Source organism: Cervus elaphus, chromosome 31, assembly GCF_910594005.1.
Source record: "Cervus elaphus chromosome 31, mCerEla1.1, whole genome shotgun sequence".
NCBI classification, from domain to species: domain Eukaryota; kingdom Metazoa; phylum Chordata; class Mammalia; order Artiodactyla; family Cervidae; genus Cervus; species Cervus elaphus.
In genome coordinates, this window is record NC_057845.1 from 35,785,652 (window position 1) to 35,903,705 (window position 118,054).

At 36.4% G+C, this 118,054-nt stretch overlaps 2 protein-coding genes across 6 annotated transcripts; one reads left to right on the forward strand and one right to left on the reverse strand.

Annotated features, from left to right (window-relative positions):
* Nucleotides 1-18,240: 18,240 nt before the first annotated feature.
* Nucleotides 18,241-25,215, reverse strand: CGGBP1 (CGG triplet repeat binding protein 1). Of its 3 annotated transcripts, none has more exons than XM_043892842.1 (3): nt 25,021-25,215; nt 24,229-24,433; nt 18,241-22,325 (listed from the first exon to the last, which is right to left on the reverse strand). In XM_043892842.1, the coding sequence occupies exon 3, from the start codon at nt 22,304-22,306 to the stop codon at nt 21,803-21,805; it is 504 nt and encodes a 167-aa protein (XP_043748777.1). In that variant the 5' UTR covers nt 22,307-22,325; nt 24,229-24,433; nt 25,021-25,215; the 3' UTR covers nt 18,241-21,802. The 3 variants fall into 3 exon arrangements, with proteins under 3 accessions (XP_043748777.1, XP_043748778.1, XP_043748779.1); XM_043892843.1 differs by having other exon boundaries at nt 24,262-24,433; nt 25,021-25,207; XM_043892844.1 differs by lacking the exon at nt 25,021-25,215 and adding an exon at nt 24,585-24,826.
* An 83-nt stretch (nt 25,216-25,298) lies between these two features.
* Nucleotides 25,299-113,874, forward strand: ZNF654 (zinc finger protein 654). 3 transcript variants are annotated; one of them, XM_043892836.1, is made up of 9 exons: nt 25,299-25,722; nt 52,356-52,501; nt 78,473-78,554; nt 93,779-93,914; nt 96,799-97,001; nt 97,583-97,722; nt 104,445-104,586; nt 107,799-110,145; nt 110,743-113,874. In XM_043892836.1, exons 1-9 carry the CDS (start codon nt 25,534-25,536, stop codon nt 110,748-110,750), a joined length of 3,393 nt encoding a protein of 1,130 aa, XP_043748771.1. In that variant the 5' UTR covers nt 25,299-25,533; the 3' UTR covers nt 110,751-113,874. The 3 variants fall into 3 exon arrangements, with proteins under 3 accessions (XP_043748771.1, XP_043748770.1, XP_043748772.1); XM_043892835.1 differs by lacking the exon at nt 110,743-113,874 and having other exon boundaries at nt 107,799-110,491; XM_043892837.1 differs by lacking the exons at nt 25,299-25,722; nt 52,356-52,501; nt 93,779-93,914; nt 110,743-113,874 and having other exon boundaries at nt 107,799-110,491.
* Nucleotides 113,875-118,054: the final 4,180 nt, after the last annotated feature.

A 118,054-nucleotide genomic window follows, 5' to 3' on the forward strand; every position in this document is an offset into this window, starting at 1 on the left:
GATGGATATATCTGTCAAATCATTCACAGTGATGGTTTTATGTGTGTACACATATGTCACAATTTACCAAGTTGTACAGGTTAAATATGTGCAGTTTCTTGTATATCTGTTATATTTCAATCAAACTGTTTAAAAAATAGGCTTGAAAAGTAATCTGGGCAGTTCAGCTTCTCCAGGCTGAGCTTTGTTGGTCAGCAGGCAGCTGGCTGGTATAGAATGACCTCAGTCAGCTGAGATGACTTAATTCTTTTACATGGAATGTCTCATCGACCAGCAGGCTAGCCTGGACTTTTTCACAGCATGGTAGGAGGCTGGCACAAATGAGAAAGCCCAGCTGTGTAAGAGAGCAAGCAGAAGCACGCTTACTTCTTGAGGCCTAAGACCTGGCACACGGTCCTTTCTGTTGCATTCTGTTGGTCAAGGAGAGTTGGAGGGCCAGTCCGGATTGAAGGGATGGAGAAAAATACTCCGCCTTCTGATGAGAAGAACTGCAGTCATGTCGTAAGGAAAGGAAATCATTGAGGCTGTTTTTTGCAATCAATCTTAGCATCATGCACTTAATCCTATTTGATGTATTTTAATCAATCATAGTTATACTGCATTCAGATTGTCTGTATTAGGACAGTGGGAAGCTTTGAAGCCCTGCCACATTCTCCAAGTCTGGAAACCACATTTTCCAGATTCCCCTTTCTTGTATGGTTTTAGGTCAGAGTTTGTTAGTGACTGGAATGCACGCAAAATTTGAAAGTTGAAAGTGGAGGCAGAAACCATTATTTGCAGGAGTTGTCTGTGGCCAGATTCATTGGCTTCACAGATCTGTCCATGAGCTCACACTTCAGAATCACTGTAGGTGGATTGACAGCTTCTCAAACTCTTCTAGAATTCTTTCTTTTCAAACTGATTTCAGCTTCATGGTGAAGAATTAGAGATGTGATCCTCTGGTTGCTTTCTCAGTTTTTCCACACTCATGTAAATTCAGATTCTTAGAACAAACCCTTTTATTCCTATGATAATTGTGTGACTCTTTTAGTTGAATCTAGACTGATAAAGAGGTTCTTCAAGTTGGCCTCTGAGTCCTTTTGATATAAAATTGTGTAATCTTTAATAACTCTCTTACTTTCTGGTATAAGAAGATACTGTTAAGTTTACCTTTTATTATTACTGCCCAAGATCTGAAATCAGTCATTTCTTTAGGGACCAGCTATTTTTTTTTAAGTTACTTAGAATAGTTGTTCTCTGAGTACATGGTTTATTAATAATAGCTCATTTGACTATCTGACATTAAGTCATATATATATTTGCTTATTGTCTGTCTCCTCCTCTAGAATATATCTAATGGAAACAAGGACTAATGGGATACCAGTGTATCCCTAGTACATTTTCAGCTACTAAAATGCTTTATTTTCTTAGTCTTATCAAATGATTTCTTACATTTTCTATTCTACTGCTAAATAGCTTGAGTCCCTTTAATGCAGAATTAACTCCTGTACCAGAAATTTGTTTATATTCTTACCTTGTTTATCTATGAAGTATATCCCAAAGATTTCCGACATCTATTTTTTTAAGGCTATGTACAATGAAGAAAATGTTGGCAAGATAAGTTTAATTAAAATTACTATGCAAGGTAACAAGTCAATTGGTATTTTTTGTCTTTATTATACTGCAATTAATTTGAACATTTACAATTACAGAAAAAAAAATCACAGGAAAGTGACTGTGATATGCAGCCAGGCATTTTTCTTCCAAGGACAAACCTTGGATTACATACAATAAGAATCTACTAAACTGGAGCAAAAGTAAGTGTGGCTTTGAGCAAAAATTTGTTGCAATGCAGCTGTCATGTGACACCTAGTAGCTCTGTGGGTTTTGTGGACACAAAAAATAAACAGTGAACTCAGAAATGTATCACCACAGTAGTCTATTTTATATAAATATGCCAGTGCCAAACATTTGATGCTAACCACAGAGCAAAAAAGTCAGCATGCAGATTAATACATGGTAAAAACTGAAATGTAAATAATCATAGTCACACCAGTACAAACCACATGTTTTTCATAAAATGCCTCCAACTGTCAGGCTAAGTATCTGTAATTGGAGAAAGGGTACAGTCTAGAGAAATACAAACTCTCTACTATAAACTTCAGTGATTTGATTGAGATAGAGGAGTACCTATAAATCTCTTGATGTTTTAACAAATTTGATGTTTAACAAAAGATTTTTGGTGTTTTAACAGCTAAACTAAGTATAATTAGAGAGGTCGTTTGTGTTTTACCAAGTCAATATGCCTTCATATAAAAATTAAAATGTTGAAATTATATTTGCATTTCAAAAATTCATCAGGTTTTTAAAAACAATTCTTTTCTTTATATTTTTGTGTTCTGTTTTCTTTTTTTTTATATTTTTGTATTCTTTTATAATTTGCTTATACAATCTTCAAAGATCCTGTGAATTATTCCTATCTGAATTGTTCAGTTTCAGCGTTTTGTCAAGTAGCAACAGATTGAAAATGGAAAATGTTAACTCTAAATAAATCAGAAACCACTCACAGATTTCTTAAAGCCAAAAAAATAAACAAGAATGATCTAATTAGTGCTGCCAAGCCAATATCTTAAGTTGTGATCTACAACTTTGGTTAACTACAAATAAGTTAAAGAGCTAATAGTATTTTTATTCTTTTTTATACTATTAATATACTTTACGTCAAACCAGGGAAGGCTCTAATAAAAATAATCTGTTGATGTATAATAAAAATATATCTATTTTTGATAGCTCAAAATTCGTTTCACTGCAAGCCTTGATGGGACAAGGAATAAGGAAAGCAGAGCATGCTGGGTAGTAGTAGTCCATTTCCTGTAGCAGCATATGGGAAAGATCAGATTGCAAGTCTTCTGGGCTGGGCTTTCTTCTTAAATAAATACCGTGCTATGCTATGCTGTGCTCAGTACACACACACTGATTTTCTCCTGTCTGTGTTGTCCTGGAAACAAACACCAGCGTGGAGTTAGAAATGCAAGAGCTATAGTGGAGATAGCACATGTGTAAGATGAAAAGCAGAGGGACCAAAAGTGGTCAAAGAGTGTCTACAGCCTCCAGGGCAAGTCTGACACGTGTGAAAGTGAAAGGGGAAGCAAGACTGGGGAGGAAGAGCCTCAGACCACGCTGCAGCTCCGAGAAAGTCTCAGTCAGCCCAGCGGGGAACGCTGGGGCAAAACTGTCCATAGTTTCAAATTGGGAAGAAATTGCATGCTCTTCTAACCTGCTGTGTTTAGTCTCTCCAGGGATCTGCTTGAAGACAGCTTGGCCTTGATTTGAACCCTGGAATATAACCTGAAGGCACTGCTGTTGGAGGCTGTCAGCTCACTGTACTTGAGGCAGCTTCTCTCTCTTTTGTAAAAATATTTCTTAATTGAAGTATAGTGGATTTACAATGCTGTGCCAATCTCTGCTGTAGCAAAGTGACTCAGTTATATACATGTATAAACTTTTTTTTTAATATTCTTTTCCATTATTATTTATCACGGGGCTTCCCTGGTAGCTCAGCCGGTAAAGAATCCACCTGCAATGCAGGAAACACCGGTTTGATTCCTGGGTTGGGAAGATCTGCTGGAGAAGGAATAGGTTCATTCCAGTATTCTTGGGGTTCCCTTGTGGCACAGCTGGTAAAGAATCTGCCTGCAATGAGGGAGACCTGGATTGGGAAGATCCCCTGGAGAAGGGAAAGGCTACCCACTCCAGTATTCTGGCCTAGAGAATTCCATGGACTATAGTCTGTGGGGTCACACAGAAAGTCAGACATGACTGAGTGACTTGATTTTTTATGGTTTATCACATGATTTTGAATATAGTTCCCTGTTCTATACTGTAGGACCTTGCTTATCCATTCTAAATGCAGTAGTTTGCATTTACTAACCCCAAACTTCCAGTCCATGCCTCTTCCTTCCTCTCCCCCTTGGAAACCATAGTTCTGTTCTCTCGGTCTCTGAGTCAGTTTCTTTTGCAGACATGTTCATTTGTGCTGTATTTTAAGATTCCACATGTAAGTGATATCGTATGGTGTTTGTCTTTTTCTGAGTAACTTCACTTAGTATGATAATCTCGAGTTGCATCCATGTTGCTGCAAATGGTGTTAATTCATTCTTTTTTCTGGCTGAATAGTATTCCATTTATCTATTTGTACCACATCTTTATCATTTCATCTGTTGACTGGTATTTAGGTTGTTGTCATGTTCTGGCTATTGTGAACAGTTGTGCTATGAACAAAGGAGTTCCAGAAAAACATCTACTTCTGCTTCATTGACTATGCTAAAGCCTTTGACTGTGTGGATCACAATAAATTGTGGAAAATTCTTAAAGAGATCGGAGTTCCAGATCATCTTATCTGTCTCCAGAGAAAAGTGTATGTGAGTCAAGAAGCAACAATTAAAACTGGACTTGGAACAACTGACTGGTTCAAAATCAGGAAAGGAATACAAGGCTGTATATTGTCACCCTGCATATTTAACTTATAGGCAGAGTACATCATGCGAAATGCTAGGTTGGATGAATCACAAGCTGGAATCAAGATTTCCAGGAGAAATATCTATAACCTCAGATATGCAGATGATACCATTCTAATGGCAGAAATTAAAGAGGAACTAAAGAGCCTCTTAATAAATGTGAGAGGAGAGTGAAACTCAACATTCAGAAAACTAAGATCATGGCATCTAGTCCTGTCACTTCATAGCAAATGGAAGGGGAGAAAGTGGAAATAGTGACAGATTTTATTTTCTTGGGCTCCAAAAATCACTGTGGACAGTGACTGCAGCTGTGAAATTAAAAGACCCTTGCTCCTTAGGAGAAAAGCTATGACAAACCTAGGCAGAATATTAAAAAGCAGAGACATCACTTTGCCCATAAAGGTTCATATTGTCAAAGCTATTGTTTTTCCAGTAGTCATGTACAGATGTGAGAGTTGGACCATAAAGAAGGCTGAGCCCTGAAGAATTGATGCTTTCAAATTGTGGTGCTAGAGAAGACTTGTGAGTCCCTTGGACTATAAGATCAAACCAGTTTCAATCCTAAAGGAAATCAACCCTGATTATTCTTTGGAAAGATTGTTGTTGATGCTGACACTCTAATATGACCATCTGATGGGAAGTGCTGACTCATTGGAAAAGACCCTGATTCTGGGGAAGATTGAAGTCAAAAGGAGAAGTGGATGGCAGAAGATGAAATGGTTGGATGGCATCACCAACTCAATGGACTTGAATCTGAACAAGCTCCAGGAGATAATGGAAGACCGAGGAGCTTGGTCCATTGGATGGCAAAGAGCTGTACACGACTTAGTGACTGAACGACCACAACAACAATAACAGGAGCCGTGCCATTACAGTTCCAAGGTGGACCATAAAGGCCAAAAAGTGGGCCATGGCCCAATTCCTGGAACTCCCCACCCCTCCCCCCAAATATCTAGAATGCTCCTCCCACTCATTAGCCTATAAAATTACCTGCCTATATGAAAACTGACAACCCCCTACCCTGGTGCTGCCCTCGCCTTCTGAGATGGCCTACACTGTGTCTGTGGAGTGTGTTTCTAAGTAAGTCCACTTCTTACCTATTACTTTGTCTCTTACTGAATTCTTTCTGCAAAGAGACAATCAAGAACCCAGGCTTCATTAAGTCTTGAGACCAGGTATGACCTCAGTTATAAGACTATGGGGTCAAGTCCCAATCTGAGTATCACAGTTTTCGGAGGAATGTCAAATAATTAGGAGTCATTTTTAATCCACCAAACAGCCCAATTACCATTCAGCAATTCTTGCATATAAATGATATTCTTAAATATATTTTTTTTAGTACCCAAAAGAAAGAAACTTTTTGTTCCTTTCTGTTCTCAGATTAATTCTGCTATAGCTGTATTACGTTGTACCTTATATTATGCTACTCTCTATATTTTAATATATTTAAATATTAAATATAGTTTAATCACCACTTCTAAAGTCTACACTAAGATATTTTACATTTATGCCCAAGTTGTTTATATACCAATATGAATGAAAAGTGAAGGCAGAAATTTCATAATGCTAATTTTACTCCTCACTCTTTCTTTCTTTGCCTCCCACTGTTTAAATACTTCCAGTCTCTTTGCTCTTTTAAAACAGATTGAGTGTGCAATTACAAGCATCTCAGTGCGCACAGACTTTTTCTCATTATCATTAAATGATAGCATGTAAACCCCAAAGTATTTTGGGAACCACATAGACCAAATTTGGCATTTCACAGGAGTGAAATCTAAGGCTCACAGAAGTCTACACAAGCTTGTTCAAATCATGCAAATAATTTATAGATGAACCTAAAGTAACATTGAGGGTTCATTGATCCTCTTCAGTTGTACAAATAGCATATGTGTTTTTTGTTGGTATATTTTTCAAATGGAATTTTATTAGAAAACTAAAAAAACTATTTTAAAAAATTTTTATTGGAGTATAGTTGATTTATAATGTTGTATTAGTTCCAAAGGTACACAAAATAAATTAGTTATACATATACCTATAACCACCTTAAGATTCTTTTCCGTATAGGTCTTTACAGAATATTGAGTAGAGTTCCCTGTGCTATATAGGAAAAACTATTTTTAAATGTCAAATTAACCATATTCAGAACACCAAGCCATAGCAATGATTGAATTTCCTCTGATTACCCAGTTACATCCTTCCTGTCTCTTAACACAATTCTGGTCACTTTAGCCTTATGCAACCACTGACTCTTGACTGTTTTCAGGATAATTTCTTGTGGAAAAATATTGGGTTGGCCAAAAATTCATTCGGGTTTTTCCATAACATCTTTGGGGAAAATCTGAATAAATTTTTGGCCAGCCCAATAGAATGCATTTTCCTTCCGTAGGAACCTACTGGTTTGTTAGTCCCTACGTCGGATATCTAGTAGAAAACTTACCCCTCTTAAAGAACCTATAAGAGGCAAATCAACTGTAGATTTCATCTTAACTTATTGGCAAACTTGGGATGCCTCAGGCTGCCTGCCTGGTAATGAGGATACAGGTGATAAATAGCACTTGAGTAGTTAAAATTATAACACCAAGGTTTATAATTAATGCATTTATTCATTTAATTGATTTTATAAATAACTAAGAGAAATTCCGTCATTATAAGAAATTTCATTCCAAGGAAATGACAAGTCTCATTTGGTCAAGGTGACAGACAACTCTCTCAAATGCCAGGAACCAGTTTAAAATTTTTTGACATTTCTTTTCCTGTAGACTATTCTCATCACTGAGGACATAGGACCTACTTTATGAGTTCACTGTCAATCAGCTCTAGCTGTTTTAAGACTGAAAGTGTGGACAAAATTCTTTAAAAAGAAATCGGCACACTATTCCAGTTTGCCAGGGCTATTAAGTACCGTACATATGCTAGTGTGGCATCGTAGCAGCTGGGTAAAGAGGGACGATGCCAAATTTATTAAAAAGGATTATCAAAAGTATCAGTGATTCCTGAATTTTCAGAGTATCGAGCATAAAGTGAAATAATTGACACCTTTTATGCAGATCCTTCAGAGTATAATTCTAAATTAATATGACCACCATACCTTAGGCACCTCTCACACTCATAAAAGCAGCACATATATAACAGATTCTCTTTGTTATGGGTTTGATAGGCTCCCACTACCTAATGGTCAGTTGTTTGCTCTAGGGACATTTCCAGATTAGAAAGTACACATATGCATGTACCAGAAAATAAAAATCCCTGTGACTCTATCACCCAGAGATAAATGTAAATACCTAAGGATGGATATATTGTAATTTCTTTTTTTTTTTTCATTTAAAAACATGATGTGAAAAAATTTTCATGTCTAAACCCTCTTCTACAGTATATTTTTCTAAAAGTTGTGCAACATTCAATCCTATGGCTGGTTTAGAAAAATATACTAATTGTTAACCATTTTAATTTTTTTTTTTTACTAATAATAGCAACACTGGGTGAATATATTAGAAGCATATTGGTTGCATACATTCATGAATTTTATTCATGACAGAATCAAAGAAGTGAAATCTCTGGACCAAACCAAAAGGTTTGCACATTTGAAGGTTTTTATAGCTTATTCCTAAATTGTATCCAGAATCTATAATTTGTATTGTCTTAGCAATTTGAGATATTCATTCTTCCCATACACTGCTGCTGCTGCTAAGTCGCTTCAGTCGTGTCCGACTCTGTGTGACCCCATAGACGGCAGCCCACCAGGCTCCGCCGTCCCTGGGATTCTCCAGGCAAGAACACTGGAGTGGGTTGCCATTTCCTTCTCCAATGTAGGAAAGTGAAAAGTGAAAGTGAAGTCGCTCAGTCATGTCTGACTCTTCGCGACCCCGTGGACTGCAGCCTACCAGGCTCCTCTGTCCATGGGATTTTCCAGGCAAGAGTACTGGAGTGGGGTGCCATTGCCTTCTCCATCCCATACAATAACTAACATTAAAAAATAGTCTCATCTTTCCCAGCCAGAAGTAGTTACCTCACTAATATTTTAATTTTCCTTTATTTGACTAGAGTGAACTTGTGCTATGTGTGTGTGTGCGTGTACTCAGTCGTGTCCCACTCTTTGCAAACCCGTGGACTGTGGTCTGCCAGGCCCCTCTGCCCATGGAATTGTTCAGGCAAGAATACTGGAGGGAGTTGCCATTTCCTACTCCAGCGAGTCTTCCAGACCCAAGGATTGAACCTGCGTCTCTTGCATCTCCTGCATTGGCAGGCAGATTCTTTAACACTGCATGACCTGGGAAGCTCTCTTGTACTATACTGCAGTTTTTTTTCTCTTCATATTCTCCCATATTAGAGTTTCTTCTTGAGAATGCAGCCTACTCTTGTGTCCTCTTAGGTCTAGAGCAAAGAGTGCTGTCACAACACCTGAGTAGTTTCTACCTAGTAATATGTGTTGAATAAATTAAAGTGACATCATAAAATATAAGTCAAGAAACATAATAGATAGTGAGTATATGTCACCCATGATTAGAAATTTGTTAAAAACACATACACACAAAAGAACAATTCACACATACGTAAGTAACATTAAGAAATTCATTCATTCTCTCATTGTTATAGGTACTAACTGGATAAAGCTGTCTTAAGTAGTGAAAATCTTTAACCTTGGGATTTTTTTATGTGATTTTACTAATTTATGGTCATACACCCACAACTTGAAGAAGGTGCTTCCAAATCCTTTCAAGCCTATTATGCACCTGCTACAATGAACAGATGAGATGTATTTGTAATTTGAGCATTCCCTTGCCTGTATTAAATTCTTTGTTAAAACCTCAGAAAATAGATTATCTTAAGTAATATGATGAATTCTGTTGATTATTCAAATGCTGATAAAAGAAAAAACCTAGTTATTGTACATAATGTAATAAAAACCTCAGAGCAAGGAGTATAGCCAGTAGAATACTAGGTACAAGTGTGTGGAGTGAGTGAGGGTGTTTCTGTGTGTGTCTCTCCATTGTACTATCAACCAATTAAGTGAAATAAAGTTCACTGCCCTAAAGACTTTCTAGAGGGAAATCTTCCTAGATGACGAAGCAGCACACATCAGTATGCCTTGTCATCCAGGAAGATTACCTCTTGCTATTATTTCTGTAGGAACACAGTTCAACTCCCAAACTTGTGCTTTCACTAGAGCCTGGAGTTAAGTCATCAGAGGAGGAAGAGAATAGAAGATTGCATGATAGAGATTACAATTTGACTTCCACTCCAGGACTCCATCACCTGGGCAGGGAGGCTGGGATCCGCAGTTCCCTATCTGCAGGTTTGGTAAGCAGCTAGGCGTATTCTGTGCCACATCTCGTTTTAGGTTTTGTCATAATTGTGGAGGATTACACGGTGCCTTTGAGGCTTTTGCTGTACCTGAGTCTCACAAGTGCTATTATTTCCTTGGTCTGTTTTACATTCACTTGCTTTTTATACTTCAAAAGATTTATTTAAAAAGAAAGCTATTAAAACTGTAGTTGGAAAGTCAAAGTGAAATATCCATGAATAGGACTTAATTATAAAAATAAATGTACTGAAAACAAAAATTTGTGCACATGGTAAGGAACGAGAATGCTTTTATAAAAGGGAAAAAGAAGTTGGATGGGTTGTCTTAAAGAGTTCATGGCTTTTCATTGGCTGAGTCCTTGCTAGGAAAGTATAGGTGTCTTTCTTTTTCCTGTTGGGTTCTGCATTACAGGCCATGAGAGCTTCCCCTTCTGATCTTTAGACTCTATTTGATTGAGGTTTCTGTTTATTAATTTTTACATTTGTCACCTTTCTCTCTGTGAGTTTAAAGAAACTGAAAGCACTTAGATAAGAGATTTCAACAACTTGATTTCTGAGTTCTCCAAAAATTGTTTCTGATTACTTGTTGCCAGGTCCCAATTATGCACATATGGATTCCAGTCAGCTATTTAGTTCTCAAATACGAGTGAGCATCTATGAATCACTATATACTTAAATAATATTTCCAATTAGGAAGAGATAGATTAAAATTAAGCAGTCAAAATAGAAGAGCCTGGAGGAAACAAAGACAGTGCAAGAGCAGAAGAAAGCTTTTAAAAAATTAGTTGTCACAAGATAAAAGAAAATTCTGCAGTCATAAACCTAAAATAGGATGCTATGAAAAGAAAATGTTCAGAAAACAAGACAGAGGTCTTTGAAGTAAAAAACAGAATGGAATAAATGAAGGAGAATAAATTATCAAAGAAATAATATGAATGTAATACAAAATAATATGTATTCCAGTACAGGTTCGATGCATGATACAGGGTGCTTGGGGCTGGTGCTCTGGGATGACCCAGAGGGATGGGATGGGGAGGGAGGTGGGAGGGGGTTCAGGATGGGGAACACATATACACCCATGGCGGAGTCAAGTCAATGTATGGCAAAACCAATCCAATGTTGTAAAGTAAAATAAATTAATTAATTAGATTAAAAAGAAAAAAATAATATGTATTCCATTTGTTTCCTTGGAGACCTTCTTTCCTAGCCCTCTTTCCTTTTGCGCCAACCTGAACCTGTTTTTCTGTAGATTCAATACAATTGTTATTGTTCAGTGGCTAAGCTGTGTCCAGTGCTTTGCAACTCAATGGACTATAGCATGCCAGGCTCCTCTGTCCTCCATTATCTCTCAGAGTTTGCTCAAATTCATGTCCCTTGAGTTGGTGATGCTATCTAACCATCTCATCCTCTGCCATCCCCTTTGCCTTTTGCCTTTAGTCTTTCCCAGCATCAGGGTCTTTTCCAAAGACTTGGCTCTTTGCATCAAGTGGCCAAAGTATTGGATCTTCAGCAACAGTCCTTCCAATGACTATTCAAGATTGATTTCCTTTCAGATCAAAAAAGCAAGAGAGTTCCAGAAAAGCATCTATTTTTGCTTTATTGACCATGCCAAAGCCTTTGACTGTGTGGATCACAATAGACTGTGGAAAATTCTTCAAGAGATGGGAATACCAGACCACCTGACCTGCCTCTTGAAAAATCTGTATGCAGGTCAGAAAGCAACAGTTAGAACTGGACATGGAACAACAGACTGGTTCCAAATAGGAAAAGGAGTACGTCAAGGCTGTATATTGTCACCCTGCTTATTTAACTTATATGCAGAGTACATCATGAGAAACATTGGGTTGGATAAAGCACAAGCTGGAATCAAGATTGCCGGGAGAAATATCAATAACCTCAGATATGCAGATGACACCACCCTTATGGCAGAGAGTGAAAAAGAACTAAAGAGCCTCTTGATGAAAGTGAAAGAGGAGAGTGAAAAGTTGGCTTAAGCTCAACATGCAGAAAACAGAGATCATGGCATCTGGTCCGATCACTTCATGGCAAATATGTAGGGAAACAGTGGAAACAGTGGCTGACTTTATTTTGGGGGGCTCCTAAATCACTGCAGATGGTGACTGCAGCCATGAAATTAAAAGATGCTTACTCCTTGGAAGGAAAGTTATGACCAACCTAGACAGCATATTAAAAAGCAGAGACATCACTTTGCCAGCAAAGGTCTGTCTAGTCAAAGTTGTGGTTTTTCCAGTAGTCATGTATGGATGTGAGAGTTGAACTGTAAAGAAAGTTGAGCACCGAAGAATTGATGCTTTTGAACTGTGGTGTTGGAGAAGACTCTTGAGAGTCCCGTGGACTGCAAGGAGATCCAACCAGTCCATCCTAAAGGAGATCAGTCCTGGGTGTTCATTGCAAGGACTGATGCTGAAGCTGAAACTCCAGTACTTTGGCCACCTGCTGCGAAGAGTTGACTCATTGGAAAAGACCCTGATGCTTGGAAAGATTGAGGGCAGGAGGAGAAGGGGACGACAGAGGATGAGATGGTTGGATGGCATTACTGACTCAGTGGAGATGAGCTTGGGTAAACTCCGGGAGCTGGTGATGGACAGGGAACCTGGCATGTTGCAGTCCATGGGGTCGCAAAGAGTTGGACACAACTGAGTGACTGAACTGAACTGAACTGAGGATTGACTAGTTTAATCTCTTTGCAGTCCAAGCAACTTTCAAGAGTCTTCTCTAGCACCACAACTCGAAAGCATCAATTCTTCAGTGCTTCATTATGGTCCAACTCTCACATCTGTACATGACTACCATAAAATTGATATATGGACCTTTGTTGGCAAAGTGATGTCACTGTTTTTTAATATGCTGTCTAGGTTTGTCATAACTTTCCTTCCAAGAAGCAAGCGTCTTAGTTTCATGGCAGCTGTCACCATCCACAGTGATTTTGGAGCCCCACAAAATAAAATCTGTCACTACTTCCACTTTTCCCCCTTTTATTTGCCATGAAGTGATGGGACCAGATGCCATGATCTTTTGTTTTTTGAACGTTTTTTCACTCTCCTTGTTGTTCAATGATTAAGTCATGTCCGACTCTTTGTGACTCTGCTAAGAGTCACTGTAGCACGCCAGGCCTCCCTGTCCATCACTAGCTCCTGGAGCTTGCTCAAACCATGTCCATCGAATTGGTGATGCCATCCAACCATCTCATCCTCTGTTGTCCCCTTCTCCTCCTGCCTTCAATCTTTCCCAGCATCAGGGTCTTTTCCAAGGAGTCAGTTCTTTGCATCAGGTGGCCAAAGTTTTGGAGTTTCAGCTTCAAATGAGTATTCAGGACTGATTTCCTTTAGTTTGGACTGGTTGGATCTCCTTGCAGGCCAAGGGACTCTCAAGAGTCTTCTCCAACACCACAGTTTAAAACCATCAATTCTTTGGCGCTCAGCTTTCTTTATAGTCCACTTCTCACATCCATACATGACTACTGGAAAAACCACAACTTTGACTAGACAGACCTTTGTTGGCAAAGTAATGTCTCTGCTTTTTAATATTCTGTGTAGGTTGGTCATAGCTTTTCTTTCAAGGAACAAGTGTCTTTTAATTTCATGACTGCAAACAGCATCTGCAGTGACATTGGAGCCCAAAAATATCAAGCCTCTCACTGTTTCCATTGTTTCCCCACCTTTTTGCCACGAAGTGATGGGACTGGATCCCATGATCTTTCGTTTTTTGAATGTTGAGTGTTAAGCCAGGTTTTTCACTCTTTTTCACTTTCATCAAAAGGCTCTTTAGTTCTTCGCTTTCTGCCATAAGGGTGGTGTCATCTGCATTTCTGAGGTTATTGATATTTCTCCTAGCAATCTTGATTCTAGCTTGTGCTTCATCCAGCCCATCATTTCACATGTTGTACTCTGCATATAAGTTGAATAAGCAGGGTGACAATATACAGCCTTGACATACTCCTTTTCTAATTTGGAACCAGTCTGTTTTTCCATGTCCCTTTATAGCTGTTGCTTCTTGACCTGCATAGAGATTTCTTAGGAGGCAGGTCAGGTGGTCTGGTATTCCCATCTCTTGAAGAATTTTCCACAGTTTGTTGTGATCCGCACAAAGCCTTTAGTATAGTCAATGAAGGATAAATAGCTGTTTTTCTGCAATTCCCTAGGTTTCTTTATGAGCCAGCAGATGTTGGCAATTTTTTCTCTGGTTCCTCTGACTTTTCCAAATCCAGTTTGTACATTTGGAATCTCTCAGTTCACATTCTGCTGAAGCCTAGCTTGAAGGATTTTGAGCATTACCTTGCTAGTGTGTGAAACAAGGGCAATTGTACAGTAGTTTGAACATTCTTTGGCACTGCCCTTCTTTGGATTAGAATGAAAACTGACCTTTACCAGTCCTGTGGCTGCTGCTGAGTTTTCCAAACTTGCTGACCTATGAGTGCAGTACTCTCACTGCCTCATCTTTTAGGATTTTAAATAGCTCAGCTGGAATTCTGTCACCTTGAGTGGCTTTTCAGTAGTGCTTCTTAAGGCCCACTTGACTTCACACTCCAGGTACATCTAAAAATGTGGATTAATGACTACATGGTATCTAGACATGAATTTCCTACTTACAACTCTTGTGAACTCACAGTGAGTTGATAATATTCTGTGTTAGTCAAAGAATTGTTGTGCTATTATTAAGATAGCATAAAAATCCACAAGGCAAGAAGATGAAAAAGCATTAGAGGAGAAAAAGGAAATCAGATGGGAAAGAAAATTTAGGGACTGATGGCCGCTGGTGACAGGGAAAGACTGCACCTTATTTGTTTTGTGTTACTATTATACTAAGTATTGGGTTGGCCACAATGTTTGTTCCATGAACATGGAAAAATGTGAACAAATATAGTGGCAAAGCCAACAGTAAAGAAACTACTGTTGTGTTGTGGGAGCAAGCAAGGAGATGTAAGGTTACCCCCTAGTAGAAAAAGAGTATTCAGAAAAATGTGCATTCCACAATAGCAACCTTCTTGGAGAGGAATAGAAGTAAATTACAAATGATTATCAGACATGGAGTTCCAGTCCCCATCTAGTGCTGGTTTTCTGAAATAGGATATTAAGTTGTTACATAGAGAAACTACCTAATGATATTTTATGACATTCATCTTATCATCATTACCTGACAGATTAGGAAATACCTACAGGGTTGCTTCCCTGGTGGCTCAGAGGATAAAGCGTCTGCCTGCAATGCGGGAGACCCGGGTTTGATCCCTGGGTTGGGAAGATCCCCTGGAGAAGGAAATGGCAACCCACTCCAGTACTCTTGCCTGGAGAATCCCATGGACAGAGGAGCCTGTCGGGCTACAGTCCACGGGGTCGCCAAAAGTCGGACACGGCTGAGTGACTTCACTTCACTTCACAGGGTTTTAGCAGTTTAATATTAGATTTATGTTTGCCAGTTATTATTGAAACATTGTGGAGTAGTCCTTATAACTGCTGTAAAAAGCTAGAAAATTTAGGCTATTTATAGAACACAGAGATACCAAAGTCATAGTTTTGAAACTGACTCTCCATTACATACTTAGTAATGAATAACTTGGGGAAAAGAAAATGACTTCACTTTGTAAATATGCAACTAAATTTTATGAAGGTAAATTTTAAAGAATTCAAAAAAGATGTTTAAAAATATTTGTTCATCTATTAAAATTTTTTAGTAATCTCATTAATAAAGTCAGTGAATTATGTGATATTGCTGTTTGGATTAAACTGTTATGGTAGCATGCTTCAGTGAAGTCTACTGTATATTCTGTGTGTGTGACACAGGTAACATGTGCTTGCTTTAAGTCAACATAGAAGAGTGTGTAAAACAAGGCAAATATTGCCCCCAGCCCCATTCCATACCACCACTTGTTAGTAATCTTAATCTGAATCATCTGGTGTATGTTTTTTTTTTTTTTTACCACATAAAAACATATTGTGCTTTGCATAACATTTTTTTCTCCAAAATACATTTATATTTATATATGTGTGTGTGTATATATATATGTATATATATATGTATACATATATATATAAATTTAACACTGTGTCTCTTTTAATCTGTTCTTTTAGATCACTTGAATAGTGTCATGATATGGCTGTGTCATAATTTTTGGACCATCCCAGTGGCAACTCACTCCAGTGTTCTTGCCTGGAGAATCCCAGGGACAGAGGAGCCTGGCGGGCTGCTGTCTGTGGGGCCGCACAGAGTCGGACCCGACTGAAGCGACTTAGCAACAGCAGCATCCAGTACTCCTGGACATTCATAGCACTTGCAGTTTTTTTATGATTATAATATTCAAATGAACTTTTTACATATCTGTTTATACATTGGCTATTTTGTTTCTGATATATTCATAAAAGTGGAATTTGTTAGATTAAAAGGAATGCATAAAATTATTATTACTACTGAATAGGTACTAAATGAGCACAGTAAGAAAAAAATAAAAAAGTCACCATGTTCCATTACATACTAATTCCTTGTATGCTTAAACAGACAAGATTGTGGAATCTGTCATCTGATTTACATATCAACCCAGGAGGTTGGATCATAATCATCGTTAGTATCTAATCAGTGAAGTACACCAGTGACTATCTTGATATCCAGTATTCAGTGACACTCGTGATTTATCATGGGCATTGCAGTAAAATGTGTGACAGGTTCTTATATTACAGGCATTTATATTGGTCAGTCCCATTGTTTAATAGGGCTTCCTTGGTGGTTCAGGTGGTAAAGAATCTGCCTGCAATGCAGGAGACCCTGGTTTGATCCTGGGGTTGGGAATATCCCCTGGAGAAGGGAATGACAACCCACTCTAGTGTATTCTGGCCTGGAGAATTCCATGGACTGAGGAGCCTGGTGGGCTAAGTCAATGGGGTCACAGAGAGTTAGACATGACTGAGTGACTCACACTTTCATTGTTTAACAGATTTTAATATAGAAATTGATATTTTATGGATAAAACACACTACCAGATTTTCAAAGGAGATGCAGACAATTTGCAGATTTTCAATTTTTATTGCTTCTGTACAAAATAAGACTGGGAGAATCAAGATAAAACCAGTGATGAGTGTTTCGTTGGTAATTTACTAGTCTTGCAAGGAACTGGTTTAAAGAAGTTGGCTAGAAAAGACATTTGCTCTCCTACTCTCCTGCCCCCATTGCTGTGTTGTGGTAACAAATCTTTATTTTCTCTCATGTATCCTCAGCAGCTAGAGTAGCTTCAAGTACACAATAAGAACTAAATACTAGTTGACTGCATATTACTCATGTTTAACCAAGAACTTGAGGCCATGAACTTTTAAATTATGATTCCAACATTTAAACAAGAGCACGCCAAGCATTCATCCTAAGTAGTATGCATATAAAACAAGTGAAATCAAGTAACATGATGGAAGTCATGCCATACGTATAAAATACATCACAAGTCCTATTCTACTTGCTAGTTTTAATCTTCACTGGGCTAGGTTAGCTAGTCTGATCCCAGGAACATTTTTGCATCATGAGATACCATACTATAGGTGCATAATACAACTCAATTTACACAGAAAAAAAGGGAACTGTTATGAAACTCAAAAGCATACATTCAATTGGTTTACATTTAATAAAGGTTATGATGAGATTTTTTAGGAAAAATGATAAGTCTCTGATGGTTTGGAGATACTAAAGTGGAAACAAATTTCTTAAGGCCCTACCTACCAGTTGGACTTCAGAAAAAAAAAGTCAGTTACTTTATAAATTCACTGAAAAGTCGAAGTCGCTCAGTCGTGTCCAACTCTTTGCAACCCCATGGGCTATAGCCTGTTAGGCTCCTCCGTCCATGGGATTTTCCAGGTAAGAATACTAGAGTGAATTGCCATTTCCTTCTCCAGGTGATCTTCCCGACCCAGGGGTCAAACCCAGGTCTCCCGAATTGCAGGCAGACTCTTTACTGACTGAGCCACCAGGGAATCACCAAAAATATAAATTCATTAATATTTTACAAATAGCAGTAAATAGAAGGACTATTTGCCCTCAAAACTATGTAAAACTAATAAAAGACACTTTCCACTTCTATACATTTTCCTCCAGTGATGAATAAGGATATAGCAAATCTTTCAAAATCCCACTAAAACTTATGAGATGCAAATTAGGCCCTTGTCTTCCATAATTAGTATTTCTAAAGGTAGAAAATTAGAGTATGTTTCCAATTAAAAGTACTGATTAAGTGTATTTAAATATTACCTATATAATTTTAGGGGAAAGGGGTTATCTGTAGCTATGATGTAGATTTGATTTGACAGAATATATGCTTTGACACTAGGGGTAAGGACTGATAATCTTTCAAACAGATGTAACTAGTAGGAAAATAAATCTATACTCAAAATTTTATTATCTGTTGGAATTACAAAATATATGCTATTAACCCACAAAACAAGCTTTCAAAAAATTCTGAAACAATTTTTGAAATTTATTTCTAAAAGTCACAGAGACAAAACTTTAAAAGCAACAATTTATACTAAGTATACATGCATGAGCAAAAAAATAAGCAAGGGAATACACAAATGAACATAGTAAAATTTTAATGAATACAGTATTCTGGATACAAGTAGAATACCACTACGTAAGAACTGTATTTACCTCAAAAGTCTATGGTAGTATGGATTGAGATAAACCAGGCTTAGGATAGTCACTTCACTATTCACATTTTAATCAGGGCTGACTAGAAGCCAAAACAACTTATTTTAGGCTAAGATTTTCAATTAAATTATAGAATGAATTTTCTATTTAATAAACATGTTTGAAAGTGATCTGTACTCATTTAAAGGCAGCTGGGGCAAGTCAAACCACAGAGAGCCCTTACAAAGACTAAGCACCAAATGACAAATTGTGGCTTTTGTTTTGGGCCACCTTACATTTTTTTTAAATGTATTTTCTATTAACATTTACGTACAGATTCTTTCAGGCAAAAGATCTGAATGTGGAACTTTCTGCTTCAAGATCTTGCCAACTGTCACTTACAAGAGTTTTTAAGCAATGAATACTTCTGAACAATCCCAAGCTGATACTTAATTGGTTACAATTTTAAGATGCAGAACTTTAAAGTATTTTGGTCCCTGAAAATTCATAGGGCCAAATGCCTTAACTGGAAGTAGCATTTGTTTAAAATAAAAGAAGTCTTACTCAAAGATGATAATGAATAAAATAACTATTTAGGCTCCAGTACGCAACCTTTCTAAATTTTCACCCTGTAAGAAATGATTATAATGTCTTTCAGGCTTGCTATATGCCCCGGACAATCAAAAGAAACCAACAAGGAATTTAACATTTCAACAAGTTAGGAACTATTTACTGTAAGCATATAGTGAAATTCTGGAAGACATACTACCATACTTTGAGAAAACGCTATTTTTTAACAGGTAAGCATGTGTTGAAGGCAGTTTATAAATGAAACATAACAAATCTTATGTTTATGCATACAACTTATAAAGCAGAAAATAATGTGCTATTTCTTTCCAATAGTATAGCATCACACTAACACTATAGTTAAGGTTGAAAGCGTCTGTACACATGTCCACTACACGCCACAGCAGCGTATGCCTCTTAGATATTCTGTTCATTATCCAACGTATGCCAACCATGGTTTCACAGATTTGTACCAGTTTGAGCAGGCTAATACAATCATTCTGCCTTATCTATTTAACTATGAAGTAAAGTTAACCAGTTTCAGGGAACGAAAAATTTCACAATCAGTAAAGAAACATATTAAACCTCTGCAACAGGATGGAAAATGCTTCTAAGGACATGATATAATCCTAACAGAAGGACAGTTTATGCCTCTAGATATAGTGTATGTGCGAAAAGTTAGGAGCCTGGAGAAATACATCAAGCTATATGGGACCTAAACGATTATCAAATTAGTTTTAACTACTAAATACTCAAATGTGAATTATTGGTGTTTTTCTAGTGCAACATCATCCAGTTTACTGCTGAGGACTACTCAAAGCTCTTCTGCCACTACGTGTTTGCTGTTAGTGCAAATTAGTATCTAAATAGGGCGCTGTCTGATTCATGAGTCTTGAAAAAATTAGAATGATTGTTTATCTAACCTTATCTTTGTATTCTGAAAAGAATGCTATAAAACCCAATTATTTTCCTAGCTTTGTAGATCTTGTACCATCTTAGATAATTCAAATCAAACATGGTTGCCTGCAAATCCTTTATTAGAAGTAAAAACAAAGTACATTTTGGTTATGTTTTGCTGCTGGTCTCCTCTTGTATGTGCTTTATCAATGAGCACTATTCTGGGCATTAATTGTGCTCCTTTAATGTAACTGAACATGAGAAGACCTGGTAGCTCAAATTTTGACAAGTGATTTTTTTTTTTGGTGGCAGGCTTATTTAAAAATGAAAACAACCAAAAAACCTCACATAAATCTAAAATCAGATGGGCACTTTGACAACCCAAACTAGGAACTTGAATCTACCAAAAAAGATATAGAAAGCTGTTTCTGAAAAACATAAATCTTTTTCTTACTCACTTTGGCTTTTTTTAAATGAAGATTTGTGGTAAAATGATCTCAAGGATAACTCCCTCTACATCACATAGGGCATCAATTATCAGTGCTTGTAATAGAAATATATTTTATAAACACTTTTAACTTGAATGTTTTCAAAGAATTTAAGACTTTTTTTTTTAAAGCTCTAGTCCAAGTTTTCAGCTGTTCAATTTTTAAAAAATATATTTAGGGTATCCAACAAAGACAACTGGGCTAAGCTACTTTAATTAACCTTACAGGATAGTGAAGTTCAGATAGAGCTCATTTCCTGAACATGGTTGACCTTTAACAGAACTGATTTATTTCCTCACCCAAACAGTTATGCAGGATACTGCCAGATCGCCACTACAAAAAAAAACCTTGCCAGTATTTCTAGACAATGGTTTATCATCTATGTTTAAAAACCTTGTACCACCAGAGGCAAAGCACATAAAAGTGAAAGTAAGTAAACTTATTTCTAGTCTATTTATCTAAATAAACTTTTATAAAATCATATGGAAAATTAATGCATAAAAAGTAATCTCATTATCTGATTTGTCAGTCAAAAAGTAATTGCTAATTCTCTGTAAAAACAGGAAACTCAATCATAAAATGTCTAGTTTAAATTAAAATGCCAATCTTGAAGTCTTTTAATACCATGACATAAAAAAAGAAGTTTGCAAATTCAGGATGACACTTGAAATAAAAGCTATGGTTCAAAAGTCTGTTTATAGTTAAGAGACTAAAATCGTATCACTGCAAAATTCCCCGTGGCTTTTGGCACTGACATGAAGATTTCAGTCTTTTGGTCACTTGAAGCTGCTACTAAATACAACAAGAAGCCTTTAAAAAAAAAAAGGGAAAAAAGACAGTGAGGAACTGAAGGATAGTTAAGGTAACTACATCATTTACAAGTAAAGCATAGTCTGCAATAAACAGTCTTTTTCTGCTAGGAATCTGAAGATATAAGAATAGTTTCCCACCCTCCCTTCTTTTTTGAGGATCCTCTAAATCAGGGAAATAATTTAAGTTACTGTGAGTGGTATTGCCTGGCAGCAGCTTCAATTTCCTAGGCTAGTCGTCAATCCAAGTAATTAAGTAATCTCACAAGGAATAATTATACATGGCAACAGGGTAAAAAAGCAGGGCAGTTCTTCCATGCACAAACATTTCAGGAGAAAAACCATCAATTTTAAAGATAACCATCAGGTTTCAGGTATCCTAGCACACTCTAAACCCTAAGTTTTGCTTTACACCATTGGTGACTAAAATTAACAATACATTTTGCAGTGAGTTTTTTTTTTGTTGTTTTTTTTTTTTAAATTTTTTGCCTGCAACTGTATATACATTGCAAAACTATTCTGCATCACATGATTTAAAATGAAATAAATATAAAAATGAACCACACAATCAACACATAACTTTTAATACTCCACATTATTTATCTTGATCACAATGGTGGTAACCTCCTTGTCAACAATCTTGTGAGTTAAGGAGCTGATTCTCATTCTCGTATCCATCAGGCAGGTATGCTCTCCTCAGCTGGTCTGACTTGGGTATGGAGCCTCCATTCTTCACATGGCGAGACAGGAAAGCACGGACTGCTGGGTGATCAGCCTTCTCAAGTGGGATATTGGCTTCCAGGCACATTTTCACAAAGTCCTGGATAACACTGACTTTCTCTGTCTGCGCAGTACTGTTGCACTGAAGCGATGCAGTTAGAGGCCTCTGCTTCTTTCTCACATTCTGCTCTTCAAATTCTGCCTTCCTCTTGGTGTGAGTCTTTGACTTGAGGTGGTCACTAATGGCAGACTTGCGAACATGATTCAGAACCACATTGCAAGAAGTGCAGAAGAGTTTTCCTCCATCTTCGTGCAGCTCACCTCCAAACTCAGTGACTCGATCCAGGGGAGTCACATACAAAGCAGTCTTAGAACGGTTTCGAGCAGGTGGTGCTGTTACTACAAATCGTTCCATTCTGACTTTGAATTGGGTTCTTTCAAGACAAGAGAAACAAAAGATAAGTGTTATAACACTTCATGCAGAAAGCAAAAATAAAAGGCAGGTATAAACATTTTGAGATTAAAGGCTTCAGAAAATTTAATTCAAATTATTATTAATAGACTTATCTAGTAAGTCTTAACTTACCTGAAATATGTTAAGGGAAGGGAAAACCAGAGCAAGTTACTAGTACCAAGTAAGTTCATTCCTTGCTTTTGAAGAAATTAAATTTGAACAATTAAAAAAGAACTCCAACTATCATAGATGTCACTATCCTTTAGAAAAATCTAACTACAGGTCTACATTAATAGTATCAATTGTATGAATCTCATCTAATTTAGATGTACAATTTTAAAAGAACTTTGTTCCTGTCACAATTCTGGGACGACAGATTTTACGAAAACAACTTCAAGGAATTATGTACAAAATTTATTCAAACAGGTGAGCCATTAAGCTGGTATAATTCTATATGGAGATGAATATAACTTCTAAAGTTGTTCTGAGAATAAAGAGAGTAAAAGTCAAGAAAGGACACAGGCCAAATGTGATTAAAAGCAGCAACAATCACATTAAATTTTACAGTCAAAATATAGAGCTCAAATTAGTCATTTTAATTTAATGTATTTACACCTCTACTAAGACACCGTTCCAAAAGGTGATGATAGTCAAGCTATGCAAAGTAGCTTTTCTAACACTTTTGTTTACATTGAAGAATAATGTTTACATTTGCGAATATTTATTTCATTTATTAACTATTAAGTTAGACCAAAACTAAGAACTTAATACAGTTATCTAGTACATGATGGATGCTCAATCACAATTTATTTGATATGGGATAATAAGTGATTATTTTCACAAATATTTAACTCAGAAACAATAATTTCTCAATTTATCCCAACAACAGATTTTTCTGATCATTGCCAAAATCATAAGGTTACGGGCACTGAAAACTTGAGATAACAAAGGTTGTAAATGATAACCATTTGTTGGATTAAACTCTTACATTAGTCCAGATAAAAGAAACTGAAGTGAATTTGATAGATTTCAGGATGGAATTCTGTTCCATTTAAATACACTAGAGAAAAATTCCCAGGTGTGTTCTGAAGAACTATGCTTTATAAGCATAATCAAAAACATTGGAGTATTCCATTAATCTATGCTACAGAATTCACAACTGGTTAACATGAAATCTCTCTCAAAAGAATTTATGTATTAGCCACCTGTGGCCATAACCTCAGAGAACTCAACATTTCACAGTATTCTTGGAAGGTTTAGGCTTTAATAGGTTTAATTCTGTTCTTTTTTTTTCCAATAAAAATCTGTTAACCCAAGGCTCTCATGTGTCAAATATTATTTAGGCTATAGGTTTTCAATTGCAGAAGACAATTCCTGCGTACTTAACAGTGAATTACCATTACACATATTTGTACTTTATGGTATGTGTCGTAGAATCTTGGATACCAAGTCAGTCCCAATTATAATGAATGGTTCCAAGCTCTTTATGAAAAACATTACATATTTGTGCCTAGTAATGATTAAATCATTCTATGTTTAAAGTCTTCTATCTTTGGATTTCAAACTGTAAACAATTAACATGTTCGTTATTCTCCAAAGCATAAAACACGCATTCACTTGTGTTAATATGAAAGGCCTATTCATTACAAAATTTTGTAAGTTTTCTAGTATATTTGTGTTACTGCAGAGGCAAGTATCTACCCAGTAGAGGTTGCTCGAGTTTACAGAACCGAAGAACAAAAGTGTTTTCCATAGAAGTATAGATATTTTAAACGAGGAAGTTAAAAAGTTAAGGGCAGTAATTGGCCAACAAAAGAAAACAAGCAAATCATTTACTGGATAAAAATAAAACTCATCATAAGTTTTCAAGTTTAAATGTTTACCGGATAAGTTTCCAGTTTTTTTCGTCTTGATACCTAGCAGTGAAGGGTCTCCAGCGCAAAACCAAAGACGCATTAAATCCTGGCCCTTTCCGTTTGTTCAAACCCGGATATGCCTTCAAATCAGTTTTTCAACAAGTGGTGATGGGGAAACAGTTTCTGGGCTTGCACCCTATTTTCCCTGAGGTGCTGGGAAGTCATGCCTTTACTGAAAAACACGAAAAACAAACGGAAAGAAAAAATGGAGGAGGGGGAAGAAGGGTGGATGAAAAAAAACGAAGAACGTGCACGACAGCCACCACGCAGGTGTGTTTAAAATCACCCTAGTTAAGTCCATAAATCCGGATCCCAACGTTTACCCCAGCTCTCCTCAGCCCAGTCCCTCCTCAGTCGTCCGCCCCGATCTGAGCCTCCTCGCGCGCCCCAGCCCCAGGGACCGGGAGGAGGGAAAGGCGGGGCTCGCGACGCTCCTGGCGTCTAGACTCCCTCCTCCCGCGCGGAGCCCAGCACGCCGGCGTCTCACCGCCCCTGCCCGCTAGCTGGGCAGGGCCGAGTCCCAGCTGCCGGCCGCGGGCCCGGGAACTCGACAGCCGAGTTGGCGGCAGTCTCAAGGGAGGAGGCGGCAGGCGCCTGGCGGAGGCGGCCGCTGTCAGGCTTCCCGTCCCCTCCCTCTTCCTCCCGCCGACAACGGCGCCCCGGCCCCGCCCCCCGGCTCCCGCTCGGGACGGAAGGCCCCGGGCCCAAAGCCCGCACCAACGGCCGGGCCCACCCTCGGCCTCCCTAGCTCCTCGGTACCGTAGGATCTGGGCCGTCGCTAGGGGAAGTGGACGATACACGGCCGGAAAGGAAAAGAGGAGGAAGAATAGGAGGAGCAATAGGGTGAGGGAGGAGGACCAGTCGCCGCCGCCACCGCCGCCGTCGCCGCCGCTGTTGCCCGATCGAGCCCCGCGGCGGCCGCCGTGTCCCCCGCCGCGCCCCGTCCTCCTGCGCCGCCAGTGGCAGAGCTCGTAGGCGGGCCCCAGCAACCGCCGAGCAACATTGACCAACGGACTGCAAGTCTATCAAACAGACGGCAAATTTGACCAATAGTGGTGGAAGGGCGGACATGTGCATGATTGGCGGCTAGCGTTCTCCAATGAAAACTGGGGGCGTGGGTGGGCGGAGCCGGAAGTAGAGCCAGCCGAGAGCCCCCTGTCCGGCTGGGGAGGAGAGAAGGGGGAGGGAACTAGAGGAGGAGGAGGAGGTTAGCTGAGGCAGCTACAGCGGCGGCGGCGCAGGGGTTGGTACGCGCTGGGCGGCGAGAGCCTCATGGCGGAGGAAGAGAGCGACCAGGAGGCCGAACGCCTCGGAGAAGAGCTCGTGGCCATTGTAGAGTCCCCGCCAGGCCCAGCCGGGCTTAGAGCTGCGGGCGACGGCAGAGGCGGCGCTGGCGGCGGCAGCTGCGGTGGTGGCGGCGTCGGGATCAGCAGTCGGGATTACTGCCGACGCTTCTGTCAGGTGAGGCGCCCGTCGGCCGCCCGCCCGGACTTGTCAGCCGGTCCTGGGCCTCCCTGCCTCCCCTGTTCTTCTCGTCCCCGAGTCTGGGCTGTGTCCGGCGCTCGCGCCAACCGGCGCAGCGAGGAGCGTGAGGATGAAACTCCCCCCCTCCACCTATCCGGCTTGGGGTGGGGGGCGGGGAGCGGGTTCGGGATGACCCGCGCAGGTTTAGGGTTGCGGAGAAAGTGAGAGTTTGTCCGGGGTGGAGGGGCTGGACCGGAGGGTCAGCTGGCAGGAAAGCTCTGTACTGACATGCCTCCCCTGCCCCGGATAGACCCCTTTCTGCCCGAGGGTCCCGCCTCTCTTGTGTTTCCTATCCTATTTCTTGTCACCTCATTCGGAGTCTCTGGCAACATATCTTGCCTTCCCTTCTCCGCCCCTTGCCCCCCGTATTCTCCCCTTTTTCGGATATGGGAGGCGTGCCATCTCTCTACCGCCCCCTCTCCTGTCATCGCCACCCCTCCCCCTCTGCTAGGGTCTCCTGTCATCCCCTCACGAGATCCCGCTGGGCCAGTTCTCCAGTTGGCTTAGGCGCTGACCCACAGTGATTTAGTTACTTTTTTGGGAGGTGGGGTTAAGGCCATGGGATTGTCATCTTTCCTTTTCTTACCCCCTTTCCCCGATACACACAAGCTCTTTTCTGATAAACTGCTAATAGAGAAAGTAGCTTTCCTGAAAGTATTGCTCTGGTTACATCACCACCCCCCCCCCGCCGTTCCTTTAAATTATAGTGTATTTTATTTAGCCTGTAAAAAAAAAAAAAGACAACAAAACAGTGTCTAAACAATGACAGTAAATTACTTACTTGGTCGACAGCCACAACGATTTGATGTATTTAGAACGTTTAAGCATAATCAAATATTAAAGTACCATATTTGTGCAGGGATAAAATTTATGTAATCTATACATTTACATCTGCGTATACTTGTAGTTTAACATTTTGTTCTCTTTCATAGCGCTATTATTTTGCAAACTCTTGGGAAAAATTTAATTAATCCTTTTCCATCTCATTCCTTTGTTTATTATCTTGGATGTATAGGATTCAAATCTTGGTTCCACTACTCCTAGCTGTGTTATCTTAAACAGATTACTTAACCTCTTTGTGCCTTAGTTTCTTTACCATCAAATCCGGATAGTAATTAAACGAGTGAATATGTAAAGGATCCAAACTGTTTGGATCCTTTACATATTAAAGTTAGCTATTAATTTCATTCTGGTAGCAAGTAAGAAATAAAGCTAAACAGAAATGAGCATCATGTTTGCTGAAATTTGATTTTATGTCTTTCCAAGCATTGAGAGATTGCTTGGAAAAAAGGGTGGGGTTGACATTTTCAGGGAGATTTCATCCCCCTCTTCTCCAAAATAGGTAAGTTTGTTTGATGGTGGAAATTGTCTTGTTATACAGGATATGTGAGTTTCCTTTGGCATTGCTCTCTGTTTAGTAACTTTCTTAAAAAAAAATTTTTTTTTTGGTATTGGCATTCAGAATTTAGAGATTGTGTCTTTATAGAGCTTGTCTTCTGTTTTACATGTAGAAACCATGTTTTCAGTAGATTATTTACCTGTAGGAGTTTTAAACTTACGTAAAATTATGTTACAATTGATCTTTTTAATAGAGTCACAGACAGAAAGTCTATCTTTATCTATATTTTGCTTTATTATATCAGTAATGAGCATCTTGGCTTTGGTTACATTTAGCTTTGTAAATCTATTTGCTGTAGAATGCAAAACTTAGTTTGAGGGCCAGAACATTTTTGGAGAACTTTTAATTACTTTCCTTCTATTTCTTGAAACCAACTTCAAGAACAAATTAATAAATTTAGCTTGTGAAATACAGTGTCCGAATAGTGACAGTAAATTATTTTAAGAACAAAAGAAGTTGACTATTTTATAAAACTCCACTACCTCCTAAAATATCCAAGGAAATAAAAGTAAATAGGAAGAGCTTAGTAACCTTTATATTGCTAAATTATGACTGTTATACTGACATACTTTCATGTTACCAACTTTTACCTGAAATCTCATACTTTATAGTACTCTACATTACCAAAAGATCTCTTCTTAGGGTTCCTATCCTGGTTCCACCTTGCAGGTGAGCTTTGTGAAGTGTTTTTTTTGTGTTAAAACTTTAAGATGGAATAAAAGATTACCTGAATTAAGTTGAATTTTACCGACTGATTAATAGTATTCTAGTATAATAATTATGCTTTATTTGCCAGTAAGGGAAGCAGTGGATTATACAATCTAATTCCTAAAGATTGTTTCTTTTTAAATATTTGGTTTCCTAATACTCGCTCAGGGTAACTTGCCTTCATTAATAAATTACTAGTTGTGAGTAATCCATAAAATGGATAACACGTACTTGAGTTGGTGACAGTTAACTCAATATATGAATTATACACACAGCCTTGTAAAGTTGAGAAGAAAGGCTCCAATTTTTTCTTCCTCCTTTTAGAGAGAAATATGAATCAAAATTTCTTGGCAGTTAGTTGTGTGGGTGAAGGGAGAGGAAGGAACACTTCTTTTCAAGAATGGTTCTGTGTCTTTTACCACAGGGAAAAGTACAACAGAAGACTGTAGATAATATAAGTGAAAAATTATGCATGCACTCAATGCATTTGATGATAAAGTTTTCTATTTGAGAAATAATACTAGTAATTATAAATCTTAAACTAAGGGGATAATCCCTTAGCCTATAGCTGATTTTTGAGATGATGGATTTGGGAGACTGAAAATGTTCATTTCCAGTTACATTGAATAATGTTTGACTGACTGCCCCATCATATCCTCCATTGGCTTTTATTAGTACAGGCCCAACAAATGCTTAAATAGAATTGGCCCTTAGCTGATAGTTAATTTGAGGATGAAAGGAAGAGAAATGTAGTTTTTATTGAGGGCCTACTAACTCTTAAGGCCTTCAGATAGGTCTTGTTATGCAAGTTACATTGTTGAAATTGAGGCCTGAGCAAGTTAGTCTGTCAGGTGAATAAGCTGGGATTTTTGGACCCAGCCTTCGATGTCTTGTGAACTATAGATTGAAATTACAAATGAATCCTCAAATAATTATAAAGTGACTTTTATTTTTCTTGGTCAAGTTGTACAAGAGAGACGAAAAACTTACTGAAGAACTCAGAATAATGGATGGAAAATTTTAAAAGTACTCTTTCATTATGCCACAGTATAAAAAATATTCCAAGTAACAGTTAACTATCTCTGATTTCTTAGGGGCTGTGAACATTTATTTCCCTGATACCTGAAGGTTGTGGTAATTCAACTTAATTTTGTTGCTAGATACATTGAAATCTTTTATCACAAATTATAAATTAAGCTAGTTAAAGATACCCTTCTTAGTTCAGTGCCAGAATGGATATAGTGAATGATATGTAAGTATTTCTGAAAGCACTTCGATATGTTTATTAAAATAGACTTTAAAACCATTTCTTATTATAGTGGGGTTAAATAGTCATCCCATGAGGATGTCATAAGTATAAAATGAGAGAATGAACATGAGGTTCTCAGTACTATACCTAGCACATAGATAGGCTTAAATAGATACAGGCTATTAATATTTCTCACATGTGAAATCCTCTGAAGGTTTAAGAGGAACATGAGAGATAATCTAATCTGTAGGTCACTTAAAGTTTGTATCCTGCAGTAAACTTGAGAGAGAATTTAGAAATATTACAATTCTAAATTGTTAATTAACTAGAAAACCCAAATGCTCCTAATGAAACACTAACTGATTTGCAAAAATAACTATATTGTTTTTCAGATTTTATTTCTTGTAGCAGACATCGGGCAACGTCTGGAGATATTTGTGATTGTCTTACTTGGGGGCTTGCTACTGGCATCTAGTGCGCAGAGGCCAGAGATTTTGAGCATCCTGCAGTGTGCTGGGCAGCCCTAACAGCAAAGAATTATCTGGTTCATAGTGGTCAATAGAATTATCGATAGAACTATCTGGTGCCAAAGTTGAGAAACCCTCCTGCTATAACCTCACTTTGGAACTCTTAGTGGATACTCTGTTTTGAAAGAAAGGATTTAATCATCTCATCAAATAATTTTAAGCAGCTAGTGTGCATCCTGGGTCGCAAGAAGGACTTCCCTGGTAGCTCAGCTGGTAAAGAATCTGCCTGCAATGCAGGAGACCCCGGTTTGATTCCTGGGTTGGAAAGTTCCCTTGGAGAAGGGATAGGCTACCCACTCCAGTATTCTTGGGCTTCCCTGGTGGCTCAGATGGTAAAGAATCTGCTTGCAATGCGGGAGGCCTGGGTTCTATCCCTGGGGTGGGAAGATCCCCTGGAGGAGAGCATGGCAACACACTCCAATATTCTTGCCTGGAGAATCCCAGGGACAGAGGAGCCTGGCGGGCTGCAGTCCACTGGTCGCAAAGAGCCCCACACGCCTGAGCGACGGAGCACGGCACAGCGTGTAGCAGGCACTTTAAACAGATAAACAGTCTAACAGAAAGTTCACTCCATAGTTTTACAAAATGCATGCTCATGCCTCTCTAAATTAAAATGTAATTGTTTTAGGAAAATACAACCCTTATCTCTGAGTCTTGGTATAAAGTTCACATAATATAGTTTCTTGAGCAGTTACTTAAGAGTATAATAATACATTTTTACTATTCCTGGAATTATTTTTTGATTTATGTTTTTGTATGTGCTTTGTTTATTAATAAGTACATATAAGACTTAAATATGAGGAACTGCATTTTGCTGCTAGAAGAGACTTGACTTAAATAGTTTAAATGAGTACATATTTATTTCTCATATGAAAAGTCTTGAATGGTCAGTAGGAATGATATGGTAGCTTTATCATCATTTGTTCTTTCTTATTAGTCATCTTTATCTTCTATCTCAAGTTTGCCTCATGATCCAAAATAGTTGCTGAAGTTGCAAACATCAAATCTCAGGTCCATGTAGCAGGAATGGGGTGTCTCTGAGGTATGCCAAAAACATCTTACTGTAAATTCTACTCAGTAGCTTTGATTTCCATCTTGTTAGCTAGTCTCATCTGAAAAGAACGTTAGGATATATTTTTGTATTTTTCTCCCAGATAAACACGTGTCTGTGATTCCCTTGTGGATCAGCTGGTAAAGTATCCGCCTGCAGTGTGGGAGACCTGGGTTCGATCCCTGGGTTGGGAAGATCCCCTGGAGAAGGGAAAGGCTACCCACTCCAGTCCATGGGGTCCCAAAGAGTCTGACATGACTGAGCAACTTTCACTTTCACATGATTCTATTAATAAGGAAGGAAGAAAATAAGAATGGATATTGTAGAGGCAACTTTTTGTTTGTGTTTTTATTTTTCTTTTTCCTATTTTGCCATAAATTATAATAAAAAATAGTGGTCATACTCTTGTCCCGTTCCTTCCCCGCATATTTCCCAGAAGTAATCACTTGCAATTCTTTTAGCAAGTATGATGTTTACCTCCATGTTATTTATTTATTATAATTATTATAATAAGGAAAAACAAAACAAAGTGAATCCTAGACCTTGTTGGCTGTATTTAGGAAGCTAAATGCTTTGCTATTGTTCATGGTTTTTTTCCCCCCTGGAGAAGGAAATGCCACTCCAGTATTCTTGCCTAGAGAATCCCATGGACAGAGGAGTTTGGCGGGCTGTGGTCCATAGGGTTGGACACGACTGAAGCAACTTAGCAGCATGCTTTTTTTGTTTGACTTTCAGGTTGACTTTCGATTCTTTCAATTATGAAAGGTTGACTTTCAGCATTGAATACTACTAATTGTTCATAATGACATTATTTGTAATAGCAAATTATTAAAAATTAGCTAAAAACAAAAGTTAGGAAAATGTTACATTTAATGGAACCCTTTCTCCTAACAGTTATGTGTTGTTGTTTAAACTCTTGTGATCCCATAGAATATAGCCCTGCCAGGCTGCTCTGTCCATGTGATTTCCTAGGCAAGGATACGGGAGTGGGTTGCGATTGTCTTCTCCAGGGGTTCTTCCTGACCCAGGGGTCAAACCCATGTGTCCTGCCTTGGCAGGCTGATTCTTTACCACTGAGCCACCTGGGAAGCCCCTAAGAGTCATTATTTAAGGGATATTTACTCACATGGGAAATTGTTAGTGGTATTATAACAGCAGAGAAAGACACTGACGGCAGGTGACGTCACTTTTGTAAATAAAAAGACCAAAAAAAAAAAAAAATCAAATTGTAAGCAGTGGATAATTTATTAGTGATATGTTTATAGACAAATTTTTTTTTTGTATTTTCTTCATTAAATCTACTATCTTTATAATCAGAGGAAAAATAAAATATAAAAAATACATTTTGTTTTTTTCTCCCTATTTCACAGATTGCTTATTTTCTGTGAATAAATGCAAGAATATTTTGAGCATGATAAAATTTGAACTCCTTTGTTTCTCAGAAATATGTGAAATGCTTTTTTAAAAATGAATTGGTTTATAATTTTAGGTTAACCAATGACAGCCTAAACTTAAATAACTTCTTTATATATAGTGTTGCATTAAAATATATATTCATTACTGCTTTCTAATAATCACCCATGACATTGGCTTAAAGAAATTTATTTCAGTTTTTGTAGATAAAATGGTAGAAGAAAATATTTTTAAATGAAGTCATTGCTTTAAAACTTTGAGTGATACCATTATTTTATAGTTCTGCCAAACAGACATTAAGGCACCAATTGTACTATTATTGTTGGCACTGATCTTTATTTTCTTGCCAACATTTGCTAAACTATACCTTAGCAATTACAAATAAAAGCAAAAAAGAAAATTTTAAAGAAAGATGTGGTAAAAGGTGTATATGGTGAGGTATTTGAAAAATAAAACATGATCAGTAAAATATGGTCAATTAATATGCTATTTAAAATGTATATTGGGACTTCCCTAGCAGTCCAGTGATTAAGACTCTATGCTTCCACTGCAGGGGGCATGGGGTCAATCCCTGGTCAGGGAACTAAGATCCCATATTCCTTGCAGCCAAAAGTAGTTGTTGTTTTATTATTTTTATTAATATACACTTTATTAATATAAAGTGTATAAAGTGTATATTAATAAGTAATGAAAAGGATGTGGGGCCATTTGAAATCTAATATAATTTATTAAAATACTAACTCTAGTTACATTTTTACAATACCTAGTCTGATTTGGAAGTATTTTTAAAGTTTGTAATTTCAAATGAATCTAATACAAGGTAGTCTTCAGCTTCCATGTAATACGTATCACCTTTATTTTTTAGCTTATCTCTGACAGGTTGGTTCATCATTTCGGTGATACACTTTGTTCAGTAATAGGTCAGCTCTCTGGGATGAGACCCAGTCAGCATCGCCTGTTTAGCACTCTGGTGGAACACTTGGTGGCAGCTAAGTTTGAGAGGAGGTCAGTCTGTATAATGTGTGACATAAGACCCTAAAGTTCAGTGTATTGACGCTCTTACACCAACCACTTGATACGTTCAGTTCCCCAAAGCAGTGGTGAATGTGAGAAACAGTTGAAAGGGTTTGTGTTTAAACAGTAGGAAAAAAAGTGATTGATGTTAGGGTTGATGCTTGTTTATAAAATTGGGCCTCCATATCCACAGCTCTACAGCCCCGAGTTCAGCCAACCAGAGATGAAAAAATATTGGGGGGAAAATTCCAGAAAGTTCCAAAAGGCAAAACTTGAATTTGCTGCACACTGGCAACTATTTACATAGCATTTACATTGTATTAGGTATTTAAGTAATCCACAGATGATTTAAAGTATTCGAGAGAATATGTATAGGTTAATGTACAAATACTGTACTATTTTAAATGCAGATTTGGTATCTGTGGGCAGGGCAGAGGTTGTGGGAATGGTCCTGGAACCAGTCTCCGAAATCCTGATGAATGACTACATAAGGCATTGGTCATATAGTGATAATCAAACAGTCACTGTCCCTGTTTTTGTGTATAGCTATAAATTTGATAAGGTCTATGAAGAAAAAGTATATATAAAATGCAGGCAGGCATTCTTGGGCAAGTTGACCTTGACTGAAATTCTTTGCTTTAGTTCGAACATGTTGAATTTAAGGTGTCTCCAAGGAGAGATCTTAAAGATGATTGGGTTTACATAATCCAGAGCTCAGAAGTGAGGTCTGGTCAGTCATAGTTGTGTGGATGGTATTTGAAGCCATGCATATGAATGAACTCACATAAAGAGATAATACAGAGAAAAGGACTTAGAAGTGAAGAAACTCCACAGTTAAATGGCCTAATAGAAATATTGAGACTTGATACGAAGTCAGAGAAAGATTAAAGAGCTTGGAGGAAACCAGGTAACTCTGGTGTCACAGAAGATGAGAATTAAGATGAAGTGAATGGTACTTGGCATCAAAAACTGTTGAGGTCCAACTGTTGAATTGACAAGATCATCTCTGGTGACTTTAAGCAAAGCTCTGTTTTCATGTAATGGTGGGAGCAGGAGTCAGACTGGAGTAGTTTGAGGAGTGGGAAGCAAAGATGTAATATAGATAATTTATAAAGGAGATGGGAAGATACGGGTGGAAACTGGAGAAGTTGTGGGTTGAAAGTAAAGTTTTTTTTATTTTTCCTAAAATAGTTGAGAATTTATTTTGTTTAACATTTGATGAGAATGATTCATTTGAAAGGAAGAAATAATGAAAGAAGAGATAATCTGTAAAATAAGATCCTAAAAAGGGAAAGGATGACAAGATTCAAAGCACAAATGGAAGAGGTGTTTTGTATAGGAGCTTTGGGGTAGGTGGAAGCTTCATCTCTTGAGAGTATATGGGGGTGGTTAGAGATTTAAAGTGAACAGAGGTCTAAAATGGTAGCTTCTTAAAGAGATAGATTTAATTGACCTGCAGAACCATTTGAGTTTGCTGATTTTGAGAACAGTGACCACTAGTCTTTACTTTTGTTCCTCAGGGCTTGTCTGGGTAGGTAAAGGCATGGAGAACTTGATTAGCTATATTTATTCAGTGTTGAGTGATACACTATTGGGGAAGGAAATGGCAACCACTCCAGTATTCTTGCCTGGAGAATCCCAGGGACGGGAGAGCCTCGTAGGCTGCCGTCTGTGGGGTTGCACAGTCTGGACATGATTGAAGTGATTTAGCAGCAGCAGAGTGATACACTATAATTGATTAGTTAATTAACTTTGAGAGAGAAGGGAACATTTTCCTTTTCTGGCTACATTTATGGTAAAACAGAGAAGTGAAAAGAGAAAGAAGTTAGAGAAGTAGTTATATCAGTAGATATTAATAGATGGGTACACAACATTGTTTTGTATGTGTGTATTTGATACTCTGATAAAACATGTACACAATTTACTAGTACATAGTTCTATAACTGGAGTTAACTAAAATTAACCCATATCTGTTTTAGTTACCCTGAAGTTAAAACGTTCTAAATATTCACTAATCACTGGTCAATGATTTGCTATGTGTGTGTTATAGTTTTAGTTATCTGAAAGATTTACTTATTTTATTGGAGTTTATGAATATAAGTGATATTTTCAGTGTTTTCTGTATGTCAGATACTGTGATGAGTGTTTTACCTCTTCTGTCTCATTTAATTCACTATTCTACGTGGTACGTGCCATTATTCTCATTTTACAGTTTAGAAAATTTAAGGCTAAGAGAGATTAAATGGCCTAAGTCAGATTGGAATCCTGGCCAATCTGTCAAGAGCCTGTATACTTAACCATTCCAGTATACACATATATTATATCCAGGAATAAGCATTCAGTATTTATTATAGTATCTGTGCATATATATCGGTATATACTATACTTAAGCAATTATTTAGTGGAAGTAGTGATTTAAAAATACTCAAGGCAGCAGAAACTAAAGATGTTCATGAATGCGAAAGAGAGAAAAAAAATTACACTTAAGCTATCAGAAGTTCTCTCTAATAAGTGATTTTCAAACTTTTTATTTTATTGCTTCTCTCTGAAGCAGTGGCTCAGTTCAGTGGTCATTTTTAGAATGCAGGAGTTACGATGATTACAAACCAGTTACTTCATGTTATTACCTAGTATTTTGAAGGTTGGAGGGTTATGGAATATATTTCAGATGTTTCTCTTAATGACTAAAGAAAATTTTAAAGTTTGTCTCTCCATATTATTTAGATTAACCTTGAATATCTTGAAATTTTACTAACGCAGAGAAGTGGATGTGCATTTTTAGACTTTATTATCTATCCTTTGCCATGTTTTGGAAACTCTTGCCAAAGATCTCTCAGGTTATAGAACTCATCAGTAAAGTTTAAGATTTGTATTCCATGCTCATGAGGGTGTGGTGAAATGGATATCTCATGTTCAAATGATGGGAACAGAAATTACCACAACCTTTCTGAACCATAATTCATCAAAATAGATTAGAAACATTAAAAATAATTTGTACTTTTTGACTTACAACATTAATTTCTGAGAAATATAAATTTGGATATAAAGCAATTCATCGTAATATTAACTGTAATTAAAAGAATGAGTTGAAAATGAAAACGCAACCAGAACATCTAAAACAACTAAACATTTTTCAACCTCATAAACTATTCAGCCTTAAAAAATGTTCTCAGTGACTAACTATATAATGATCTAGGAAGATAAAATATAATGATGAAAAAATTAGGCGGGAAAATTTGTTTGTAGGAAGACTATACAGTTTGAATATAGGCTGGTCCATTCTCACTGTATGCACTCTATTTTAGAGGGGGGTGGTGCTGTAAATAAAAATCAAATGAGCTACTTCACTAGAGACAGGATTTTTTGAAGATAAACTATAGGAGCCATTTGTGACTTCAGGAAGTCTGTGAACTCTAAAATTATTTGAAAAAGAAGTTGTACTTGCATTTCCTTGGTGAGCAAATCTAAAGTTTTTGTTTTTTATCAGATTCTTCTAAGAATTTTCAAATCTTACTAACAAAACACAGACCACAGTCATCCAGACACACCAACAAGTTATGAGCCTTCGCTGTAAGCCGCTGTGACACAAGCAGCACTGCTGCTTCGCAAATAAAGATTTACTGGACTTTGCCCATCACTTCTGTATTTTCTACGGCTGCTTTCATGATATAACAGGGTTAAGTAGTTGAGATGGACAATGTGCAGCTCATAACAGCTTTCTGGCCTTTTCAAAAAAAAAAAAAATCTCAGCCCCTGTGCTACTTTCTTGTTGATTCTTTTCTATAATCCTGTGAGATAGGTACTATTTTTTAATCTTCATTTAATGAATGACACAGATGAGACTCAGAGAGGTTAAGCAAGTAACCCCAGGTCACATGCTAGAAAAGAGAAATTACAATGTTAATAGTGGTTATATGTGGGCAGAAAATGATGGATGATTTTTTTAATAATCCAGGTTTACTACAGTGAGTGTATATAACTTATCAAGAGGGGAGGCAGTTGAAAAAAAATTAGAACTGAGTTAGAATGTTAAAACTCATTCATCCTTTTTTATTATTTTAATTTCCCCCATTTCATCCTCTGCTTGTGGAGAGCAAATATGCAATTTCTGCTTCCCTGTATGGGACTTAACTCTTATTATGCAGTCCTTTCTTAACTCGACTTTTTTGAGGGGAAAAAAAAAATCCTCTATTTGTAGTTTCTTTAAAACTCTGTATTAACTGAAGCCATTTTGTCCTTTAACTCCTTTTTTTTATTATTGTTCTAAAATTTTATTATTTTGAGTTACGAGTTTTTCCTTTTACTGAAGCACAGTTGATTCCCAGTGTTGTCCCAGCCTCTGCTGAGCAGCAGAGTGACTCGGCTTTACACATACATACATTCTTTTAGAATATTACTTTCCATGATGGTTTATCCTAGAAGGCTGGATATAGTTCCCTGTGCAATACAGTAAGACCTTGTTGTTTATCCATTCTATGTGTGATAGTTTGTATCTACCAACCCCAGATTCCTAGTGCGTTCCTCTCCTCTGTCCTTCTCCCCTACTATAAGTCTGCTCTCTATGTCTGTGAATCTAGTTCTGTTTTGTAGAGAGGTTCATTTGTGCCATGTTTTAGATTCCACATGTTTTGCCCTTTAACTCTTGAGATTCTTTGTGTTCTCTTTTATATTTTGAACTTAACTTAACTTAACTACTAAGTGCTCATAACTTAATAGGTATTTATAAAATGCTGCATATATGCCTGTCTGACTGTGTGTGTGTGTATATATATATATATAAAACTTATTTTTTCTTAATATCAACCTATTGAATTATCCTTAATAATCTTAGGCATAGATCTAGATACATAAAGTGTTGTAGAAGGTATTCCTAAAAACAAATTGGCTGTGTACTATGTGGAAAGTTTCATCCTAATGATTATAGGACATTAAAGGAGGAAAAGTTCACAACCCCTTCCTTCAAGAAACTGAATCATCTAGTAAGGGAGAAAAAGTTTATCTAACTGCTGCAACCACTGTCACGACCTTGATCCAAGCCATAGTCATCCTTCCTCTGGGAAATTTTATCTCCCTGCTTCCAGTTTTCTCAGTTCTTTTCTCCACATAGCCAAGTGATCCTTTTAAAGACGTAAGAGTGAGGTCTCTTCTAAACTAAACCTTCCATGTTTTTCTGTCTTAGGGTCGAAGCCAGAATTTTTGCCGTGGACTGCAGGGCTTCATGATCCAGCCTCTGTCTGGCTCTTTAACTTGTGTCCTGTCACTCTTTGTCTCTGCTGCTTACCTTCAGCCACTCTAGTGTTTTTGCCCTCTCCTTCAGCTTGAATAAGTATTCTCCTACTTCTTGTTATGTCTGCCAGAAACACTTCATTTGGATCAAATGAATGGTCTCCTATGATTAATTTCACAAAGAGAAATTAAAGTCTAGAGTCCCAAACAGGTTAAGATACCAAATTTCTGCCTTCCTGGAATATTGCTTAATCAGAGCCATTGTGCCTGTCCGGTTAGGGCTGGGGAGTTTTCAGGAGCTATAGCTTGGTTGTTGTCTCACTGGGAGTGGCTTCTTTTGCACCTCAAAAGGAAAATCATTTAACCTCCAACCATACTTTTTTAAGAATCCAGAAGGTAAATAGGGCAAATACTCCTTACACTACCCAGCCAACACCCATTAAACTTAGAAATGCTAGTAATTACTTGAACTTAGTACATAATACTGTTGACTCACATCACTTTTGCCAGTAGGATTTAGTGGTCTCACTGAAGATGAATATTGAAGGAAAGACGGGCGCACAAAAATGAAGATGGCAAGTCAGTTTTGGTTTCAGCCTCACCAGCGTGCTAGTCAGTTACAGCAGCTGCCAGTGTCTATAACTTGTAAAGTTTTACTGGGAAAATTCATCAAACGGTTGTGCCACTCTATGCTTATGATAATTTTTTGAGAGGTGGAAGCACTTTACCTGAACATTTCTGCTTTCTTGAAAGCTGTTTCTGATTTTCTGTCTTGCAGAGTTTATACATTTCATGAATGACAGCCCCAGGCACCAGGTCATACTTGATATATCTTCCTTAAGGTTTCCTTCATATTAAAAACTTTTAATTTCTATTTTTTTCTGTATTGTCCTGGAACTCCTGTGCTACAGTTGGTACAGATTCTGTTTAGTGGTATAGCTTCTTTACTGCCTTTTGTAAAGAGTATGTATATAACTTACTTGTAGTGTGGAAAGCTCAAAGTACAATCTCTGCAAGGCTCCACAAGACGAGCCTTGCAATTACCATAGCTCTGATGTTCTGCCCTCGTCTCTGGATTTCTCTGTCCCCAGCCTGTGCCAAGACGTTTTTAGCCTTGTGTTACCATGAGTTTTGCTGCTTCCCCTGAAATTCTTAGGCCTGTTGAGCTAAAATCATAAAAGTACTCCTCTTGTGCTGCACATTTGTATTATTTGGACAATAGCCATAATGAAATAAAGCTACTTTTAATATTTCTGATGTCTGTATTCAGTGAAGATACTATGTCTTCTGCCACTTGCCCCTCTAAATCCTTTCTTTATTCTGCTTTTAACTGTTCTTTTGTCATTCAGTCTCTCAGTCATGTCTAACTCTTTCGGACCCCGTGGACTGCAGCACGCCAGGCTTCCCTGTCTTTCACCATCTCCTAGAGCTTGCTCAAACTCATGTCCTTTGAATCAGTGATGCCATCCAATCATCTTGTTCTCTCTCGTCTCCTTCTCCTCCTGCCTTCAGTCTTTCCCATCATCAGGGTCTTTTCTAATAAGTTAGCTCTTTGCATCAGGTGGCCAAAATATCGGAGCTTCAGCTTCAGCATTAGTCCTTCCAATGAATATTCAGATTGATTTCCTTTAGGATTGACTGGTTCGATCTCTTTTAACTGTTCTAGACCTTGCATGATTTGTTCTACCTCACTGGCAGTGTAAACATTCCTTTTTGTCACATTCCTTTCAGCAGTGATTGTTGTTATTTAGTCACTAAGTTGTGTCTGACTTCTTTTTGTGACCCCATGGTCACAACCCTCCAGGTTCCTCTGTCCATGGGATTCTCCAGGCAGGAATACTGGAGTGGGCCGCCAGTTCTTCCTCCGGGATTCCTGATCCAGGGGCGTCTCCTGCATTGGCAGGCAGATTCTTTACTTCTGAGCTACCAGGAAAGTCCTTCAGCAATGATAGGATATGCCGTTTCATATAAACATAGTTGGTTTCTGTTTTTGTTTATATTTTAGCCTATTCTTAAGTTGGTCCCTCCTGTCTTCCTTTCCCTTTCTGTTTGCTTTTGGGCTTAGGTTTTATTATTGTTCAGTTGTCTCTTATCTTCAGTAAGATCTCTTGTAATATCAGAGATGAAAGTCAAGGAATTTGGAATTTACTGAAAAGCATTCACCATGAAATAGATTTTGCCCATTCTTATCTCCAAGATGTAAGGAAATCTTACCAGCTCAACATCAAACCAAGGTTTAACCTCTTATTTTGCTTTCCTTCAGGTTTGCTTTTCCTGTCCATTCTCTGAGGCCTAACTTGGAGTTCCTGGGCATTTTTCTTTGTGACACTGTGCCATATCATACATTGCCTCCTACAGTAACTAGTAATTTGAAATGCATCTGAAATGCTTCAGGTATTCAATGATAACCTCTGTTTTTCTTTTTTTTTTAACCTTTCCACAACTGTACAGATTTTATGTTACTGAATAACAGTCTCAGTCTTCATGGTGTGTGGTTTTTACACTTACTCTTATTATGTATTTTCTTTCCATTTCTTTAAAATACTGTTTTACCATAGTTGAATTTCCATTCTGATCCACTGCAACTTCCATGCTTCAGTTTGCCTCCTGTGCCTCTGTTAGATACCTTTGGAATCAGTCACTCTTTCTTTCTGATGAGTAACAGCTAAAATACATTTCCCCCCCAATTCCATCTTTAAGAATGAATAGTTCTGGTATATATCAGTATATTCTCGTTTTCTTTTTTCGTATCTGACTAGTTTAGTTTCTGAGGTTGAATTCATTCTTAAGAAAGTCCTGCTTTGTTTCCATCTTAACATGACCTCCTTTTATTTATTTATTTTTTAACTCTTTCACTGTTATTTTGGTTGAAAGGTAGTCATCTTTTAGAAACAAATTTAGTTCTTGAGACTAAGCATACCTGGTACCTAAAGTTAGTTTTTGTTACCCTTTTTAGTTTCTGCTTTGGATGTGTAGTGATTCCATTGAGTTTTTCTTCTGCCTCAGTCTAGGAAAGTGACTTATGCCCTAAATAATAATTACGTTTGACCTTTCTTTATCTCTGCACTTAATAAAATCCACTGGACATCTTCATTGAACTCAAATAAAATCTTGATATATATAGCTTTGGTTAAGTTCATGTACATATCATTCTCAGAAGTTACTAGAGATCATATGACAGTGACTCTAGAAGCCTTTGGGCAAGTCACATGAATATAAGAGCTCTTCTCTGAGAACAAAATTAACACGGATCAAAGTAAGTCAGCTCATCTAAGACTAATATTAATAATTTAAAGTCTAGACATTCACACACACTAGTGTTCTAAGACCCATTTGGAACTTAACTGGTTTTCAATTTAATTCTTTGGCTTGTGGACTTTGTTGAGAAACCAGACAGAAGGAACAAAAAAAGATTTCCATCTGCTAGTATCTAAAAAGCCTGTATAACTAAAGGACATTTAAAAAATTCAAAATATAATTATTGCCTCAACAATACCTGCAATACCATCATGCCAGGTCATGCTAGTTTTTTAAATTGTAGTATAGTTGACTTACAGTAGTTTGTGATAGTTTCAGATGTGCAGCATAATGATTCAGTATTTCTGCAGATTATATTCCATTATAGGTTATTACAAGATAATGGGTATAATTCCTTATGCTTTATGGTATATTCTGTTGCTTATCTCTCATTATAGTAGTTTGTATCTGTTAATCACATGCCCCTAATTTGCCCCTCCTGCTTTCCCTCTCCCATTTGGTATCTACACGTTGGTTTTCTATATCTGTGAGTCTGTGTTTTGCATAAACATTCATTTGTATTATTTTTTAGATTCCTCATATAGTATTTGGAATATAATCATATAGTATTTGGCTTTTTCTGACATATTTCACTAACCATAATATTTTCTAGGTCCATCCACACTGTTGCAGATGGCAGTATTTTTTTAAATGTTTTTGTGGCTGGATAATATTGCATTGTATATACATGTCTCGTCTTAATTTGGTCATTTGTTGATGGGCACTTGGGTTGCTTTCATATCTTGGTTACTGTGAATAGTGCTGTGGATATTGGGGTGCATGTACCTTTTCAAAGTAAAGTTTTTTTTTCCTTCCCAGATATATACCCAGGAGTGGAATTGTTAGATCATATGGTAATATGGTATTCTTATTTTTAGTTTTTCAAAAAACCTCCATACTGTTTTTCATGTTTGCTACACCAATTTACATTTCCATCAAGAGTGTAGAAGAGTTTCCCTTTCTCCATATCCTCTCTAACATTTGTTACCTGTAGACTTTTTGATGATAGCCATTCTGACACGTGTGAGGTGATACCTCATTATGGTTTTGATTTGCATTTCTTCTATAATTATCTTTATTGAGCATCTTTTCGTGTGCCTGTTAGCCATCTGTGTATCTTAGGAAAAATGTCTATTCAGGTCTTCTGATCCTTTTGTGATTGGATTTTTTTTTTAAATTGAGTTGTATGAGCAGTTTGTATGTTTTGCACACCCCTTGTTGGTCACATAATTTGCATTTATTTTCTCCAGTTCTGTAGGTTTTTTCCTTTTGTTTATGGTTTCCTTTGCTATGCAAAAGCTTTTAAAAAAGTTTAGGTCTCATTTGTTTATTTTTGCTTTTATTTCTTTTGCCTTAGTGGCCATGCCAAATTGAAGTCAGATGCAGGGTTCTGCTTAGCCCATTCTAGTTAAGACTTTATCATGTACACACACATCTGTGGATATCACCAGCTGCAGGCAAATGAAGAGGTCTTTTCACTCCACATGTTAATTTGATATTCATATACATTTCCACATATTTTGGAGTTCCCTTGTTTTAATGTTTACACAGGGGGTTTTATGCCAGTTTTAATGTTTATACAGGGAGCATTTAGTATATTGCTTTCCCTAGTGAGTTTGGAATCAAATGAAAAATTGACAGGTACCAAAATCTATTAATATCTATTCAGGCATGAAGTTATTTTATTTGTATTGCTGTATCTAGGATATACTTTATTTGTCAATGAATACTGAACAAAATAGTTGAAACTCAGCAATAGCTTTTGAATAGGTTTTATTTGTGAGTAACTTATCTGCTTGCTAATAATAGCAAGTAAAATTTGTTGTAATTTTACATCTGGAAACAGTTAACCAGTTCATACTGATGCATTGAAATAGTCACCAGAATAAGCTTAAGCTTGCTGGGTGTTTTTTGAAACAAAGTGTACTGGTAATAATATCTGTTTGTTATGTGCCCAGAATTATCCTGGATTTTGACATATTACCTTAGTTCTTCAATAGCTCTGTGATTAATATTAAATTCATTTTACTGGAAACTTAGACTGAGAAGGTTAATAACTTTGCTAATGTTACACAGCTAATAAATGACAAAGCCCAGTCTGTCTTGATTCTAAAACCCGTGTTCTTCCCACAGTGCTGGTAATCTACCTATTGTATTTTTCTATCTGACTCGACAAATGAAACCCATATGTGAGGGTAAATCTTGGTGTGTAGTTGGGTAACAACGTAAGGAAAGTAAATGTATTTATATTATAAAATAGCATCCAGAAAATAAGTGAGAACATTGAAATCTGAGGGGAAAGTTTGGAACAAAAAGTTTTGGTTTTAAACTTGAAAACTGAACTAATTTTATACTTGTAGAAAAGAATACACTTATCAAGCTCAGGAAAGTAACATTGTATAATATCCAGTAAATTACAGACCTTATTAGAAAGTTACCAGTTTTCCCACCATTGCTCTTTTTTTTCTTTGTTTCAGGATATTATTTCTGATCTGGCATTGTGTTTAGTTATTAGTGTCTTTCACTCTCTAGCAGTTCTTCAGTTTTTCCTTTTGTGACCTTTGCATGTTTGAAGAGTACTGGTCAGGTTTGTTGGTTTGTTTGTTTTTTGGTAAAATATCCAATAGTTTGGGTTTGTTTGAGGATTTCTCATAATTAGAATGAGGTTTTTGCATTTTTGGCAAAATTACCACAAAAATGCTTTTGTCTTCTTTGGGGCATCATATCAAGAGGTTTATGATAGTATGCTTTACTGGTTATTGGTGCTGTTTGCCTTGATGGCTTGGTTAAGTTTGTGTCTGTGAGGTTTCTCCACTCAAAGATACTATCTTTCTGTTTTTATTTTTTAATTTTAATTTTTTATTTTTCTGTTTTTAGTTGATAACTGTCTTGTGGGAATTGCTTTTGAGATGGCAAATCTTGCAACTCCTGAAATTTTTCACCCACTTATAATAGCATAGATTCATGGTTCTTGTCTGCAACATTCATTGCTGTGTATAGTATTTGCGTAACGGTGATTTTCTGTTTCTCTCTTTTCATTGGTAGGTATTAACTGGTATTCTGCTGTGAGGAAAAGCAGTCTCATCTCTAACTTTTATTGATGAATTAGATTATTTCTATCAGTAAAGACTCATGGATACCATCATTTATTTTGTTGCTCAAATTGTTCTAGCTTTAACTGCTCAGAGCACCTTCAGGTTGGCTCCCATGTTCTTATATTCCATCACTGTTTCAGCATTTCATTACTTTCTGGCAGCACAAAGTGTTCGAGTCTTATCTTGATATTTTCTCTGTTCCATCCCTGCTGGAGGAGGGCTTGAGCAGCCCAAGTCCCTTGTGTCTGAGGAGACCCAAGTATATTGGAGAACAGTGTTTAGAAACAAAGATTTGGGTCCCAAGTGTGTATACTGCTACTGAGGTGTCACTGCTCCTAGACCCTCTCAATGGACAGAGCCAGGAAATATATATACACACACAAACATATGTGTGTATATATAAGCTATATTATAAACGAATAACCTCATGATACTGAAAGGGGTGGGGAAAAGACTAACAATATTTGTTACAATGTTGATTTTAGGTTTTTAGAAGATGAATAGATTTATTCAGTGCATAGATTGGGATGTATTATAACCATTTTTTGAAGCTCTTAGAATGATTGTGATGTGGCTTAATCACATGACAGAGTACTAACCACTAAAAGATCATGGCTATGTTATGTTAGATTTAAAAAGTGGGTGGATTCAATGTAAGCAAGTAATGAAATTAACATTAGTGAACAGCTCTGTTGACCCCAGTGAAATGTTTGAAATAATGTTGATGACAGTGGGAGGTTTCAGGTAGGAGAGTGACATGGATGCAAATGGCCAGCTAACAGAAGCAAAGTCATCCTGGATAACTGTGTTAATGATCTTAGTCTATTATAACTTGGACTTAGATATCAGGATTCTTTGCTTAGTGACAGACTAGTGTTTGGCAGTCTTCACTGTTTTGTTAGGAAAAAGGAGAACTCAGGTAAGAAACATAATCTTATTTTGGTTGATCACCTTATAATTTAGGGGTTCTTAAACTGCTGCATTTGTGTTATTTTTATACATTTGTGTGTTAGGCAGCCCTGGCTGCTATAACAAAATATCCCATTTCTAAATACAGTCACACTGGGGTTAAGACATCATTCAATACATGAACTTTAGAGGAACACATTTCAGTCTGTAGTAATTTGGATGAAGTATTTTAATGTTCTTAAATACAGTATGTAATTATCTATACAGCAGTTCTTTATAGAGTAACAGTAAAAACTGTTACTTATTAGAATACCAAAGAAAATGACAAATATAATAAGGTGTGTTCCTCGCGGCACAGTGGCCGGGTAAAGTACCTTCATTTTATGATGTCATGGAATCATCTCTCATTAGTTGAGTGCTTACAAATAAGTTACAGTGCAGGAGAAACATTTCAAAGTAAAAAGACAATGTAATGTAAAGTTTTATACATGTTAAGGAAAATATTTAAAAGAAGTGTTATAGTGAATGTTATAGTACAGTATTAGTATATGACATGACATTAAACAGTGTAAGAAGATTCAGTCAGAACTCCATATCTGTGTGTTCCACATCTGTGGATTCAACCAACTATGTATTAAAAATACTTGGAAAAAGACCCAGAAAGTTCCACAACACAAAACTTTAATTTGCTGTGTGCTTGCAACTATTTACATAGTACTTACACTGGATTATGGAGAAGGCAGTGGCACCCCACTCCAGTACTCTTGCCTGGAAAATCCCATGGATGGAGGAGCCTGGTAGGCTGCAGTCCATGGGGTCGCAAAGAGTTGGACATGACTGAGCGACTTCACTTTCACTTTTCACTTTTAGGCATTGGAGAAGGAAATGGCAACCCACTCCAGTGTTCTTGCCTGGAGAATCCCAGGGATGGGGTCGCACAGAGTCGGACACGACTGAAGTGACTTAGCAGTAGCAGTACACTGTATTATGTATTATAAGTAATTTCAGAGATGATATGCAAATACACTTTTATATAAAGGACTTGAGCTTCTGTAAATTTTGATATGGGGTGGGCGATCCTGTCATCTGAGTTAAATTCACCCATTCCAGTCCATTTTAGTTTGATGATTCCTAAAATGCCAATGTCACACTTGCCATCTCCTGTTTGACCACTTCCAATTTGTCTTGATTCATGGACCTAACATTCCATGTTCCTATGCAGAATTTTTCTTTACAGCATCAGAGTTTACTTCCATAACCAGTCACATCCACACCTGGGTGTTGTTTTTGCTTTGGCTCCATCTCTTCATTCTTTCTGGAGTTACTTCTCCACTGATATCCAGTAGCAAATTGGGCACCTACCGACCTGGGGAGTTCATCTTTCAATGTCCTATCTTTTTGCCTTTTCATACTGTTTATGGGGTTCTCAAGGCAAGAATACTGAAGTGATTTGCCATTCTCTTCTCCAGTGGACTACATTTTGTCAGACCTCTCCACCATGACCCGTCCATCTTGGGTGGCCCTACACGGCAGTTCATTATAGGGGACTTGAATGAAAAAGTAGGAAGTCACAAGATACCTGGAGTAATAGGCAAATTTGGCCTTGGAGTACAAAATGAAGAAGGTCAAAGGCTAACAGAGTTTTGCCAAGAGAACACACTGGTCATAGCAAACACCCTCTTCCAACAACACAAGAGAAGACTCTACACATGGACATTACCAGATGGTCAATTCCAAAATCAGATTGATTATATTCTTTGCAGCCAATGATGGAGAAGCTCTATTTTTCAGCAAAAACAAGACCAGGAGCTGACTGTGGCTCAGATCATGAACTACTTTTGCCAAATTCAGACTTAAATTGAAGAAAGTAGGGAAAACCACTAGACCATTCAGATATGACCTAAATCAAATCCCTTCTGATTATACAGTGGAAGTGAAAGATCTCTTCAGGGGACTAGATCTGATCGAGTGCCTGAAGAACTATGGACGGAGCTTCATTACGTTATACAGGAGGCAGTGGTCAAGACCATCCCCAAGAAAAAGAAATGGAAAAAGGCAAAATGGTTGTCTAAGGTGGCCTTACAAATAGCTGAGGGAAAAAAAGCTGCAAAAGGCAAAGGAGAAAAGGAAAGATATACCCATTTTAATGCAGAGTTCCAAAGAAGAGCAAGGAGAGATAGGAAAGCCTTCCTCAGCGATCAATGAAAAGAAATAGAGGAAAACAATAGAGTGGGAAAGACTAGAGATCTCTTCAAGAAAATTAGAGATAGCAAGGCAACATTTCACGCAAAGATGGGCTCAATAAAGGACAGAAATGGTAGGGACCTAACAGAAGCAGAAGATATTAAGAAGAGGTGGCAAGAATACACAGAAAAACTATACAAAAACGATCTTCATGACCCAGATAATCACAATGGTGTGATCACTCACCTAGAGCCAGACATCCTGGAATGCAAAATCAAGTGGAACTTAGGAAGCATCACTACAAACAAAGCTAGTGGAGGTGATGGAATTCAAGTTGAACTATTTCAAATCCTAAAAGATGATGCTGTGAAGGTGCTGCACTTAATATTCCAGCAAATTTGGAAAACTCAGCAGTGGCCACAGCACTGGAAAGGAGATTTATTCCAATTCAAAAAAAGGCAATGCCAAAGGATGTTCAAACTACCACACAATTGCACTCATATCACATGCTAGTAAAGTAATGCTCAAAATTCTCTAAGCCAGGCTTCAACAGTATATGAACCATGAACTTCCATGTGTTCAAATTGGATTTAGAAAAGGCAGAGGAAGCAGAGATGAAATTACCAACATTTGCTGGATCATCGAAAAAGCAAGAAAGTTCCAGAAAAACATCTACTACTGCTTTATTGTCTACACCAAAGCCTTTGACTGTGTGAATCACAACAAACTGTGGAAAATTCTTCAAGAGATGGGAATACCAGACCACCTGACCTGCCTCCTGAGAAATCTGTATGCAGGTCAAGAAATAACAGTTAGAACTGGACATGGAACAACCGACCAGTTCCAAATTGGGAAAAGAGCACGTCAAGGCTGTATATTGTCACCCTGCTTATTTAACTTATATGCAGAGTAAATCATGAGAAATGCTGGACTGGATAAAGCACAAGCTGGAATCATGAAAGTGAAAGAGGAGAGTGAAAAAGTTGGCTTAAGATTCAACTTTCAGAAAACTAATATCATGGCATCTGTTCCCATCATTACATGGCAAATAGATGGGGAAACAATGGAAACATTGAGAGACTTTATATCTTTGGGCTCCAAAATCAGTGCAGATGGTTAGTGCAGCCATGAAATTAAAAGACACTTGCTCCTTGGAAGAAAAGTTATGACCAACCTAGATAGCATATGAAACAGCAGAGCCATTATTTTGCCAACAAAGGTCCATCTAGTCAAAGCTATGGTTTTTCTAGTAATCTATATGGATGTGAGAGTTGGACTATAAAGAAAGCTAAGTGCCGAAGAATTGATGCTTTTAAATTGTGGTGTTCAAGAAGACTCTGAGAGTCCCTTGGACTGCAAGAGCTCAAACCAGTCCATCCTAAAGGAAATCAGTCCTGAATGTTCATCGGAAGGACTGATGTTGAAGCTGAAGCTCCAATACTTTGGCTACCTGATGCGAAGAACTGACTCACTTGAAAAGATCTGATGCTGGGAAAGATTGAAGTCAGGAGGAGAAGGGGATGACAGAGGATGAGATGGTTAGAAGGCATCACCGACTCGGTGAACATGAGTTGATGATGGAAAGGGAAGCCTTGCATGCTGCAGTACCTGGGGTTGCAAAGAGTCGGACGTGACTGAGCGACTGAACTAAACCGAACTGCTGCTGCTGCCGCTGCTGCCAAATCGCTTCAGTCGTGTCTGACTCTGTGCGACCCCATAGACGGCAGCCCACCAGGCTCCCCTGTCCCTGGGATTCTCCAGGTAAGAACACTGGAGTGGGTTGCTATTTCCTTCTCCAGCGCATGAAAATAAAAAGTGAAAGTGAAGTCGCTCAGTCGTGTCCGACCCTAGCGATCCCTAGGACTACAGTAGCCTACCAGGCTCCTCCGTCCATTCTCCAGGCAAGAGTACTGGAGTGGGGTGCCATTGCCTTCTCCCATGAACTGAACTGGGGGATCCTATAGCCAATCCTCGGCAGATACTGAGGGCCAACTGCTTGTACGTTTCAACTAGTTGTATTTATTTTCCTTCATGCGTGTTATGGGAGCATACTGGAGGTCCGGCACACAAGTCCTTTTACTGTTTTGTGTTCAGATGGATCAGGTGGGGTATTAACAGCTGAGTCCTGGTGAATAAGGAAAGCTACAATGATTATAGAACCTGATAAAGTAGAAAGGCTCTCTTCTAAGGAGATAAACCCAGCCCATAAATAGGAAGTGAATAAGGTTCTAAGTAGAAATGTATTAGGGCAAACTAAAGACAGAAAAATGTGAGTTTGTTAGGTACCTATTTTTAATGTGGCACCAGAGAGGTTTTATGTGGGCCAAAAAGAGGCAATAAAGTTGGTCAAACACTATAGTGAAGAGAAAATTCAAATCCAGGAAGCCACCATTCTTTTTTTGCCTGTGGTGGTTTGGAAAAATCTGTCCTACTTGGGGCCATCATAGTTAGTAGTGGTTTTTAATTCCCAGGTTAAGAAGTACTAGACACTAGAAGGGGGATACACGTTCATAGAGCTTATGCTCTCTAGCTTTCTTCTTTATCCATACTTGTTCCTAGAAACATTGGAGACATACTGGCACCTGGCGTTACAATTTGGAATTGTCAAAGAACTGTGAAAAGTCAGGGCTTTTATCTAAGGTAGATCACCAGTTTCACAAATGCTGGCCAAAGATGGGAAACTCCTGGACTCTGTTACTTTTATAGCACAACAAACACCATGAGCTTCGAGTTCATGGTGGTTCCCTTTGCTTCTCAAGTATCACAAAGGTTTTGTGAATGGTCCAAGTGAATCCTGAACTCGAAGTTTATATCACAGCTTAGGAACCCCAAGCTTAGCGACTCCTAATCTTAAACCCCATGGATAGAGGAGCCTAGTGGGCTACAGTCCACAGAGTCACAGAAGAGTGGGACACAGCTTAGTAATTAAACAACAGCAATATTTTATAATCGTGGGCAAGCATATCTGCCTGACCTTTGCTCCGGAGAGAGCCATTGCTTTGAAGAGAGACATCATCTCTGTATTTCAGGGCTGTTTCCTATAAACACCTTTGAAAGGATGAAGGCAGTCTGGGTCTCTTTTAAAACCCAACTAATAAATAAATGGAAAAAAAAAAAAAAAACTGGAAATACAAGGACCCATGGAAAATTACCTCTAACAGGAAGTGATTAGTATGAAAAGTCCTTGAGCTCTAAATGTTCTTGGCTATTCTACTCTTCTCTAGTTTTACCAGCTTTAAATCAGGAGTTGGCAAGCTTTTTCTGTAAAGGGGCAGATATTAAATATTTAGACTTTTGTTAGCCATATGATTTCATCATAACGACTCAACCTGTTATAGCAGGAAAGCAGCCATAGATTATATAATATGTAAATGGATAAACCTGGTTATGTTGCAGTAAAACTTTATGGATATTGAAATTTTAATTTCATGTACTTTTCATGCATCACAAATTTTTTTCAACCATTTGAAAATGTAATGCCCTTTCTTAGATTGTAGGTCATACAAAGATGGTGGTAGGCTGACTTAGGCCTACATGCCATAGTTTGCCAACCGGTTTTATAAGATGAATTTCTAGAATATAATAGTTTGAATATAGTAGTCTTGCATATAAGAGATCATAATTAACATTTTATAGCAATTGATAGTTCTAAATTGTTGTCTCATAAATTATTCCCAGTTTAGCCTCAGAGTAAATCTGCAAGATAAGCATTATTATCTTCATGTTATGGTGAGGAAACTAATGCATTAAGAAGGTAGATGACATACCCAAATTCATAAAACTAGTTAAGTGACAGAGCCAAGACTGATTTTATTTTGTAATCTTTTCAGCATAATATGGTACAGTTTATGAAAGAGAATCATACCACTGTATCTTTAATACTCATTTGTTGCCAGAATGTTTAGTTCAGTCTTATATAAATTATAATGATAATAATGGATTCCTATTTCTAATTATTACTATCTTCTGCTGACTAGCTATTTTAGTATTTGATAATTGGTATTTGGGGAAAAAACTAGATACAGGATGTGAAAGCATTTATTAAAACATTTGGTAAAGATTTGGCAGTTGAACCATATGGTCTCTTATATACTATAATTTTTTCCCACATTTTCAGATAATAGTTCATTTTATTTCCAGATGTATACAATGAAACTAAACAATAAAGAGGACCGTCACTGGTGACTCAGCAGTAAAGAATCCACCTGCCAATGCAGGAGATGTGGGTTTGAAGATAGCCTGGAGAGGGAAATGGCAGCCCACTCCAGTATTCTTGCTTGGGAAATCCCATGGACATAGGAGCCTGGTGGGTTACAGTCTATGGGGTCACAAAAGAGTGGACATAACTTAGCAACTAAACAACAAAACAAGCAATAAAGAACTTTTTTCCCCTCCTAAATGACTTGTGTTCATGCTGAACTAATGTTTTATCTGGTAAGTTTTATCCAAATTTAACATTTTCTCTAATAATGTACTTTTTGGATTGCTTCCTTATCAGGTGGTTGAAGATTATGCTGGAAGATGGCAGGTCCCTTTGCCACAGCTTCAGGTTCTTCAGACGGCACTTTGCTGTTTTACATCAGCCAGTGCATCATTCCCAGATGAATGTGAGCACGTACAATATGTTTTGAGTAGCCTTGCTTTGTAAGTACCCTTTACTTCTCAAAAAGTATTTTTTTGATCTATATAAGAATTGATTTTTGATTATTTTTTTCTGCAGACAGAACCTTTCTTAAAGTCTTCCCTCAAAAAGAAATTTCCATTTCTTCATGTAAGGGTTTAGGTTTAATTTTGAACATTTAGCCATAATTTTACTTTTAGCTTTAGAGTTAAATGGAATCATTATAAAGATTTTTAGGTTTACTATTAGCACCTTCCTTTTTAATTCCCCAGAGTCTCTTGGCAAACTTTAATTGTAAGTCCCAGTAGCAATTGAGGCCGTTATAGTTAACAGAGGGAACTTAAATCAGGTCAGAAAGAGGTTAGGAAACTTTGGTTTTTAAAAACACTTGTAAAGGACTTCGAGTTAAAGATCACAAACTGAGCACTTGTATTTATCCTCTTGCCTTCCTCAGTTCAGGTCAGTCGCTCAGTCGTGTCCAACTCTTTGCAACCCCATGAATCGCAGCACGCCAGGCCTCCCTGTCCGCCTAGAGCCTACTAAAGTAGTAAGGAAGTAGAAGAGGGAAATACAGTGAAAAGAAAATAGAGAAGAGTCATCAGTAAATGAAAAGATTTCAGCAGTTTTCTTTGGGAAAGAAAATAGATAGAGGAGTGGCTTTTGAAACATGGCAGAGGAAGTCACAACTTAATTTTTTAAATTATTTTTGGCTCCTTAAATTAGACTCATATCAAATTAGTGGGTTGTGAATTCATTTATCAGCATTGCAAAATACAACAGAAAATATCAGAGTATGTCTCATAGGAAAAGTATTATTTTGTGCAGCTCTTTGTTGTTTTGTATATTTATTTTTATGTATGTGTATAATTCATTATTTGTAAAACATTTTTTGAAACTGTGGGTAGCTTATAAAACAAAATTATCCTAGCCTCATAAGATGGGAGAAAGACTATCTGTCATGCGTCCCCCTTGGAATCCTAGGGAGGTATAGAATTTGAACATGCAAGGCATCAAATAGAGAGTAGGGAATGAGATACTTTGGGAGAATACAGATAAAGGAATTAATTGCAGTTTTTCCATTCAGGTTACTCACCAGACCTTAGGGCCTGTCAGGTGGGGAAACAGCATTGATATTTTCTTTTTCTCTCTAAAGAAATTAAATGACTTTGGAGCAGTGACCTTTGTATTCTGGCAATTAAAGGTTTTTCTTTGAGACATCTACCTCATCACTTAATTACCCCAAAGAAAAAACTTATCAATCACCAAACTCTAAACATGCTCATAGGGTTCCCAATTAATTCTTAGATATTAATGGATATTCAAAAATTATCAGACATTTGGGGGATGACTTTATCATGGAAAAAACACGATGAAAACAAACTAAAAGAATTCTGGGAGAAATACTGTTAATGTTGAAAACAAAAAAATTAGAAGGGAAATATAAAATCTGTAATTCGCCTTTTCAGAGAGAGTTGAGATTTGTAGGACATTAAAACATATCATGCTGTGTGAAAGGAATAATGAGATATCAAAAATGAGTTTGTGGAAATAAAGAAAATATGATGGTTAAAATTTAGAATTCTCTAGGGAGTTGGAAAGTTGAATAATCCAGAATGTAAAACAAAACCAAAGTGAAGGAATATGTCAGAAAAAAACTGATGCAGTGACCTCATGTAGGAGGTTCATTATTTAACTAGTTGGAGTTCCAGAAAAATAATTTACAGAATACATGTTGGAGGAAATTTTCAAAGATACAATAAAATAATTTCCCAGAAATAAGTTGTAAACTTCCAGACTGAAAGAGCCCAAGAAGTGCTTAGCACATTGACTAGAAAAAATACTCTCATAAATACATCATTTTGCAACTTGAAAATATCAAGAATGAAAAAACAGATTTGAATACCTTCTAGCGAGAGAAACTAGGTCACCTAAAAAGAAACAAATATCAGATTGGTATCAGTTTTCATACAACCAACAGGGGGTGGTAGAAAATAATGAATACAGTTTTAATGAGGACTTATTTTCAGTGTAGAATTTTATACTCATCCAAACTGTCAGTGAAGTATGAGAATAGAAACAGTATTTCCAGGCATGTAAGGACCTAGGAGATTGATTTGTCCACATTTTCTTTCTTAAGAAGTTATTAGAGAATGTGTATCCAGAAAAATGGGTTATGATATAAAAAGATCATATGACAGTGGATCTGGAAAACAGTATTTTTTACTTAAGATAGAGAGGAGGGAAGTTCCAGGGTCACTGCCGAATAGTAGGTCTTACAGATATGTCACTTCAAGAGGGAAGTATTCAGTAGGAGATTTGAAACTTAACCTTGAGACTTTGGAACCATTTAAGGTAATTATATAAGTAGACAAGGCAAAGGAAATAAAAAAGCAATTAGATACTCCAGGAAAATTAAAAATAATCTGAGTAGGAAAAGGATACAGAGTGATAACTCACTCACTTAGATATGCACTGAATGTTATTTAATGTTATATAAATATTATTTATATATTCTTCATATACATGATGCTTAGGGTACTTCCCAGGTGGCCCAAATGGGAAGGAACCCACCTGCCAATGCAGGAGACGTAACAGATGTGGGTTCAATCCCTGGGTCGGGAAGATCCCCTGGAGAATGGCATGGTAACCCACTCCAGTGTTCTTGCCTGGAGAATGCCATGGAAAGAGGAGCCTGGTGGGTAATGGTCCTTAGGGTCGCAAAGAGTCAGATATGACTGAAGTGACTTAGTGCACATGTACATACACACACACACACACACACACACACACGTAACAGATGTGGGTTCAATCCCTGGGTCGGGAAGATCCCCTGGAGAATGGCATGGTAACCCACTCCAGTGTTCTTGCCTGGAGAATGCCATGGAAAGAGGAGCCTGGTGGGTAATGGTCCTTAGGGTCACAAAGAGTCAGATATGACTGAAGTGACTTAGTGCACATGTACACACACACACATGTACACACACACACACACACAAAATGCTTATTGACTTTAAGCTTATAAAAGCACAGAGTTACAGAACAGAGGAAAATTATTAGCCTTTCAGTATGAGACTATTTAGTGGAAACTGTGAGTTGAAAGTGAAGGAAAGGGGTACTAATAGCCTTCCTTTATTTCGTATTTTACAAAATGGAGTTTCAGTAGTATAGGAAACCATAAATAAAAGTATAAGTAAAGTTACAAAGATAAATAATAGAGGAATAATAATGAGTAACTGTTGGGAGGATGAAATTGGTTGTGTGAAGAGTTAAATTCTTTTTTATCATAGCAAGAAGTTAAGAGATAATAGTTAAAATTGGTAAATCAAGAAATACTTGAAAAGCTTATTGTTAGTAACTATTAAAAATACTGAAGTTGTTAACTCTGGGGCATTGGCAGTAAGAGACAGGGTTGAAAAGTTTCTGTACACTTAGCATTTTTAAATCTTGAAGACGTATAGATTTCATATATATGAACTTTATGGTTTTTTGATTTATATATATGATATATACATATAAATTTTAAAGAGAGCATGTATATTATGCTCTTTAAAAGTTTGTATGTATTTAAAGTCATAGGAGCTATGTGAAGTGATGGATATATTAACTGGCTTAATTATGATTACTGTTGTATGCTTTAAATATATACAATTTCTACTTGTCAGTTTTACCCTAGTAAAGCTGAAAAAAACTTGTAGGCAGGAAGAAGAATTTTGAGTATGACATTATGTGGACCGGTAGGAGCATAGCAGTTATAAAAGTGTGTGTGTATAACTTAATAACATTTATTTTTTGTGATACCTAAATGGATATGGGAAATATTAGGACTTGATTATAATTGACAAATCTTTACTCAGGCTAGTTTAAACAAAATAAGAAGGGCATGGAGGAATTTATTAGATGACTAAACCATGGAAAAGCAAGGACTAGAACTAGTTTCAGGATTTTCTGAATTCAGAGAATAAAATATCTAGAATTGGTCACTTTCCATCACTCCTTTTTTGGCTTCATTCTCTTGGGCAGCTGACAATTCTGGGATTAAGTTACTTTAACCAAAGGAAAAGAAACCCTCTGCTTCCACTTCTATTTCCCAAAACATTTTGGGAACTCAGGCCTGGCTGAGGTTATTTGCCTGTTGCTTGAATTAATCACTGTGTTGAAGAGAGTGTGATAAGAGTTTTGCCTGTCTGATAGTAAACACACCCCATAGCTAGGGGAAAAAGTGGAAAGAAGGATACTACATTGGCTACCTTGTGAGGACCATAGATTTGTTGGAAGGTAAGGAGTTTATTCAAGAAGTGAATGAGGTAGTGAGATAGCTGGCTAGGTTGGTGGACAAAAATAATGGATGTCATTTCAAAAAATATTTTTATATGATATTTTGAAAGCTACCAAAACATTTTCAATTATTCTCTGCTGATTTCTGAAGAGAAGAAAATAAATACTGAAAGAAAGATTAATTTTAAGCAAGAAGTACTATTCTTGATTCAGTGCCTATTTGGATTATTTCTCCCAATTTGGATTACTTCACTTTCATCTATATAATATTTAATTTTTCTGTTTTAATGTGAAAATGTTTTTAAAAGTCATTTGTTGATTTTCGTTCCTTGCTAGCTTTTTTTTTTTTTTTTTTTACTATTGCACATGAAAAGAATAATGTATTAAGCAAAAGTAAATCGTATCTAAGATGGACATTGCTAGGCAAAAGAAAGTAAATTATCTTAATGGTTTGTTAAATAGTAATGTTTCATATTGGGGAAACTTTCTGCATTATTTGAATTTACTTTAGCGGAAAAGATAATTGTATTTTTAATACCAGGAAAAAAAAAAAAGGAGAAATAACCACATGGTGGTACCATTAAAAGAACAGTGAGTCTGTAACAGTGTTCTATTTTATTGGAATATTTGAGCTAGAAAACTGTTCTAACAATTATTCTATAATTATTCATTCATTCCTTCTGTAAATCTCTGTGCTTCATTCTAAGAGATAAAATAGAAAATAAGAGATGAAATTAAAAAAAAAAGAGAGATGAAATCTTGTTTTAAAGATCTTATAGACTTACTACATAAGCAACTCCAGTAGCATATATTATAAGTATAAAAGAATTACATGGTATAGTGAGAGAATATAACAGAGGACCTGACCTGGTCTGGGAGGTCAGGGAAAATATGCTTGGTGAACTAATACTTTAGCTAAATTTTAAAGGAATGATGGGAGTAAATTAGATAAAGGAGCAAAAGAAACTTCCAGGAATGGCAAACAGTATTCAAGGTGCTTGGACAGGATGTCAGGATATTAATGTATTTCACTATAACTCATATCTGTTTGTAGAATTCTTATTTATGATATATATCATGTATTTTCAAAGTTTTATTCACTTAACAAACAATGTATAGGCAAGCTAAAGTAGTATCTATAACATGTCTTATGCTAATATATATTTTATATATATATATATATATATATATATATATATATAATAAAATCACTATATTCTCTGGTAGTATTGTCCTGGTCTATATATGTTCACTTTCATAAAAACCAATACACACCTTGTAAATTAATACATATGTGAAGATTTACTTTCTATAGGCTGGGAGATTCTAAAAACTATACTTTTTCTAGGATGTTTTTTACAGAGAAGAAACTGAATTCTGTTTGCTGTTTTCTAGATTCTTACCTGAGTGTTTTTTAAAATTTTACAGAAATGAATAGTCATATAGGGAATTTTCTTAAATGGACTAATTATAATTTTTATCTGGGTTGACTTTCCTTGTAAGCTGTATTTTCTAAAGAAATGAAAATTTTGCTGTGTGTGTACATATGTGTTGGCACTAAAAGGGACCTCAAATTAATTCCTTTTTATAGATAAGAAAACTGAGACCTGAGAAGTTTGGGGATTTTTGCACATCTAAGCTAATTAAATTCTGTTTATTTTTCCTATTGTTTTCTTGTTTTAGATCAGTTAAATATTGATTTGTAAGTTTTCCAAGTAGAACAAAGCCAAACACCTTTAACTAAGTGGGCCTTCAGACAGACAGTGTAAACTTTATATCAGTTTTACATAAAAGCAAACTTTAATGTTGCCTTTCTAGCCTCTTTTATCTGGGCAGAAAGTAATATTCATAATTTCAGCATTCCAGGCAGGGTTCAGTAATGGAAGTAATAATTTGCTTGGCAGCCATTAGGTCGAAAAGGACCCACATGATCTACGGGAGGTGAGAACTAGTTCAGCTAGCAGCATTTAGTATATACACCAGCAAACATTAAAAGTATATATGCCAATTTACATAGGGAGAGAAGACTAAAGGGCCTTCTTTTTCATGGAACTAAGTGGGTACACTCTGCCTCTTAATAAGAGTGACTAGACTGTCATGGGCCACACATATAAAGAGAGATCAGTGACCATTTCTGATTATGTTGCTCTATTGTACCATACTTCAGACATAGGCTTTGAGCCTAACTTCAGTCTCTACTGTGTTAAACCATGTTTTATTTGGTTGCATTTATGACTTAAGGCCAGGTTTCAACTAATTTAGGGGACAGCCTAGACATCAAAGGAAGAAAGGCTAATTCTAAAGGACTTTTTTTGGGGGGGTGATGGTAGGCCCCACAAATCGAGAAGGGAATGGCAACCCACTCCAGTATTCTTGCCTGGAGAATCCCATGGACAGAGGAGCCTGATGGGCTGCAGTCCATTGGGTCACAAAGAGTCAGACAGGACAGAGTGACTAAACAACAACAAAGGCTCCATTAAAGATGTTAGTTCTGTAGGCCTCAGTCAGTGCATCCTTCCTCTACAACATGCAACACTTCTCTTACTTCTTGACGCTTCAACTATTTTGAACCTTCTCCAGTTTTGTATTCATTATCTTTACTAATCATTTGTGGCAGGTGAACTTTATTTTAAAGAGAAATGAAGATTTTCTAGCCTTCTATTTCTTTATTTTCTCTCTCTAAGGAAGAAATCCCTTTTGAGCTCACTGGGGGTCTTAAATAAATTCCCTTACTAAATTCTCTGAACATTGTTTTTTCTTTGCTATTACATTAGAATATTTTGTCTTCAGGATTTGTCATGTTTAAAGTCAAACTAGACAAACCTATATGCATTTACTTATATTGGCCATGTTTAAATGTTCAGCATTTCATTTGGTGCTATATGTGGACTGGCATCTTTTTTCCTTGTAATTGTGGTTTTTATTACTCCTTTTGTTAATTTCAGAGTGAAGTCATTGAGACTGTAGTCATCTTAAAGGCAAAAAGATACCAGGATTATTAACTGGCATATTTGTTTTGGCAGAGGTGCAGTGATCAGAAGACATCCTCTATTCTCACATCCAGTACCTATTAAAATCTAGAAGGATGAATGTGTGTAGTTTTAAAAATGGTATTTATTATTTTCTAACTAAAGGAAGGAAAGCTTGATAATTCTTTTGATTTCCTTCCCATGGTAGCTTTGGTTGACAGAACTAGACTATATCATATACTGTCAGCTTTCACTGTGGAATGAAGTCAGAAGAAAAAACAAAAAACAAATAAGAAATGCATCTTTGGTTGTTGAAAATTTGACAAAATTTTGCTCATTGCTCCTTATACAGAAATCATAAATTCCCTCAGATGCACCCAAATACATAAAGCACATATTAATATACCTAAAGGGAGAAATAGGCAAGCAATACAATAGTAAAGGACTTTAATTAATTGGTGGATCATCCAGACAAAATCAATAAGGAAGCACTGGCTTTGAATGACACTTTAGACCAGATACACTTAACAGACATACAGAATATTCTGTCTAAAAGCAACAGAATACACATTCTTCTCAAATGCATAGGATAGATAGATCATATGTTAGTCCATAAAACAAGTCTTAAAACATTTAGAAAAATGGAATCATATCAAGCATCTTTTCTAACTACAATGGTATGAAAGTAGAAATCAATTACAAGAAGAAAATTGGAAAATTCACAAATATGTGGAAATTAAACAACATGCTACTGACAGTCAAAGAACAAGTCAAAGAAAAATTAAAAAGTACTGAGAAAAGTGAAAATAGAAATACAGTATATCAAAACTTACGGTATATGGCAGGAGTTCTCAGGGGAAAGTTCATAGGAATAAATATTTACATCAAGGAAAAAAAAAGATCTCAAAAGTGTTGCCTCACTTTATATTCCTAGGAATCAGAATAAGAACAAACAAATGAAGCCCAAAATCAGTAGAAGGGAAGATGTAACTAAAGATGAGTGGAACTAAATGAAATAGAAACTAAAAAGATCAATGAAACTAAGAGCTGGTTCTTGGGGAAGATAAAATTGACAAACTTTCAACTAGACTCACCAAGAAAAAAAAAAGAGAGGACTCAAAGTCAGAAACGAAAGAGGAGTTGTTATAGCCAATTCCACAGAAATGAAAAGGATCATCGGAGACTATAGTTGTCTCACTGCATCCGTGGGGGCATGGTTCCAGGATTTCCCCAGAGATACCAAAATCCACAGATGCTCAAGTCCTTTATATAAAATAACATGGTATCTGCAATTATCTCTAGATTACTTATAATATATAGTACAGTGTAAATGCTATGTAGATCATTGTAAATACAGAGTAAAAGCTATGTGAATCACTGCTGCTGTTCAGCAAATTCAAGTTTTGCTTTTTGGAACCTTCTGGAATTTCCCTTCCCTTCCAATATTTTCCATATGTGGTAGACTGAATTCATGGATGTGTTGTGTGTGCTGTACCTATGGATATGGAGGGCTGTCTGTACTATGAAGAATTATACCCCAATAAATTGAACAACTGAAGAAATGGATAAATTCCTATAAACATAGTGCCTACTAAGAGTGAATCATGAAGAAATAGAAAATCTGAACAGTACAGTTACTAGTAAGATTGAATCAGTAATTCAGAACCTCTCAACAAACAAAAATTCAGGACCAAACAGCCTTACTGGGAAACTCTACCAAACATTCAAACAATTAATACAAATCTTTCTCAAACTCACCCAAAAATAGAAGAGAAAGGGACACTTCCAGACTCATTTTATGAGGCCAACATTACCTTAGTATCAAAACCAGACAAGGATATCATGAAAGCAAATTACAGGTCAATGTCCAGTGAAAATAGATGTATAAACCCTCAATCAAATATTAGCAATAATACATTAATTGTTGCAACAATACATTAAAATTTTGACAGAAATAGAACTAACCATTCCTAAAATTTGTATGGAACCACAAAAGACCCCAAATAGGCAAGGCAACTTGAGAAGGAAAAAGCTGAAGGCACCATACTTCCTAACTTCAAACTATAGTTGACCCTTGAACAGTGAGGAAGTTAGGGGCACCAACTCTCCCATCCACTGTGCAGTGAAAAGTAACGTTACCATCAGTGCTTACATTTGAAGTTCCACATCCACAGATTTCAACCAACCAAAGATTGTATAGTACTATAGTGTGTATTTAGGGGAGAAAAACCCAGGTATAAGTGGACCTGTGCAGTTCAAGGGTTGTTCAAGGGTCAACTACATGTTACAAAATTATAGTAATCCAAACAGCATGGTAGTGCCATGAGAGCAGACGTATAGGTCACCAAACAGGACAGAAAGCTCCGAGTTAACCACCACACACAGTCAGTTAATCTGTAACACAGGAGCCAAGAACACACAGTGGGGATTGGAGACTCTCTTTAGTAAATGGTTTTGGGAAAACTGGACGGCAAAATCAAAAGAATAAAACTGGACCATACACAAAAATCCACCAACAGTGGATTAAAGAATCAAATGCAAAACCTGAAACTATCAAACTCCTAGAAGAAAACACAAGTGGTAAGTTTTTTGACATTGTTCTTAGTGATAATTTTTTTTTGACTTGACACCAAAAGCAAATGAAACAAAAGGAAAAATCAGCATGTGGGACTATATCAAACTACAAAAGTTACTGCACAGCAAAGGTTACCATCAATAAAATGAAAAGCAACTTTATTGAATGAGAGAAAATATTTGCAAATTATATGTCTGATAAGGGGTTCTTACGCAAAATATAAAAGTATAAAGAACACATACAACTCAACAGCGAAAAAGAAAAATCAGATTAAACAAAATGGGTGGATATGAATAGATAGTTTTGCAAAGAAGACATGAAGATGGCCAGCAGGTATATGAAAATGTGTGCAACATCACTAATCATCAGGGAAATGCAAGTCAAAACCACAGTGAGATATCACCTCACATCTGTTAGAGCGGCTGTTATCAAAGGAAGAAGTAATAAGATTGCAAGGATGTGGAGAAAAGGGAATCCTTGTGCAGTGTTTTGGGGAATATAGATTGGTACCACCAGTATTGAAAGCACTGCTATGGAAGCACCTCAAAAAGTTAAAAAACTACCATATGGTATAGCAATTCCATTTCTGGGTATTAATATGAAAGAAACAAAAATATTAGCTCAAAAAGATATCACCATCCCTATGTTCATTGCTGTATTATTTGCAGTAGCCAAGATACGAAAGCAACCTAAATGTCCATCAGTACAGGAAAGGATAAAGAGATGTGATATATATGTGTATGTGTATTCATATGTCTATAAACACTAATTCATCAGCCATAAAAAAGAATGCAGTTTTGCCATTTGTGACAATATGGATAGACTTTGAGGGTATTAAGCTAAGTGAGATAAGTCAGACACCTAACACCATAATGATTTCAGTTGTGGAACCTAAAACAAAACTGAACTCATAGGTAGAGAACAGATTGGTGGTTGCCATAGGTGGGGGTTGAGAATAGGCCAAATGGGTGAAGATGGTTAAGAGGTACAAACTCCAGTTATAAACAGGTCACTGGATGTATGTATAGCTTGGTGACTAGTTAACATTTTATTATAAATTTGTAAGATGCTAAGAGAGTGTATCTTACAAGTTCTTACCATAGGGAAAAAACATTGTGGCTATATGTGGTGACGGATGTTAAGCTAGACTGTTGTGGTGATCATTTTGTAATATATGCAGGTATTGAATTATCATATTATATACCTGAAACTAATATAATGTTATATGTAAGATTGTATCTGAATTTTAAAATTCCAGAATGAAAGCACCAAGACAACACTCATATTTTTAAAATATTTCATAAAAATAAATATGTGACTCATCTTGGCTGTATCTTATTGGTTATATTTTTCTTAAGCCATTGACTTTTGAAAAAGTTTTCCATTCTAATTTTGGAGCTGGGGGGATGGAATATAATTTCCTGCTGGTGATATAGGGAATAATCACAAGTAAATTTATTTTTGTCTCCTGTCTTCTTTTTGATTAAGATAGGTTTATATTGTTTAGTCGCTCAGTCGTGTCCTACTCTTTTGTAATCCCATGGACTGTAGCCTGCCAGACTCCTCTGTCCATGGGATTTCTCAGGCAAGAATACTGGAGTGGGTTGCCATTTTCTTCTCCAAAGATAGGTTTAGTAGGTGAAGATAAGTTTATAAGTTACAGGTAAGATTTATAGGTTATTTAAATTAATATCTAATTAGGGAAATGTAAATCATGCTAGATAATTCAGTAGAGGGAATTTAATTTAATTTATAGAACCAGTTTCATAGTTGTTGGAAGATCTGAGAGAACAGACCATGGAGAAGAGGAACCTAGACTTAGCAACTAGTAGTTAAGTTGCTGTTTCCCTGGAAATAGAAGGACAGAGGAACAAAGATGGAATGCTAGAACTCAGAGACCCGAGATGGTTGATGAGGGGAAGATGTATTGATCTTTGTGAGAGACCTTGGAAGAGATATAATTACTGCCAACTAGGACCCAGAAGAAGAGCAGGGGTAAAAGACCTCTTAACTGCTCCCTTCCTCCTTCAATTTTCTACCACTGCCTCCTTGGTCAAACCTAATCATTAAGCAGTTGCCTTCTGCACAGAGACGTCTGGGGTTTTTACCTCCCTCAGTTTAGGTAATAAAAATGTATTGAGAAGTGCTGGGATGGTGGTTATTGCCTCCCAACCTTGAGGGAGGAACCTGCACTGTAGGAAGTCACTGAAAGATAACATGCTGTTCCAACACCTCAGGCCAACACAGTGAGGAGGGAAGTCATGCCTCTGAAAATGGGCCAGTCTTCGTTTTTCCAAGAAGGGCGGAGAAGACTGGAGCAGAGGCGACTGTCACTTGATACTGGGGGCAGGGTGGGGTTTGCTGGACCCCAAGCTGACTCCTCAAACACCAAGGAAGGGAGAGATTTTTTTTCTTCTCCAGCGGCAAACTCCTCCTACCCTTTATAAATCTTCCCTGGGTGAAGCTTTCATCCTGTAGGGTCATCACAGTGTTGTCAGCATTCAGACAGATGTGATACTGTGGTGTGGTGGTGTGCTGACTGTCACGGAGATCAAAGACCTCTGGTTTTGAAAGGTATTTCCACTGATTTTATATTTGGTTGATAGGATTTTTTACCTTAGTACTTTAAAAGCTGTCTATCCATTGTTTTCTGGCTTGTGTGATTTTTTTCTTTCCTAATGAAAAGTCTGCCATCCTTATTTTTGTTTCCCTGTATATAATGTGCCCTTTGGGGGGGCTATTTTTAAGATTTTCTTTGTATCATTTTTTAAGTTTTGAGTAGGTGGTATAATACAAGTTCGTGGTTCAAAATTCAAGAAGTATGGTGAACACACAAAGAGATATCGTTCAGTTTATATCCTTCAATTTTGTTTACAGTGAAAATGTCCTCTAGTTTCCATTTCCATAGGCAATCAATGTAGTCATTCTCTTGGGTTTCCTTCCAGAGATGTTTTATGCATATATCAAAAAGAAAAATCATGTTTCTTTTTCCTCCATTTAACAAAAATGCCAAAAGGTGCTATAGTATGCACCCTTTCTTCATTTGGATATCTTTTCCTGTTACAGAAGGACTATCATCAGTCATTAAAATGGCTATAGAGTATTTAAATGTTATGGATTTAACTAACTGGTACTCTGTTAATGAGTGTTTAGATTTTGTTCCAATCTATTGCTATCAAGAACCCTTTATCAGCAACCCCTTAATTAATTGCCATGTATGAATGGCCCTAAGAATATATACAGGCATATTTTGTTTTGTTGCATTTCGCTTTACTTAATTCATAGGTAACTATTGTTTTACAGACTGAAGGTTTCTGCACCCTTGCATTGAGCAGATCTGTTAGTGCTCAACAGAATTTGCTCATTTCATGTCTCTTTGCCTTATTTTGGTAATTCTCACAGTGTTTCACACTTTTTCATTATTATTATATTTGTTATTATCATCTGTAATCAGTGATTTTTGATGTTACTGGTACAGTTTACTGAAGACTCACATGATGGTTAGCACTTTTTAGCAATAAAGTATTTTTAAATTAAGCTATGTGCATTTTTATGCATAATATTATTGCACACTTAATGGACTACACAGTCTAGTGTAAACATAAATTTTATGTGCACTGGGAAACCAAAAAAAATAAATTCATGTGTCTTGCTTCATTGCAATATTTGCCTTATTGCGGTGATCTGGACCTGAATCTGAAATATCGGATTTCAAGGACTTTTTGCATATTGTACAGGTATCCTGGGAGTAGAATTGCTAGATCAGAGAATGTTAGGTTTATCATTTTGATAGTGCCAAATTTTCTCTGTTTACATTGAGCCAATTTACAATATTGTTAGCTATATAAGAGGAGACCTGTTTCCCTACATCTCTGTTAATGCAGCATTTTATAAATTTTTAAGATGATGACAATTTTCAAACCTACACAGAATTAAAAGGAATAGTATAATGAACTCCCCATCACCAGTTTTAATAATTATGAGTATATCATCAGCCTTCTTTTATCTCTACCTCTACACTCCTTACCCATTGCTAGTTATCTCTTTTATACCTTTATTGAGGCATAATTTCCACTAAGTTCTTGCAATTTAAGTATTATTAATCAATCCCTGAGTTGGGAAGATCCCCTGGAGAGGAAATGGCAGCCTACTCCAGTATTCTTACCTGGGAAATCCTATAGACAGAGGAGCCTGGCAGGCTACAGTCCATGGGGTCTCAAAAGAGTTAGATATGAGTTAATGACTAAACAACAATAGCAAATGATTTATAGTAAATTTATAAAGCTGTGCAGCCATTACTACAATCCAGTATTACTATGATTCTCCACCCCTAAAATATCCCCCATGCACACTTTCAAACAATCCTTAGTCTCTCCCCAGCCCAAGGAACATCTGTTTTCTATCTTAATATTACAGCTGCTATACCTAGACATTCCATGTAAACAATATGTCACAACATGTAGGCTTTTACATATGAGTGCTTTCATTTAGAATAATGTTTTTGAAGTTCATGTTTTAGCACATCAGTAGCTCATTCATTTTTGTGCTGGATAGTAATCCATTTTATAGATACAGTACATTTTGTTTTTAAAATCTAGTAATTGATGGATATTTGGACTGCAGTTTTTTGGCTATGAACATTTGTGTACAAGTGGACAAATGTTTTTATTTTCTTTGACTAGATATTTAGGAATGGGATTGCAATATTCTGTGATAGTGTTGCGGGCTTCCCTGATAGCTCAGTTGGTAAAGAATCTGCCTGCAGTTCAGGAGACCCTGGTTCGATTCTTGGGTCAGGAAGATCCCCTGGAGAAGGGACAGGCTACACAGTCCAGTATTCTTGGGCTTCCCTTGTGGCTCAGCTGGTAAAGAATCCACCTACAATGCGGAAGACCTGGGTTCGATCCCTGGGTTGGGAAGATCCTCTGGAGAGGGGAAAAGGCTACCCACTCCAGTATTCTGGCCTAGAGAATTCCATGGATTGTATAGTCCATGGGGTCGCAAAGAGTCAGACACAACTGAGCGACTTTTATTTTCATGATAGTGTTATTCACTCAAGTCGTCCAATGCATTGCGACTCCACGGACAGAGGAGCCCACCAGGAATTCTCAGGCAGAATTCCCTTCTCCAGGGGATCTTACCAACCCAAGGATCGAACCCAGGTCTTCTGCGTTGCAGAGTCTTTATGTTTAACATAGAACTGCCAAACTCTTTCTAAAGTGACTACACCTTTAAAATTCTAACCAGCTATCTATAAGGGTTTCAGTGTCTCCGCATGTTCACTGACACTTACTATTTGTCTTTTTCATGATAGCTATTCTAGTAGTTGCATAGTGGTATCTCAGTTTTGGTGCATTTCCTCAGTGCTGTTGATGGTAGATCTTTTCATGTATCTATCTTCTATGCTTATCTTCTTTAGTAAAACGTCTATTCCAATCTTTTGCCAATTTTTAAATTGGATTGTTTACTTTATTGAGTTTTAAGAGTTCTTTATACTAGTTATACATTCTTTATCAGATATATGATTTGTAAATACTTTTCCCTATGCTGTGGCTTATCTTTTCATTTTCCTATTGGTGTATTTTGAAGTTTATTACTGGTTTTAAGAAATTTGATTGTAATTTTACACAGTAGTTTCTCTCACATTTCTTACTCTTAAGCTTCTTGGAAATTTGCGTTTGTACTTTTTCCCAAATTTGTAAAATTCCTTTGAGAATTTTTTTAGAAACGACCATTATGTTTTCTTAAAAGACACCACTTGAAGGAAATCCACAGTTGACTCACATATTACTGACTGTTCTGTTCATTTTTTTTCAGTCTTTGTGTGTGTTTTGTTTTAATAATGCTGTATCTTGTTTTTACTGACACTGTCTTCTGCAGTTTAATCTGACATTAATCCCATACAATGTATTTTCCATCTCAGACATTGTATTTTTTTATTTATAAAAGTTTCAGTTGGGTCTTATGTGTTCCATTTCTCTGCTTAAGATGATTATTCTTCACCTCAGGAGTTGGCAGAAGACTGTGGCCCATGGGGTCAAATGCTGTCCATAGCTGTTTCCGTTTTCATTTTTAATATGGCTCCCAAGCTAAGACATACTATATTTTTTTAAGTAATGGTATTTAAAAACATGTGAGGTTGGTGGCAGTGGGGAGGGGGGAGGAAATAAAAATGTGAGAGAGACCTTCATGTAAAGCCTAAAATATTATCTGACAACCCAGGCTCCACCTTCAACACAATACGACAGTGGAGGAATCTTAAGCCAGTGGTGCACTGAAGGTCATGATAGCAACAACTCACATGATAGCAATAACACAAGCCCACTTAGCTCATGACTAGATTTATTTCAATGCCCAACAGTAAAGGCTAGCAGAAGAAAAGGCATGTCATTTTCCAGGCACCAACTTTATTAGTATCTGTCTTTACTTTCATAATCATGAAGCCTAGCTTTCAGCCAAAAATTATGGACACATGAAAAAGAAAAAATAATGCACTATCAAGGGACAAAGCAGTTTGTAGAATCAAATTCACATATAAAGATCTAGTGGTAAAAGTGGATAACATGGTTGAAATATATAGAGAATTTCAACAGAGAGCTAGGACACTTTAAGAAAGATTCAAATGGAAATGCTAGAAATAAAAAATATAGTAACAGATGAAGAATGCTTCTGATGGGCTCATCATAGAGTTAGCACAATACAGTTAAGGAAAGAATAAATGAATTCAAGTGTAGGTCAAAAGAAATTACCTAAACTAAATGACAAGGAGAAAAAAAAAGAAAATAGAACAGAGGGTCTAAGAACTTTAAGAAAATATGAACTTGTATAACATAAGTCTGTTAGAATCCCAGAAAGAGAAGTAAAATGAGGCAGAAGAAATACAAGACAGTAGCCGTGTATTTTTTCAAATATACTGAAAGACATTAAACCATAGATCTAAAAATCTCAGAACAAAGAACAACAAACAGAATAATTTTAAATTCTCTCTCAGCCTGCCACCTAGATCATCTGGATGCATCACATTTAAACTCAGAAAATCACAGAAAAAATCTTGAAGGCCACCAGAGAAAAAAGACATTAATTTAGAATACCACATCAGACATCTCAGAATCTATGTAAGCCAGAACATGGTCAAGTGACATCTCTAGTATTGCAGGAACAAGTCTTTCAACTATTAATTCTTGAGGGAGAAGTAAAGATGTTTTCAGGGAAGCAAAAGCTGAAAGATGTGAACTATAAAAAGATGTAGCACAAGTATGATGCCAGACAGAAAATCTTACCAGTATTCTTATGCCACTCCTGACTTTTGAATCATAATTAAGAAAAATTTCTCTATAACCAAGTTGTATGTGATTATTTCTGATATTTGTATTAATTTTTTATATTTAGCTTTTTGATCCATTTTGAATTTTTTCTTATGTTTGGAAGTTGGAATGAATCAATTTTGTCTTTTAATACTGGGCTATCCTATGAAGTCAACATTTTCCCTGATTGAGATGCTGCTTTTGTCACATATTCACTTCTCACATGCAACTGTCCTATTTTTGGATTTTCCATTAAAGTTCATTAGGCTCTTTGTTCATGTGCCAGTATAATGCTGGTTCAATTATAAAGGCTTTCAAATGTTTTAATATTTCAAAATGTTTTCATATTGGCTAGTTGCTTTTCATTGCTCATGCTATTTCATGGTTTTCATGGATATTCAGTTTTGTAATCAACTTTCTACTTTCAGGTATACAAATATATAAATTAGGAGAACTTAGTACTGAAGTATGTATTTTGTAGGCTTTTTATTGTCCTTCAGCTCAAGAGCACTAGAACACAAAGACTGAAACTTCTTATTCCAGTTTTAATGCTATTGATGTTATATATATTTTACTATGATTTTTAAAAGCCCAGATGAAATTATTATTATTGCTTTATGCTGTCAAATTTTTTAGTCATTATATGCTTACCAATTTGCATTATTGAATTAGCATCTGCTTCCCTCATGGCTCAAGCAGTAAAGAATCCACCTGCCAATGTAGGAGGCACAGAAAACGCGAGTCGCTAGTTTGATACCTGGGTCCAGAAGATCCCCTGGAGAAGGAGATGGCACCCCATTCCGCTAGTCCTGTGGACAGAGGAGCCTGGCGGGCTATACTTCATGAGGGCGCAAAAGAGTTGGACAGAACTGAGCACACACGCACTTTACTAATTTGCATCTAATTTCCCATGTCTTTTAAATAGTTTATTTTTTTTCTGGTTGTTTATACATTGTTCTTTGGTGTTTTATAAGTACTGTGATTAGGTAGGTATAGATTAATCATTATGGAAATTTCTTGGGCTTTCTAGATCTGGTATCTTTTATCAGTTATAAAAAATTCTTACCTAGTTTTTGTCTTAGCTTCATTCTCTCTTTTTTTTTATTTTTTGTGGAAGTATGATTAGTCATGTTAGAATTGTACACTCCATTCCTCATGTCTTTAACCCTTGCATGTGTTTTCCATTTCTTTGTCTCTCTGTATTGCACTTTATTTTTTTACAGATCTTTCAGTTTACTAGTTTTACTAGGTTTTTTCTTCCGCTGTGTCTAACCTGCAGTTAAATGTGTTCATTGACTTTTAATTTTGTTGATTTTATTTCTATAAGTTTTTGATTGCTATTATCTTTTTAAATAATTTTTAATATTTCTTTATTCCTTAAATGTGGAGTAGGAACTGGTAATTCACTCCAGTATAATCCCATGGACAGAGGAGCCTGGTCAGCTATAGTCCATGGGGTTGCAAAGAGTCAGACATGACTTAGTGACTGAATAATATTCCTTAAACTATATTATCCTCATTTTATATTCTAGATCTAGTTTAAATATATAAAGTCTTTGTGGATTTTCTTTTGCTTCTTGCTTATGGTGTTGTCTTCCCTTATATAGGCTATGATTTTTACTGACATCATCATTATTACTAATATTTACAAATACTACAATATTTTCAAATTGTGAATTTGTATGTTCTTAGAATAAATTTATTTGTAAAAATTGAAGCCTGGGTTTGAAGTGGATATTTAGAAAGGATTTACATTTGTTTCAGCCAGAGACCTGGAGATACTGCTAGCACAGGACCAGTCTTAGCTAAAGTCTTGGCCTGAGAATTTTTGGACCATGTACAAATATGAATTCAGGTGAAAACCTATATGAGAGGATTTTAAAATCAGTTTTTTTCCCCCTTTCCTGTGTAATTCAGTGTGCAACCAGGCAGTTTTCCTTACAGGCTTGGAAATGTGGGGAAACTGGTGGGAGGAGCATATTAGTGTAACTGTTTTAACTTTTAGTCAAGGGAGAAGCCAGCTGTTTTAGCCAGCATTTTACTTATTTTCAGAGGGTGAATCACCAAAGGTAGTGATTCATAATTTAGAAAAAATAATGTACAGTTTCTTTATCTGTATATATTTGAAAAAAAATTACAGACTTTTTTCCCCTCAGTAAAGACATTACTGAAGAAATTGTTTTGAAGATAAATACATTTGAATGGTTGAGTATGACTAAATGCTCTTTGTTAAGCTTAAGTAGCATTTAAGTTGAAATATCTATATGATCAAAGATTTAGGATTATTATTGAAAAAATTGTTAAAAATTGAGAGTTCATAACATTCTGTTCTATTCTTATTTAATTCATGTAGAATAGACTTAATTTTATTTGGCTTAAATTGGTAAGTGGATTTCTTGTATTTGGGTAGTTAAGCATCATAATTTAGTGGAATTTTCCTGTGGTACGTAAGTGCACAAATCCACATTCTTGTATTTCATTGTGAAAATTACTTAATCTGCTTCACAGACCCAGAAAGGAAAAGTAATTGTGGTCATAATTACCAAACAGTCTATTATTGTGTGCCTGTGTATTTTAGGAAGTACCTTATTACCACTTGTAGTATACGTGAAAATATCTGAATTCTAAGGCCAGAATATAGTTTCATAAATTGGGACTCTAGTGGTATTCTAGTTATTTAAGCTTACATAGCTAATAGGAATATACTGTTTGATAAAAGTAAAAATGACTATAAAAGGTATAATTTTTTTTATTCAAAAGGCATGCCATCTATAATATACTCATCCCACTGCATATAATTTGTTTTTATATAAATAACCTTATTTAGGTATTTCTATTTTGAATAATTATTTCAGTTTAGTTGAATGAACTGTAGGTAACCTATAATTAGGACCAGTACTATTTATAACTGGCTTATGTATAGACCATTACATATTAAGCATTATTCTAAATATATAGTTTATCCAAATATTAAGCATTGTATGAAACACATTCAACATTTCCAATATTACATTATACAATAATACATTTCTGAAGAAAAACATTTTGATTAATTTTGTTAGATATCTTCAAAATCTTCATAGTATAAGTAAGGAGAAATTGGTGTCTTATATTTCAACAAAACTGACATATGCACAGCTGGGAAAATCTCATGAAGACTTTAGGTTTTCTCTTAGCTTGTTGAAGGAAACTTTGATGGCAACATTAATAATAAAGATAGTTCTGTATTATTATTAGCGAGCGCCTATATAGCACTACCAGGGATCGTTTTAAGTGCTTTACAAGCTATTATTATTGTTCCTGTTTTATAAATAAAGAAACTGAGACACGGAGATGCTAAGTGACTCGCCCAGGGTCACATACAAAGGAAACAGTGGCGCTGAGAGGGAAGCCCAGTGTCGGCTCTAGACCCCGGCCGAGTGAGGGCCAGAGAGCACGTCTTTTCAGGCTTAACTAGGAAGGGCTAGTTGTGGCTACTCAGTTTTTTTATCTGGTGTGAAAGCAGCCATAGTAAATATGTAAATATATGGATGTGGCTCTGTTGGAACAATCATGTACCTACTGACAATGATATTTAAATTTCATGTAATTTTTACCTGTTAGGAAATGCTATTCTCTTGTCCCCTCCCCCCCTTTGTTTTTGGTTTTTAACAATTTAAAATTTTAAATTTAAGTGTTCTTGTCTCATGCATTAAGAAATAAAAACAGTAGTTTGCTAGCTCTGCTCTAGACTGCTGCATATTTTGGGGAGTCCTACCTTGTTCTAGGGCTTCCCTGATGGCTTAGATGGTAAAGAATCTGCCTGCAATGCGGGAGACCTGGGTTTGATCGCTGGGTTGGAAATATCCCCTGGAAAAGGGCATGGCAACCTATTCCAGTATTCTTGTCTGGAGAATTCCATGGACAGAGGAGCCTGACAAGGTACAGTCCATGGGGTCATAGAGTCAGACACGACTGAGTGACTAACACACACACACACACACACACACACACACACACGTGCTGTCACACACCCGTGTGTACACACACACACACACACCTGTGTTGTTACATCATTATCTACTAGAGAAGAAAATGGTAACCCACTGCAGTACTCTTGCCAGGGACAGAGGAGCCTGGTGGGCTACAGTCCATGGGGTCACAAAAGAGTCTTAGCGACTAAACAACAACTCTTTATTTGTTTTTCATGTGGTTTTTCTCATTATAATGTCATTACAATGGGCCTTGTTATTGAAGTAGCTGGTAGGGATATACAGATCTCTTGTAAAGTTGGCTCCCCTTTCATGTTCACATAATACACCATAATTCTGCATATTTTTTTTGATTATCTACCAGGTCATATAAATCTGCACACTCATCTCTAAATTAACTGCTGTAACATATTTTATGTCTACTAAAAACCTTGTATCTCTCCCTCCTTCAATAAAATAAGTGCTCTACTAATTAGAACCATCTACTCAATGTAATGATGCAGTTTCTACCTCATTATACCTAGTGCAAATTTACCATTTCCTTGTTTCACCATGTTATAATAGATATGTATGCAAAGTACACTACTTTGATAGTACAGATGAATCACCTATATAATTGTCTGGAGAGAAGGCAGGGAGTTGTTAGGCTAAGTTCCTAGGTAAAATCTTATAAATAGGTCTGAGGAAGCAAAAGATCCAAACAGCTTTATGCACACAGTAGTTTTAAGATGTGTAGGAAATGCTGCAATTCGTGTGCATGGAATTTGGTAACAGGTATGTGTATAAAAGTAGTTTTGGGTCAGACATAAAGGTTGTTATGTCAAAATAAGGAATTTGAATTTCCTTCTCTTCATCAGTGGTCTCAAATACCTAAATAGAATAGGAAAGGAATATAAGTAATAAGTCAAGTAGGCAGTGTGTTGAGGAAATGGGAGGTAGATGGAAACTGGCAAATTGGAAAAAAGTCCACGCCCTGACTAAAGGTAATACCTGCTCAGCTTATTTTGCTGTGGGGAGATAAAGGGGTTTCCGTGTTTAAGAGCTCAGAGAAATCTATATTTAATCTGAAATATCAGTTTTTAAACATTGGAAACTGACTAAAATATTTTAAAATAATACTTTATCCATATATAAAACAAATGTGTCAGCTGGAGGTCTTTGTTTTAGATGATACAATCTACACAGCAATTGGTAAGTTTAAGTAATTAGATCATTCTGTGTTTCAGGAAGATAACAATGGCAGCTATGTTGAACATGGTAAAGTGCAATAGCAAGACAAGAGATAGGGTCTGTTAGAAATTTAAAGATGAGACAGATGTGAATTAATGCTTTATTAATAGGGATAGAGAAGACTCCAGAAATACATTGATGGTGCTATTTTATACTGACTTATTGATGGTAAAATAAATGCTTAATGGTTGATAATGAAAAATAATTCTCCTTTTCATCCCTGACCTCTAGTTTCTGCTTCCCCTTTGTAAGGCAATTGTTTTTTACCAGTTTGTTGCTATCACTGGTAGTCTGGTATTTTGCACTGGTATACATGTGTCCTTTATGCGCTCCTTTGCTTTGCACCAGTAATGATGTAATGAATAGATTTCTCCATCTTTGCTTAACAGTATATCCTGGAATTTTTTCCCCTTATCTGTTCATACAGATGTAGACATATTCTCACTAATATTCTCATTAATGTTTATATTTCATTTTATGGACATATTATAATTAATTTACCCAGTCCCCTGTGGTAGACATTGAGTATGTTTCCATTCTTTTACTACTACAAACCATCTGTGGATACATATCCATATATATGTATGTTTCTGAACTTGTGTATTATCTGGAGGATTAAATTCTTTTAACTGGAAATGGTAAGTGTAATGGTATATGTGCATTTTAAACTTTGACAATTACTGTGCTGTCTTTAAATGAAGTAGTGCCACTTATAAGCCCCCCAACTAGATATCAGAGCCTATTTCTGTACTTCAGAGCCATCATATGATATTTCAATGTTTTTATTTTTGTAAATTTGATAGGAAAGATGAAATTTCATCTTAATAATTTCACTTAGTTACAGTAGGGAATCTTTTCATATTTGAAAAAAATCCACTTGAATTTCTTTTCTGTAGTCTTCTTCCTAGTTTTCTACTAGGTTGTTAAAAAAAAATTGTATAAGCTTTTTAATTAAGGAAATCAGCAAAGATTCTTAGTGTATTATTTTGTTTTTGACTGCTTTTATGTGGTTTTGTTCTGTTGACATTTAAAACTAATAAGTAGTCAAATTTATAAATAAATATAGCAATTTATGGAATATGGTTACTATGCTATATTTAGAAAGGTCTTTGTAACTATTGTGTAATATCTAGGTCTTTTATATAATTAAAAAATTCTGTTACATTCTTCATTTGCATTAAAAATTGTCTTTATTACAATTTACTTTGAATAAAGGCAAAAATAAAAAGAAAATAACACACATTGGCAAGGAACTGGAGAAAAGGGAACCTTTGTACACTGTTAGTGGGAATGTAGATTGGTGCATTCTGGAGGTTCCTTGGGAAATTAAAAATGGAACTGTTATACAATCCAGCATAATAATAATACTTGGGTATTTATCCAAAGAAAATAATTCAAAAAGATATATGCACCAATTGTTTATTGCAGCATTGTTCATAGTAGTCAATATATGGACAGCCTAAGTGTCCATCAGTGGATTAGTGGATAAAATAGATGTGGTATGTGTATATATATGTGTGTGTATATATACACACACAATAAATAGTATTCAGCCATTAAAAACTGCAGTATTGCCATTTGTGACAACACGAATGAACCTGAAGGGTATTTTGCTCAGTGAAATAAGTCAGATAAAGACTGCATGAGCTCACCTATATGTTGAATATTTTAAGCCAAAAGAAACAAGAAAACCCCCAAATAACAAGCTCATAGATACAAGCAGATTAGTGGTTGCCAGAGGTGGACAGTGAGGGTTAGGCATAATGGGCGAAGAGAGTCAAAAGGTACAAACTTCAGTTACAAAAGAAATCATAGGGATGTGATTACACAGCATGGTGACCACAGTTAATAACACTGTATTGTATACTTGAGAGCTGCTAAGAGAGTAGATCTTAAAAGTTCTTTCAGAAGAAAATAATTGTAACTATGTGTGGTTATAGATGTTAATTAAACTTATTGTGATCACTTCACATGTACAAATGTTGAATCACTGTGTTGTACACCTGAAACTAATTTATTATTGTGTGACAATTATGCCTCAAAAAGGGGAGCCAAAAGTGTTTAAAAAATATTCAGGTATTCCTAATTGAGTCTTCTAGAATGATAAAATTTAAAAAAAAAATAGGGTTTTGTCACTTGTGCTATTTTAGGATTACTAAATATTAAATAATTTTTAATAGTTTTCCATGCTCATGATTAGGAAATAAGTCATATTTCTTCCTGTGTGAACTCATGAATTGTTAAAGGCACATAAAGTACTTAGTAACAGTATTTTCCAAATAACTCATTTAAAAAGGAGGACTCACAGAGTTCGGACAGTTTATCATAAATGGGATAATCAAGATCGGCCTAGGATTTGAGGACTGGTGTGTTACTTTTTAGCTATAGAATTGGTGATTTTGTTGTAATACAAATGTTGACTGAGAGTTTCATTGTGACTCTAACTTTTTTTGTGTATATATTTTATATTTTGTGTCAGTTTTACCCACCCCTTATATCCCACTGGCTTCCCTAGTGGCTTATATGGCAAAGAGTCCATGTGTGATGCAGGAGACCTGGGTTTAACCCCTGGGTTGGGGAAGAGCCCCTGGAGAAGGAAATGACAACCCACTCCAGGATTCTTGTCTGAAGAATCCATGGACAGAGGAGCCTGGAAGGCTACAATCCATGGAGTTGCAGAGTCAGACATGACTGAGCGACTAACCACTATATCCCTCTGAAAAAAAAAAATTAGATTTTGCATTTTCTCTGGGGTCTGTTGTACTGGGGTCAAGTGGGACTATGATTTTTTAATCATTTCGATATATGTAGCCATATTTTTGCGACCTGGTATATCACTGCATTTTTTTCCCCGTGGTTGCAAAACAGGAGACCTGAGTTTGATCCCTGGGTTGGGAAGATCCTCTGGCGAAGGGAATGACAACCCACTCCAGTATTCTTGCCTAGAGAGGATCCTGGCAGGCTGCAGTCCATGGGGTCACAGAGAATTGGACACGATTGAGTGACTAACACTACTCCTATTACTAGACTCAAGTAATTGTATTGATATAGAACTTCAGAAGAGCTGACTCATTTGAAAAGACCCTGATGCTGGGAAAGATTGAGGGCAGGAGGAGAAGGGGGACGACAGAGGATGAGATGGTTGGATGGCATCACTGACTCAATGGACATGTGTTTGGGTGGACTCCAGGAGTTGGTGATGGACAGGGAGGCCTGGCGTGCTGCGGTTCATAGGGTCACAAAGAGTCGGACACGACTGAGCGACTGAAATGAACTGATATTTCTTTTTATTATAATTTTACCAAAAACATAACATGAATCCTAAATGATTAATGGGCTTCCCTTGTAGCTCAACTGGTAAAGAATCCGCCTGCAGTGCGGGAGAGACCTGGGTTCAATCCCTGGGTTGGGAAGATCCCCTACAGAAGGGAAAAGCTACCCACTCCAGTATTCTGGCCTGGAGAATTCCATGGACTATGTGTAGTCCATGGGGTTGCAAAGACTCGTACGCGACTGAGTGACTTTAACGTCACCTCACTTCAAATGATTAATACAGTTTTTCAAAGCCAACTATTTTAAAGCTAAATATCTGGTATTATGTAACTGTTATTTCTTGACAATCTTTTAAATTGGGGCAAAAAAAATCAATCCATTCACTTATTCTTTCTAGGAGTTTCTTTGAGTTGCTGCTGTTCTTTGGAAGAGATGAATTTTATGAAGAACCCTTAAAGGATATTCTTGGATCTTTCCAGGTAAAACAGTTTATTAACTTCATTTTAATATACCTTTGAAACAGGCCCTTATGCTCCCCCTGAAAATAGTATATTGATTATAAGCTTCTAGATTTCCTAACATGGCAATGCTTAAGATTCTGTTATACTGGCAGAAAAGAAAGTTCTTAAAGGTAACTTTTAGCTGTATTTCTAAGCAGTTTATACATTAGATTTTAATTCCTTATTTGCTAGACTGGAGCCTGCTGCCACCACCCCCTGTAGCTTCCCAAGCACATCCTTTTATTGCTAGCATGCTTTTTATTGCTAAAGGCTTTCATTGCAAAACCCCATGCAGAACTTAGCCATAGAAAAAGCAGTCTTTTTGCTTAGACTAGAAGCAGGCTGTCTGTCCCCATGCCACTTTTTCCCTTGGCTATTTTCTGATTTTCTCATCTATTTCCTTAATAGCCTTCCCAAGAGAGGAGGCAGGTTTTTTTTCTTTTTGTTTTTGCATACACTCTATGAATGAAGAGTAAATCTAGAAGGGGATGACTAAAGATCTAAGATGTCACCTGTAGATACAAGATCATATGTTTTTTTTACCATTTTGTTGGAAAGCAGTATATAGTACTGTGGCTTACTACACAGGCAGTGTCTCATTGCCCTTTTTGGGGGTGGAATAAAGGAAGATGTGGGGCTTCCCAGGTGGCGCACTGGTAAAGAATCCTCCTGCTAATGCAGGAGACACAGGTTTGATCCCTGAATTGGGAAGATCCCCTGGAGAAGGAAATGGCAAGCCACTCCAGTATTCTTGCCTGGGAAATCCAATGGTCAGAGAAGCCTGGTGGGCTACATACAGCCCATGGGGTTGCAGAGTTGGACACAACTGAGTGACTGAGCACACACACATAAAGGAAGATGGACTTTGAGCTCCCCCTAGGGGTATAATTGTTCAGACAACATATTGCATTCTACTTTGAGGAAGGAAATCATCAGAGTCACAGAGAAGTTGTGCAGTGCTTTCTCTTCCCTATAGTTTTTACTTCATGTTTACTTAAAGAGTTTTAGATTGAGTTAAAACAGATTTTTATGATTGATCATTCTGGTACATACATAAAATAGGAAGTGAAGTGAAAGTCGCTCAGTTGTGTCCGACTCTTTGCGACCCCTTTGACATATAGTCCATGGAATTCTCCAGGCCAGGATGCTGGAGTGGGTAGCCTTTCCCTTCTCCAGAGGATCTTCCCAACCCAGGAATCAAACCCAGGTGTCCCGCATTGCAGGTGGATTCTTTCCCAGCTGAGGCACAAGGGAAGCCCAAGAATACTGGAGTGGGTGGCCTATCCCTTCTCCAGCAGGTCTTCGCGACCCAGGAACCGAACCGGGGTCTCCTGCATTGCAGGCAGATTCTTTACCAACTGAGCTATCAGGGAAGTCCTAAAATAGGAAAACTATAAGCAAACTTAATTGGCTAAGGTATATCTAAAACTTCTTCACACTCAGAATCTGACTCTAGAATTGCTTTTCCTCTCCAGTCATCAGTGTCTGTTTTTCTACACTATTTTGTGTTCAGTGGCATCGAAAGTGTTGGTGATGTAGCATTTCCTAAAATAATTAATAAAAGAACTAAAAGTCATTTGTACTGGGTTTTTAAAAGCTTAAAACGACTTAAAATAAGTTCCTGTTTAACTAGTCACCTTTTGACTCCTGCTTCAGGGGTATTAAGTTAGATTAATTATCCTAAATGTTACCTATACCATCACCAGTAAACCGTTTGGCAAGGTTTCATGCTGTCTTTAATGTCCTTGCATTCAGAATGACAACTACATCATAACCATTACCAGGCTGACATGGATTCAGATAGTATTGTAAAACAATCTGATTTCAGTGTTATAAAAATATGAAAAAAACACACCTTAGAATCAGTTACATTATATTGAACTTTCTATTGTATCCATCCTTACATTCAGCAAAAGAGGTAAAAACGCCTGTTCTCATGGAAATTGCATTCTAGCTAGAGTCTATATTCAGGTATTTTAAAATAATTTTCCATTCCATTTTTCCTTTGACACTTGTGTCCTTAGCAATCTGTTCTTGAATTTTTGCTTCAGTAAATATTTATTTAGGTCCCACTGTGTGCTATGCACTAAGTGCTGTAAAAAAACCATAATAAGCAAAACCAGAAAAGTCTTGCTATTGTGGACTTTAATTCTAGTTTAGAGACAGAAAGACAGGAAGTCAAACCTTTGTAAATTGCAAGTATTTTAGAAAGTGACAAATGACTTCAGTGGGAAATACTGAAGTGTTTTTAGAGTTGATGAGAGACAGTATTTGACTTCTGTTTTAAATGTGTGAAATCATAATATTTGTGAAGGGTATATCCTTTTTTCGCTTTGTCAACAGAGTTTCCATTCAGTTATCTAAATAATTAATTCCTCAATAGAGAGAGTTCCTCAACCTCGATAGGTTTGCACTGTTTTCTATTTCCTTAACAAATTCTAAAACCCACCCCTTCTCCTGTTTGTTTTCAACCCCTGCATTTCTGCTACTTGTGATATTGTGGCCGATTCCTACTCTAAATTTTCCTAAGCCTCTAATTCCTGCCTCTTTGGAGAAATTTCAACTTTTGTTTCCATTTTAGCTTTATCTGTAGAATAGTCTTCATTTTCTAACTGAACCACTGTTGCTGGTGCTTCCCCAGCCATGTGCCCTAAGGGACTCAAGAAAGGCCAACATGTAGTCCATCGTGTATACTTTTTTAAAACCTCACATTTGTAAGCTTGTGAATTCTCCAGGCTGTAGACCAACCTTTGATAATCCAATGATAAACCCAATGTCCCCTTTTGAATTTTTTTTTTTAGTACTTTCTACTATTGCAAGCCCTAGTTCCCAAGTGGTACATTTCTATCCATCTTTCATACAGATTCATACCAGCTAAGATCATGCTCTTTCTTCTCTACAAGAAGTAGGACAAACACAGTGCTGCTCATACTTCAGTGTACATAAAGATCACATGGAAATTTCAGTAAAATCCAAGTTAACGATTCAGTAGTTCTGGTTTGGGACCTGAGAATCTGCATTTCTAACAAGCTCTGAGGTGATACTGATGGTGCTGATCCCTAGATCACACTTTGAATTAGCAAGGTTCTAACATTCTTGGCAGATGTGAGTTAATTGTTCATTCTCTTCCCCACCCACTTCCTTCCCATTTCCCGATTTGCTGCTCTGTCATCTTGGGCGAGTTACATAATTTCGGTGTCAGTTTCATTGTTTGTAAAGTGGGAACAGTAATTGTATTTGCTGCATAGGGTCCTTCGTTTGGCATTGTTCTTTAAAAAAATGACCAGGTTTAAGGCCTAAGAGAGGCCTATAGCCTGTCTGGTGAAGTATGTGAACTCATTAAGTCATTTTATTCGGATTTCTGTTTTTCGCGATGAAATCAAAACCTACCTCTTAAACTCATTCTTTTCTTCTGTGAATTTCAGATTTCCTAAACCTTGAGTTGTTTAGGTAGAAATTACTTATTCTTCTTATCCATTGACTATATTTTTCTCTGTGCTTTATTCCAAGAGGAAACTTCATTCTTAGAGCAAGATGTTCCATATACAGATTGTCCCCAACTTACAGTGGTTCAGCTTAGGATTTTTCAGCTTTACGATGGTGTGAAAGCATACCATTCAGTAGAAAGTGTATTTCACATTTTGAAATATGGTGCTGATGATGCTGGGCAGCGGCAGCAGCTCCCAGTAGCTCCATTTGGCCATGCCATGATGAGAGTAGACAACCAGTACACTTAAAACCATTCTGTACCCAGACAACCATTCTGTTTTTCACTTTCAATATAATCAATAAATTACATGAGGTATTCATTACATTTTACTATAAAATAGGCTTTGTGATAGATGACTTTTCCCAACTACAAGCCCAGTATAAGTGTTCTGAGCATTTTTAAGGCAGGCTTGGCTAAGCTATGATGTTTGGGAGGTTAGATGTATTAAATGCATTTTTGACTTACGGTATTTTCATCTTACAGTGGTTTATTGGGCCTTAACCCCCATGTAAGTTGAGGAGGATCTGTGCTGGCTCCTAAAAGCTTGCTTTCTTGGTACTTGGCTTCTGGTAATTATTCTTTACGTCAACATAAGAAGATGACACATTTCTCGTGTGATGCACCAACTTCATTATTATTATTTTTAATCTGTTCGTTGGTGAGCTTTCCATAGGCTTGTAATTGAATTCATACACTTGGTCTCCAAAATCCGTTATTTTAATTAAATAGACTCCCAATGAAATGACAAAAATAATGTAAAATTTGGAAAAAAATTCCTTGTGAATGCTATAAAATAGGCAGTTGATTGACTGAATGTGATCAAATAGGGAAATGAGAGACGGAGATAAAAGAGAGGAACTGTCCAGTGCTATCCAGTAATACGTGGCTCTCCCCACCAGCTTGTGACAGTAGAGGCCAGAGGAGATAGCAAATAGTGGGGCCTTTGGTATGTGGCCAGTCTCATTCTGGTTGGTGCTTCCTGAAAATACCCTAGGTGTGCAGCAGAACCAACAGAACAGAGATTGTGATGTGACTGTTAAACCTACATTAAAAATGGCATGTATGGCTCTGCATGAGAGCATTCCTTTCATTGAGAGAATGATGGTATGACCCAAACTAAATGCAGCCTGTCCCAATACCCAGAGGCAAGAGAGTTTTCTGAATAGCTCAGCTGTACAGGTCCAGCTGTAGCTTCCTTATGATTTACTGCCTCACAGGCCATTACTCTTAACAAATCATACTTAGGAACTTTTACCTTCTCTTTGGACTTGAAAAATTTGGCAGAGACTTCTTTATCCATTAGTAAAACAGCTCTTTGTTGTAAATACTGGAGGCAGAGATGAATAATGAGACTATATAACATGAATTACCATCAGTTACAGGGTAAGATAAAAGGTGGTTTTTGTTTGTTTGTTTGTTTGTTTTAAGGATCAGTTATGTTCTTGCTGTGGTTGAGTCTCAAGTATCTTCCATGAAACTGAAGTGAAATTTAAAAGAAAGGACAACCTCAAGAATGTATGGAAGTAAAATACTGTATGGAGAGGAAACCACTAAATTAAAAGTATAGTGAAGGCTATCAACAGCAGATTAGCTCTAAGAAAAACCAAACCAGTGAAGTAAATAATTTTTAAAAATTAATTTTCAATTCATAGTTACATACAGCCATATCTTATTACAGTCTTTGATTTTAGGATAAAAAAAGCTCCTACAGATGCAGGGCTCATAGAAAAACTAGGATTCTCACAAAGGAATAAAATCAGGTCTGCAGTGAACTTCTTCATTGTAACAAATGCCAGAACAAATAATATCTGGAGTTTTTAAAGGGAGAAAATATTATTTAATAATACAGATGCCAAGCCCTATAGTTTATGAGAGAGGGCAACAGAAATAAATAGTCCAGATACTTAGAAGACAAACCAGCTACATCTCTTATCAGGAAAACAAAAGAAAGAAACCAGCTGATTTAGAAGTGATCAAAGTAAAGAATTTACACAGAGTGGTTACAGGAAAAAAAAAAATAGGACTGATCTGAAGAAATAAGTAAAAGTAAGCACACTTATTGTTAATATGTTGTTATGAAAATCCTATTAATATCAGAAATGATTCTGAAAAAAGAAACTATAAGTTTTAAATAAAAGTACACACACAATAATCAACAACTAAGATCTCAGATTATAGTACTGATTGGATGGAAGTAAGGAAAGGAAGGAGGAATCAAGTATATTCTTGGGCATTTAAGCTGAAGTAACGATGTATGTGCTAAGTGACTTCAGTCCTGTCCAACTCTTTGCAACCCTGTGGACCATAGCCCACCAGGCTTCTCTGTCCATGGGATTCTCCAGGCAAGAATAATGGAATGGGTTGCCGTTTCCTTCTTTGAAATAACCACGTAGAGTAGTGCTATTCACTAACTGAGCATTGATCCTATGGGGAAGAGGAGGATCTAGAATGAAGGTAAGTTCCATTCTAGACACAAGAGTTTTAAAGATCTTTGGAATATCCAAGTACTAATGAGGCCCAAAAGCAGAGACATTACTTTACCAACAAAGGTCCATGTAGTCAAAGCTGTGGTTTTTCCAGTAGTCATATAGGGATGTGAGAGGTGGACCATAAAGCTAGTGCCAAAGAATTGATGCTTTTGAACTGTAGTGTTGGAGAAGACTCTTGAGAGTCCCTTGGACTGCGAGGAGATCCAACTAGTCAGTCCTAAAGGAAACACGTCCTGAATATTCTTTGGAAGGACTGATGCTGAAACTGAAGCTCCAGTACTTTGGCCAGCTGATGCCAAGAGCCAACTCATTGGAAAAGACCCTGGTCCTGAGAAAGATTGAAGGCAGGAGGAGAAGGTAAAAACAGAGGATGAGACAGTTGGATGGCATCACCAACTCAATGGACATGAGTTTGAGCAAGCTCGGGAGTTGGTGATGGACAGAGAAGCCTGGCATGCTGCAGTCCATTGGATTGTAAAGAGTTGGACACAACTGAACAATTGAACTGAACTGAATTGAACGATGCCCAGTAATGGTAGATTTATTGGTTTTTATGTGTATCTCCCTAATTTGTTTCTTTTTAAGTCAAGATCATGTGTCATTTTATTAATCAAGAGAAAAATAAATGTTATATAGATTTTTGTTCAATTGTTTAATTTGGGGAGGGGGAAGAGATTGACCCTGGAGTAGTCAACAAAATCCCAGCCTGTAATCTAAAAGCATTACGGCTAGAGCTCTGTCGAGATGCAGGGTTTCATGCCAGGGTCAGGAAGGTCCCCTGGAGGAGGAAACAGCAGCCCACTCTAGTATTCTTGTGTGGAGAATCACACGGACAGACGAGCCTCGCTGGCTACAGTCCACAGGATTATAAAGAGTCTGACACAACTGAGCGACTGAGCATAGAAGTTGGCCTTAGTTAAGATTTTTTTTTTCTTGGTACTCCACCCTATTTTTCCATCTGTTTGACCTTCTTTGTGTGAGTAGGGAAAGGAGGTGGAGGAAATAGGGGACAAAAACTCCCAAACAGGAGGAGGCCCAAGGCTATCTTACTGCAATAGCATCTTGAAGAGCAAAAAATAATCAGAAGTAAAAGAACCAGCCACAAGAGAGGAGTTTAAATAGCTTGTTATGTCCACCCTGTTTTACTAGGGCAAGTGTTGATTGATCTCCCCCAAGAAGTTAGAGGGGCTTCCCTGGTGGCTCAGATGGTAAAGCATCTGCCTGCAGTGCAGGAGACCAGGGTTCGATCCCTGGTTTAGGAAGATGCCCTGGAGAAGGGAATGGCAACCCACTCCAATATTCTTGCCTGGAGAATTCCATGAACAGAGGAGCCTGGTAGGCTACAGTGCATGGGGTCACAAAGAGTCGGACACGACTGAGCAACTGACACACACACAGAAAGAAGTGAGAGTATATATTCATCGTCTTCATAAGACCAGTGTGTCTCCCAGATTTTATTATTTTAGCTAATAGGAATATGTTTAGAACTACTGACATTTCACTAAAACCTTCTCAAAACCTGGATCATGTCCCCTCCCTAGACTACATGGAATAAATTTCCCAAATGATTTGGCAAATTTCTCATCTTGGTATTCAAAACGACCTTTGTAGCTCTGGTTAAAAGGTTTTTAAATATAATTCCAAGCAAGGCTTCAACAGTACGTGAACTGAGAAATTCCAGATGTATAAGTTGGATTTAGAAAAGGCAGAGGAACCAGAGATCAAATTGCCAACATCCGTTGAATCATAGAAAAAACAAGAGAATTCCCAAAAAACATCTACTTATGCTTCATTGACTACACTAAAGCCTTTCTCTGTGTGGATCACAACAAATTGTGGAAAATTCTTAAAGAGATGGAAATACCAGACCACCTTACCTGCCTCCTAAGTAAGCTATATGCAGGTCAAGAAGCAAGAGTTAGAACCGGACATGTAACAACAGACTGGTTCCAAATTGGGAAAGGAGTAGGTCAAGACTGTATATATAGTCACCCTGCTTATTTAACTTATATGCAGAGAACATCATGTGAAATGCTGGACTGGTGAAGCACAAGCTGAAATCAAGATTGTAGGGAGAAATATTAATAACCTCAGATGTGCAGATGACACCACCCTTATGGCACACAGTGAAGAGGAACTGAAGAGCCTCTTGATGAAAGTGAAAGAGGAGAGTGTAAAAGCTGGCTTAAAACTCAGCACTCAAATAACTAAGATTATAGCATCTGGTCCTATCACTTCATGGTAAATAGATGAGGAAACAATGGAAACAGGGAGAGACTTTATTTTCTTGGGCTCCAAAATCACTGCAGGCATAAAATTAAAAGACACTTGCTCCTTGAAAGAAAAGCTATGACAAACCTAGATAGCATATTAAAAAGCAGAGACATTGCTGACAAAGGTCCGTCTAGTCAAAGCTATGGTTTTTCCAGTAGTCATGTATGGATGTGAGAATTGGACCATAAAGTATGCTAAGTGCCGAAGAATTGATACTTTCTCAAACTGGTGTTGGAGAAGACCCCTGAGAGTCCCTTGGACTGCAAGGAGATCAAACCAGTCAATCCTAAAGGAAATCAACCCTGATTATTCATTGGAAGGCTTGATGCTGAAGCTCTAATATTTTGACCACCTGATGCAAAGAGCCAACTTATTGGAAAAGAACCTGATGTCGGAAAAGATTGAATGCAGGAGGAGAAGGAGATGACAGAGGACGAGATATTTGAATGGCATCACTGACTCCATGCAATGGACATGAGTTTGAGCAAACTCTGGGAGATGGTGAAGGATAGGGAAGCTTGGCATGCTGCAGTCCATGGGATTGCAACGAGTCAGACACAACTGAGCGACTGAACAACAAATATCAGCTTAAGAGCAAGGCATTCTGTGAGAAGCAGTTTCAAAATTTTGTTCCCATATTATCTGAACATATTAATACTTGAAGTAATATATATTTTCCCAGATAAAATATTTCTAAATAAATGATTAAACCAAAAACCTGAGAAATTTTATTCATTCATTCAACAATATTTATTGGAGCTTAAGTAACTTGTCAATTTGTAGCATAACCCATATTGTGACCTATTCTCTTGACTGACCTATTCACGGAGTCATATTTTATGTTTAGTTTGCCTGGTAACCTTAAGGTAGCTCAAGTAAATCTTGCAGCTACCTTAATTCTACTTCAGGGTCTATCTTACAGGTTAGAACTAACAATAGCACTTCTCTGATGGCCATATCATTTCATTACTTATTGTAAATTATTGATAGTTGGGTAGGTTGTGCTTTCATACTCAGCACACATAGAAATATATTTCTTTGTAATCTTCAGACTTTCTATGTAAAAATAATTTTAAACTAAATTAGAAGTAAATGTTTCTTAATAAGATATCCAGAAATTAAATTTTCTGTCTTTAAATTGAAAGTGCTGTGCTGTGCTGTGCTGTGTGTAGTTGCTTGGTCATGTCCTACTCTTTGTGACCCCATGGACTATATATAGCCGCCAGGTTCCTATGTTCATGAGGATTCTCTAGGCAAGAATACTGGGAGTGGGTTGCCATACCCTCCTCCAGAAGATCTTCCCAACCCAGGGATCAAACCCAGGTCTCCCATATTGCAGGTGGATTCTTTACCATCTGAGCCACAAGGGAAGCCCATTATCATGGCAACTACCAATTAATTCTGAAATCTGATTATACTCTGAGTTGGTGGCTTTACTTTATTTATGATTGATTTCCCCTTCAAAGAAAAACTAAGTAACATTTACATTGTTACCTAAAAATTTTAGATGTATAAAAATGTAATCAGGTTTATTAAATAGGAAACAATAACTCATAAATATTTTTATTTTTTCAAAAGCCCCAATAGTTCACTTATAAGTACATGATTTCTAGTTATTTTTAAAAATGAAATATGGATAATTTATATGCAATAATGAATTTTTTATAATTTTAAGATGAGACTCACCTTAGAAATTTAATCCAATAATTCCTTATTTTATGGATCAGAAAATTAAGCTCAAATGAGTTGAGGTTTATAGAATCCTATTCTCAGCTCAGCCTTCTTTCCAGTATTCCCTAATCTACTAAATGATGCAGCCATGTGTTTGAAGTAACGTATGGGTCAAAAGGATAGGTTTAAAGAAATGTTTTTATTTATACTTCTATCTTAAATGCTTCATGGTCTTAACATTTTAAAGCCTTTTCAAGACCACCCTAATGGGGAGAGGGAGAAATGAGAAACCTTAGTGCGGCTATCTGACTAATAGCAGATGAAGGCATCGACTAGAGTGCAAACTGTAGGAATGGCAAGGAAGAAGCAGACCAGGAGATGTTGAAGAAAACTGCCAAGCCATTAGGATCAAAAGAAGAAGATGAGTTTTATAACTGATACCAAACACAAATTAAAAATAAATAACACCTAAAACTAGGAATCCTTAGACTTCTATCATACCCATTCAGACTTTGTTTTTTAAGTTTGAACATATATCCCCAATATGTGTATAGTTGTTATTTTATGTACATGTACTAATACAGTAGTATTTGGAAATATTCCCTGTGGCTCAGATGGTAAAGAATCTACTTGGAGTGTGGAAGACCCAGGTTCGATCCCTGGTCCTGAAGATCCCCTGGAGAAGGGAATGGCAATCCACTCCTGTATTCTTGTCTGGGGAATCCTGTGGAGCGAGGAGCCTGGTGGGCTACAGTCCATGGAGTCACAACGAATGGGACACGACTGAGTGATGGACACTTTCACTTTCACTAATACTATATGGACTCCCAGGTGGCTTGGTGGTAAAAAAATCTGCCCGCCAATACAGGAAACATGGGTTCATCCCTGGGTCAGGATGACCCCTTGGAGGAGGAAATGGCAACCCACCCCAAAGTTCTTGCCTAGGAAATCCCGTGGACAGAGAAGCCTCATGGGCTATGGTTCATGAGGTCGCAAAAGAGTTGGACATGATTTTAGCAACTAAAGAACAAAAATATGTAGTAAAATAATATTTTAACAGCGTAAAACTTTAATGACACCAGTATGACTGAATGTGCTTTATTTTTTTTTTAATTTTAAGGTATTATTGAAAAATTTTTAATAAAAAATTTGCAATTTTCAATTTTTTTTCAATTTGACTAAATTTGTTGTTTCTGAAATCACTGTTTTCTTGAATAGTAACCGTTTTTTAACAAATTAACTGAAAACTCATTAAAATGCTCCAAATGAAGGATGTTTTAAACAGAAAATTCTAATTATGGCATAGATACAAGCATTATAGTTGGAATTGATTTGGGGCAACAACAGTCATGTAATGATGTAAATACATCCAAACATCTATTTTAAATGATCATCTCCTAAGAACTTTCTTTTACAGAGTAGTAACTTTCTCACTGTATACTATTCTTTATATATTAGAAAACTCAGAATGCTAAGTTTTTCAAAATCATCAGATAAATACTTCTCAGAAACCTATCACAGAAAAGAACAGCAAATTTGTGAGAACTGTTTTTGTAAAAGAAAACTGCATAACATCTTTGAATTTTACCCCCTTTGAAGTACTTTACCATAGCTAATGAAAATATATTGATAAAAGATATGATCATTCTCATTTCAAAGTGTTATAAAGATTTTGCTGTATTTTAAAGTCTTTGTTTTTATAAATCAACCATATTGAATACCTTTTATATTTTTGCTTTCATCTGCTGCAATATCTTGCTTACGAATGAATTTGATGTGGTATTTTATACTTTTATTCTGGAATCTGATTTCATTCAAAGTAAGACATATTTCATAGTGCTTCTACTTTCACAGATTTCTGTGAAATCCTAATTTGATTTAAAATGTTACTTATTATTTAAGAATATGTCTTCTCTGGTATACCTTTCCTTTTCTGACTGAAGAAACTTTTAACTACTTAAAGTAGTTACTACCTAAAGTAGTAAGATGGCAACACCTAGTCAGTAATGCAGGGCCTTTCTCCTATGTAATGAGTACCAGAAGAGTGGAGCTGTACAGATTTTCAATACTGCTGGAGAATTATTATGGATTGAGGTAGCTAGTGGAGGCTTCTCAGTGGGAAGACAGGAGAAAGTTGTAGGAGAGAGTGGTAGGAGAAAAGGCATAGGCAAGAAAGTACGAGGTAAGTTTGGGAGACATTAAAAACCAGGCTGGAGAAGAGGAGTCGTGGTGTTCATTAATAGGTGAATCAGTTAGGTTGGTAAATTCAGAGGTCCTTAAACATGAAGTTTGGGTATTAAGAACTCTTATACTAAGATAAACGAAAGGATTCAGATTAAGTTTGTGTAATGGCCAGAACACTGACCTGCAGCTACAGAGACATGTTGTGGTGGCCAACTCTAAAGTGGCAGCAAGTTTGGGAAAGAAAAGTCTTCTGGAACTAAACAGATTATAAAAGAAGAGTGAGGAAGTTATGTTTCTCTCTACTTTGGCAAAGACACAAGGCTGAATGTAAGTTTCCAAGGGAAATATATTTAGCACAATGCAGTAGGTTAATAAAGGATTAAGTTAATATATAGGTCCAAGTTTTTAATTAAATAAACCTCCTAAAAATGCAATGTAAATATACTCTAGAAAAGATAAGTTGTAAATCTAGAGTGATTTAAGTATTTCCTTTTTCACTTGAGAGCTTTTAAATTGAAAACCATTCAAAAAAGCCACCATACTATTTAAGGAGAAATGAGCCAAAAGACACTTAAAAACTTTTCTTTCATTCTGTTTCTTATTAAATAGACCAAAGTGAAATCTTTATTTCATCTCTATTTCCTATCCAGACTTACATCCCCATAGAAGCGGTCTCCAAAATATGTTGTATTTGACTCGAGTGCATGCACCAAAAAACAAAACTTTCACTTAAATGTAATTTTATCTTAGAAAATGAACTTAAGCTAATTTACTAATTTTAATAGAAGGATTGGTAGGAAGGAGTACATGTATATACTTTATAGTATAAACATTTATGACAGTACACTTTAAATGTAGGAGATACAATCAAAACATATGCCAGAGCTGACTGAGGGATAGCTATTGTTAAACATACAGATTATTAGGGTTTTCCCTTAGAAACTTTGAATTATAATAATTAAATAGTAGGTTTAATAATTAGGTTTGAATTGGGGTCTGGGAATCATCTTTTAACAAGACCTCCAAGTGTTTCTTATTTTCTGCCAAGTTTAAGATATTAGCAGTAGATGTGTTTCATCATCTTTTGATTTTAGGCCCAAGTCCTGTTTTAGGTGCCACAGTGCTAAAATGCTGTTTTATCTGCAGCAGAGTGAAAGCCTCACCGGTGATTCATAGGCTGGCATCCAGCTCACTTTATTTCTTGTGCTTTGGACCAAAAGCCAACTTACAGTAGCTTAATTTGTATGGGCAATGATATGTATGTCTAGAGTAATTTAGGAATTTGTTTACCTTGAGGTTTGAAACTGATTATAATTTTTATCCGTGAAGTCATTGCCCAGATCATTACTGTGTTCCATGTGTTAAAAAAATCATGGCTGATCAATAACCTTATACCTTATTTTTTGAGTGCTATAACATGCTGACACATCGAAATATAGAAATTAATTTTACACTAAGCAGTTGGGTGTCCTAAAATTAAATATTTATTCAGAATCTTTAAAAATACTAGGAAAAAAGTAGCTTGCATTTATTAGTATTTGTTATGTGCCAGGCATTGTCCCAAGCACTTTTCAGTACTATGTGTTGTTTAATCCTCACAACAATCCTATGAAGTAGGTGTTTTTAGTATCCATTTTGTAGAGGAGTTAACTGAAAAAGCAGAAAGGTTAAGTAACTTGCCCACTGCTTATAGGGTTTTTGTTTGCTTGTCTGCTTATTTTAATTTGGGAATTCCATAAATAACTTTTAGAAGTTATTTTCATGTTTTGACTTAATGATACTTCTTTGAATGGTTCTTTATCTTGAAACTTGATTTCTTCTACTGCCTTGTTCTCTTAAAAGACAAAACCTCTTTCATGTATTTTAACAATGAATGAAAAGTGGCATAAAGATATCACTTCGGACTACTGAAATAATGAAAGAACATGACAATTTAATAAAAGCAAAATGTTAATTGCCACTTTGAATATGTAGTCTAATGATTAAGTAAAATTTGTAAATATATATGGTTTTATCCTGAAGCTTCGCTTTATAACTAAGTTTTTCATGTCTGAGAGATTTTTTGAGCACAGAAGAAAATTTTGACAGTTGTTTGTGTTTTAAGTAATGTGCATTCTATTCCAGTTTTTAGCATTGCCAATGTCAGTATCTAGTTTTTTCTTAAGGCCTTAAGTTCAATTTATGCATTAAAAAATAAATCTATCTATACCTTCACTAAAGTCTTCAGTTAATCTTTTTAAATTATCAAATTCCATGAAACATTTTTAAAAACACCTAACAAAGTACATAATGAATCTAAGATGCATAATCAAATGATTAAATCATGTAAATCTAAGTAAACCAAGTTATCTTAACATTGTTTACAAACTTATGTTACATAACTCATATTTTAATCACCAGTCTATAAAACATTTCAAATATCTTTTGTAACCCCCACAAATGCATAGACAAATGATCAGTTAATGCCCAACTTATCAATAGTATCTTTATCTTAAATCTAATGCAAAGTCTTCATATTATAGGCTAGATTCATTCCTTCAGCCTTTCATTTCTCATCTCAAGACTATAAATCTACTTATACAACAGTGTGGAATGGAATTTCCATCTTCCAACCTCTGCTACATCTTAAGATTCTACATCTGGGATCAGGGACAAGGACCTGTACCTACCTGCCAGCCAGAGTCTGCACTGAACAGGGACCTCTTTATTCCCTTCTTATTGTCAGGCCTGCCATTGTTAATAGAAACTTAATGAGCCCTCACATAACTGAACATACATGTTTTATATTTTTGCAACCCGGTTCTTTTCCTAGGAATGATGCATCCCTTATGTTTTTTCCTTAGGTTACACTTTATCCCTGCTATAATGGGATTTTCTAAGTCCAATTATGTACAAACTGTGTAACCTTTGGCATTAAAGCCTGTTTGTGTACTAATGGGGTTTTGACACCCTAATTAGGTTACTAGAGCAACCCTTTCTCTTTCATAGTTTTAACAGCTGCCTCATTGACCATCAGTCATTTTATTGACAATGATGATCAAGTTTAGTTTTAACCCCTTTAAATTCACAAAGCCAAAATGATTTTTCTCTCCTAGGAATGCCAGAATCACCTCCGCAGATATGGAAATGTGAATCTGGAACTGGTGACTCGAATCATTAGAGATGGTGGCCCATGGGAAGATCCTGTGTTGCAAGCTGTTCTAAAAGCCCAGCCAGCATCTCAGGAGATAGGTACTGCAGGAGACTCAAAGCTAAGCCTACATTTGTGAGAAGCAGACACAGTTCATTTTCCAGCTAGAGCAGTATTAGTGTTTTTTATTTCACAATACTGAATCAGAGTAATGTATTTTCACATGAAGTGTGTTTAATTTGCTATATTAACCCAACCCAAGAGTGATTTGACACAAGATTTAGGTAAAACTATCTCTAGTAATTTCCTATTAAAATGGGAATTCAGACTGTTAACATATTTAGTATCCAGATGCTACTTGTTTACAAAGAGTTTGTATTTGTCACTTCAGTTATGTTTTTAAAATCTATTTAAGTAGGAACACCCTTAAAAAAAAACAACAACACCACCCTGCTTAAGCACATGGAATCTCCCTTATACAGGAAACTCTGTGAAGGATGGAACTCCTTTAGCTTTTGTTTTGATAAACACTAACATATCCTACACCTAGCCCAGTGCCTGGTACAGTAGTAGGTGTTCAGTATCAGTACTTGTTTATTGAATGAATGACCACATGAATGCATAAGTAATGTATGACTAATTAAATGAGTAAGTAAATTTGAGTTCCAAATACTCTAGAGCAGTATTTCCCAAGCTTCCTTCATCAGTAGGAGTTTTGCCTCATCCCCTTACCACCTGCATACCTTTTTGACATCACTTTCTCTCTAATCTAGATTCCTATGAGCCAAAATCTCCTTTTGAAGGCAGGAAGCTCTGTCAACTATTTCTAATTAATTCTTCAAAATATATATATATATACTTGCCATATTATTCCTGAGCCCCAGAACATTTGGATCACCAAAACTTAGAATAAGCACAAAGGTCTGGACACTGGAGAGCATGGAGAGCGTATGGAGTGCAGTTACAACATGGCCAAAGGTTGAAAAGACAGACCTCTAGCTGGAACCATCCAGACATTGGTCTGGTGAGAAAACGTTGCACACCACCAATTGCCTGAGTGTGTTAGGATCTTTCTGTTTGTCCCAGGTAAAGGGGTGGGAGTGGGTTGTGAGAAGAACTGAGTGGGGAAGGAGCTGTGATTCTGAGCAAACTGACCCCCAGATACAAGTGCAGGGGACAAGAAGAGATGTGAGAGAAGATGAAAAAAGAGATAAGACCAGGAGAGATAATGCAGAGTGGTGGAATGAGATGGGAAACAGGAGAAGACTAGAAGGAAAGAGCTAAGGTACATGTGGCAGTGGTATCGTTTTATAAATATAAAGGACAGAAAGGAGAATTAACACTTGATGTGAAGTTCTCAGAAAGGAACTGAAAACAAACAAACTGAAGACAGAGGCAGTAGTTACATCGGAGGAGGAAGAGTTGGATTATTGAGGGAACTATGAACCATCATATATAGGGAAGGCAGGGGTAACAGCCTTGAATGAATCTGAGGAAGCTGGGGAATGTGGCCAGAGGGGACAGGAGCTAGGCAAAGACAGATTCATTCGGAGTGAGAGCAGGAGAAGAGTTTGGGTTTTTCGGATAACTTTTAGGTTTCTCTGACTAGGAGCTGGAACAAACCAGTTGTTGGCTGGTGTGAGGCTGACAGCCTTTGTATACACAGTTCACAGGCTTGCCTGGTCACTCAGATGGTAAAGAATCTGCCTGCAACGGTTCAGTCCCTGGGTCGGGAAGATCCCCTGGAGGAGGGCATGGCAGCCCACTCCAGTGTTCTTGCCTGGAGAATCCCATGGACAGAGGAGCCTGGTGGGCTATAATCCATGGGGTTGCAGAGAGTCGGACACGACTGAGCGACTAAACACAGCACAGCACAGCACAGCACATACCATGTATGGTCCTTCATACACGCCTCTTATACTTACCCTAGCACACCTCATTTTGGGAAAAGCTGCTCTAGAAGCTCATTAATGTGGATGACTCAGCTCTTGTTATCATTAGGGTAAAGATCAGTCTGAAGTTTATTTTTGCATTAACTATACAAATGAGTATCTGCTGCTCATATATTATAAACAGAGTTGCAAGGCAAATGCTGAAGCCCAAATAAAACATCATTCATAGGCATTTCAGAAGCTATTGATTAAATATATATAATTAACTAAAACATTTTTAGATTTGAAATCATGAAATATGGGTTCCATTTCCTGCTCTGCCACTTATTTAATTAATTCTTTGTCCTTGGGCAAGTCATTTGACCTCTCTGAGACTCAGTTTTGTGATCTGTAAAACAAGTATATCTGTCATGACGTTGTTGTTAGGTCTGAATAAACTTATGTAGGTAAAGGTGTTTATATATTTTAAAATTGTGTGAAAACAAGTATTAAGTTTAGTAATTATCCTTGGGCATATATTAATGGACATATATTAATAAGCAGTCCTATCTGACATTACATTTAGATTACTTTGTTAGAAAGTAATAAAATGTATTTTATGACTGAACTTTTCATTAATTCAGATTATATTTCTCTATAATTAATCTGAAGTAATATGGTTTTAATGACAGATTAAGATTTAACCTTCTAATCTTACAGTAATGAAAATATGGTAAGAAGACAAAGTACATAATCTTAGACTAGAAAGAAATGCCAGATCCTGTGTCATTTGAAACATATTTTAACATTAGAGAACAAAAAAAAAGAATATTTCATGGTGTTATTATTATTTTTTTTTAATTTTGCTTCTTTCTTTAGATTGAGAAAGAATCAGCAAATATTTCTTGGGCACAGTTTTGTTGTCTTTTTTATTGCCATTTTTCCAATCATTTAACTGATATTTTCTTTTCACAAACTCCTAATAAGGAAAATGCTATTTAATTAAATAGTTGATTTAATTAGATACTACGTGTTAGTGCTCAAGTGTCAAAGAAAAATGTTTAAGACAGTCTTTTCTTGAGAGTAATAAGAGTCTGTTTTCTTTTTAATATAGTGAACAAATATTTAAGTTCTGAAAATCCACTATTCTTTGAACTACGTGCCAGATACCTAATTGCTTGTGAACGCATACCTGAAGCAATGGCTCTTATTAAATGTTGTATAAATCACCCAGAAATCAGTAAAGACTTGTACTTCCATCAAGCACTCTTCACCTGTCTGTTTATGTCACCTGTAGAAGATCACCTTTTCCAGGAGGTATTATTTGAGATTATGTTTGCCTATTAAACTTACCGAAAAATATGTAGCCCATTTTTGGTAAATTCCTTTTACAGTACTATCAAAGGCCATAAGGTTAGATTATCTAGATGTATTCCCTTTGACACCATTCTTTAAGCTCATATTGAATTAGCTCATATTAACAAATGGTGAAAAATTTTTGTTGATAAGCATTATTCATGTTGAGCGAGTTTCTGGTGTGACAGGTTAAATAAAAACTGAGAAGCATCAGGATTTTGCATCTTAATTAAAATACTAAGAAATTAAATTCCAATGTTTGTTACTTTGGTCTTTTTTTAAGATGAAAGAATTAATCTTTTCCTAATATGGACCCTACGTACCTACAAGCTATGGACAAATTGAGGTTAAAAGTAGTCATTATAAACTGTAGGTGCTATATAGTGAAACTATGGAAAAACATAAATATAGTTCTGTATAATTCATTGTCTTTGTAGAAGAAAATTAGAAATCTAAATTCTTCTGAATGCTTAAACATTTATTACAGCTATCTTTCTAGATATTTTTAATGATATGAACTGAGTTTTCTTTTCATCTTATAGCATTTACTGAAAACTGATTGTAAGAGTGGAATTGATATCATCTGTAACACTGAAAAAGAAGGCAAGACTATGTTAGCCTTGCAACTCTGTGAATCCTTTCTTATTTCACAGCTCCAGAATGGGGATATGTACTGTATCTGGTAAGTGTTCATAATGCAGACAAAGAAATGGTGAGATGGGATGCAGAAGGAGAATTCGTCAGCAGAATTTATACCTTATTTTTTTTAAAGTTATGTGAAAATGTTAAGCCACTTACCCCCCACCATACACATTTATTGTGCAAGAAACAATGGGTTTTAAGACCTAAGGGTTAAAAAAGAAAATGATCATGTGCCAGTAATAAACAGTGGTAATATTTAAGAAATGTGTTATAATGAAATAATTATGTTTTACACTACATTTAGAGTGTTATTTGTAAATATTTTAAGAGATTATTTTTCAGAGAAGTTTTAGGTTTACAACAAAATCGAGAGGGAAGTACAGACATTTCCCACATACTCCTTGTCTCCACAAATGCATATCCTTCCCAATTATCAAGACACTCACCACAATGGTACATTTTTTTTTTTTAACCAAAGATGAACTTACATTGACATATATTAATCACCCAAAGTCCAGTTTATGTTTAGGGTTCACTCTTGCTGTTAATTATTTTATGGATTTGGACAAACATAATGATATATATCATTATGATATCACACAGAGTATTTTTGCTGCCCTAAAAATCCTCTTTGCTCGACCTATTCATCTCTTCCCTCCCACCCCTGCCCCTTATCTTCATAGTTTTGCCTTTTCCAGAGTATCATATAGTTGGAATCATACAATATACAGCATTTTCAGATTGGCTTCTTTCAGTTAGTAATAGGCATTTTAGTTTCCTCCATGTCTTTCCATAGTTTGATAGCTCATTTCTTTTTAGTGCTGAATAATATTCCATTGTCTGGATGTACAACAGTTTATTTATCTGTTATCTACTAAAGAACATCTTGGTTGCCTCCAAGATTTGGCAATCATGAATAAGCTGCTATAAACTTCTGTGTGCAGGTTTTTGTGTGGACATTAGTTTTCAGTTCCTTTAGGTAAATACCAGGGAGCATGATTGCTGGAACTTATGGTAAGAGTATATTTAGTTTTGTAAGGAACTGCCCAGCTGGCTTCCAAAGTGTCTGTACTGTTTTTCATTTCCACCAATAATGGATGAGAGTTCCTGTTGTTCTACATCCTCACCAGCATTTATTTTCAGTGTCCCAGATTTTAGCCGTTATAATAGGTGTGTAGTGGTATCTCGTTGTTGTTTTAATTTAGTTGTAGTTTGCATTTCCCTGATGACATATGATGTGGAGCATGCTTTCACATGTTTATTTGCCATCTGTATACCTTCTTTGGTGAGGTATCTGTTAAGGTCTGTAGTTTGTTTTTTAATTGGGTTATTTGATTTCTTATTGTCCAGTTTTAAGAGTTCTTTGTGTATTGTTGATAACAGTCATCCATTGGATGAGTCTTTTACAGATATTTTCTTCCAGTCTGTGACTTGATACTGTCTTTCACAGAGAAGTTTTCAATCTTAATGAAGTCCAGCGTGTCAGTTATTTCTTTCATGGATCATGTCTTTGGTGTTATATCTAAAAAGGCATCACCATACACAAGGTCTTCTGTGTTTTCTGTTTAGACCATGATCCAGTTTTAGTTAATTTTTGTGAAGGGTGTTAAGGTCTGTGCCTGGAGAATCCCATGGACAGAGGAGCTTAGCAGGCTACAGTCCATAGGGTTGCATAGTGTCAGATATGACTGAAGCCACTTAACACACAAGATCTGTTAGATTCATCTTTTTTTAAATGTGAATGTCTAGTTGTTTGAGCACCATTTCTTGAAAAGATACTTGCTCCATTGCATTGCCTTTGCTCCTTTGTCAAAGAACAATTGACTGTATTTATGTACATCTATTTCTAGGCTCTCTGTTCTCTCCCATTGATCTATATGTCTATTCTTAAACCAGTACAACACTGTCTTCATTATGTTAGTTTATATTAAGTCCTGAAGTTGGGTAGTATCAGTCCTTCAACTTTGTTCTTTTTCAGTATTGTATTCGCTATTCTGGGTCTCTTGTTTGTCCATAACAACTTTAGAATCTGTTTGTCCATATCCATAAAATAACTTGCCAGGATTTAGATTGGGGTTGAATCTGTAGATTAAGCTGAGAAGAACTAATAACTTGATAATATTGAGTCTTCTTGTCCATGAACATGGACTATCTCTTCATTTATTTACCCCTTTGATTTCACTCATCAGAGTTTTGTAGTTTTCCTTATGTAGATCTCATACATATTGTGCTAGATTTATAGCTAAGTAGTTCATTTAAGAGGTGGGGGGGTGCTAATATAAATGGTATTATGTGACTTAGTTTTTCTGAGCATTTAAAAAACCATTAAAAAGTTGTTAGAACATATGAAGCATCCAATTACATGATCCAAGTAATCATGTAATTCAGAATGTGGTTTGAGAGTATTTTAATTTAAGAGTATTTAATTTAATTTGAGAGTATTTTACTATTAGATAAAATCAAGAATAATTAGAAAGAAATCCTAATAACTTTTGCCTCCCCTACCTCAGTACACACAGACACAATACTACCACTTTGACATGTCACCAATTCTCGAGAGAAAACTAAGTCTTATTTAAGTTCTTAGATACTTAAAACAATAGTTTGAAGGAGGCGTAAAGATAAACTTATTTAATATAGATGTTATAGATTAAAATATTTAGATTCAGAGATGAGTCAAAAGCTAATTAATAGAGTTAGGTCTAGAAACTAGTGGACTTATCTTCTGTGGGACTGTACTCTAAGTTAGATTATACAAATTTTTATTCAAAAGTGTACTATGTAAATTGGAGTTGCAAATAGAGAAGAGGATCAGGAGACAGTGGTTAAGACATACGCTTCTAAGTAGTTTTCAAAGTATTATCATTTCTGATAGATAATTATTTTCAAACAATGTATAATCATTACTGTTTATCTTTTCTATGGTGATAGGAATGTTCTCTACCCTTGGTTTTATTAAACTATTTAAGACTATCTTTAGTCTTTCATTTTGACATACTTATAAGTAAACTGGAATCACCTATAAACAAACCAAAAAATGACCAGGAAAACATTTTATTTTCTTCTTCTCTTGGCTAACCGATTTCTACTCTTTAGAGAGGAACTTTAAAAATAGAACAGAGCCTATCTTTCCTGCTCCTGGCCACAGTCACCTTCTAAAAATAGAAGGTGGGTGTGTGCCTCTCAGCTGCCTAACAAAAAAGGACTCCTTAGCCTGCTTCTCTGTCCTTCCTTCTGAGTAGGCTGAGTTCTGATTGCCTGAGCTCTTATTTGTTTTACCTCTATCCTTTATATTTCTGAGTGCTAGGGTCTTCTTTCTTCTAAAAGTTGGTTTTCATGGGATTCTTCTAGCTTACAAGGTCTGTGTTGTTTCTTTCATCTTGGTCTTCAGCTTGTTCTTCATCTCCCCTTTCTGAGGATGAAACTTGATGTACAGTCCAGTTTTACTCTGTCTCAAGCCAATGAAACAAGCTACTAATCTAGTTCTCTCACCATCAATAATAATATAATAATAACAGCTGCTTATATTGGCTGAGTGCTTACATTAGTCTGTGCTTTATGTATTTATTATCTCCTTTACTCCAGCAATCTCATGAGGAGATTGCTAAATGAAGCCAAGATTCAAACCTAAGCAGCCTCTGCTATTAAATATTACTTACTATAAAATGGGTATAGTATGAAAAAAAATCTATGTGGTAAGAGTGGCTATAAATCATTTTATAGTCTCTCTGCAATTAGATAACTTGATGGTTATATTAGCAGTAAGCTACCTGGGAGATGTGTTTGTACACCAAGTCAGTGCTGTGAGGCTTTTTGTTTGTTTTTTATTTGTTGCACTTGGGTCTTCATTGAGGTATGCGGGACTCTTCATTGTGGCATGCAGGCTTTTCTACCTGTGGTGTGCAGGCTCTTAAGGGTGCGGGCTCTCTAGCCTGCAGCATGTAGGTTCTCTTGTTGCGGTGAGTGGGTTTAGTTGCCCTGAGGCATGTGGGATCTTAGTTCCCAACCAGGGATCAAACCTGCATCTCCTGCATTGGAAGACAGATTGTTACACCACTGGACTATCAGGGAAGTCCCAGTGCTATGTTTTTTGTAAGGACCCTTTTTGGGAAAAGAAAACAGAAGCTTCATTAAACTTTCCCTCTGGTCTTCACAAAGAAGACTATCAGTAAGCGATTTATTAAAAATCAGTATATACTAGACATTTTACCTAGGTGTTTTCACTTATCTGTCTTAATGCTTTTTATGTGTAAGAAAATTCTGGATAAAAGAGGTAAAAGCCACACAGCTATTAATAATAACAAAATGGAGTTGGAATCTATTCTAGTCACTTTGCAAATGATGTCATTCTATGTCTAACTGGTTTAGGAAAAAGGTAGCACTTATTGAATGGATCCTGGGATATTACACAAGCCACATAAAGGGCAAAGGTATGGGTGGTCCTCAAAAATAACTGCTAACAAGAATGTTGAGATTGCTGGGGTTTTTTAAAAGTATCTCTGATCTGCCAGTTGGCTTCAGTCTTTCTTTTTGTAGACCAGAAGAATGCCAACACTCCCCAGGCTTCATAGTTTAGAGTTGAGACCATTCCAGGGGTTCTAACTGAACTGAGGTCAGTTTCCCATCCTTAGATTAGTATTTTAGGGACAGTGACGAGGGTCATATAGAAGGCATGGCCACTGAGGTTCCCGCCGTGTATATTAGGGCTATTCTTAGAGAATGCTGGTTCACTGTGAACTGGGTAGCACCATCCCAGTTGGTATACAATGCCTGATTGAGACGTGGGCCTCCTGAGTAGGTCGCATTTATTCTCAATCCCTGTTCTTGTCCATTAGCTCCACTAGATGGTGTGTCATTGAAAAGATTTACAGTGTATTAATCCGTGAGGAAACAGGCCTTATAAAACAAACAAGTTTATGAAAGGCATGAAATCAATAAGAGATAAGATCTGTTCTGACGTAATTATCACTTTAGTTTGGAGTATTCATGAAAGTTTTCATGAAGAAGGTACTTGATAGGGACTTTGGCAGATAAGCTCATCTTAGAAATAATTATTTTCGAAGTAGAGCAATCAACAGGCAAAAAAAGAGAATAAATAAAGCACATTAACTGACACTGAGGAAACCAACCTAGAAGAATGCCCAGGATTCAGATCCTGATGCTTCTGACTCCAAAACCCATGTTTCTGTTGCTTTTAACACCATAAAGCATACTGAACAAGTACTAAATGAAATAATCTAGGAGACTGGTAGCAGATTAGTTTAGCAACCCCTACAGAAGTACATGGAAAATTAAAGGGTCTAAGGTGGTAACATTGAGAATGATAACATTGTGGGCAAAAGTATAATAAAAATACAGAGACCATGAAAAACAAACAGGTTAGAACCAAACAGATTAGAGGAATATTTAGTGTCTTTGGGCAACAGAGGATGAGATGGTTAGTGGCATCACTGATTCAATGGAGATGAACTTGGGCAAATTCCGGGAGATGGTGAGGGACAGGGAGGCCTGGAGTGCTGCAGTCCATGGGGTCGCAAAGAGTTGAACATGACTGAGCAACTGAACTGAACTGAAATGGGTTAAAGTGATAGAAACCAATCTAAATGGAAATAACCAGTTATGCAAACTGGAGAATAAGTCAGAGCTAGAGATTTGGGAGCATGGTATGAAACCTCATGAGCTTCCCAAAGGAATTCTGTGTGCAAACAAAAGTGAGCGGTGGACTGAAATAGGAACACCTCCCCAGCTAGTGTGAGATGGAGGGAAACTGGTTTCACTCTCTGCGTTGCTTGCCCTCGTTCTTTGTTTTGTGTTTTCTGGGTTGTCTCTCTAAATAGAGTATGTGCACCTTCATGGTAGTAGTCAAACTGTCCTTAGATGTAATAGCTTTATGTGCTTCGCTCAAAGTACATAATCAGTATATCGCTTTTAAAAAATAAATATTTTCATCAATTATTTTAATACTTTTTAGACTATGATGCTTTATGTAACTTTTATGACACTTTTCAAGGAACTCTAATTTGCTGAAATGTAATATCCAAACGTTACAGTGACATCTTACAGTTTCCTTTGCCTCAAAACCCACTGCTCGCTTCCGTTGCTGTCGTCCAGTCACTTGGTCATGTACAACTCTTTGTGACCCCATGGACTGCAGCACACCAGATTCCTCTGCCCTCCATATTTTAGAAAAGAATCTACCTGTGAAATATTTTAAATGGTCCATAGCTTGTTCCTTTAAAAGTACTACACTGTAATGGAAGAGTAGATGGTGTAAAACATAAAATTTCAGAGTCAGTGCTATAATGTACTTAACACTTTTAATGTGTAGTACTTTTGGTATCTTCATAGATTTAAGAGTATGAACCATTTCTTCTTTGCAGAAAGTACAACACTGATTTCTAAATTTACAGGTGGATATTAATTTAAAGGTCAAAGTTATTTTTTTAAGTAATCTCATTAATATTGGTACATTGAAATTAGAATGTGTTTTGATCAAGTACTAGAGATGCCTTAGGTTTGTTGGCATATGATTGGGATACATTCTGTATCATTGCAAGTCGTAATTTCTGATCTCTCCTTTTCCCCCAGCTTCTGTTACTCCCAAACAGGTAGCTTCGGAAGTAGCTTGGAGTTAACTTAATATCCACTTACACCCACTTTGTATACATCCCAGCCAGGGCACTATAGAATCAAGGAAAGACAGCTAATATCTGTATTTGAATAAACTGTATTTTTGATATTTCTCTTTTTTCTCATTTACAGGGAGTTGATTTTCATATGGAGTAAACTTCAGCTAAAGTCTAATCCTTCAAAACAAGTTTTTGTAGATCAGTGCTACCAGCTCTTAAGAACAGCAACTAATGTGAGAGTCATATTTCCTTTCATGAAAATCATTAAAGATGAGGTAAATCATGTATATTTATCCCTTCATTTTAAGTTAAATTTAAATGACAATTCACTGATACTTGCATCTCTTATACAATTTATTTGATCATGTAACTGAAGTAAAGAAATATTTTAAGGCCACTTTCTCCATATATTATATACTCCCCTCCCCCTAACCTTAAACTCCCAAGACACAAAGCTTATACATAAATTAAAATAAGTGAAAAAAAAAGAGATTAAAAAGCCAATTTAGTGTTACATAAAGTTTAATGTGAGAACAACTTGCTTCTGTAAGAAACTGTTATCTCTTTTCTTAAAATAAGCCTGTCACTTTTAACATTATTCTAAATCCTGTTTATATAATCTTAACTAATTTGCAAATGATCTTTGTGTAACTATAGGTAGTACCTAATTCATTGTCATAGAGAAATACAGTTGATAGTTTTAAGTTTGATGTTTAGATGAAAAGGAACAATGAATTCTGAGGCATTTTTGAAACCTAAGGACAAATTTTTAAAGTGTTTATTTAAAATAAGAGTAAAAACCCATTACCTGTTTTTAAAAATAGTTCTGAAGCAAGTTTTTCATGGGCTACTGGCAAGTGTGTACAATTCTACATAAGATTCTTATATAGACATGAAAGTAGATCCTACAGATCTTTTTACTTTTTCTCCTCAAATATTAACAGAACTTTGAATACAAAGATAGGAAAGATAAAGCTACCTTACATTTTAGATAGCTCCATTTAACTAAATCTTTATGTGGACTTTTAAATACATAAGGAGGCATCCATTAAATAGTATATTTTAATTTTTTATACATTTATGCATTTGTCATATTTATTATTGCATCACTCATTAGATGTATGACCATGTAGTGATCATATTCCCCTGATAGAAAGTTTGGTATCATATTCCCATGATATAAAGCATTGTATCAAGAGGACTTTTTTAGGTTCTTTTTAGCTAACTACATTAATAGCTTCATTATTAAATAGTGAAACTTCATTTAAATGCATCATCAAAGTTAACCTCTCGTGCCACCAAAAAATGGGGAAAAAAAAATCTATGCTGTAGAGTACAAATTTTGCACTTAATATTTGAAGTGTATCAGAATCACCTGTAAAACTTTTCTAAAAATAAACATTTCTCTCTATATGTTTTAAACAAATGATTCTCATCTCAGATGGTAAAGAATCTGCTTGCAGTGCAGAAGACCTGGGTTCAATCCCTGGATCAGGAAGTTCCCTGGAGAAGGGAATGGCAACCCACTCAAGTATCCTTGCCTAGAAAACAATGGACAAAGGAGCCTGGAGGGCTACAGTCCATGGGGTTGCAAAGAATAGGACATGACTGAGTGACTGACACTTTCACTTTTCACCAAAAATTGAGAGACTCTTACAGAAAGTTTAAAATATAGGTGAAGTTCAGCCAATTATCTTAGAACTTTCTCAATTTCACATGCATGATCAACTTAAGAATACATGATAAGAAAAATTCAAAGATGAAATAAGTATTTTAAATGTGCTTAGTTTCTTATACACTCTACTAAACCCATTTCATCTGATGGAGTAGATCATTCACACGCCTCAGTGCTGTGACAGGAGGCACAGGTAACGCTGTGAGTTCAGAAGGAGACATTACAGATAGCGCATCTGAAAAGGCTTCACAGAGGAGGGTGCTTTCAGCCGGGTGTTAAAGGATAGAATAAGGTAATACTGATATTTGTAGAGGACTTCTTCATTTTATTATTTGGTTCTCATAACTGTCCAGTGGCATTAACATGAGAGTGTGGATCGGGAAACTAATCAAAGAGTTTAGTTGCTGTGGGGTTCGGGTTGCTACAGATACAAAAGGGACTGAATATTACACTAAAAGCTGAAACAATTCCTAAATGTAGTGGAATGGTTAAGGGCTTTCAGGTTAGAAAGTAGCCTTAGCCTGTTCCCTTTTCTGATGATCCTGAAATTTTTTTAAACCTCAGCAACTAAATACATTATAATTCGTAAAGAAAGGTAGAGGATGTAGATAGAACTTTGGAGAAAGAGAATGAATTGTCTTGAAGCAGTGGATTTGAATTTGCTGTATCAGAAAATTTATGCAGATTTTGTAACTGACCATTAGAAATTATAAGTAACAATAAGAAATAAGAAATTCAAATTCAGAGAAGGATTCCAAGTTGTAAATGGTAGATTTACAGAAGACTAAAATTGGTATAATATATCTGATCTCATTCATTCTGCAAACACTTATTCAAAGGTCTTTATATGCCAAGTCCTATGATAACCACAGAAGATGCTAACCACATGAGATACTGTCCCTGTGATTTAGGATCTCAAAGAATGAGTAGGAGATAGGAATTTACCAGCTGGGTAAAGTGACATGCAAAGTTAAGGTCTGCTTGTGGGACTGTAAGGGTTACATAGCACATAAGGGACTCAGAGGACATAAGGCTGGCAAAGTAGTGTTCCTCCCTGTCATCCGTAATTTACCATAGGCAGGCAATATGATACACACACATAACTGTTAAAAACACTTTAGCTCTTTCTCTTCAAACGAGCAGATCATTCCAAATCACTAGAGGCATTATTTACAACTTGAATTCAGGTGGATAGTCAACAAATTCCCAGCTAAAAGCTTGATGCAGTTATATTTGAGTCATCAGTAAAAGTTTCAAAGCTTGAATACTTTTCAGATAACTTTCAGTACGTTCATTATTCTGATACCTTACTGATTTGGAAAGTTTGTAATTGCCTTCTTCATATGGGTTACATTTCTCTGCTTATTTTGATAAATAATATTACTTAATAAGTAAAATAAGTAATACTATTTAGTGCAGCTTTATGAAAGAGTTTCCATAAGCCATGCTTTTTTAAAAAAAAATCTAGATTTGTAATAAACTTTAATCACCATAAGTTTATGAAGCATTTATATTTTAATCACCATAAGGTTATAACATTTTCTATTATGGTTAGTAAGGCTTGTAAACTTGAAAATTAAATAAATTGAAGCTAAAATGCAATCTTTTCCAGATTATTCTCAAGTAAAAAAAAGAAATTTATTTACATATTAAAAAAGAGTAAACAAGGCTACCCATTGAAGAAAACTGCATGTTTAGAATACTATGTTTGTTTATTCAGCTTTCATTTCAGAGTTGTATTTGAAAAAGATAAACTAGTAAGTGTTAATGATTTTTTAGAAGGTATTCAGTGGTAATATTTTTCTTTTACAGGTTGAAGAAGAAGGCTTACAAATTTGTGTTGAAATATGTGGTTGTGCTCTACAACTAGATCTTCATGATGATCCCAAAACTAAATGTCTAATTTATAAAACAATTGCACATTTTCTACCAAATGATTTGGAGATTCTCAGGATTTGCGCACTCTCGATATTCTTTCTTGAGCGCTCCTTGGAAGCTTATCGTACTGTCGAAGAGCTTTACAAACGCCCAGACGAGGAATACAATGAAGGCTCAAGCAGTGTTCAGAATCGCGTTCGTTTTGAATTACTTCCAATTTTGAAAAAGGGATTGTTTTTTGATCCTGAATTCTGGAACTTCATAATGATTAAGAAAAACTGTGTAGCATTACTGAGTGATAAATCAGCAGTTAGATTTCTAAATGAAAGTGCACTGGAAAATTCTACAGGTAATGTAAAAAAGGCATTGGATCAGCACGGTTTAGAGGAAGGGCTTGACTCTCTTACAGATCAAAGCACTGGAGAGCTTGATCCTGATGATATATCTGGAGTGCAACCAAAAGGCCCTATTAATGCAAAGAAAAACCTTACAGCTCTTAATGCTTCCAGAGTAGATCACAATGTCCCAAGGCATCGGTGTATGTTATGTAACAAGGAATTTTTAGGTGGTCATATTGTAAGGCATGCCCAGGCTCATCAGAAAAAGGGCAGTTTTTCATGTGTGATATGTGGCAGGAAATTTAGAAACAAAGGACTTATGCAGAAGCATTTAAAGAATCACGTTAAGAAAATACAGAGACAGCAAATTGCTGCAGCTCAGCAAGAGGATCAAGAAAGTCCTGCTTTGGAAGAAATGAATTGTTCTGATACTTTCATTTCATTTGAAAATGGGAATTCTGATAATAAGGATTTGGAAGTAGAGACTATTACTGGTTCCAGTGACGGAAAAAAAGACGTCATCCCTGCACATGTGGGTGAATTCACTGAAATTCCTGTCAGTGTATCAGAAGATGTTATTGAAAACATTACTGAAAATGGCAGCCCTGATACTTCTTTAAATAATGTCTCAGAGCCATTACCTATCTGTGTGGATGACTATGAGGAGGAAGAAGATGAGGAAGGTGATTATGAAGAAGATGACTATGACCTGAATCAAGAAAGTTCAGTACTTCATAAAATCAATGGAGCTGTGTGTCATCCAAAAGACATATATGCAACAGATCAAGAAGGAAATTTTAAGTGCCCTGCTCTTGGCTGTGTCAGGATATTTAAACGAATTGGATTTCTGAATAAGCATGCAATGACTGTACATCCAACTGATTTAAATGTGCGGCAAACAGTAATGAAGTGGAGCAAAGGAAAATGCAAATTTTGTCAAAGGCAGTTTGAAGATTCTCAACATTTTATAGATCACCTTAATAGACACAGCTATCCAAATGTGTATTTTTGTTTGCATTTTAATTGCAATGAATCATTTAAGCTGCCATTCCAACTTGCTCAGCACACAAAAAGTCACAGGATATTTCAAGCTCAGTGTAGTTTTCCAGAATGCCATGAGCTTTTTGAAGATCTTCCTCTGCTATATGAACATGAAGCTCAGCACTATTTAAGTAAAACACCAGAATCATCTGCACAACCAAGTGAAACAATTCTTTGGGATGTTCTTACAGACGCAAAATCTAATCATCAGGAAAAAGACTCATCTGGTAATGAGAGACAGACTATTAGTCTGCCAGTTTCTACTAGCAAATCAAGGAAAGATATTACAGAACCAAAGACATGCATAGAAAGCATGGAAAAGAAAACAGACCGTTTAATTCAGAATGGAAATGAACATTCTGATGACACTGTTTCTGATACAAGCTTGACAGACCAAAAGATGCCTGACATAGAGCCAAATTCTGAAAATAATTGTAGTATTAATGATTTAGTCAATGGACACAGTGGAATAGAGCAAACACCTTTAGTTTCATCAGATCCTGCTTTCAAAATTGATACAAATAGAATCAGGACAGAAAACGGTTCCATTTTACCCAGTGTTGTACCACAAGAACACAGTACCCTGCCAGTATCTCAGGCACCTTCCAAACCAAATCCGACGAGCGAACATACTTCATATGGCTTAATTTTAACAAAGCCATATGTCAGACCATTGCCTCCCAGTTACCTTGATGAACGGTACCTTAGTATGCCAAAACGCAGAAAATTTCTGACTGATAGGGTAGATGCTTGTTCTGATCAAGATAACGTTTGTAAAAAATCAGTGAAAAGATTAAGATGTGGCAAATGCCTGACCACCTACTGTAATGCAGAAGCACTTGAGGCTCACCTTGCACAAAAGAAATGTCAGACCCTCTTTGGATTTGATTCAGATGATGAAAGTAAGTCTGCTGTCTTCTCAGTAGGTATATCTGTAGAAGTAGAAAATGCCATAAATCGTCATAAGGTTAAAAAAATTGACACTTGTATAACACAGATAATAAAGCACTACTCCGTACATTATTTCCTGTAATCCATACAACCACCATAAGGTTCTGTTCCTGTTTTATAGATCAAGCAACTGACATTCACAAGTAATTTGCATAGGCATAGGCCTATGAACTTGTGGAAGCCAGAACTTAAACACAATTTTTTCATACTTTTGGATCATACATTTTAACTACCTGAGGCTTTTCTTCATCCCATGTTTTTATGTAATAAGAAATCTGAAGACAAACTAATTATGATGAAAGTGTTTTTCATCTGCATGCCAGAACATAAACCAAGTGAAGCTGAGCCTCTATTACAAAAACAAAAATTAAGAAAAATAATAAAAACAAAATAATTGAAAAACAAACTGAGCTAAAGAAGAACATGCTTTTCTACTAATATTAATATTCTTTGAATGAGTAAGGGTATAAATAAACAGGAAATCTAACTTTAGAATACTAGATGAACATCTATAAAATATGAATTAACAGACGTGTTCTGTTTTACAGGTGCCTGATAAAAATGTTTCAGAAAGATCTGTCGATCAAGCAGTAGTGTGCAAAAAGCACTACAAGAAAATGCATCATCAGTTTGCTATTTCCCTGATGGCCTTAATTTTAGAGCGATCTTGGATTACTAAAGATAAAGACAAAGCACATTTTCTAGAATGAACCCACAGAGGAGATGTGCTGGTTTAGACTCCAAAAGGGTTATTACAAAACTCCCAAAGTACCAGTTATCCAGAAAAACCACATTTTTTTTTTTTTTTAAAGAAGTTGATGATGATCAATAGCAGCATGTTCAGTTTCGCTTATGTGAGAAACATGTTTAGGCAACTAGTCAAAAAGGATAACCAGCTATGGCCTTACAGAAAGGGAAAGACAAACCCATTATATATATATATGTACATATATATATATAAAAGAAGGAATGGTTTACAATAAACAATTTACAGTATTCTACAAATAGGATTCTTGTCATGCATAATCAGATTTTGTCCTTCTTTTGGGTCAAACATGCTTCAAGGAACCATTTCTATTTGGTTTATTATTATTTAGAAACTGATAGAATAAAACTTGACTTATCACCATCCTAGCCATAAAAGATTGTAACTTGTTTCCAAAGGATTGATTAGGTCAGAGTTCAGTGAATGGCATGCCAGCATTGAAAATTAACAGGAGACAAAACAATAGTGCTTTGCTAATGAGCTCTTGACAGAACCTCCCACTTTCCATTTTTATAATACCAACGAGCTGTAAAGCAGCAGCCTCAATAGAAAACATATTATCAGTAACTCTGGGGAGAGATGGGAGGAATGTAAGACCATTAAAGGCTGTCTTAGATGTCTTAGTTGAAAGAAAACACTGAATTGCAAATTTTTCAATGTGAATAATGGTATAAGCACACTGGGATATTTCTATTTGTATATAGAGTAGTGTTAGGACATTGCTTGATGATTCATAGTAAGGTCCTTTAGACATTAATGTGAATTATCTAAGTACAGTCCTATGAAAATAACTGGCTGTAAAAAAAAAAAACATGCAGCCAAGAATCAGGTCAAGAATTCATTGGTTTTATTCAATTAGGAGAGTTTATTCTAAAATAAGCCATATTACTCATGCTTTCTTATTTATTTCTGATAAATTTGGCCTGAATAGTAATTTTTATATATAAAAGGAAATATTTACACAAAAACTTGCACAGCAAGAACACAGTAAGATATATTGATGCATTTATTTTCTTTGATGACCAGTAATTTTCCTAAGGAAGATTTTAACTTAATAGCCAATAAATTGTTTAAAAAGTTTTTAAAAATACCCTCTCAGATGTGTTCCACTTGTATAGTCTTTAAAAGAAGAAGCTTAAAGACTTCCTTTTACCTAATAGGGTATTAATCTATAGCAGGGGTAAGATGAACAAAAGCTGCAAAGGTAGATTCTTTAAAAACAGAGCTATTAACATACAAATATGTCAACCAAATATTCCAGTTATTCCAACTGGTCTTATTCTTGTTCAAAGTATATAATCTCATCAGACCCTACATTTTAAATTTTGGGATATTAAAGCTTATTGAATGAAGCTACTAAGGAAGTGAGACTTTTCTTCATGGACAGGATCCAGACTTTATTAAATTAGGATTTCCAGGTCATGATAAATCAGACATCTAAAATAATGTCCCAATTTTATTAGTTTATTTATCACAGGCATTTACTACTATGCAATTTATAGTCAGCAGTCCATTTCAGTCAAGTCAGGTTTTTGTTTTGTTATGTAGCCTATATTAGGCTATGGATTTTACATTTAAATAACATAAGATAAACAACTTGATCAGATGTTTATGTCTTTTAAGGATATAAAGAAAAAAACATTTTCCATGCTTCCTGATACTAAAATATAATACTTGAGTTCTATTTCAGTTCAGTCATGTATTAAAAAAGCCTGTTTGGAAACTAGTTCATACGGGCAGTGAAGTTATTTTGAAATATTTCTGCTTTGTATGTTTTCCAGAAGTTTAAAACCACAGCTTAACATTTTATCACATTTTTAACTTTTTATTTTTTTATAAGTTGTAACTATTGACATAAATTCATGTCTGCAAATTGTTTTCATTCATTCTGTAGTTCATACCAAAATGTTTTAAACATATTCCACATGTTATTTTTTTGTCTTTAATTTGAGGTTTTATTTATACTTTTGTTTTGCTAAGGGAAAACTTTCTGAAAGACTGAGTTCAAATTGGTTTATACATCAAGGGATTGTTATATAAAATTCTGTTGGACCACATTGTTCTAATTCTAACCTCTTTACTTATCAAATGATTGCTATTGAAAGAATATGTGCATTTTCTTATGTATGCCTTATAAAACTTACATCATTTTGCTTTTACGAGGTGCGTAAACTTCCAACAGTTTTAATGTGAGATTCAGAAGACAAGGAAGCTTTCTTCTTATTCCTCAAAATCTTTTTTTTCTCTACTCCTTCTATTTTAAGGATGTGTTTATCTTACATGGACCAGATTTCAATCCTTCATTGTCAAATAAAAATTTCCATTGAAATATTAAATACTAGCTTTCTGCTATGTTTCAGTAAGGTCAAAAGAATAGCAAATCTGAAACTTTGCTGCTCAGATATTATGGAGAAGATAGAAAAGGAGACCCTTTGTGGACAAGGACACTGGTACTTTGGGCTTTAGCCATATTTTTTATTTTCTTTTAAACCACCAATTATATAATGAAAAGATAACTTATAACATCAAACTTGTGATTCTTTTCAAATCACACTTGAAAGTACAGCCGTACTCCTTTCATATTTGGTTCAAACTGTAGTATGGGTGAAAAACCTAAAAAGAATGGTAGTGTTTATTTTTTAATTTATTTGGTACTGTAAAACACCTTTTCAGAATGACTAAATGCTGCATATGCATTTTGGAATTGTTAATATGTGAAAGGTATTACAGATTCAGCAAGAAAGGAAATTTGTGCTTCCTTGTTGAACATTAAATTATTTTACTTTGCATTTTATAAGAGTACAAATTAAAACTGAGCCATTGAACTGCAATAAATCAACAATAGTGTCTCATTTCAAGAAATTTTTTGTATTGTACATAGATTTGTTCAATAAAACATTGTCCTTGTTGGTAATGAAGTGTTCAGTTTTATGTAGCACATTACTTCAAAAGGAATTAGGCTTAAGGTAAATGTTAAATAAATTATTTTATGTTTCATAAGAGAATGAGGTATTTCAGTTAATATTACTATATTCAGATTATTGAGTGATTTTAAAATACATGGAAAACAGAAAACTCTAAAAGTTTATATAAAATAGATATTTTTAGACATTGTTTAAACTAATTCCATATGCAGGAATTACAAGTTGATAGAACACTGTTTACTAAAGTTATTTCAGGTAAGTAGTTTCAGTATGAAATAGTAGCCTCTGCAAACTTAGTACATGGAAGACAAATGTCAGAACTCTCCAGGACAGTGGATGGACTGATCTACATTGGTACTTCTTCAGAGATGAAGAACCTCTGGTGGAACTTAAAGACTGTGAAGTCATTTTGAAATAAGATGCACATTATGATAACTGCTTCCTACAGAAGCACCTCAATGGGAACATGTTTAAGGCAGTAATCTGTACCTAAAAGTGAGGTCCTTGGTCATGAGGGCTCCTACTCTTTTGGCTCACTAACAAAGGTAGACCTCCTATACTTTTTGCTATAATTTGCAACTTGGAAAAGTGAGGGCTGAAGTAGAAAGAGAAGCTCTTTGATGTGATGATAGCACTGCAAATGAAAGAATAGATATTCTGTTAATTACAGTGATTTGCAAATATTACAAATGTTATGCTTTGAAAAACACTATGAGAAAGTTATTAAAGCATTCCAGAGCTGAGATCTAGGATTCACCATCTATGATTCGTGGTCATATGATCTTAGATGATTAAATAAATGCATTGAGGTATTTAGATATAAAAGTTACTGGGGTTATCTCGACTTTCTATTTTTTCTTTTCTGAAATTTGAGGAATGCTGGGAAGCAACTGAATATTAAATACATTTCCAAGACAAATGAGTTAGATTGCTTTCATAGCCTAAAATTCATACTGATTTCAAGAGTCAGCCGATAATGAGGCCAGAAATTTGGGTTGTATAGCCATCGATACCTGAAATGGAGTCAATCCAGTATTACTTGGAATAAATACTAAAAATGGGAGAGAGATTCATGCCTTATTTTTGGGTACTGCAAATGGAGAAAAAATTATTGTGTACCAGCTTACTTTATGTATGTTACCTCTAATTGTTAAAACAACCCAAAGATGGTTAGCAGCAGTGCTTTTTAGACACGAAGGCTCAGGAAGGTTCAATAACCTGACTAGTCACATAGCTAATAAATGCAGAGGTGGGACTGAAAAATCTGCTGTTTCCTCCTAAAATCATGTCATGTAGTTTCCATTCTGGCATGCAGTTTTCCCTACAAATGTGGGGCACGAGCGGATCTGATAATATCCAAGTGGAAAGGGTTAGACTTGCCTGAGGATCAGTGATTTCAGAGACAAAGGATGAAGTCTGGTACAGACAGGGCTGGTTGATGTTTCATTCTCTTCTACTAGCAGTGATTCTTAAAAGTGTGGTCCCCAGAACAGCAGCATTATCACCTGAGAACTTATTAGAAATGCTAAATTTGGGGGACTGCTCTGGCAGTGCAGTGGTTAGGACTTGGCACTTTCAAAGGATTCCGTAAGTCACAAGGATGTGGTTGTGCCCCTGCCCCCAAGAAAACAGAAATGCTACATTTTTTATCAACTGAGGGACCAATCTGTCTAAGTCATCTAGGTGGTTTTGATACACACTGTTTGAAAACCACAGATCTAAATCAACAAGGTTCTTTATATTTCCCTAGCAGTTAAACTATTAAATGTATAGAGCCTTCTTAGAAATCCAATTTCCAGGGCATTTAAGGAAGTCACCTTTAATAGGTTTTAAACAACTACTGTTGAATGAATGAATATTTTTACCAGCTCTTATACCCCAAATCTGCTAATCTAGAAAAAAATTTTTCCCCATGAAGTATTCAGTGAAATTACCAGAATGTAGTTTAATGAAAAGAGCTCAAAGATGTGCGATCAAATATATTTAAATTCTAGCATAATAGCTTTAAGGCAACTAAGCCCATCCCACAGAATTCAGACTCCCTTGTCTGTTAAAAGGGGAGAGCCAATCTTGAAAGTTTAAGAATTAAGTGCCTGAAGGGCCTAGTGCTGAGCCCTTCCTGTTAAAATTTTATTGCCTTTACTTTCTTTTCATGTTACGGCTCCTGTACTGTCCTTGTTCTAGCCAAAAACAGCCATGCTGTTCCATGCGTTTTTCACTGCAGCTCCCTCCACCTGTACTTTTTCTGCTTCACTCATTCTTTGCTTAATCTTCTTGAGCATCAGTACACTCTCCAGAAAGCAGATCTCTCTTGATAATTCTGGATTTCTCTATTGAAACCTCTCTCTTCCAGTCTTCCTCTTCAGTAAATAGCAACTCCAGTTGCCCAAACCAAAACTTGCCAGTCATCCCTGACTTGTTATCATGTTTTCCACTCTCACCTGGACTATTTATTGTATTAATCTTGTAGTTGAGTTCCCTGCCTTTATCCTTGCCTTTCTGGCAGTCTGTTCTAGACAACAGCAGCCAAAATGATCCAGTTTGAAACAAGTCAGATCATACCATTCCTTGGTTTAAAATCCTCCAATGGCTTTACAGTTCATTCATTTATTCAACAAATATTTATTGCATACTATGTGCCAGCCTCTGTTAATAGACAATGAAAAAGAAAAAAAAAATATAAAAATCCCTGAATCTCAGAACTCACATTCTACTGGGGGGGAGGTGCAAAAGTACAATATAAATGGTATAGAGAAAAGTAGGTAGAGACGTATAAGTAAGCATGGCATTGTAGGTGGTGATTTTAAACAGGATGATAAGAGACGATGATAGCACTTCTGATAACTGTTGGGCAGGGGAAATAATGAAGTAAGGGAAAGAAAGCCACTCAGACCTCTGAAGGAAGGAAGAATGTGCCAGGTAAGAGCAAGGGCTCTAAGGCAAGTACCTGCATGGTAAGTTTAAGACACAAAAAGCAAGAAAACCACTGTGACTAGTCTGGAGAGACAGAATAGAAAATGCAGACTGAGGTAAAAGATAAAAGCCAAAGTCTTTACAATGGGCTGTAAGACTCTAGACTGCACTATTTGATACAGTAGCCACTAGCTACAAGTTACTGTTAAAATTCAAGTAAAATTTAAAATTCACAGATTCAATTACACTAGCTGTCTTACAAGAGCTCAATGGCTATGTCTGGCTGGCTGACAGTTACTATATTAGCACAGATGCAAAACAGTTTCATCTTAGAAAGCACCTTTGGACAGGTGGTTCTGTATCAGTGGTTCTCAACTGAGGGAATTTTGCACCCCACCCCCAAAGAAATATTTAAGGAGATATTTTGGCAGCCCAACTAGGGAAGAAGGCTAGCATCCATTGGGTAGAGGTCAGGGATGCAGCTGGGCATCCTATAATGCACAGGGCAGACCCACAAAAAAGATTTATCCTGGCCAAAATGTTAATAATGCCTCTGTTGAGAAACCCTGCTCTAGATCAATCTTGACTACAGCTCTAACCTCACTTCTTACTGCCGCCTCTTTGCACAAGCTGCTCCATCCTCCTGGCCTGCTTTCCTATATGCCAAGCATTCTGTTCTTTCCTCAGAACCTCTATTGCTGCTTTTTCCTAGAACACCCTTCTGTGGTTCAGTCTCTTACTTTTTTCAGATCTTCCCTCAGTGTCATTTAGAGAAACCTTTCTTCACAGCCTGTATAAAATAGCAACATCCTCTCCTCCATCCCTCTGACTTCTCGCCATAGAATTTCCTGGCATTATTACATTTCTGTCTCCTTCTACTAAAATGCAAGCTCCAAAAGACCTGTAATTGCTCCCAGCATAAAAAACAGTGCCTGGCAAGTCAAAGTGAGAAAGTAGTGCTCAGTAAATACGTTACACACACACACACACACACACACACACACACAGTTTGAGCATGTCTTTCATGTGGCTCCGCACCAGTATTGTGAGCATTTATCTCTTTATTTGCAACACTCCCAAAAGCTTCTCGGAGAAGGGTCTGTGTCATTTCTCATGGTAGGCGATCAGTGCTTAATGAAAAATGAAGAATTGGTATCTGATAAGTAAAATGTACCCTAAATGACATCCACTGGCAAGTCAGTTTAAATATGCTTTGAATGCCTTATCTTTAAGACTACATTCACAGTACGTTTTGAC

Bases quoted from the DNA above. Each gene is read 5' to 3' on its own strand.
- CGGBP1 (XM_043892842.1), bottom strand. From the start codon at position 22,306: ATGGAACGATTTGTAGTAACAGCACCACCTGCTCGAAACCGTTCTAAG.
- ZNF654 (XM_043892835.1), top strand. From the start codon at position 25,534: ATGGCGGAGGAAGAGAGCGACCAGGAGGCCGAACGCCTCGGAGAAGAG. The intron at 78,555-93,778 runs GTAAAACAGTTT...TTTCTCTCCTAG, and splicing joins ATATTCTTGGATCTTTCCAG to GAATGCCAGAATCACCTCCG. The intron at 104,587-107,798 runs GTAAATCATGTA...TTTCTTTTACAG, and splicing joins TGAAAATCATTAAAGATGAG to GTTGAAGAAGAAGGCTTACA.